The sequence below is a fragment of the Enhydra lutris genome, unplaced genomic scaffold (genome assembly GCF_002288905.1).
Source record: "Enhydra lutris kenyoni isolate GAN:26980312 unplaced genomic scaffold, ASM228890v2 scaffoldscaffold29, whole genome shotgun sequence".
Classification (NCBI taxonomy): Eukaryota; Metazoa; Chordata; class Mammalia; order Carnivora; family Mustelidae; genus Enhydra; species Enhydra lutris.
The window spans coordinates 4832484-4965339 of record NW_019154113.1 but is presented as its reverse complement, the minus strand read 5'-3'; the positions used below and the strand labels follow the sequence as shown (position 1 = coordinate 4965339).

The window sequence follows — 132856 nt, the reverse complement described above, 5'->3', positions numbered from 1 at the left end:
AAGATTTTTTTTTTTTTTTTTATTTGACAGAGAGAGAGAGAGATCACAAGTAGGCATAGAGGCAGGCAGAGAGAGAGAGGGGAGGAAGCAGGCTCCCCGCGGAGCAGAGAGCCCGACGCGGGGCCCGATCCCAGGACCCTGAGATCATGACCGGAGCCGAAGGCAGAGGCTTCAACCCACTGAGCCACCCAGACGCCCCTGCTTTACCCTTTCTATAATTCAACATACTACTTAGACTTTTTTTCTTTCTAATTCCAGTTAATTTAAAGACATTTACCAATGAAATAAAAGAAAAATTGGGGAGAGCATCAAATTTCAGAGGGTGATTTCAGACTCCAAACTATGACTACGTAGATGGGGGTCCAACTAATTACTGAATCTAAGCATATTCTGGGGGCTTTGATAAATTTTCCTGAATTTTAGAGTGAGTAAAGGCATATTTTCAGTATATTTTTTTTAAAGTAGGGATAATAACTTTTACCTGACAAAAACAAAGCCTATTTGAAAGGCATCCTGGCCAGAGGTACAAAGGACATAGTTGCTTGTGGGATCAAGTCTAGGCCCTCAAGTCCATTTCTGGTCAGTCTCTAGGGCTCCCTGCTGAGCCCCCGACCCCAGAGGACAGCAGTAATCTGGGTTAGATCTCTGTTCAGCTGGGTGGGGTTGATATCCAGGAAAGATGAAGCTAATTTAGCGATTCACAAAACCCCACAAAGGCAAAGGCAAAGGTGGGAAACAGCTTGGTACTCCAGCCCTGGGATACGCCTGACTTGGCAAGGCCCAGTACCTGTGAGTTGCAGCAAAGGGGAGGAAGCCCAGCCCAGGACAGGGCCTCGGCCTGCGTGGGGACAGGGACACAGCTTCAGCCTGGCTGGGGATATGGACCTGGGACAAGGCGTGGGCAGAGACAGGAACCAAGGAAACGGCCTCGGTTTTTGTGGGGACAGGGTCAGGGCCTCCGCCTACACGGGAACAGGGACGCGGAACACGGCTTCGGCCTGCATGGGGACACGGCCTTGGCCTGTGCAGGGACAGGACACGGGCTCAGTCTGCGTGGGGACATGGACCTGGGACAAGGCCTAGGCGGAGCCAGGGAGCCAGGGTCTGGCCTCAGCCTGTGTAGGGACAGGCGCCCAGCTCAGCCTCTGCAGCCCCGGCTCAGGCACCTGCGAAGTCCGCCCAACCCGCATACACCCGGACCAGTAGGCCCTGGGAGCCTCATCCTTCCCCCGCACCTTTCTCCTCTGTTCAGAGGCCGAGACTCCTGGTGCGCCCAGCCTGGGCCAGGGGTCAGCACAGCGGTGCATCCTGGGAGGAGGACTCCTCCAGGCCTGGGGGCGTGGTGGGGGTGGGGGTGGGGGTGGGGGTGGGAGAGGGGATGGGGTGGGGGGCGGAGTGGGAGCTAGAGCGGGGGTGCGGGAGGGGAGCCCCAGCAGGCAACCAGAATACTGCAGGGTAATGACATCAGCATCGTGTGTGGGTGCCCGGTTCATGGCAGGGACTGTACCTGGGCTGCACTTCTCTTAATGGGCACCTGACCTTGTAACACAGACCTATAACATGGGCTGGATAACTTGCCGGAGCTGCCCAGCTAGTACATAGCGCTGCTCGGATTCCAACCTGAGTTTTTTGTTAATTCCAAATATGCTGCCCTTGTTACTGCCCTACACAACCTCTCCAGAGGGTAAATAACATTGTAACTGGTCTGTAGACTATTCACAACTTCCGGGTGCTGGGAGAGGCAGCTGGAAGCAGTTCTAGAATAATTCCCTAAGCCCAGGTAGGCAGTGATCTCCTATTACAAGGTTGAATGAACAGCGGTAGATCAATAAATAGAATACAGGTAAAAAGGAGCCATGAAAAATCTCCAGGAAAAGAGGAAGAGCATTATTTCTTTGAATATTTGATTAAAATATAAATCTATGGAAATCATTTATAGAGGAGATAGTATAGTGTAAGGAAAACAGGCTTTGAAACCAGACAGCCCTAGGTTCAAATTCTGCCTCTTCAATTTACTAACTTTGGGATATGTGACCTTGGGCTTTATAATGTGATTTATAGCTTTTTATTTTTTTATTATTTTTTTTAAGATTTTATTTATTTATTTGACAGACAGAGTTCACAAGTAGGCAGAGAGGCAGGCAGAGAGAGAGAGAGGGAAGCAGGCTCCCTGCTGAGCAGAGAGCCCGATGCGGGACTCGATCCCAGGAACCTGAGATCTTGACCTGAGCTGAAGGCAGCAGCTTAACCCACTGAGCCACCCAGGCGCCCCGATTTATAGCTTTTTAAAATGTTAATTTCCTCATGAGTAAAATGAGGATAATAATTCCTCCTTGCAGGGTGTCCTAAGGATTATATGATATAAAGTCTACAAAATGTTAGTATAAGATTTGGTAAAAATAAGTACTGAGGGGCACCTGGGTGGCTCAGTGGGTTAAAGCCTCTGCCTTTGGCTCAGGTCATGGTCCCAGGGTCCTGGGATCGAGACCCTCAGGCTCTCTGCTCAGCAGGAAGCCTGCTTCCTCCTCTCTCTCTCTCTCTGCCTGCTTCTCCATGTACTTGAGATCTGTCTGTCAAATAAATAAATAAAATCTTTAAAAAAGATACTGAGAAAATGATAGTTATTCTTGCTAGTTAAGTGCACAAAATGTTTTAGATGATGTATTTTCTTAATAATGAGAATTTTAATTATTTAGCTTTATCAAGTCTTAAGTCTTAGTACATTTTCCATGAAACAAAAACAAAAAGGCATCAGGGAGAGCTCAGGATGAGATAAAATGGCAATCAAGGATTTGAGATATGGGCAGAGATGGATGAAAGATTTCAAGGAAGTGGGAAAATAATCACAGATTTAATACACGGTTTGGAGGTGATGAAGAGTTGAACTGACATTGGAGAAAATCAAATCAGGTATAAAGTAGTAAGGAGTTCAGACATTCTCCCAGAGTACACAGAAGAACAAAGATCAAGGTGCTAAGAGAAGAAGGTAAGCGTGGGGATAAAAGCAGAAACTCCATCTACAAGTGATGACTTAAAGAACATCTGGGATGGTAAGTCAGACTCATGTTCTAGGTAAGAGTACTCAAAAGAGAACCAGATCTAGAGAGAATATCAGGACATTTTTGCATTTCAAGGATAAGAAATTATTTGGGATGCACCATTTGAAAAATCACAGTTAACCTAAAAATAGTCCATTGAGGAGGGTCTCACCTTTTTCCTTTAGAACAACCAAGAATAGAAAACAATGGACCACTAATTTCTACCCCTGAAACTAAGAATACAGTAAATGTTAATTAAGTAAATTGAATTGAAATAAAATATTGAAAAAAATAAATTCTTTGAAACTCAAAAAAAAATTTTTTTTAAATAAAAACAACAACACAAAAAGAGCAAAACGGCAACAGTTTAAGAAAAGTTGCAACACAAAAACTATTCCCAGACAAGTTGTCATTTAGATCAACAAAAGGAATGGCAACCAAAAGACACATTCTGACATACAAGGTCTCAGAAAATACACCCATCTTCCCAGGAAGTTTGCTGAGAGGTATACCCAAGTCATCCTTCCTGGAAACTTTACTGGAGAGGAATCAAAATCAAGATTAGCTCATTGGACACACTGTGAATCAAGAGGAAAGAAGAGTTAAGACTAAGTGAGCAATATAATGATAGTGATAAATATAATAATGACAATAAAATGGAATGGTGAAAGCAAAGGTAAAATCCAGAGAAGATACATAATGTTAATTTATTGGGAATGGCGATGTGGGTTATGGATTCAGATGACATTAGCAATGGCCAGAGAGCCAGAGGGGGTGGGGAGATAAAAGTGAATGAAATGTTGCACAGGATCGAGTCTATACTTACGGTCTTGGCTTTGATGAATAGAAAAAGGAATTTGCTAGAAAGATATGGAAAGAATAGGAATTATCTAGAAAGATAATGATTTGCATAGTCTTAAAAATGTAGGTGTGTTTTCCAAATAACTACAAGATGTAAACACAAATTACTAACAAACCATATGCAACCCAAGAGAAAACAAAGGAAACGTCAAGAAAGCATAAACTAAAATGGCAAATATATAATTTATGACAAGAAAAATCATCAGAAATGTTTAAGCTATGTGTGTTATACTTCCACCAAAGGGACTAATTTTGATTATCAAAAAGGAAAAACTTTTCAATTACATTTATATTATAAAATCTATTTATTTCTTATCTGGTGCTTATATACTTGACTCTTGAAAAATGTGGGTGTTTGTGGCGCTGACATCTGTGCCCTAGGAAAATCCATGTATAACTTTTAGCTACCCCCAAAACTTAACTACTAGTAGCCTACTGATACAATAAACAGCCAACACATATTTTGTATGTTTTATGTATTCTCTGTATTCTTATAATAAAGTAGGGTTGAGAAAGGAAAAGGTTATTAAGAAAATTGTACAGCTGAGAAAATACAGTCAGAGTACTATATTGTATTTATAAAAAAAATCCAAATATAAATAGACTTGACCAGTACAGTTGAAAATCTGTATTGTTCAAGGGTCACCTCTACGTGATCAGACCAAAGAAATCATTTCAAAAGGTTTACTTTAGAAGTCACATAAGAGAGGTGGGAACCTCAGACCCTGGTCTTGAATGGTCCCAACGCACTTTTCTTTAGACACTACAGGGATTTTTCTCACTGGCTTGGTTCACAGTTCAAGTAGCAGAGTCAGGGTAGGCAAGATAGACTGCGCAAGAGTTCAAGCATCATCTGTCCCACATACCACTATTCCATATGGCATGCCACTGTGTTTGTGAGTCCGGCCTCCCACAGTGGATTTGTCACCACTGACCTATAACAGTTGCAGTGACACGCTTCCCTGGAGATGGGCCTTTGCCATCCCCCCACAAGACTATTCAAGAACAAAATAAACAGTGCTATTAACTTACTTTTTACAATGCTATTAAAAGAAATGCTGTTGATGGAATCACAATGACTTCTTCTTTCTCCATGGCAATCTAGGAAGTGCAGAGTACTGTTCAAGATCCAATTCCAAATCTCCGTCTGAAGGTGGGCTGACTTTTTTTTTTTTGCCCATACGGACCTTTGAGAGAGTTGGGCTATTTGCGATGACTCTCAAATGTGACTTTGATTCTGCTATTAGTTGGTAATAAAACTCGCACATATGGTAGAAAAGCTGTTGCCAATTAATTTTATTTTCCAGTTACCACTTCCCTTTCCTTCCATGTAGTCATCAGATCATTTCCTTATTAATATCAAAAGTGACACACAATTAAAAGCACAAATGCCATATTCAAGCAAAAGATTCCACATGACGTCAAAAATGATTTACTTGCCAACCATCTAGTGAGTAAGGGAAATATCTTTATTGCACAAAAAAAAGAGCAAAATCAGAAGGAATTCTGGAAGACAATTTACAAGAAAACTGACAGTCAAAATTCCAATTCTATTTTACATGAGAAAGCTGTAATACTCTTTTGTTTCATTTGCAGAAAGAAACAAACAAAAACACTCAGCAATTTAGCAATAGAAAATATAGTTTTCTCTTGTTAGCAAATAAAAATAGTTTAGCTTCCGGGAAACCTGCCAGTCCTTATTACAATTTATTGAAGACCTTAAAAAAAAAAAAAAAAGGCATAGGCAATCTTAAATGTGCTGCTGGTGTGTTCATTTTATGGGACTCAAGGGAGAAATGTGCCTGACAGAAGGCCGGAAGCACTTAAAAAACCCAAGTGTGGTCAGGATGCCACAGACAACCCCAAGCACCCATCCTAGAAGCGATCTTTATTGTAAACTTGTGTTTGAACCTCTGTGGCTTTCAGTGATTAGGTAGACTCTTGTCTTAAACCAGACTAAAAATACCTGAACCTTTCTCCCTGAGAAGGAAATCGTACCCTGCTCACCTGCCACTTCTCAGCTCTTCTCAATAGCAAAGAAAACAAAGCAAAAGTTCCATAAAGGGAAGAAGCAAGCAATAACTGTCCATACACAAATATGTATTTTATTCAGTGCAAAGTAACTGTGCTAGAGTTGGGTCTAACTACTTGGTATATAGCTCAAGGTCAAAGGGAAATTTCGAAAGGGATCGCTGTTTTCCCCAGAGCTTAAAAAATAACCTGGTGGGTTTTGTCATTAGGAGCAGATCCACGTCTAAAGGCTTTGATTGGTATTTTTCAGCTCCATCATCCTTAGAATAATCAGACCAACTTAGAATTGGCTTGCTGGTTTGGGCTATGATAATAGAGTCAGGAAAGGCATTTTATCAACCACCGTTTTCAAATAGGCATTTTAATAGAGCAAGACAACTTTATACACTGTCCTAAATGATGAGACCAATTTAAGTTCAGTATTTAGGTCAAGTTTCTCAACACCTGGGCCGTCCAAGTCTGCTGAATACAGCTCGAGAAGAGGTGGTAGGAGTATCAGCAGGTCAGACCAGAGGCTGAGGAGGTGCCTGGTGACTAGAAGAACAGTACCTTTGGGGATGGTGTTCACATTGCTGTTGACTCGGGATGGTGTGCTTGCTATCACTTTTCTATCACTTCAAAGATGCCACCCCAAAATCCCACTATTCAGATGGTATAGAGAACACAAAGATGTTGACAACCACTGTCCTTGTGGTTTCCCCTCTCTCCTCTCCCATGCAGAGCTGGTCTCTCAGACTGCACCAACAACTAGCTACCTAGTGGTCAAAGCACCCGGTGGGTGGCTTCTTCTCAGAGATACTCAACTCCATATGAATTTTCTTTCTCAAAGCCCTACTTAATCTCTCAGTTTCCTCAGAGTATTTCTTGCTCTTCTGTCCTTGTCCTTTCACTTTCTTCCTTCTTCTATCAGGCCTTTTCTCCTTCTAGTCTCAGGGTGATCATGCCTGAATTCTCTTCAGACCTCTCTGCAGCTGCTTCCTGTGTTTGCTCAAGGACCTTCCTTCTTTCAACACGGGACTTCTGTCTGTCTGCTGGACATCAGCAATGTGCTGATGATGGAGCCATTTCAGACTCAGGAGGACCAAATTCATGTCCTTCCTCACAAGATTCTCTACTTCCTTATTTCCGTGGACAGCAGCAGCTTCAGCCGCACGAGTGAAAAAGTGGTGCCTATCTCATTAGGGTTGATCCTCTCTACCCTTTTGAAAATTTAGATTTTTTTTTTTCTTTTCAGTTATACATGCATACCTTGTTTCAAGATGCAAAGTCTTTTAGTTCTGGAAAATTTTCTTGAATTTCTTTAGTACTGTTTTCTTTCCATGGCCTTTTTTTTTTTTCCCCCTCTTTCTGGAACTTCCATTGTTCAGTTACTGAAACTCAGGGACCGGTCCTCAAATTTTCTTATAATTTCACTCTCCTGTTTGCCAATTTCTTTGTTGTGTTGCTGTACTTTCTAGATTTCCTCAACTTAGACTACATTTCTGTTGTTTTTCATTTCTGCTATATTATTCATTTATACAAGTTTATTATATTGTCTTTTACAATTGCTTATCTCTGAGGATATTCGTAGATTAACTTCCTCCCCACTTAATCTGTCTAGTTTGTTTTGGCTTCTCTTCCATGTTGAGAGACTTTCCCCAAATGCTTGATGATCCTTGGCTGTTCACTCATACTTAAAAAAGTTGGGCGCTTAAATGCCCATCAGAAGGTCTATGCACATAGGTGTGGTTTGTGACTGTGGGCTTCAGGGTAGGGTGACTTGGTGGAGAAATTTCTTTGGGGAACCCTCCAATGTATCTTTAGATCTTTTCTTTGGGTTGGTCAGATTCCTCAGAAAAGTGACATGTAGTCACTTGGGGAAGAAGGCTGGGGACACCAGTGGTTCTCAACATTCAGTGTCTAAAAATTAATTCCATTTTCAGTGTGATAGGCCTGTCCTCAGATGTGCCTGGTGTTCCCCATTCCCGAGACCCTGTTTTACGTTCTTTGGGAAATAAGCCTCTCATGTACCTGAGTCAGACAGTGCACAATGGTTTAACTACATGGAAATCAGGCAGAGGATCTAGAAGTAATTCTCGAATAGGCTTTCAATCCACCATTCCTTGGTTGGCAGTGTAGTACTCGATACTCCTGTCTTCAGGGGGATTCACTTGGTAAGCAGGACGCCTCTCAGCTTTCTCCATTGCAGCTAATGATTTGATTTTCTTAGGTCTGCTGCGTCAGTCCTTGTGTCTCATTGCTCCTGATTTTCTCTCCTTTACTCTTGTCCTAGTGTGTCTCTGCAGGGAGGGAGGGGGATGCAGGTACTCAGCCAGGACTTGCTGCCCCTGGTCCATTTCCACTGCCCTTGACTCCAGTGGGGCTTCTGCAGGATTTTTTTCCGATCTTGCTACTTGTCCATCTAACCACTATATTGCTACCAAAATCACTTTTTTCCAAAGAGTCAACCCGTCATTTACTCAAAAACCTCACTGGCTCTCGATTACCTAGAAAATAGTCCAAACTCCTTATCAAAGCCCCAAAGGTCCTGGATAAGCTGGCCCCATTATCCCTTTCTGACATGACTTAGATGGAGAAGAGGATGAGAGGACGTTGGAACCAGACTGCCTGGATCCATTCTCTGGGCTCTGCCATTTTTTCAGCTGGGTGATCTTGGCCTCGTTACTTAATCTCCTCTGCAAAACAGGGATTATAATACCCGCCTTCCAACATTATGGTGAGGATTATTAGAGCATTTACCACAGCAGCTGGCACACAGGAAGTACCGTGGGAGCCTTAAAGGTAAGCCTCGGCACACCTGTCTCCTCCAGGAGATTATCAAGTCCTCGGAGAGGGCTCTATCCCGTTGAGTCAACATCTGTGGGATGCTTATAATGGGACAGACATGATGCTATCCACTAGGGACTAAGTAAAAAGAGCTTGGCCCATGAAGACTGACTAATGATTAAAATAGAAGGTGACAAATGCTACAATACAGAAAGAGCACAGTGAGGAGAACAGAAAGCAGGTAAGATCCAATGGTTCAAAAACAGTGGGGGAAGGCTTCACAGAGCCAACATTTAAGATGGGGCTTGAGGAACAAATCTGTAGGACAAAAGGTTGTGCTGCTAAGACAGTGGGTGGGGGGAGAATGACAGGCAAGGCTGGAGAAGCAGGTTGGGGCCAATTGCACAAGACCCTGCATAACCTGTTTGAGTCTGTATTTTGTTTCAACCAGTTTGTCAATTTCACCATCCTCACAGGCTGGGAGTCCCAAAGACAGTTTGGGGCCGTTACATGTATTTTGTCACTAACAATAGCTACAAGGCAGCTATCTGGCAATTACTTAAAAAAATAAATTCAAACCCATTCCTCCAAAACGTTCAAGAAGTGAGACCTAAAAGAACACATACTCTATGATTCCATTTATATAAAGACAAAACTGGGCAACATTAGTCTTTCATTGTCCCAATTCGGGATAGCTGCTTTTCCAAGCAGATAGTGACCAGAAGTGGATCCAGGAAGGACCCAGGCAGAGATGTCAGTAGTTTCTTGGTGTGCATGCTGGTTCCACAGGTATGTTGATGATGAAAATCCATCAAGCCGTATACTTACATGTGTTCTTTGCCAAATCGATTTTTAGTTAAAACAATAAATTAGATTCATGATCCTTTGCACTCATTTGGATACACAGGTGTGTTCACTCGAAGAGGTGGGGCTACAGGCTGGGCAAGTATCATTGGTTTGGTGCTCCTTCACAGACTAACTCGGAAGAGCTCTCGGATATTCTGAACGGCTGAGGCGAGCCAACGTCAGTCACCTTCACCACTCCTGGGGCTTCCCGAGTGTGTGACAAATTGACTCATACTCGAGGGTCAGAGACTGAAATACCGGCCCTCAGCGTTGTAGAAGATGGCCCCTCCCTTCATTTTAGGTACAACCAGGGGCTGATGGTTTCTTACTAACCTTCTAGAGAAACACAGCTCAAAACCACATCTGTACAAGCATAACTTTTAAGGCATTCAATGTGTATGTTCCCTTAGGAGCCTAAAGAATCAGGTTTTGTTTTTGCTTTTCTTAAGAGAACTTATTTTCATATTTTCACTTGAAAAAAAATTTTTTTTAAAAAAAAATCTATGTACCCAGTTAAAAACAAATAAAAAAGTAAAAGAAGGTATATAATGAAAAGTCAAATCTCCTACTTCAGATCAGTTTCCCAAGGTAAACACTCTTGGGACTCTCATATATTCCTATATAAATATTTAACAAACACAGGAAAGCATATATAAATGTGTAAGTGTATTACACCTGCCCCCTTCTTTTCTTAAGCAAATGGGAGCCCTATATATTCACTTTTGTTCTTGACTCCAGATGTAAACATGGATACAGCTCATTCTTTCCACAAGTATATAGTATTCTATTGAGTATATATAGTATCTCATTTAATCAGATATTTGTCTTTTGCTTTTACAGCATACATCAAATACCCCTGAATGTATATACCCTCTTTAGTGTGTTTCTTAAATTATGTAGAAACTGCCCCAATGTATACCAACTCTGTTACCAGACTTTTTGATACTCGGTTAACGTTAGCATCTCATCACTATCTTAATTAGGAATTCTCTATTTAGTTCCACTGATCTTTCCATTTCTACTTGAATGAGTACTGACCCGTTTTGATTACCACAGCCTTACTGCTTCCCCTCAAAAACACAGAATACAGATTATAATTATCTGTATCAAAATGATTTATTTTTACTATTTTTTTAAAGTAGTGGAGCTCAAGACCTGCACTGAGATCAGGAGTCGGACACTTAACTGACTGAGGCACCCAGGTGCCCCCACAACATAAAAACAGTTTTAAGTAGAAAAACTATCTAGTGATTAAAAATTGTTTTAAAGAATAGACTCATGTTCACAGAATATATCATCCATCTACATATACAGTGAGCTGATCTCTCTTAAAAAAATAAAAAACAAACCTGCTAAGATTTTAAGTTTTTTAGCTATCGCATTACAAGTAAATACCTTGGAGGGAAATAATAAGTATACTGGATTAAAGAGTATCCCTCCCAAAATTCACATCTACCCAAAACCCGTGAATGTGACTTTATTTGGAGGTAGGGTCTCTGCTGATGTAATCAAGTTAGGATAAGGTCACACTGGATGAAAGTGGCTGTTAATCTAATGACTGGTGTCTACAGGGGGAGATGGGACATATATAGGAAACAGACCTATATAGGGAAAACCTCACGAGACAACAGAGGAAGAGGCTGGCCTGACACAGCTCCAAGCTATAGAACACCAAGGATTGCCAGCAATCGCCAGAAGATATGAAGAGACGGGGAAGGATTTTTCCCTGGCACTTTGAGAGAGAGCATGGCCTGGCTGACACCTTGATTACGGACTTTTAGTCTCCAGAGCTACAAGAGAATAAATTTCTGTTGCTTTTAAGCTACCGAGTTTGTGGCAAATTTGTTAACAGCAGCCCTAGCAAACTAATACAATATCCATTCCAAGTTTTGTGTGAAGTTTGAACTAGTGTAAATTTCAAGTGACATAAAACCATAGCAGGTGACTTGTCATTTGAGGTATCTGTCAGTCACGAGGCTACTCTGAAAGGGCAAAAGGACAGACTTGATTTAGAAAACGCTTTTGAGGGTACTTATTTATTTATTTATTTATTTTTACGATGATCTCATTACGGCACAATTTAGAGCAGGGAAAAACAGTTCCTGGAAATAAAATGCTGCTGTTTCACAAAGTGTTCATACTCTCGTTATATATTGCCTCAATATGTTTCAACAACTTCAAAAGTGGTGTGGCATTATATGGGAAAAGATTTTTCTTCTGCAAACGGTAAATGGCACTTTGTAGCTCTTCAAAGCACTTCAGCGTCCTGTAGGATACTCCCACTTCAGAGACGTTCTTTGGGACATTATCACAATCGACAGAGAAGGGCATATGAGACTGTTTTGGAACCAGAGGCCTTGACTGACGCTCCAGGCTGAGCTGTTTTTTATCCATACCTGTTCCAACTGTGTCCTGAGATTTCTTCATTGCTTCTTGGTGTAAGGATATTTGTTTACTGTTTGCTGAGTGCTGGTCTGTGCCTTCTGCTTCAGAATCGTCAGAGCTGTCATAATCCACGAGACTGTGGGAGGCTTGTCGGGGAGACAGACTATCAGCCTGGAGTGTGGCGTGGGTCTCCTTGGACATCACGAGCTGGCTCAGAGATCCAGAAGAAAAATCAGAAGCCCAGGACACTGAAGCATGAACGCTTCTTGGACAACCAAAAGCAGCTGAAGGGCTAAGTTCTGTTTGGTTGCTGCTTCCGTCCTGGAAAAGGGAGGAGCTATAACCGCAAATATTTATGCTATCTTTAGATGCCGTTAGGTCAAAATCCTTGCAAATCGTGAAAAAAATAGCCCAGTCTTTTTGCAGTAATTTTAAGTATCTAACAAAATATTCAAGGAAACAGGTTTCCGATGAAATCAGAAAGTCAAGAAGAACTGAAGAATCAAATCCTATATTTTTCAGTAAGAATAAGAAAATACAGTGTGGATTATAGCCATATTCATGTGTGTGATGATTCCACATTTCTTTTTCTTGGGTCGAGCTTTCAGTAGCTTTACGTTGTCTGAAAATCAAAGTAACGAGACCCCAGATTAATGACTTTTTACAGAAATAACAATTTTAACAGACATAATTCACATATCACAAATTCACCTATCAGATTACTTTTTAATCTATGCATAATTTTAAGAGAAAAAATTTTCAAAACAATCTCTTCTTCTACAAACTCCATAGAAATCTAACTCAATAAATAAAATTCGTGGACTTCGGTAGTTCTTGTCTGCTGTACAAAAGTCCTCTGTCTTCCTGTCTCTTGATAGCAGAGTTCCTCATTCCTACAGGTAACTGATTACAGAGGGTAATATGGGGCTGGAGACTGAGCTCCTTCCTTTCCTTCCACGCTCTTCTCGATAAGGGTGGTAACGGGACCTAGACTGACCACTCAGAGCGCTTCACGCTCCTGGCTACAATGATTGCATCCAACATGATCTGTGACCCCAGAGGGCTAATCAGATCCCCCCACCCTGGGATTCTTGCTGGAGCTATTAAAGATGGTAACCGAAAGGCTGCTGTTAGCCAGGCACTGCTGGTAGCCCCGCCTGAGAATGAATTCAGGGTTGCAAGATACAGACAAAGAGCAATGACCAACGACATGATTGAATCCCTATTATATACAGTGATATCTGCTGCTAACATGCCCCTTGGAATGAATTTCTAATCATAAGCTAATAAATTCCCCACCCCCCCTTTTTTTTGTGCTTAGACTAGTCTGAGCAAAAATCTCAACTAATAAAAAAAAAAAAATATCAACTAATAACCAAATGATGTTAACTAAAAAAGTTACATAAAAAAAAGAAAATGCAAACAGCATGAGCCCATGCCTCTCTGGACACACTGAGGTGAAGAAAGTCAGAGATTTAATACGGAGGCTTCCTCTTCCCTGAGCAGTAAGGAGTCAGCCGGGAATACAACTAAGATCTATTCTAAGGGGCTCATCGGCATGTGCCTTTTCAGCACCGTTTGGGAGCCTAATTCAAATCACATGCCGGTATTTTGTGTTCTTGATTAGAACCTTTTGAAAATTGGCCCCAAACGCTCATAGTCTGAAAGCAGCCGCTGCTAGCACGGCCATAACACAAGTACAAACTGGCAGGACAGCACTGCACCGTCGGGCATCAGTAAGAAAGCCCTTTCTCTGAAGCCAAGAAAGAAATGGAAATCAAGCAAATACTTTAGGGTTTTAATAAAGCCAAGCGGGAACAGTGTAAAAGGTCATCGGTTACGAGCTTCATAGCCAATGACAGATATTTGCCACAGGACGATAGGACCCCGCGTACAGCCACTTTAACAAAGCATGAACAGGCTCAGCAATGCCATGTCATCAGTAACACAGCTTCACGACAAACTCAGGGACCCGCCTCAAGTCGCTATCAGCCCCCATTCAAGTGTACGATAAAATGAAAACTTTGAGCTGCTACTTTGGTTAGTTCCAAGGCTAAGGTTACCTTTAAAAAGGCCAAAATCACCCCATTGAAGCTCCTGATGGGAAAGTTAGTGTTGGGGGCGAACAGCATTTTTAAACATTGATTAAATGAAAGTTCGGATAATGGAACGAGCTTACTCCTGACGGCACAGGTAAAACAGATGAAGCGAAACCAGAACCCGTGCTTTGTAGCCCCCCGGTCTAGTTCCACTCCCCCAGATCTGCCTACCCAGCCAAGTTTTCATAATGAGAACTCAGATGTAATCTCATTTTCATGTAGGGCAGGGTTAAAGCAAGGAATTGGAACTTACAAGGAAACCACAAGATTGTTAGGGATTTTTCTCTTCCCCTTAATGATGGAAAGTAAATAGTATGTCCAGCACATTATTAAAAATGTTTTCCGCTTTTCTGGCACACAGTTAGTAAAATTACTTTAAAATATACTGGCCTGGTCAACTTTAGGTAGATGCCCAATGATGCTTTGGCAGCCTCCAACATGTCATCGTCCTGTTCTATGAAGACCCTGGAGATCCACTCACACGGACTGTGTGACTGAAGGGAGGGCTGAAGGTGAGGCTTTAAGAAGGTCAGTAACTCAGACATGAAACTCTGTAAATCAACTTCAACAGATGCACATTTCAAAGAGCAGCCGACTGCTTCTGGATGCATTAATATCTTACGATAAGTTTATATATAGGCATCTCAAGCACTCCAATGTGGATTGTCGCGATTCACACTTTCAGAAAGCCTGTGAGTTAGGGATTATCTCCACTTTGCAAATTAGGAAACTGAATGTCAGAGAAAAAAGTGACTCACTCAAGAGGCTACAACTAAAATGTACAACCAGATCATCGACTCACCGCAAGGACCAGATAACTAATTATTTCAGAGAAACTACAGTTACACGAATTCTTGCTAAAGCATAGAAATAAATGAAGAGTAGACAAAAGACATCACTTCACGGGATGCCGCAGCTGTCTGTTACTAGAGGCAACAGAACAACCCAGCAAAAATCATTTTGCCTTTAAAATAACAGGAAAATTTTTTTGTTTGTTTCAAGTATTAAAAGGTTTTGGGGAGTTTTAGCTGTAATTTAAAACTCTGAATTATAGAACACATGCCACCTAGTGTTGTAAATTATAACCACACAGAATGATAGCCAGTATGCAGTACCTTGTAGTTACGACATCCAAAGCAATTCAGGGAAGTCACTGCTTATAATTCAAACCTTTCACTAAAACTATATGCTGTTTGTTTAGAGACATCAACTGTTCTTTTTTAGCAGATGAAATGGAAGACATGTCTTCCCCCCACACCTAAGTTGAATATCCTACTTTAAACAGTTGTCTTTGGACTGAGTTAAGATCCTGGACATTATGTGCAACGATTTCTTAATCAATGTAACTTCTCACATGTTAGTTTTAATTCGCTTTCTAGTTATTGATAATCTACATTAGCAGTTACTCAAGTTTATGAAGGAAAATAGGAATGAAATACTACAAATATCTGAACTGACTTCTATCACTTAGATTATGCTGTACAAATTCAGTTTAGCCCACAAAATGTTGACATGTTCTTAGTGTAATTCTAATTTTTTAAAGAAAATTTAATAAATTATAATTATGATAACATGTACATTTAATTAGTGGAGTTACGGTCCTGAGATTTGAAAATTATGAATTACTTTGTGTCCGTAAACAACTGCTCATTACTTTGCACACAAAAGGAGTTCAGAGAATTACCTTTCATTTCGTTTGCTGAAGTACAACTTTGAAACTTGATTTCTAAGGATTTAATGATAAGCAGGCTTGCTGCTCTGAGAATAACATGATCTGGACCAGGGGCACGCTCACATGTAGGCTGAACTTCCTCTCCACCAAAGCGGGGAGGCTTTCCACGGACAGACAACGTCCTCAATAAGCCCAAATCCACAGCTCGCAAGACAGCATCAGCTAAAGCCAACATGTCGACATCTAAATGCTGATCTGGCGGCATTAGGACAGGGCTAGCTCCCCGACACAGGTCTTCACCCACTTTCCAGAGAAGGCACTTTTTGATGAAAATGATGCATTTCCTTTTGACAAAAGCCTGAACAGGCCAGGTAATAACGTCTAGCACACAAGAAGGTTTCAAAAATAAAATCCTCTGGCAAGTGAAATGTAGCTTCAAGTGGATTCTGGAAGCTATAAGAAGTTCAAGTAACTCCAGGGAACATATCAAGCTGTTTATTATTTTAGAGGTATCTTGGCAGCTTTCAAAATGATGAGAAAATAACAAACTGTAAAAAACTTCGAAAATAGTGTCAAAAGGAGTCAGGAACTGCTTTAAAATTTCTGCAATGAGAAAAACAGTAGTTATAAACAAGAGGAAAAGTGAAGGCTTCATAAAACAATTTACAATTCAATTTTTATAAATATTATCACTTTACAAGATGAAAAAATGGATTTGGATGGTTTAATGTGAACAAACGAAGACACAGAATAACAGATAATAAGACGTGGTATATATTCTACAATAGAGTATTACTCAGCCACGAAAAAGAATGAAATCTTGCCATTTGCAATGACGTGGACAGAGCTCGAGTGACATGAGTCAGTCAGAGAAAGACAAATGCCATATGATTTCACTCATATGTGGAATTTAAGACACAAAACAGATGAACATGGAGAAAGAGGCAGGCCCCTGCTGAGCAGAAAGCCAGATGTGTGGCCTGATCCCAGGATCCTGGGATCATGACCTGAGCCAAAGGCAGACACTAAACTGATTGAGCCACCCAGATGCTCCCAGAAAACAGACTTTTAACTACAGAGAACAAAGTGAGCATGCTGGAGGGGAGGTGGTTGGGGAGGATGGGTTAAAAGGGTGATGGGGATTAAGGAGGACACTTGTGATGAGCACTGGGTGTTGTATGTAAGTGATGAATCACTAACTTCTACTCCTGAAATCACTATTACACTACACGTTACCTAGAATTTAAATAAAAACTTGAAACAAACAAAAGAACAAAGCTAATAACTACAGTTAATTATCCATTTTACAATATCAAAAGGGACATATAATAACAGCTTTAATTTTTTCCTTATAATATTTCATTTTAAAAAGATATCTTCAGTCAAAAAATTTGGAGTGAGATTCTTTAGTTTTTCATACTTCAGGACAGATCAGATGCTATAAAGTAAGTGTTAATCTTCATTATAAACATAATCGTCCTTGGGAGCAAAAGAATGACATTTATGGGGAACCATAATTTGTACCTGTTTTCTGTGAACATGTATCTTTAAAGATTTCTTTTATTATATAAGTCAGGGTCCAGAGGCAGTATACTGCCTTCTCATTTTCAGGGTATTCAGAAAGATTTTTTTGGCAAAAAGCAATCCAGGAATTGCTAAATGTAATCTATAAGTAAGAAAACAAAAAATAGCATGTTTTATTAGAAAGTTTTCTTTACAATTGCAAATTACCTATTATACACAACTCTATAAAACATCGTTTATTCCCTTGCCCCCCCCCAAAAAAAAGAGTCTAGTATTTGGTAAAACAAGAAAGATACAAATATCCTAATATTCTCTAAGTGAAAAAATTCAATGTGCCATAGAAATAAAGGCTCAGCAGGGAACATGAAAATATTAGCAATGATTATTTCTAGGTGGTGGAATGATGTGTGATTTTTAATTTGTTCTTTATATTTCTCTCATTTCCCAAATTTTCTACTAGTAAAATGCCACCTTTTGTATTTAGAAAAAAATGTTACTTTGAGAAAGGAAAAGTACTTATAGCTTAAATAAATCAGGAGATGCTTATATTTATTAACTAATTCAGAGACAGAAAAATATGATGCTCAATTTGTTTGTGTTTTTTTTCATCATGCTGAGGACCATTCTTAGAATTTATTTATATTGAACCTGTAAAAATGGTCGTGGTCTCCAGCAGAGGTTCCTAAATCTTTTTCTGGAGAAAAGGAAGCAGGCCTACTTGCTCCTTTGAGAAACTAAAGAAGTTATAGACTGACTTGAAACCCATCCTTCAGGTGAAGAATCTGATTGATCATGACTTATGACATATTTAAGACTCTAATCTTTGATACAAGTCACTATTATATTACTACATTCTTATACTTTTATGGATTTCTGTGTTATTGAAAGAGCAAACATTTTATTGATACAAAATTTGAAGGGTAAAATCGAAAGCCAAAGAACAATTTTAAAGAAACCGTGAAAGAAAAGAGCATAATTTGATTACTTATCTTACCTTTTCTCTCAACTGGAAATACAGAAGTAACGCAAGGCACTTTGCAGACATGTGAGATAACAATTTATCCGAGTCTTGGAACATACAGGTCTATGGGAAAACAAATAAACTTACCCACTATTACTGAATGTTTTTAAAACTTTTGTTTTAAACATCTAGATATAAAGAAAAACCCCCAAAACAAAACAAAACAAAAACCCACAGAAAAAAATGGCTTACTAATTTAGAATCGATGTCAGATGATTTCAAAAGAATTTTAATTACATCTCTGTATTTCTCCTTTGCATGGAAGTCAGTTTCAACAGACAATATTCTGGTTATCATCACCTTGATTACTGTTAACTGAAGGAGCACTATTTCTCGGGCACTGCCTATCGGTGAGTGTTTCTTCAAACACACAGGCAATACAGAAATGGTAGCCAAATTGGCAGAGGATGGCTGATGCTTGTCCTGGACACCATGGGGGTTTGGGCATTCCGAAGAGGTCATTGTAGAGCAGTCTTGATCCAAAGATGCTGGGTCGAGATAAAAGATGTAATCATGGTTCTCATTTTCAAGTGTGGCTCCCAGAAGGACCTTCTTGTATAACTGTTCTAAAACGTCAAGGAACGCTTTCATCGGGACTGCCAAAATGTCTCTCACGAGAAAGCTGACAATTCCAAACCGTAAATATCAGTCTCAGAAATGAGACAAATCTGTACGTTTCTTCAGTAAAACCTAAAATAGGAACAATAATTGTAAAATTACAAGCATCAAATATATCATATTACAGGGGAAAGGCATCTGTTCCCATTTAATCATTTAGCCTCTCAAGTAAAAGGTAATACTGATTGCTTAATTTCTAAAACGGAAAACTGGTAATAAGAACATTATTTTAAGACTGTAAAAATGAAATGTATGCTTTCCATACAGATTTAAGACCATAAAATTATTTTTAATTTTATCATAGTAGAAACTTCTTTTCTCTAACAGTGGGCCATGAGGGCCTCTTACTCTTGGCACTACTGACATTAGGGGCTGGATAATTTTGTTGTGGGGGAGCTGGTCTGTGCATTGTAGGAAGTTTAGCAGCATTCCTGGCCTCTACCCACTAGATGCCAGTAGTACCTCCCTTGGAGGCTGGGGGGTCATAACCATGCAGGCTGACACCCCCGGGGCCACCTCCAATTAATTAACTTTCACCTTCAACTAACAGATGAAAAACCTAGTTAGATTGCTGTGTAGTCAAATGCGGTGTGGTCAAATGCGGTGACTGATGATTAATTCACAACTTAAAATTAAATAATAGGAAGATCTTTGGCCAGCACTTTCAACCTTAAATAAAAAAATGAAAAATGCCATGCCAAAAAAAAGACAAGATGTTTAGCAAAAGTAGTCCAAACGTGAGCACCCTGTACTTGTCGCTGGATACAACTTGAGACACTCCCGCTGTCCCGGACTCTGACATGATAGACACCAGCAAGAGTGACGAGAAGGGAAAGGGCATTTAGGGTCAGGAATGGCTTATAAAGCAAGGAACATGGACGATCACTGACAGATGAGTTTTAGAGGATATGTTATGGGTAATACGATTATTAATGTAGTTACTACAGAGCAAGCATAGCTGGGAAACTTAAGACTTTGGCAGAAGTTAGAGATTACAGAATATCCTTCCAATGGAATGCTGAGCCTCTGGGAATCTGATCCTTTGGGGCTTAGTCCTTTCATTGCCTTTGAGCTATTTCATACCTTTGTAAATTTGTTGATCGCTGATGGCAATGCAAATAATTCCTGTCTATAGACATGCACATAATTGTCCAGTGGAGGGGTAACCTTCCTCTCAGCAGAGGAAAGCCAGTTTTGCTCCATTTGTAGACTCAGCTCTACATTCCTTTACTCCATATAAATTCATGGTTCTTTAACTTTTCCTTTAAAACGGTTGTGACATCTGCCTAGTTCTTTCATTAGTTAATGAGTTAAATAAAATCGCTGATACAGTAAGTTCATTTTGTATGGGTCATGACTTTGTCCTCTTCCAATTTATCCTTTAATAAAGTCCAAGGATTGCCTCCACCTACTCCGGCCCATTTATAAATGCCCAGTCCATCTTTATCTTTGGTCCTCGCTGGAGGAGTCCTAGGAGGGCTTACAGTGGGTCTCACTTCTCCAATATGGCCACTGGCCTGCCCCTGGTCTTTACACCTCCCTCTCCACTGGTTTCTTCCCCCTTGCTTCTAAGGAATTAGCTTCTAAGGAATTTCAATTCCGGATCACCCCGACAGGACAAAACTGCCTTGTTTTTGTCCTATAGTGTAGAAATGGGTATGAAGAGCCCTATAGATGGTAACCTAAAGTTATGAATGAAATTTTCCCTGGTAAAGTTTCTCTGCATCCTCTTTTGAAACTGTGGTGAACATCCCACACAATTTGGAAACATAACTAATAATCGGGAACCTTGTTCCATCTGAGAGCGTTCAATGTTATCTATTACCTGTTATCTGAACACGGTGCTCCCGGAAAGCAAGAATGATTCATGTTCCAGGGAAGGGCTCACCATATTCCCAGACAGACCTCACCTTTACGCTTTCACACGGACTGACCTTGTTTCCTAAACCCCCACATTTCCTCCTTCTTCTTTGAGAGGTGTCCCATTAACGAACATTCTCCCTGTTGTAAAGGCCTGAATAAAATTATCTTCTTAATTGTCTGGTGAGTTTTATTTGCCACAAACAGAAACTAGCTTTCATATTCTACTTCAGAGTCCATTTCCATTGTACTTATTTCACTTTATATTTTAGTTACGACAGTAAAATTTCTTCCCAACAAAACTACTGACATCTTTTATTGAAGTTGACATAAACAATTACATTTTTATATGTCAAATATTCTGTGACAATAGACTATTTTAGATTTTAACTAATAGCATATGTGCAAACCTACTGTAATTTTTTAAAAAGATTTTATTTATTTATTTGACAGAGATCACAAGTAGGCAGAAAGGCAGGCAGAGAGAGAGGAGGAAGCAGGCTCCCTGCTGAGCAGAGAGCCCCATGCGGGACTCGATCCTAGGACCCTGGGATCACAACCTGAGCCAAAGGCAGAGGCTTTAACCGACTGAGCCACCCAGGTGCCCCAAACCTATTGTAATTTTTAGCCACAAATGAAATTCTTTTTATTTCAATGCTACAGTAGTAACAATACTTCCATTAAGAGGTACCTGGGTGGCTCATATGGTTAGACATTCGACTCTTGGTATTTGCTCAGGTCATGACCTCAAGGCTGTGGGATCGAGTCCCCACTGGGCTTCAACCTTTGCATGGAGTTTGCATGGGAAACTCTCTTTGTCAAATAAATAAATAAATAAATATTAAAAAAAAACTTTCAATAGTACTTCTATAAATCTTAAGTCCTTAAATTCTACAACGAATGAAAATAAAATTGTGGGTATTCAACCATTTTTGACCTAAAAAAGGGCCATTTCAAATGGTTCAAACATTTCAGCTTGCAAAACTAAAGTGAATTACCAGTAAATAAATAGATACATAGACATGCAAGGAAGCAAGCATTTCAGGGGGAGAATGGGCTATTTTCCATCATCGCGGGACCTAGGTTCTTTGCTAAGAGTAGTTATGAGTAATCAGTTGAAAAGCATTAGTGGGGGCCCACAAATGCCAGGCAGGTGTAGGGGTGCCAAAGACAGGTTGCCCCAAAATGTGCCACTCTGGCACATCGATTATTTTAAATAAAAATTACTTCAGAGACAGCCTGTGCAGGAAGGATACTCAGACCCTCCCCTGAAAACAGGAAATAAATCTCCCACGCAAGAGGTAACCTCCCAGTATCAGAAGTTAGAGACATCCTGATCTCCACTGATAAGAAACTGAGAGCCAGGAAGGCTGTATAAATAATCCTTTTACTAATTTACTAGCACAACCCAAATTCTCTTAAGAATTCCTTACTAATTAGGGGCGCCTGGATGGCTAAGTGGGTTGAGCCTCTGCCTTCAGCTCAGGTCATGATCTCAGGGTCCTGGGATCGAGTTCCGCATCGGGCTCTCTGCTCGGCAGGGAGCCTGCTTCCTCCTCTCTCTCTCTGCCTGCCTCTCTGCCTACTTGTGATCTCTCTGTCAAATAAATAAATAAAATCTTAAAAAAAAAAAAAAAAGAATTCCTTACTAATTAAAGTGTCCAAAGTTAGGTTTCCTCTGTCCCGTCAATTTGTCACAGATTTATCGTCTCTTTGTCTAAAAATGTGTAAAAACTGCCTGTCTTGGTCATTTCTTTAGGTGTCAATGTCTTTACTGGGCCTCTGTGCACATGTAATAAAACTGTTTTGTTTTTTTTTTTAATTTCCTGTTAATCTGTCTCATCTAAATTTGAGTCTTAGTTCAGCTGGAAGACCATGAAGGACAGAGAAAGAATTTTTCCTCCCTTCTCAGGTACCAAATGAATGAAGAGGATAGATGCTAGGCTGGTTCAACTATGACTAAGCATCACTCTTTCCTCATTACAATGTCTTTGATGCTGGCCAAAGAAATCGTCACTGAAACAAATGTCTATGGGTAGCCTATTGAGAATTGTAGCCTTTTTTTTTTTTTTTAAAGGAATTATGGTATTAAATGAAAAGACAAATCCTGAAAAAGTGAACTAGGGTATTTGACCAACCACACCTTTTTCCTGAAGTGTCTATTACAAGGGTAGTATATCTCAAGCTCTTTTCTGTGATGGTCTGGAGGAAGGTACACCTCTCAGACAAGTTTTTAAACCAGTTGTACTGGATATATGAGAGAGATCTGTCTAGCCTGAAAAGGAAACAAATATAGGAAAGGTCTAATTAGGACAAGAAATGGGTAGTGTTTTTAAAGAGGTTTTTTTTGGAAAATTCCTCTTAGCAGAGAATGACTATCAGGTGGCCAAAGGGGGTACGCAAAGCAAGCATAAAATTTGCCTCAGGACTCTCTTTTACTGCTTAAGTACGATAAATGATTTGAATTGTGTATTCTATTCCTAACAGAAGCATACATGTCTTAATACAAAAGTACTGTTATTCCCACTCATCTTCACACAAAATTGATGCTTCAGGAATAAGAACTGTTAAAGTTTAGGGGCGCTTGGGTGCCTCAGTTGCATAAGAGTCTGCCTTCAGCTCAGGTCATAATTTTGGGGTCCTGGGATGAGCCCCTCATTAGGCTCCCTGCTCAGCAAGGAGGCTGGTTCTCCCTCTGCCCCTCCCCCAACTCGTGTGTGCTAGGCACACACACTCTCTCTCAAATAAATAAAATCTAAAGAAAAAGAAAAAGATGGGGCACCTGGGTGGCTCAGTTGGTTAAGCAGCTGCCTTTGGCTCTGGTCACGGTTCTGGGGTCATGGGATCGAGCCCCGCATCCGGCTCCCTGCTCAACAGAGAGCCTGCTTCTCTCTCTCTCCCTCTGCCTGCCTCTCTGCCTAGTTGTGGTATCTCTCTATCTCTCTGTCAAAATAAATAAATAAAAATCTTTAAAAAAAAAAAATTTAAGGGGCACCTGGGTGGCTCAGTGGGTTAAAGCCTCTGCCTTCGGCTCAGGTCATGATCTCAGGGTCCTGGGATCGAGTCCCACATCAGGCTCTCAGCTCGTTAGGGAGCCTGCTTCCTCCTCTCTCTCTGCCTGCCTCTCTGCCTACTTGTAATCTCTCTGTCAAACAAAATAAATAAAATCTTAAAAAAAAAATTTAAAAAGAAAAAGAATTGCTAAAATTTATTGAGTGCGTACTACCTTCCAAACACAGTTTTAAGTGAGTATTAAGTTCACAACAGCTTTATGAGGTGAATATTTATCATACCTATTTTACAAATAAGGTAATTAAGGCAAGGAGAGATTAAGTTACAGAGCTAGTTAAGTGGCAGAGCCAGGATTTGAACCTACACAGTCTAATATCAAAGCCTCTGGTCCTCCCCAAATTTGCTCTGATGCTTCAAGTCTCAAGAATATAGAGGAATAGAGGACTTCTAATAACCTTTCCAAGTGAAAACAGTAACTCACACAGTCCAATTTTTAACACTTTCTAGATTTTCTCCTATAGTACTTTAAATCAGAATACCCATCCTTAGAATTATTTTCATATGTTGCACAATATCTAAACTCAAGGTCAATTACTATACAACTTTCTAATGCAAACCAAGTACAATTTTTTCAAAAGATACTCAGCAACCAAAGGTTAAAACATTAATCAGGACATCCTTTGATTGAATTTTTATATTAAATTACTTTTAGAAGCTACATCAAACCCAGGATGAAAAGCAAAACTATCCACAGATTATACTTTGATTATCGGCCATCAATAGTTTAAAGGCAATTTAATATGAGTGACTAAGACCTTGACTTGACTTCACTTAAAATGATTTTAACTTTTTACAAAAATTAACTCAAAATGCATCATGGGCTTAAAACTTAAGATTTTAGGAAAAAAGAAAAAAGCAGGAAAAAAAATCTTTAGGATTCAAGGCTAGGCAAAAAGTTCTTAAACTTGGCCCCCAAAGAAGTCTTTAAAAAGTAAAAACTGATAAACTAGATCTCAACAAAATTAAAAACTTTTGCTCTGCGAAGGACCCTTTTAAGAGCAGGAAAAGATAAGTTATAGACTGAAAGAAGATATTTGCTACTCACATAATCAAAGGGCTAGTATCTACAATATATAAAGGATTCTCAAAACTCAGTATTTCAAAAGATAGTAATAATCAGAAAATGGGCAAGAGACATAAATAGACCCTCCTCTGAAGAGGATATACAGATGGCAAAAAAGTGCACAAAAAGATGTTCAACCACATTAGCCACTGGTAAACATATAAAATCACAGGAAATACCACTTTTGCTACAGATGAAATAAAATTTTGTGATGCCAGATTCTGAAGAGGATATGGAGAACCAAACTACTTATATATTGCTGGTGAGATTATAAAATGGTACAGTCACTCTGGAAAACAGTCTGGTAGTTTCTTTAAAAAACTAAACATACTCTTAACCATATGTTCCAGCAATCGCACTCCTTGGTATTTACTTGAAGGAGCTGAAAACTTATTTCAACACAAAAACCTGAACACAGATACACACAGCAACTTTATTCCTAGTTTCCAAAATTTGGAAGCAGTGACGACATCCTTCTGTGGGTAATAAACTGTGGTATATTCAGACAATGGAATATTATTCAGTACTAAAAAGGAAGAGCTATTGAGCCATGAAAAGACATGAAGGAAACTTAAATGCATAGTACTAAGTTAAAAAAAAGCCCATCTGGAAAGGCTATATACTGTATGATTCCAACTACATGACATTCTGGAAAAGGTAAAACTACAGAGATAGTAAAAGGTTCAGTGGTTGCCAGGGGTTGGGGTGCAGGAAAGGGGTGGATAGGTGAAACACAGATTTTTAGGGCAGTGAAAGGATTCTATATGACCCTATAAAAGTGGATATGTATCATTGTATGTTTGTCCAAATTCAGAGAATGTGTACAGCCAAGAGTGAACCCCAGTGTGAACTATGGACTTTGGGCGATAATGATGTGTCACGTTGGTTCATCAATTGTAACAAATGTTACCACTCGGTGGGGGGGGGGGCGTGTTGATAACACAGGGGAAGGCTATGGATGTCAAGGGGCAGGAGGAATATATACAGAAAACTTCTGTACTTTCTGATCAATTTTGCGATGACCTTACACTGCTCTAAAAAAATAAAATCTTTAAAGCAAAATAAGAAACTAAATACGCAACTACTGTATGACCTAGTAATTACACACCTGGACAGTTACTCCAGTAAAATGAAGACTTAGATTCACACAAAAAGCTGTACATTAGAGTTCGTAGCAGGTTCATTTATAATAGCAAGAAACTGAAGATAACCCAGATGTCTCTTCAGTGTATGAATGGTTATACTGTGGTACGTTCACACCATACAGGAATAGCACACAGCAATAAGAAAAGAACCATTGATACATGTAATGATTTGGATAGTTCTTAGGGAATTATGCCAAGAGAAAAAAGCCAGTCTCATAAGGTTGCATATTGAGAGCTTCCATTCTTCAAATGACAAAGTTAGAGAGACGAAGAAGAGATTAGTGATCACCAGAGGTTAGGGAAGTCCCCTCCCACTTGGTGGGTGGGGTTATAAAGGCCAACACAAGGGATCCTTGTGATCATGGAACTGGTGAAGGCAACACTAACCTATAGACGTGATAAAAACTGCACAGAACTAAATATACACACAGATAAATATACAGAGATAAGACAGGAAATCTGAACAGGATCAGTGGATTATACTAATGCTAATATCCTGGTTGTGATATTGTGTGATATTTGTGAAAAACACTACCATTGGAGAAAACTAGTCAAAGGGTACACAAGATCTCTCTGTATTATTTCTTACAACTGCATGTGAATCTACAATTTCTCAAAATTAATAATTCAATTAAAAATATAATAGTTTCAGGGGCACCTGGGTGGCTCAGTCAATTAAGCATCTGACTCTTGATTTCGGCTCAGGTCATGATCTCAGAGTTGTGCGACTGAGCCGCGCAGTGGGCTCCATGTTCAGCAGGGAGTCTGCTTGTCCCTCTCCCTCTGTTCCTCTCCCTATCTCTATCTCTATCTCTAAAATTTAAAAAAAAAATCTTTTTAAAAATATACAATAAAAAATATATGTTTATGTTTATAAAAAATAAAAAATTAAAAAAAATATATATACAATAATTGCAGCTACAGACAACAGCCTTCTGATCCTAAGTGTTAATATGCATAGGATTTCATGAATATCAACTAAATATATATGTAAACGTATTAGAACTTTGAATTTAAAGATTCATAGATGGAAAACTGAGCAGCATATTTTAAAATGCTAAAATATTTTCCTAAAAAATATTCCTAAGTAAAAACTAGGTGGAAATTTTAAGTGCGTAGTCTACTCATTCGAAGACATTCTGCCATCACCCAATTTCAAAATTATTAAAAACCAAGTTGCTAGTAATTTAATCCTTCTTTGTATACAGAAAGCAACAATAATAAAAAAAGATGCTACTATCTTCTTTAGGAGGTTTTCTTTATACAACCCATATAGTTAATTCAGAAAAATAGTAACTTTCACGGCCAATGTTACAATGAAAAAATACTTCTCTTTATGTGAAAGGTTACTACAGTTTACCAATCAACTGGGAAACTCAGAATTGGGCTTTGGCTTAATGCAAATCTGATTACGTTCAAATCTGATCACAGCCCAAGTGGACACTTATTGTATATTGCCCTGTTCATGAAAATGTTGTGATTCTAGAGGCAGAAATTGAGGCACTCTAAACAAAGGTTATCTTTCAGGATTCTGGTTCCTGTCCCAACTAAGACAGCAATCATTTTGTCCAAATAAATAAATGAGTGTTTAGAGTCTACAGAAAGTTCGAGAGTGGTGCCAAAGTTAGAGAGGCTAATGAGGGTGGCTAAGGCACTGAGAAGGTCTGGAAGACAAAAGGACAGAGGCTCCCAACATCTCTGTCTAGTACAAGAGTCATTAAAGCTGGTCCACTATGAATGCAAGAGGACCTCCCCCTCCTATAAAAGATGGAGGGGGAAAGGATATCTTCCAAGAGCATGTCACATGCTGGGCATCTTCCCTTTGACCTCCTAGTCCCACTCTTTACCTTTCTCCATGCCTCAGGATGCTCCAGTATTGGAAGTCCCAAGTACAGCAATAAGGCAAGAAAAAGAAATAAATGGTATCAGAATTGGAAAGGAAGAAGTAAAACTGTCTCTGTTTGTGGATGATATATTTCTATATATGAAATATGATATATTTCTTTTATATAAAGAAAATCCTAAAGACTCAACTAAAAAATGTTAGATCTAATCAATACATTCAGTTGAAGTTTCAGGACACAAAATTAAATATGAAAATCAGTAGCATTTCTATACACTAAAAACAAATTTTCTGAAAAAGAGATAAAGAAACTGATTCCATTTATAATAGCATCAAAAATAATAAAACACTTAGGAGTAAATGAAACTAAGGAAGTAAAAGATCTCTGAAAATCACAAGACACCGATGAAAGAATTCTAAGACACAAATAGATGAAAGGTAACCTGTGTTCTTGGACTGGAATAATTAATATTGTTAAAATGTCAATACTACCAAAAGCCATCTATTGATTCAAAGTCATCCCTATTTACACTCCAATGGTACTTTTTACAGAAATAGAAAAAACACTCCAAATATTTATATGGAAACACAAAAGACCCCAAATAACCCCCCCCAAAAAAAATTGTGAGGAAAGAACAAAGCAGAAGGCATCCCAGTTCCTGATTTCAAGCTATACTATAAAGGTAGTCACCAAAACAGTATGGTACTGGCATAAAAACAAACAGACCAATGGAAGAGAACTGAGAGCCCAAAAGTCCTTCCCCACATATACAGCCAACTAATATCTGACATGGGAGTCAAGAATATTCAATGGAGAAGCCAGTCTTTTCAATAAATGGTGCTGAGATAATTGGATATTCACACGTAAAAGAATGAAATTGAACCCATATCTTAGACTCACAAAAATTAACTCAAAATAGATCAAAGTCTTAGATGTAAGAACTAAAGCTCCAAGAAGAAAACAAGAATAAAGTCCCTTGACATGGGTGTTGGTAATTTTTTTTTTTTTTTGGATGACACCTAAAGCATAAGCAACAAAATAAATAAGCAAGTAGAACTATACCCAACTAAAAAGCTTCTGCATAGCTGAATAAGTCGTCAACAAAATAATGAAGAAAACCTACGGAATAGAAAAAAAATGTTCGCAAACCATACATCTGATAACGGATTAATACCCAAATTATATAAAGAACTCATACAACTCAGTAACAAAAAACCCAAATAATCCGATTTTAAAAATTGGCAAAGGAACTAAATAGACCTTTTCCCAAAGAACTATAAAAGGCCAACAAGGTACATGAAAAGCAGCTCACCATCACGACTCACTAGGGAAATGCAAATTAAAACTACAATGAGATATCACCTCACACCTGTTAAGTTACCATCATCAAAAAGAGATAACAAATGCTAGTACAATGTGGAGAATAGGGGACCCTTGTGCACTGCTGCTGGCAAAGTAAATTCGTGCAACCACTATAGAAACCAGTATGGAGGACCCTTAAAAAATTAATAATAGAACTACCTTATGATACCTTATTCCACTTCTGAGCATATACCCAAAAGAATCAAAAACACTAACTTGAAAACACATCTGCACCCCCATGTTCCTAACAGCATTATTTATGATGGAAGTGGAAGTGCCCTAGTGGATGAAAAGGTTGTGGTATTATCTACAATGGAATGTTATTCAGCCATAAAAAAAGGAGGAACTCATTCCAGTTATAACAACATAGATGGACCTTGAAGGCATTGTGCTAAGTTAAATTAGTCCGAACAAGGCAAATACTGTATGATCTCACTTATACGTGGAATGTAAACAAATAAAAAACAAAACTCAAACTCACAGCAAAAGAGATCAAACTTGTGGTTATCAAAAGCAGAGGGTGGGTGGAAGGGGAATTGGAGGAAGGTGGCCAAGAGGTACGAACTTCCAACTATAAGTTACAGAAATACTAGGGATGTAAGGTGACTGTTGTTGACACAGCTGTAGAATACACAGGAAGGCTGCTAAGAGAGTAAATCCTGAGTTTTCACCACAAGAAAAAAAAATTCCCTTTTTTTCTTTTATTTCTTTTTATTGTATCTAAGGAGAAGACAAACATTAGCTGAACCTACTGTGGCAATCATTTCGCAATATACGTAAATCAAACCATCATGCTGTTTGCCTTAAACTGATACAGTAATGTATATCAATTATTTCTCAATAAAATGCGGGGGGGGGAGGATGTTGGGATCTTTAAGTGTTCAGTCCTCCATGTCCTTTCCCTTCTTAGAGCAATTTCACGGACTCTGTCAATGTCTTCAATTACTACCTCCATGCTGACAACTTCAGAATCCAGTTAGGGTCTAGGTGTCTTCTGGGCTCTGCACTCAAGTAGTAAAAGCCATCAGAGAGTTCCACTTGGAGGGCCCACAGGCACCTTCTGCACAAATTCAACTCAACTTCTATGACCTCTCAGACTTGTCTTCCTCAGCCTCTCAGTTTACGGTGACCATATCTCTTAGGTATACCAGGTAGAAATCTGACATTTTTCTGAACCCTTCCTCAGCCCACTTCTCTCCACCCTCCCTGCAATTACTGTAGTACACCACTTCCACCCCAGACAACGAACAGATTTCTTGCTAAATGGTTGTTTCATAGCCTACCCTACACCCACTTTCTTCTGAAAAACTTCTCCATTCTTCTTAGGATAAAATCCAAACACCTGGACACAGCTTAGCAAGTCCTTCAAGATCTACCTCTTGAAGTCCTCTCACCAATCTGCCCCACAAACTAAGCCACAGGCTTTCTCTGAAGTTCTCAGAAACTATGCACTTTAAGGGTTCCCAAGCTTTGCTTGGCACATTCTTTCTGACTAAGCCACATTCAACCTTCTCCCACCAGCTCTCAACCCTTAATTTGAAAACCTGCAGTCCCAGGAAAGCCTTTTACTTATCCAACTCAGGATTAGGGGGCCCTGCCAAGAGCTCCTTCAGCCTATACTGAAGTATTTATCTCACTGCATTGTCTATAATTATTTTCTGGTTTGGTTTCCCCACACTTTGACTACGAGCTATCCTGGGCAGGACTGAGCTCCTTGCTCATATAGGCCAATAGGTAGCTCATGAGGAGAGCACCAAAACCTGTATTCTTGAATGAATGATAGTGTAAAAGAAGACATCAGGGGACAAATTGAAAGGGTCTGCAGTGACCCCATCTGCCACACAACATCTTACTATACCTCATTACATAAAAGCAACTGATACATTAAATTACTTCCTTTATATAAATAAGGAGGCCATTCTGTCTGGACGTTGGTGGTAGCCAAATGTCTGGTGTACTGGATGACTTAGTTTAAAATAATATTAGCGCTTGTCTGGATTACTCTAATAGCCTTCCACATTTGCAGTAACCCTGCTCCCGCTAGTCTTTTCCACTGAGCAGCCAGCCAGTGATCTTCTCAAAACATAAATACGATATTGTAACTTCTCTACCATGGCTTACACGGTCCCGCAGAGGTCTGCCATCTGTCCCACATCCCCCATCTTATTACCATTCTCCCTCTTACCCACTCTGCTTGACCACGCACGCTGGTCTTCTTTCTTGCAGTTTCTGTTAAACATCAAAGGTTATTCCAGGATCAGAGGCTTTGCACTGTTGATTCTACCTGCCTGCAAAACTCTTCCCTCTGCCCAGCTCCATACCCCAGATCCTGCCACGGTTGTTTCTCCCCATTCAGATCGCCGCTCAAATGTTACTTCCTCAGAGACCTTTCCTGACCACCTATCTAAAATAGTCGACATGTCCTAGTCAAACTCGATCCTCTTATTCTCCTTGACTTTCTTTATATAACCTAACGCTATGTAATTATTTTGTTTATCTATCTCCCCTGTCAAAGCGAAAGTTCCACGAGGACCATTGATTGTATCTACCCCGTTCACTGTTGTCTCCCTAATCGCTAGAAGAGTGCCAGGCCAATAAACACTTGCTAAATGAATACAGGCACTCAATAAACATGTCCATTTCGCGTATTTTCCATTCTCCTCTCCCCTTCATTGTCAGAAATCCGTGAGGGTCGCTGTCCCTGAAGAAAAGCTCTTGAAGCGTCACCGCCATTCCAAAAAAGAGTCCTCTTTTCCTCGCCAGGCGAGGCAAGTCCAGCCTGGTAGCTAATGGGGCCTCAGGGACGGAAAGATGAGCCACGGGCCCGGCACTCTCCTTTCAAGAGCGCTGAGGGGGTGCTGCGGCACCAGGAGTCCCTCTCCTCGCTTCCTGGGGACTGCCGCCTCCCCAGCCTTAGACCCCTGGATCAGGCTCTCAGTCAGCCGCACACACGCCTTCCCCTCCGCGGAGCTCCGCTGCCACTCCCAGTTACCTGTCGGAGATCTGGGTTGGGAGACCCAGCCTTCACACCGCCATTTGAACGAACAGCACCACCCTCCGGGCCACCGTAGTTCGGGGAACTCACACGCCGATCTCTTCCTTCGCATGCGCAGAGATCCCGCTCGGCGTGCAGTGTCTCTTAGCAACCGCATCGAGTCCCTCCGCCAGGGGCGGAGCATCGGAAGCCACCGGGGGGAAGCCGAGGGGGAAGTGAGTGAAACCAATCGGAGACTAGTCCCAACCTCGATCGGCACGCCTCCTCTAACTGTCGCGAATGCGCAGACGGCTTTACGGCAGGCAAGGGGTGGGGGCTGCCGGGGGTAAGGAGGAGAGAAGGAAGCAACCAACCAACCAGGTCGCCCCCACCCCCCCACCCCCACCCACCCCGGACCTGGTTTACGGCTCCGGGCTCAGGCTCCGATGCGGCCGCTGATTGGCTGCTGAAGGCTTGGTCCCATCCCAGTGACCCCAAAGTGCTGGAGGGAGGGGGCGGGGGTGGCCCAGTGCAAAGTGCATCCCGAAAGCCCCCTGCCTGTAGCCCCCGCGGCTGGCACTTAGGACCCTGTATGACCCGGGACCTCGCTGCCCCGAGACCTCCCGTGTGCCCCCGTAGCTGGGAGCCTTCGGCCCCAAGCGCGGCAGCCCCTGCTCCGAGCTCTCAGACCCGGGCTGCCCCCCCACTCGAGCCGGGACTTCCTCCCTGCACCCCTGCCCCGAGGCTGCCCGGCGGTCAGGACCGTCGCCCCAGTTCTGCTCGACCGTCCGGATGCTCACCGGGTTGGGGCCGTGAGGCACCGAGAAGGATCAGGAACACCCGTGTCCGGCCCTGCCTGGAGTGTTTGTTCAATGGAGAAGTTGGTGAGTGTGGAGAAGGCTGAAAGGAGGAAGAGAAGCAGCAGCTGAAGAGACAGGTAAAGTCAGTTACCTCCCCCGAGGGGAAGGGGGCTGGCTGAGAGGTAGAATCACTGCTTCTTCCTGTCTGCCCTTACCACTCTTCCTCTGCTACCCCTTCTTCAGAAGCCCCCTCCTTCTCGCCCCTGGGTCACTGCACCACTCATTGGTTTTTGCTTTCCAGGTCTTAGCCGGCTAGAGGAGACGAGACAGCAGGAAGGGGTCAAGCCACCCACCAGAGAAGCAGCAGAGAGCCTCTGACCAGCATCCTCTTTAAAGGTAATGAGCCAGACCTCCCCTCCCCCATTGTTTATTCCTGGCCCCTACCTCATTAAGCATTGCTTTATTTTCAGCGTAGTTACCTGGAAATGTAACTCTTTTCTGGCATTCAGTTTCCCAACAAAAACAAAACACTGCCCGTGCCTGATCCTTAAGATTTTAATTAATAACTTCTTTATTTCAGAAATGTATTTTCCCCTTTCTCTCTGTATGTTGTTTCCGTTTTCTGCATTGTCTTTTGGTACACTGTACCATTTACCCTGCTCTGAGACTTTGAGACCTTTTTGTAGCCCCCCCCCCCCCCACATCTTACTCTCATAGGAATTCTCAATTCCTTGTTAATTGCTTGTTAATTCTTAGTGACTCTGCTTTTTAATTAAACCACAATTTTCTGTTTTCCCCTTATGTCTTCCTATCACCTTTCCTCTACCTCTGTCAAAAAATCATTTGAGTTAACTAACTGACAAGGGTTTGGTAGAAGAAGATACAGTAATGGCTTGAAATTTATGAGTTTCGGAAAATAATGTGACTTTTCTAGTGAAAAGTGAATCTGTGTTCTTGGATAGTGTGGATAGTTTGAAAGCAATATTTGCCTCTGAAGCACTTGAACATGATTAACTCTTGTGGCTTTTTCGTGTTTCTGTGTGACAGATATGGATGGATTTTGAAACTTTTAAATATAATATTTGTTACGCCTTTGATTTTCTAGAGCTTACAAAACTTTATACACTATTAGGTTAATCATTTGACACTCAAGAGTTTGCAAACAGAGGAATGTTTTGGTGTGTATAGAATCTAGGGCTTTATTTTTGCACTCTTAATAGATAAGATTTTTCATTTCAAAACCCTTACAGATAATTTGTTAGATTGAAATTTAATCATCTCATTCATGTGATCCCATTTCTGCTGCTGTATTTTGTTGCTGCCTCTGAAAATGCACTAAAGGTAAGTTTAGGACATTCATGTAATTCCTAAAGAGGGAATATGATCAGGGAAATTATCTAAGAGTTAATTCAGAAATTAGTGGAGTGAATGACTTCTCTGCCATCCAATAACAGGGGTATAAAGTGACTGATTAATCTCAGAGTTATTTTAATATCTCAGATTGTTTAGGGAATTTCATGTGCAAAGAAGTACTTAAAATAGTAGACATTTGGAAATTTTTGATTTACTCTGTTCCACTGAACTTTCTGCCTTCTACAAAAATAAATTAATGCCTTTCCTGATTCCTTTACTTGCGAAGACATTGCTAAAGATACTTTTAAGTGCTTTGAGGGTTTGTGTTTTCTTGAGAGCTAGAACTGGACACCAAAGGGAGAGTGTATGTTACTGAATGAGACTGAAAATCAGTATCTGGCAGTGACTTCCATGGTGAACATTTAGGGCAGCCTGAAATAGGGTCCACTTCATTTCAGTAGAAACTAGCCAGGAGTCTATAAAGTTAAAGGCAGTTTTCTTTATTTAAATATGCAAATCGCCAGAGAGATGCCTAATGATGACTTTAGGAATATTTTTTTGTTAACGTATATGAAGTATGTTTTTAAGGGAAAAGTGAATTATGTATTTTCTGTTCAGGCCTTCTCACTTAAACATTTTTTTCTACTTTAGATATAACTCTAGCGTGTTTTCATTTGCAAGGGATGTTATCACCTGAGATGGTAAGAGAGCAGGTCTGTGGCAAGGCAAGCATGGAAGGTACAGAAAGGACACTGTTTTCTCCTGGTTGCCAGCCAGATCATTCTCATTGCTTAAATAATATTTCATTGATTCTTCCTCAGCTTTTAACAGTTTTTCTAGGATTAGGGAACAGATAGATAGATAATAGAGAGATAAATTGTTGGCATTAGTTCCAGATACCAGCATGACTGAAAGTGTTCGGTCTAGGTTATGCTGAACATTTAAAATGTTTTATTTGGGTAATTATTTGCCAACATGGACAGTTAAGATAGTTTATATTTTTCAGCCCACTAGTTAACTTTGTGTTAATTCTCTTGCCAGGTACATGGGTATTTACAGGAAAAAAAAAAAAGGTAAAGAACCTGATTTATTTGGTAACCAAATATAGATTTATAGTCACATAGGGAGAAAAACTGATTTTAACTAAAGATCTTCAGTGATGCCTTTTGAGGTTGCTGTGGCGCCATAGTTTTGTCTTTATACCTGAAGTGATACCATTCACAGTTGCTTAATATTATGCTACATATATGGGGCTCCTGGGTGGCTCACTGGGTTAAGGCCTCTGCCTTCAGCTCAGGTCATGATCCCAGAGTCCTGGGATCAAGCCCCACATCGATCGGGCCCTCTGCTCGGCAGGGACCGTGCTTCCCCGCCCCCGTCCCCTCTCTGCCTGCCTCTCTGCCTACTTGTGATCTCAGTCCATCAAGTAAATAAAATCTTTAAAAAAAAAAAATATTATGCTACATATAATATCTATTTTCTTCACATTTAGCTTGGATAACGTAGAAATTCATACAATTCCTAGAAAGTTTTCAGTCAGATAAAGTTTATACAAGTGTACCTAATACCTGACTTACAGCCTTTCATTTCATTCCCAGCTAAAGACACTCCCTCAGTAGAGAATGATTGTCTCCTTTCTTGCAAACTTCTTCAGTACTACCATGAGGCTGCTAAGATGATCCTTACAGACCCTGAGTTACTAAGATGATATTGACGAGACCTCCTCTTTTACAATACTTAAGTGATTTAAGCTTTGAGTTGAGCCTGGATTAAGTGAGTTACACAGTTTCCTCTCTTGCCTCTTCCACATTCCTTGAAAAATTGAAAATGGTTGGTTTCTCTTCTGGATCATAGGAGAATTGTATATGCGCTGCCAAAGCAGGCACAATCGTATGAGAATTGTAGATAAGTCATGCATTATAATACATCCTTGTATTACCCGGAGGCCCAGCAACTTGGAGGAAATAGGAATGCCCTTACTTGTTCTAGAACATAAACACCATGCTAACTATGCAGAGTGATACTAAAAAACACTTCTCCTTTATTTTGGGGTCCAGGCTCTTGATCATACAAATAGTTCTGGTCAACATGGACCTCAGTGGTGTTGCACATGTTGGACCTTGTGTTCCTGCAGCCATCCAGGACCTCTGAGCCCATGGAGGTTTTTTCCCTCAGAGCCATAATCCTTGGAGTTGCTGATTTTATTTTCATACCAGCCTGTATCTCTGTTTGCTCTACAAAGAAATGCTTATTTCCTTTTTTGAGTAGCAAGCTGTTATCTTGTTTCTAGTTGGTGTGAAATCTGAAAGCACAGTTCTAATTTGTATCACTTAATCCAAAAATGTGTGGACTTTTAGTGAAAATAATATGCAAAAAGCTATTAGTGACTAATCTTGTATGCCAAAGGAAACTGGGGACATGTGGCAGATCTGGTGAAAGTTGTCTACAGTTTCAGACAGGTCTTAAATATATTTTGTTTTATGGTTATCTTATGCTTCGCTCTGTTCTATGAATATAAACTTCTTTTAATTATGTGCAGCAAGAAATTTGCTTTCAACTTAATGCAGTTCACTTGGCATCTTTATGGAATTTAGTGGTAACATTCTAATCCCCAAATTTATAGTTTCGAGTATGGTCAACAGTGTAAAAGCTCAGAGGCCTGGGTGATTTTCTTTTGACACCATGGAGAGTTGAAAAAGATGGATTTGTGAAATTTACACACTGTTCAACACACTATCCCGTTATCCACACACATTCCCCAAACAATCCCAACACACTTTCCCCAAAATGATATACACTGGGGAGGTGGCTCATTTTGGGATGTAATTCTGAAGTCTTCCTTCTTTGTATGTTTATTTCTCTTTTTGGGCTGAAACCTGAAATGGAATTTCTAAGATTGCACCTTCCAAATTTTAGTCATTCTGAGTCTTTACTTTAAAACAACTCACATTCACATATATTTCTTGAGAAAGTTGCCTCCATGGCCATATTCTTTTGCTTTATAGGTGACTTCCAGGAGTTCTCAGATTTTTGAACTTCCCCTGGAGGGGAAATAGACTTTTTTCCAATCTCCTCACCTCTGGACTTCCTCTGTGATTTTTAATAGACACCTTTAGCCCTGGATTGTGTATTTCCTTTTTCAGTTCTATAGTCTTTTTAAAAAAATTTCTTCACGTATGGATAGCTAAATTGTTAAGTGCAAACTCACAAAACACCATGATAAAATTTATTACTTGTCTGGTGCCTTGGACTGTTATAATGGATATTTTGGTAATAAGTCATTGCTCTTCATAACTTAAGGGATGAAGCTGACAGGAATTATGTGTGCATGGTACGTGTATCTGTTTTTTTCCAGGAAAAACTGATGCATGTAAAGTGTGCTTTTTCGGTTTAAACTTATGGTTATTATTTATAGCACTTAGCATTGTCAGAAAAGAGAAAAGTGATCTTAACATTTCTGGGTATATTTGATTTATTTTAAGGATGCAGAATTTTTTTTTTTTTTTAAGATTTTATTTATTCGAGAGCAAGAGCTAAAGAGTGAACACAAACACGAAGGGGGCAGAGGGAGAGGGCGATGCAGCCTCCCCAATGAGCAGGGAGCCTGTCGTGGGGCTCGATCCCAGGACCCCGGGATCATGACCCGAGCTGAAGGCAGATGCTTAACTAACTGAGCCACCCAGGTGCCCTGATAACTTTCTGTTAAAGTTCTACCAAGAGGTAACACCAGTGGTCAAGGCTCAACAGTGTGCCAAACTCAGGCACTCAGTGAACTTTCACCTGTCTGACTGAAGGAGCCCATACAGCATTATCACAAGTTACTGTGGTGTGTGCACCTTTCTTGTTGAGAGAAATAGTCACTTCATCTTCTAGCACAGCCTTTTCTTGATATTATTAATAAATTAATACACATTTCATATTCTCTCCACCCCTATCTTGCATCTCCTCCACACATACTCCCCTGCCTTCATGGAAGTGGCCATGGGTAGATGGGAGACCATAAGAGCAAGGATTCTTAAAGGCTCGAAACATGGAGAGCCATCTTCACTTCTCTTGGGAGGCAGGGGATACCAAGAACACCCTTGGAAATAAGGCATCCAGTGGTGTTGATTTTTGAAATGCAGATATAGCTCATGTAGAAAATAATCCCCTGTTCATTTGTGGAAAATGCTGGAGGTTCGTCATTGGAGACCCTCAGTTTGCACTTCTTAAACAGATGTTTTATTTTTGTTTTATATAGTTTTGCACATCTAGAGAAACGTGCACAGATAACACAGAATTCCCATAAACTCCTCCACACCCTGTTTCCGCTAACATCTTTTTATCTTATCTTATTTTATTTATTTATTTGACAGAGAGAGACACTGAGACAACAGGAGCAGGGGAAGTGGGAGAGGGAGAAGCAGGCTTCCCGCTGAGCAGGGAGTCCGATGCAGGGCTTGATCCCAGGATTCTGAGATCACGACCTGAGCCGAAGGCAGACTCTTAATGACTGAGCCACCCAGGTGCCCCTTCCACTAACATTTTATATTAATAGCTGCATTTGTCGCAGTGAAGGAACCAACAGTGAGCAGTATTATTAAAATCCATAGCATATTCACATTTCCTTAGCTTTTACCTAATAACCTTTTTTCTGTTCCAGGATCTCATCCAGGACATTACATTACATTTAGGCATCTTGTCTCCTTAAGCTCTCTCTGGCCATGACAAGTTTCTCAGACTTCTTGTTTTTGATGGCCTTGACATTTTGAGGAGTACTGATCAGGTATTTTGTAGAATGTCCCTCCATTGGAATTTGTCTGGTGTTTTTCTCACAATTAGTCTGAGATTATGGGCTTTGGAGAGAAAGACCACCAAGGTAAATGGCCATTCTTATCGTATTATATTAATAACATGACTTGGCACGGCTGCTGTTAACCTCGATCACTGTGCTGAGGCAGTGTTTTTCAGGTTTCTCACCATCAGATTGCTCTTTGCCTCCCTCTCTGTGCTACCCTCATTGGAAGGAAGTCACTCTGCATGGCCCACGCTAAAGGGGAGGGGAGTTATGCACTACCTCCTTGAGTAGGGAGAATCTACACAGGTCTTTGGAATTATGCACAGATTTTGTTTCTCCTCCCCTCCTTTATTTATTCAACCAGTGATAGCAATGCGGGCATAACGATATTCTACACTTTGGGTTAGAATCCAGTAGTATTTGAATTATCGCATTCAAATTGTTCATCTTGGCTATCGAGAGCTCTGTTTGTTGGCTCCTGTGTTCCTGTGACACACCCCCTCACTGCCATTTTTCTTTGATCAATTTCTTTTTGGCACAGTGAGATGCTTCAGTCCCGTCTTGTATATTTCTTTTCTTGTGCCGCCCTCCTTCCCGCCCGCCCCGGAATTGGGCATTTCTGTAAGGGTAGTTCTGCATTTTTTGCAGCTTGCCTTGTAGGGGTTGTCCCGATCATGTCTCATTCATTTTTTTTAAATTTTTTATTCTTTTAGAAATGATACGCAGTTTTAAGTCAGGTATTATTTCCAAGTGCATCTTGGCCAACTCTTTGGCCTTTCTTGAAGAAGTTTGACAAGGGAAAAAAGGGTGGGGAGAAAGGAAAGGGTCCAAGTGGACTATCCCGATTTGGATGGGTTGAAAATTCTGGTGCACCCAGCAGTACTGGGATTGCCAGTCTTCCCAAAAGCATGTCAGGTTGCCAGGTGGCCCGACCTTTCCTGCTTAAGTGACACAGGGCTTAGCACACCCACCCGATGGGAAAGGGGTGGCCATTTTCCCAGTGAGTAATTTCTAGGGTGATTCTGGTGTAGTGTGTGAAGTCACTTAGCATGTGCTCTTAACCTTAGTGGTATTCACAGACCTAGGATTTAATTTACGTGGAGAAGGAGCCTTTTTCTTACAGGTGAAGAGAGAATTTTCTCAAAATTCATGTGAGGAAGCTGACAAGAAATGTTGTTGATCTTTTACCTGGTTTGATGTATGCATAAAGGAATAATAGTTTCAAAATGGTTAACATAATGCTTTTTGGGTGTATGAAGTACTAGCATTGAAAGACATAAATCTCCTTTTAGTTGTCATAGATTCCATTTTGGGCCTGGCCAGCTACTGTATTGAATGAACACACGCTTTCATTTCTGTCCTGTTTAGAAAGAGCAAGCGCCTACAGTGTCCGTTAAAAAGTAATTGAGATGAAGCAAGTCTGAAAATATATTGTGAATAGAGCAAACAACAAAAAGAACCTGCGTTTGTATCCAAATTCCAAATGTGTGATTTTTTTTTTTTTATCTTTATTCTTTTTCAAAAACTGTCCTTTTAGGGGGAAAAAAAAATTCCTGAACATAAACTATATTCTCCACCAATTTGGAGATTAACGTAGGTACCATAGTGATTATTCTCTAAGAACTGATCTGAGTTCTTTCTCTGCTCTGAAAGTTTGTTATAAAGTGCTAAAATTCAAGCTCGTCCAAAGGTAGACTGTGCAGCAGCTCTGATTCTTATTATTTTTCGGAATCTTCCATAATTGGTATTTGTCTTTAGGTTAAGAAATCTCATTCATGCCGCAAGCTGGACACACACTGAGCCTCCTCCTCACGATGCTGTATGTGCACAATGGTTATTAGGCAATACACGTATCAGGAGAAGGGACATTCTTCCATAAGGTAAGTGACTGAGGGTTATCGGTCATCTGTGCAGTCCTTGCTTTTCCTTCAAATCAGCTAACATATAAACACAACACTTGCTGAAAGAAAACGCAGGTTTGCTTTGATACTGATTGGATCTTGCATAATAGACCTCATTTAAGTGCCAAGATAATTGTCTCATTAAAAATAATAATAATCTGAAGCTGCTTGTTTTGAGCACATAGTAGTAGTAGTTTTTTTTTTATTTTTTTTTATAGATTTTTATTTATTTATTTGACAGACAGAGATCACAAGTAGGCAGAGAAGCAGGCAGAGAAAGGAGGAAGCAGGCTCCCTGCTGAGCAGAGAGCCCAATGCGGGGCTCGATCCCAGGATGCTGGGATCATGACCTGAGCCGAAGGCAGAGGCTTTAACCCACTGAGCCACCCAGGCGCCCCAGTAGTAGTAATTTTCATTAATTTCTTCCAATGGTCTTTGACATCTCTTATAACTCTAAAAATAAGCAAAAACCTATTCCAAAGGGATTCTCAGTTTTGAAATTTCTAAGAGACTTAATTTTATAGTGCTGATTGAAAAAGTAGTCAAGTAAAGAGATAAGGGGGAAATAATGTTTAAATAAGAAAACAAATTATCAGGAAATTTCTCCCTTTATGTTTCTTAATAGTAATATGTAAGAGTTTAAAATAACCATTTTCAATGAATAAAACAACATAGGGTATTTAACTCTTAAGCTATGATGATTTGACCTGGGTCAGGCTTAAGTTTACTTTGGTACAATCTATAACGAGGAATTTTACAAGATAAATTATTATTGGTAACAAGATTATCCCAAGATGTCTAACCTACATAGGAGACCAAAATGTCTTTAAAGGACTTTATCACATAACTTTTTATTTTTAGAAATGGAAGCCTACTAATTAGGAGATGAGTCTAATCTATTCCTTAAAATTAGCCCAGATGGAATGGCTTCTTAGAAACAAGTTAGTTTAAGCTTCCATAAGCTTCTGTAAAGCTTAAAAGTGCACTGCAAAAGTTTTTGCACACACATGTGTAAGATACCACTTTTCACCAGTTCAATTTGGACTTTCCTTCTTCACAGGAAGGAGACCTCATTTTATATTGAGTCTGAGCACATACCTCTTTTGTGACCTATTAGGGAGTGCAGAAATTCAGCACACTCCTTTTTCTTTAAAATGATTTTTTTTTTTCACGTGGTGAATCAATAGCTTGTGTCAGTTCTTACACTGTTTAAGTATTTTGTGTAATCTTGGTACTGTGCACTCTTACAGAGGCAAACTTCTGGAAACCTGAAATTAGAAAAGTGGAAAAGACACCTGGCAGAAAAAGAGGGATGGTTAATCGTGCATCAAATAACAGAGTAGGGAGGACAGAAAGAGAAAAAGAAATAAAAGGAAAAAAATACATGTTGTCTCTGCATTTTATTTTAATTTACCCGACCCACTGCCTTTTCGCCTCCTTCCCCAAACCTTTCACCCTTTGGGGCTAAAAATAAAATATTGTTTAAATACTTTAGGGGACTGGGGCGCCTGGGTGGCTCAGTGGGTTAAAGCCTCTGCCTTCGGCTCAGGTCATGGTCTCAGGGTCCTGGGATCGAGCCCGACATCGGGCTCTCTGCTCAGCGGGGAACCTGCTTCCTCCTCTCTCTCTCTGCCTGCCTCTGACTACTTGTGATCTGTTTGTCAAATAAATAAATAAAAATCTTTAAAAAAAATAAATACTTTAGGGGACTCACCTAAAGTTTTTACTTTTATTTATTTATTTATTTTTAACTGCTTCTCATAGTTGAAGGTCTGTAGTCGTCATAGTCTATGAATTGTCCCCTTGATACCCCATATTCACTCACGGATCTGTGATAGAATCCTTGAGTGGTTTATAACTCTGTGCCTTAGGGAAATCAAACAAATCCAATTCCTCTGCTGTCTCCCATTTTCTGGCTGACCAACATCATCTTCCATTCTACCTGAAATAATGCTGCTGTGCTCATGGGATCTTTGCTTTGAGTTTTCAAAAGGCTACAGAAGACCTGTCCTGTTTCAGCAATCCAGACCTTTATGCCTGGCTTTTTGTTTGGAATCTTTTATATTCTTAGGGAAATTCGGTCATAACAGGTGCATGTTAATTAGTTGTAGTAGGGTAGACTGACATTACTAGGGTTTACGTGATTTAACAATGGAAAAAAATCCTGTGCTGTTTAACAGGCACAGCACGAGAAGCACGTATTCTAATGTTCATGAATTCTGCTTCCCTTCAAAGGCTGTTCCCTGTGACCTAATGAATCCTTTGTAAAAAGCGGACTCAGCTAGGATGTTACACCACCACTGTCGAAGGAACCCTGAGCTCCAGGAAGAATTGCAGATTCAGGCTGCAGTGGCCGCTGGGGATGTTCACACAGTCCGGAAGATGCTAGAACAAGGCTATTCTCCCAATGGCCGGGATGCTAATGGCTGGACCCTGCTTCATTTCTCTGCAGCACGAGGGAAGGAAAGATGTGTTCGAGTCTTTCTAGAACATGGAGGTGAGTTTACCGGAGGCAAACTTTTTTTTGCCAAGGAGAAACCTAAATTCTATTTAGTTTAAAATACATGTGGCCGTGTATATAACATTTACTGCTTCTCTTCGTTTAGCACCCAACTTCTTATCCTCTTCTTCGTGAAGATTTGTTGCAATTATGTGGAGTCTTATTCAAAATCAGATTGTTTGAGAGAGCAGCCTGCTGATTGTGCTTTTTCCCCCCATCCCTGTAGTTTAAATGCAGTCAGGTTTTCCCAGCAACCCTTCGTGTTGTCTGGTTACGCTGTTTCAGAAGCAGAAGTGGCTGTGGGACCCACGATTGGAGAGTTACACAAGTTTCCCGTTTGGTAATTGCTTATGCAGAGACCTACCACAGGTCCCTTTAAATTAAATATCATGGCCTTAGTAGTATCCTGTCTTCTGAATTTACTTCCTTTAAAAAAACCTTTGGATGATTTCTTTTATTGCTGTTTTAGAGCTCTTATCTTTTCCAGAATTGTACATAGTTTCTAGGTTAGAAGACAGGTTAGCTGAGGTCTCATTTTGTATAAATACACAGAGCTGGAAACCACCTCTGGCATTTTATGCTTTTGCTTCAAAAAACTGTCCATTCCCATAGTTAACAATTTCCATAATTAATAGTAACTGTAATAACTGCCCTAAACTAGTTGACTTTTTTTCCCAGTTGAATTTCTGCTTACTTTCTTTTCCCGAGATGGACTTCCATGTATTTTATCACTTGTACCCATTTGATCTTTGTAATGACAGCATGAGCAGTGTTGTTGGGACTCACGTTCCACACGTGCCCTTCTGGGGCCTGAATTGCTCCTTGACACAATCAGTTAGTTTCATTTTTAAGGTGTACTGTGTTACAAGACTAGGCAAACTTGGAAACTCCTTGAAGTACAGAAATCTCTAGAAGCCCCAGGGCTCTGGTGAGGGCCTTGTGAATCGTGTGAAGCTGGGAATATGAGGGCTGTGAGCGGGAGCCCTAGCAGGGCGCTGCTAGGCCCAAGACTGAGTCTTCACACATCCCAGGGGCCCCTGCTAAGGACTAGATCCCTAGAACAGTGGACTGTGGGCAGGGCCCAGCCATTCACAGTCCCCCTCCTTTGTAGCTGCCCTCCAGCCCTCCTGTTCCTCTTGCCCTTACCTCGTTTCACCTTGAACCTTGGAAAGCTCACTTCCAAAAGGAAGGGAACAGGAGAAAGGTTGGGAAAAAAACTGAAAGGTAGGTGTGGGATCAGAACACTTAAAATTCTGGCAGTGCTTACCGAGATCAGAGTTCGCCGTCTTAATCCAACCTAGTCCTGTTACTTTCTGCTGCTACCAGCCTTTCTTTAGTTAAAAAATTAACTAAAAAAAAAAAAAAAAATTACTCAGGTGATATTGTCTCCTTAAATAAAACAATTTTCAGATAAATTACAAATAAAGCCAAAGACCCCTTTGCCCAACTCCCAATCCTTTCTGCCTGCCCCCTCTCAGAAGTAACCATAGGTATGAGTTGGGGATCGTTTCCTGACACTATTACGTGTACTCATTGAAAATATGTCATGTCATGTTGTGTGTGATTTTAGAACGTAAAGGATATCATACTGACCCTGTTTTCCTACAGTTGTTTTTCACTCAGCTATGTAACTTAGGTTTTTTTGTTTTGTTTTGGTCTTTGTTTTTTAATATCAGGTGTTGGCAAACTTTTTCTGTAAAAGGCCAGATAGTAAATACTTTAGGCTTTGCAAACCCAGCTGTTTCCTCTCATAATTACTCAACTCTGCCCTTGTAATATGAAAGCAGCCATAGACAGTTTGGAAATGAAGGAGTGTAGCTGTATCCCCATAAAACTTTATAAAACCCAATGGTGGGCCAAATTTGGCCTGGGGGCCTTAGTTTACTAAACCAAGTTTCCTCACCCACCCTCCCCTCTGTGTGGCTGGGGGCAGGGTGTGCACACGTGTGTGTAGATATTTTTTAGTAGCTTTTATTGAGGTAGAATTCCTATGCCTTACAATTCACCCATTTTAATTAAAATGTGCATATAGTTCAGTGGCTTTTAGTATATTTATAGAGTTGGCCCTCCATCACCATAAGTTATTTTAGAACATTTTCATTACCCCCCAAAAACCCTGTGCCTGTTTTGTAATACATGTAGATTTACTCTGTGGGTTTTGTTTTTGGTTTTTTTGTTTGTTTTTGTTTTTTGTTTTTTGTTTTTCTTAAGCTGCTAAATATAATGTTTTATTAGTATGGACATATTGGGCATATTATCATTTGTTTAAACCATTCTCTTTTTTTTTGAGAATGGCAGGAAATTTTATTTGTTGAGAACATAATATGTACATATATGTGGTTAAAAACCAAACGAAAGGTATTTTGGACTGTTCAGTGAGGGAAAAATGCCTTTAGAGCCCATCCCTTAGTCTCCTTCCCAGAGGCGGTCTGTCTTCCTGGTTTCTGTGGCATCCCTGCAGAGATCACAGGTGTACGTAGTTGTCCATCCTCCACCTTCTAGCTTGTTCCTTTTTTGTTAATAGTCTGTGCTGCATCTTGATTTTTTTCACAGAGCAGTTTAGCTAAGTGATAGCTCCTTGTCACTGTATTGACATGTTCAGATTCCGTTGCATGGATGTAATTTCTTTAACTTATCCTCCATTGTTGGACATTCTGATTTTTTATTTTTCTGCTACTAGAATCTATTACAGAGAATGTCTTTGACTCATATTTTCTTTTTCAACATATGCGAAAGAGTTTATCTCTTGGATAATTCCCGAAGTGCAACGGCCAGATCAAAGGGATGTTAAATATATATATATATATATATATTTTTTTTTTTTTCATAGATTTTCGACAAATTGTTCTCCGAAGAAGGTTAGAATGGCTCTGTCCTTACTGACCAGGTGGGATAGTGCCTGTTCCCTGGCCTTTGTCAGGAATGTGTCACCAGATGGTTTGCCCTTTCTCTGTGTCATTTGCTGGCCTCTCTCTCTCTCTCTTTTTCCCCCCTAGGAATGACATTTGAGCAACAGAACGTTGCAAGACTGGGCTCCTTTGCTGGTCCTTTTCTTATTGATTTGTAGGAATTGTTCACATACTCTTTGTTAGATCTACATTGCACCAATTTTCTCTCAGTCTTTAGCTTTTTCACATTTCTGAGGTCATGTTTATATGTTGTTGGGCAGAAGTCTGCATTTTAACGTAGGTGAATCTTATTTTTCTTTCCCCTTATAGTTTGTGCTTTTTTTTTTTAAGAGTTTATTTAAGAGAAAGAGCATGAGAGGGGGGAGGCTCAGAAGGAGAAGCAGACTCGCTGCTGAGCAGGGAACCCGATGTGGGACTCGATCCCTGGACTCCAGGATTGTGACCTGAGCTGAAGGCAGTTGCTTAACCAACTTGAGTGACCCAGGTGCCCTGGTTTGTGCTTTCTTATATCTTGTCATACCCAAAGATCATTATTTGCCTGTGTTTTCTTCTAAAAAGTTTTATGGCGTTTAGGTCCTTAATCTGTCCAGAATTAGGTAGATGTATTGGACAGATGAATTGGATGGATGTATAGAATTGGTTTTGATGTATGGTATGAGATGGTCAGGAACAATTTCATATTTTTTCCCCATAAAGGTAGCCTAAATCATCCCTTCTGTCCCCATTGCTATGCCATTCCAGCTCAGATATAAAGTTTTCATGTGCGTGTGGTTCCACTGAGTCTAGTGTCTGTTGGTAGAACCCTGAGTCCCTATGATAGCTGTTGTAATTAATATCGCTCCATGATAAGATTTGATTTCCGAAGGACGGAGATGGGGGGAGGGCGTCAGGTCTCCTCTCCTTGTTCTTTAAGGATGTCTTGGCCAGTTTTAGCCCTTTATGTTTTCGCATAACATTTTAAAACAACAGAACTAAATATTTTGGAGAAGCTTCTCTTTAGTTCTTGAAGAGTACCATCTTTTTACTCACTCCTGTTACCGTGGCAGAGTTAGGAGGTTTGGTGTGTACTTTTTTCCTAGCACGTTATGTATCTGCTTGGAAACATTAACAGAAGAAAGAACTTCCTCCTCCCTTGTCCCCTTGGCCACGTGAAATGCTTCGGGGGTGCTCTGTGTTTGGCCTAGGCATGCCTTCTGACCTTGCAACCCGTGTGTCTAGCTGCCAGGTAAGCCTCTTGTACGTCCACGGCTCACACCACAGCCTGTGAGACCAGCAATTTAGAAATCACCCTTGATTTCTTCCTCCTAAACAGTTGCCAGATCTTCTCCTCTCTTGCCGTCGGAGGCACTGCTCCACCTCGAGGGAAGGGAACCAGGACCGCGATGCTCTTCTCCATCTCTGCTTCCAGTCTTGGCCCCCTCCCAGCCCGTCTCCGAACAGAGTGATCCGTGATAAAAAATGAAAATGCACATATTTCCTTTTTCAAATCTATCCCTGAAAGTTTTCCCCTTCTTTCCACTTCCACATGGCCCGGCAAGGTCTCAGCTTCACCTCCGAGCCACAGGCCCTCTGTGTTCATTCACGTTCACTGAGCTCAGAGGCCTTTGCGCAGGACCTGCTGAATCCCCCAGCTCACCCCACTGCTGCCACGCTCCCCTCGTTCACTCCAACTTCTCTGTCACACCCCTTCCTCGGGAATCTCTTGCCATCCAGACTTGTTATGGGATGTTATTCTCTGTACCTTTTTACTGCAGCTCCTGTCACAAGCCCAGTGACTAATTCCTGTGGTATTCAGTGTAACTCCTGTTAGTCTGGAACTTCTGAGGGTAGAGCCCATATCCGATTCATTCTCGGTGAGAGAGCGAAGAGACAAGTGTCAGCTCTCTAAAAGGATTGCTCCCCAGCCTTACGGAGACCAGACTGATGCTTTCTTGAAAAATAGCGGTTGAACATGGGCCGTCCTTGTGGTGGGATCAGAAAAGCGCTTGACCTTATCACCCCCTGCTCTTTTCCTGAAACCACAGTTTCTTCAAGAGTTTGAACATCTCCAGTCAGATTAGCCCCCTTGTCCTAATAAGCTTCTTTGGTAATGGATAGCAAGGGGAAATGAAGTCAGATTCAAAAGGGTAAGTGAGCAGAATAACCCACAGGAAACAGAGGTTCACTTCCTCTCCCCTCCTTACTCCCCCCTCCCATGAGAGTGGAGAGAGGATTCGTATAGACAGATGAGGTGGCCAGTTGGTAAACTCTGTAAATCACACGTTCATATATTGATTCAGCAAATATTTCTTGAGCACCTACCATATGCCAGGCTCCGGGCCAGGCAGTAAGATAAAGAGTGAGCAAACATTGTGCTAGCCGTCTGGCACTTCATAGACTGTTGGGTGGGTAGATTTAGAGCCAGCATTTTCTACTTCGCACTTAGCACTAGCCTGATTCTTCACAACCATTCTATAAGGGTTAGGAGTAGTCTTTCCATTGAGAAAACCGAGCCAAACGTTGGGAAGTAATTTGCCGCAGGCCATTCACCCCATAAGTACTGGAGCTAGGATTCAGACCCATGGTCTTAGCCATGATTGTGTATGGCCTATAAGGAGACAGTGCAGTTCCAACAGAGCCACCTGAGTGCCACATATAAAAGGGGCCCCGCTGTTACAGGGGTGGAGGCGGGGGCAGCCAGGAAGGAGGTTTCCTAGAGAAAGCATGGTTGGACTTGAGGGCTTGAAAGGCGAGGCAAGGATGGGGCACCAGAAGGACAGAGATGTGGGATTATTTGAAACCCACAGGACACTGAGTGTGAAGGGTAGAAGGAGAAGGGAAGCATGTTTGGTTTTAGGAACTGAGAAGAGTTCATTATGATGAAAGCATATCCAAAATTGATTTCCAGGGACTGTGGTGAGCCATTTGACAGGAGTGGCGGAGACAGATTTGTGTTTTAGCAAGCTCACTGGTGATGGTATGTGATCTTAGGGAAAGAGCGTGAGATCTCAGGCAAGAGCAGGTGGGTCCCTGCTCCCTGATTGGGACTGTGGTCTCACTTGCCTACACCCGAACCTAAACACATATTTATTGAGCACCTGCCATGTGTCGGACACCGTTCTGAGCACTGGGGACCCAGCGACACCTAAAGTCCCTGCTGCCACGGCGCACTTCTAAGTGGAGGAAATTGACAGTGACGTGTACAGCGTCAGGTGGCGATGGGCACTGTGAAGAAAGATGAAGCAGAGAAGGGATCGAGAAGCACAGGATTTTGTTTTAAATGAGGTATGTAGGGAAGGCTCCCGATGTGCCCTTGGAGTTGAGCCCTGCAGGAAAGGAAGACCCAACCATGAGAATATCTGGGAGAAAAATGTTAAAGGTAAAGGAAACAGGCAAGTGCCGCACACACTCAGGGATGGGAACATACTTAGCACTTTGAAGAAAAAGCCAGGAGGACAACAGCGAGAGCAGAGCAATGGGAGAGAGGGCTGACTGGGTTAGAGAGAGCATCTGATCAGCTGATGTGGTCTGCAGGTCCTTGAAGGTTCAAAAGACTTTGGACTTTGTTCCGACTGAGAATGGAAAACCATCGCAGGCTTCTCAACTGAAGAATGAGGAGAACTTCCTGAAGGGCTCATCTGGCTTGAGAAAGCTGTCATGTAGAGGAGCCAAGGATAAATGGGAAGACGCATCAGGAAGCTTCGGAATAATTCAGGCGAGAATTGCCAGCGGCTCAGTGTAGACAGTAGCAGTCCTGTATTGAGAAGTGGTCAGATTCTGGGTAGGTTTTGAAAGGGGAGGCAACAGTCTTTGCGGATAGATCAATTGGACATGCCGTGGCAGGGAAAAGGAATCAAGATCACAGACTTTTGGGGCCTGAGGGAGAAAAAAGTTGCTGTTGGTTGAGGGAGCAGGGGAAAGTTAACCAAATGCAATTAAAAAACCACCACCACCACCAACAACATCAAAGCAGGACATAGAGGTTTAGTAAGACCACTCACCACTGTTAAACCTGCACAGTAAAACCACCAATGAGTGATCACAGGGCGCTAACAACACTCAGAGATAACAGGCAGTGGGTGACCGAGCCGTGGCGCCCGCGACATGACACCGGGGAAGCCTGGTCAGGGAGCGGCCACGTGAAGCCACACTGGTGGCCCCTGTGGGAGGAACCCAGTTTCAGTGAGAAAAGGAGCGAGTTTGACATGGTTAGCTGATACTGTCTATATTCCAGAGTGGGTAAAAAATAAAATTGGGGAGTCTCTCTTTCTTGTTGAAACCTGGCCTGTTTACGTTTCCATGAAATTAAAAAATTCAGCACTGTGGTCCAAGTGGCCATGTTTCAAGGGCTCAGTAGCTACATGTTAACAGTAGCTACCAGGGTAGACCTCACAGAGGTGAAACGTAAGTTTGTGCAGGTAAATTACATTTTGCGGCTTGGCCAGCATGCCCAGGAGGTGTAGCAGGTTCCGTTCTAGATGGCGGCAATGACATGAGTATCACAGCGAAGCAAGTGAGTGAAGTTTTGGTTTCCCAGTGCGTAGAAGAATTCTGTTTACACTGTACTGGAGACTGTGAAGGGTGCAATAGCATTGTGTTTAAAAAGTGTATACAAACCTTTCTTTTATTTACTCATTTTAGAGAGAGAATGCGTGCCAGCAGGGGAGGGGCAGAGGGAGAGAGAGACTATCTCCATATCCGCAGATGCCCTGCAGAGCACGATCTTAGGACCCTGAGATCATGACCTGAGCCAAAATGAAGAGTCAGACACTTAACTGACTGAGCCACCCAGGCGCCCCTAAAAAAAAAATATATATGTGTGTGTGTGTGTGTGTGTGTTTGTGTGTGTGTATAAAATGTGTGTGTTTGGTGCACGTGCGCGCCTTCATTAGAAAAGACTTCATTGCTCAATGCTAACCATCACTGGAGCTTTCAGCCAGTCCTAGTCCTTTTGCTGCTGGAGGGTCTTGCCTCTGTGTTGATGGCTGCCCACTTATGAGGGTTGTGGTTGTAAAGGCTGGTGTGACTGTGGTGATTTCTGAAAATAAGACAGCTATGAAGTTTGCCACATCGATTGCCTCTTCCTTACACAAACCATTTCTCCGTTTGTGTCTGATAGCCTCTTACCCACAGCTTCTTTCGAAATTAGAGTCTGTCTTCTCTCACCCTGCGGCTGCCTTATCAGCGAAGTTTATGTCACATTCTAAGTCATTGGTTGTCATCTCGGCAGTGTTCACAGCATCTGCCCCAGGAGTAGATCCCATCTCCAGAAACCACTTTCTTTGCTCATCCCTAAGAAGCAAGTCTTCATTTATTCGTGTTTGGTCATGAGATGGCACCCACTCCGTCCCATTAGAAGTGGCTCCACTTCTAATTCTCGTTCTCCTGCTGTTTCCACCACATCTGTAGTTACTGACTCTGCTGAGGTCTTGAACTCCTGGCAGTCATCCATGAGGGTGGGAATCAGCTTGTTCCAAACTCCTGTTCACGTTGATACTTCGACTTTTCCTATGAATCACAATGCGGAGTGGCAATTAGAAGGGTGAATTGTTTCTAGGTTTTCAGTTTTCTTTGCTTAGGTCCATCAGAGGAATCACTGTGTATGGCAGCTGTAGCCTTATAAAAATATTTCTTAAATAATAAGACCTAAAAATCTTAATTACTTCTTGATCCATCGGCTGGAGGACGGATGTTGTGACAGCAGGCATGAAAACAGCGTTAACCTCACTGTCCACCTCCATCAGAGCTCTTGGGTGACCAGTTACATTGTCAACAAGCAGTAACATTTTGAAAGGAATCTCTCTTCCTGGGTAGTCAGTGTCAACAGTGGGCTTAAAATACTCCATAAACCCTGTGGTAAACAGCTATGCTGTCATCCGGGTTTTGTTCTCTATACTGAGCACAGGCAGACTGGATTTAGCATGATTCTTAAGAGCCCTAGGACTTTCGAAATGGTGAGTGAGTATTGGCTTCAACTTACAGTCACCAGCTGCACTAGCTCCTAGCAAGAGTTGGCCTGTCTTTTTCAAGCTTTGAAGCCAGGCATTGACTTCTCCTCTCTAGCTATGTTAAGTCCTAGATGGCACCTTCTTCAATAGAAGGCAGTTTTGTTTACATTGACAATCTATCGTTTAGTGTGTTCCCCTTCATGAATTCTCTGAGCTGGGTCTTCCGGATGACTGGCCACGGCTTCTCCATCAGCACCTGCTACTTCACCTTGTACTTGGATGTTATGAGACGGCCTGTTTCCTTAAACCTCACGAACCCACCTCTGCTAGCTTTGGACTTCTGCCGCTTCCCCGCATCCCTAAGCCTTCACAGAACTGAAGACAGTGAGTTAGGGCCTGGCTCTGGACTGGGCGTTGGCTTAAGGGAATGTTGTGGCTGCTGTGGTCTTCTGTCCAGACCTCTGAAACGCTCTCCATATCCGCAGTAAGGCTGTTTTGCCTTCTTATCATTCGTGGGTTCACTGGAGTGGCACTTTTCATTTCCTTCAAGAACTTTTCCTTTGCATTCACAGCTTGGCTAACTGTTTGGCACCGGAGGCCTAGTTTTTAGCCCATCTTGGCTTTTGACTCACCTTCCTCACTAAGCTTAATCATTTCTAGCTTTTGATTTAAAGTGAGAGACACATGGCTCTTGCTTTCACTTAAAGACTTAGAGTCCATTTAGGGTTATTAATTTGCTTAATATCAATATTGTTATGTTTCAAGGAATCAGGAGGCTTGAGAAGACGGGGAGAGATGGGATAATGGCCGATCATTATTGCTTAAGTTTCACTTCTTATGCGGTTACAGTGTATTGTGCTCCCAAACCATTACAATAGTCACATCAAACATCACTGGTAACAGATCACCAGAACAAATAGAACAATAATGAAAAGGTTTGAAATACTGAGAGTTACCCACATATGGTACAGAGAGAGGCATGAAGTGAGCAAATACTGTTGGTGAAATGGTGCCCAAAGACTTGCTCAAGGATGCAGGTTTCCTTCCTTTTGTAAAAAGTGTGATAAAGCACAACACAGTCAAACAAGGTGTACCTGTGCTTTCAGATCTTGTGCTTCAAAATGAATACTTAGGGTTTTATGATGCCCAGAAATATTAGAGTTTCTGAACGCATATCAGTACAAATCCTGATAATCTTTCTGACCAGGTTAGTATGCTGTTATGCAGAGGAGTCTGTATTATAATAGTGGGAATTATAAGAAACCCATGATTATTATTATTTTCCTCTTCATTTTGCCATTTGGAATCTTCCTAAAAATTCTAAGATCATGTTGACATTTTAAGAAAATAACCTTAAGAAACCCTGATCTTAATGTGTGTTTATATATCTTCAAATTCAGTGTTTATGTCACTGACCTGAAGGACAGTCAGTTGAAGCTCTAGAAGTTAAATCTGTAGAGCAGATCCCCATAGGAACCTAAGGAAAGTATCTCAGGGCTCCTCTTGATATCGTAGGTAAAATCCTCATGGTGAAACACATGAAAGTAAGTTGGGAAGATAAGGGATGAATCAAAGACATCCGTAGCAGTGTGCTAAGAAATTATTTTTAGCTTTTCAAAAATGAAGGATTTTGCAAATGATATCCCAAGTGTGTTAAAACAGAAAAGTTAACGGTAGGAATTGATGAAAGTACTTGGAGAAAGCAGTTTAGGAGTATATATTAGATCCTTAGAATTGGGAGATCTTTTTGTCCAGTAAATTTTCTTCTAATTAATTTATTTCAAGAAATCCATCCTAAGTGAAGAGATTTTTTTCTGTCTGAAAATTTCACCCCTCATTTCACAAAATTTTTAAAATTCTCATGCCCAAACAAAGATTAAGTTATTAGACTATGACTACACTTATGTGTAATTTTTTAAAAGGTATAGAAGAAAAGCTGCAAGTCTAACATCAGTGTTGAGAGTAGTATCATGGAATGCTGGGTTTTTTTTCTTTGTTTTGTTTTTCCCACTGCTGCTTTACTAAATTTGCATTTTTTCATTAGTGAAAAAATAGTTTCTAGGCGAAATCCTGTTTGAAGACATTATACCATCTGACCTTCCAACTTTTCATTCTGTGGTGAATTATTAGCAGAGTTTTAGATGATCATCTAAACTTTGCTTTAGATTGCTTTCCTCCATCACTTTTGCCTCTCTTTCCTGTGTTAATACTTACAACACGATGCATAACTATGTTTTAGACCTCCAAGCAATGTCTTTTCCTATGTAACTTTGCTAAATGCATTTGGTGCTTCCCAAAACTTTTTCAAGGGTAATCACAGGTATAGTAAACTAGGGTATGATGGTTATATGTGTATTTTCCTGATTTTAGGATTTTCCTTTTAAATGCAAATGGGATACATATAATAGTACATTGTATAAATCCTGATAATGATTTTGATCAGGTTGGTATATATTCCAGTCCTTAGAACAACCAGTTAAAAAAAAAAAAAAAAGTAAAGCTGTATAGCCAAAAAGTCAATAGAGACATTAAAATGAAATATTAAAAAATGGTCTAATAGTACAAAAAAGGGAGTAAAGGAAAGAAGGGGAACAATAGAGGAAACAAAGGGAAAACAAATAATAAAATGGTAAACCTAAACAATAGCAATAATTATATTACGCATTAATGGACAAAACACTCCAGTTGAAAGCTAGAAATTGTCTAAAAGGAGTAGACAAGACTCACTTAAATGCTGCCTACAAGAGGTTCGCTTTCACTGTAGTGAGACAGATAGGTTGAAAGTAGATACATGGGTAAAGATATACTGTGCAAATGGTAATTAAGTGAAGGCCAGAGTGGCTATGTTAATAGCATATAAAATCTATTTTAAGACATAAACTGGGGACGCCTGGGTGGCTCAGTTGGTTAAGCAGCTGCCTTCGGCTCAGGTCATGATCCCAGTGTCCTGGGATCGAGTCCCACATCGGGCTCCTTGCTCGTCAGGGAGCCTGCTTCTCCCTCTGCCTGCCATTCTGTCTGCCTGTGCTCGCTCTCTCTCCCTCTCTCTCTCTGACAAATAAATAAATAAAATCTTTAAAAAAAAAAAAAAAAAAGACATAAACTGTTACCAGAACTAAAGAAAGACAGTGACAGATTGGACAGATTCATCAGGAGGAATGTGGATCATAGATGTGTACATCATAAAAGAGCCTAGTTTTAGGCAAAAATTTGATAATTAAAGGAAAAAGTGGACAGTTTGACAGTCATAGTTGCAAATTTCTATATCTCTCAGCGATTAATAGAATAACTAGATAAATAAATCAATAACTAGAGAAAATCTGAAAAATATCAAGCTCATTGACTTAATTGGTATCTTTGAAAACTGCACCCAGCACCTTCAGAATATACATTTTTTTTTCATGTGTGAATACCAGGATGATAGAACACCAGGATAAATGATATGCTCGCATTGAAGTCTCAGTACATTTTATGAAACTGTAAGAATTCTGTAAGAATTATAAGAAATAGAAGAATTATATAAGAATATGTTCTCTGACTACAGTGGAAGTTTATCAGAATATCTAGGACAGCCTCAGATGTTTGGCAATTAAAAACAATGTTTTGGGGACACCTGGGTGGCTCAGTGGGTTAAGCCGCTGCCTTCGGCTCAGGTCATGATCCTAGGGTCCTAGGATCGAGTCCCGTATCGGGCTCCTTGCTCAGCAGGGAGCCTGCCTCTCTCTCCACCTCTGCCTGCCTCTCTGCCTGCTTGTGTGCTTTCTCTCTCTCTCGTTCTGACAAATAAATAAATAAAATCTTTAAAAAAAAAATAAAAAAAAATAAAAACAATGTTTTGAACTGCATGATAATGAAAATACAATATATCAAAGTTTATGGGATGTATTAGAGTGGCGTTTAGAGAGAAATTGGTAACTTCAAATGCTTCTGGTAGAAAAGAAAAATGATCTTAAATCAGTTATCTAAATTTCACCATAAGAAACTTGAATAAGAAGAAATTGAACCCAAAGTGGCTGCTCCCATCTGCCCTTCCTTCCCCCCAACAATCTCTATAGCAGTTACCATGAGATCCAGCACTCTCCTTGCTGCCAGTGGGCTGACCTGCTTTCAGCACTCAGTGAAAATGCCCCGTGCGTGGAGCATCGTTGGAAATAACAGTGGTGTCAGTTTAGGTGACAAATAATCTGGAAGAGCCAATGACACAGCTCCCTGAGGCTGCGGTACTGGTTGGGCCAAGCAACTCAGGACCCTCACATTTAATAGGAGACCTGGAGAAGGAGACGTCCATTTGGGCTTCTTTAAACTTCTCTGTACTGGGAATTTGGAAGGCTACATTCATGCTTTTTTTTTTTTTTTTTTTTAAGGTTTTATTTATTTATTTGACAGACAGAGATCACAAGTAGGCAGAGAGGCAAGCCAGTGGGTGGGGGGGGGGGCAGGCTCCCTGCCGAGCAGAGAGCCTGATGTGGGGCTCGATCCCAGGACCCTGAGATCATGACCTGAGCCAAAGGCAGAGGCTTTAACCACTGAGCCACCCAGGTGCCCCCACATGCATGCTTAAGAAAGGCCAGAGAGGACCCCAGTTATCTGCTCCTCCCTCGCTGAACCTGAGACCAGGGAACGAGAGCTGGGGCACACTCCTAAATTCCCTGATGACTGAGTGTCCACCTCGGCCTGTCCACAAACCATGTTGCCCAAGTGTGGGTGCCTTGCTGCTACAAGATGTTTAAGCACAACCTCTGACCAATCATTGGTCAGAAATAGTTATCTTCACCAAACATAAATTATTCTTAGGAGTGGCCCCTAGAAGCCAGAATTTAATAATAACAACTGAGCAGAGACATAAGTGGCTGCATACAGCTGAGAACACAGATTTTGTATAATTAGTCTGAGCATTTCATTAAAACAAACAGCAGCAGCATTCCACCCCATCCTCACTTTTAAGGTGTTCCTCATTAATCCAGGGTTGCTGCAATATCACCTAAAATCTTCAGTTTTCAGAGAAATTGTGAGACATGCCTAAGAAACAGGAATGGATAGCTCAGACACAGGAAATAAGACCAGCTAATAGAAGGTGTCTGTGAAGGGATCCACGTGCTTTACTTATACAGAATTTCAAAGCAGCCATTATGTGTTCAAAGAACTAAGGACAGATACCATGTCCAGAGAATTAAAGGAAAACATGATGACAGTGACTCGTCATAGAAGCTAGCAATAAAGAGATAGAATTTACATATCTTTGAATGTGTATGTCCCTAAGTTTAAATTCTCCAGTTGAAAGTACAATAACTAAAATCAAGAATTCATTACAGCAATTAACAGCAGATTTGAACTGGCAGAAGAAATTGGTGACCTTGGAAATTGATCAAGAAACATTATTCGGTCTGAAGAACATATAGAAAAAAGAAGTTTAAAAAAAAAAAAATTGGAGCCCATAGACCTGTGGGATGTCATCAAGAATACTGACATATGCATGAAGCCTAATGAGAGAGCCAGAAAAGAGAGGACAGAAAGAGGCAGAAAAAATATTTAAAGAAATCATGGCCAGAACTTCGATATTTAATGATAAATACTAAACTGTACATCTGAAAAGTTCAGTGAACTCGGAGTAGGATAAAGTCATCTGTACACAAAATAGTCTAACTGTACACAAAATAGTCTAACTATGGAAAGCCAAAAACAAAGAGAAAATCTTGAAAGCACCCAGAGAAGTAACTCATTATGTGTAAGAATTCCCTGATAAGGTGAACAGCTGATTTCACATAAGAAACAGCAATGGCCAGAAGGCAGCTGGGTGACAGTCTGATTGCCAAAAACAACCTGTCAATCCAGAAGTTTGTATCTAGTAAAACTGTCCTTTGTGTTTCATACAAAAAAATAAAAATCACTGGTGAAAGTAATTACTCAGGTATATCTAAAAACAATGTATTTGTTTTTGTTGCCGTGTAACAAATTACACTGACATATGGCTTAATACAACACACATTTATTACCCTGTACTTTTAAGGTGTTATCCAGAATGTTCTCATCTATAGGCTGGAGAAAAATTTGCTTCCAAGCTTACTCAGGTTGTTACCAGGTTAGTTTCCTTGTGCTTGTAGGACTAAGGGCCACAACTTCTTGTGGACCTTTGGCTGGAGGTTTCTGTGGTTTCTAGAGATAACCTGCTGATTCTTGTCCCATGGGCTTTCCCACTAGCAGTCCTTACCTTATCAAGTCAGCAATGAGAGTCACTGTAGCAAGTCTGCCAGCAAGATGAAACCTCATATAACATAGCACAATCACAGTAGTGACAGTTCATTACCTTTGCCAAATTCTTTTGGGTTAGAAGGAAGTCACAGGTCCTGTTTAAAGCTCCAGGGGAGAGGTACACAAAGGCATGGACCTGAAGAGGCAGGGATTATGGGAGAGCCCACCTTAGAATCATGCTGCCATAGACAGTATAAATGTATTTTCCCCAATTTTCATCTCTTTAAGACAATAGCATATAACAAGCATTAGATTGCTGTTAGGGGTCACCTGGGCAGCTCAGTTGGTTAAGCACCTTCCTTCAGCTGAGGTGGTGATCCCAGAGTCCTGGGATTGAGGCCCACGTCGGGCTCCCTGCTCAGCAGGGAGTCTGCTTCTCCCTCTGTCTCTCACCTCACTTCTCTCTCTCTCCCTCTCTTTCTTCTCTCTTAAAAAAAAAAAAAAAAGAAGAAAGAAAGAAAGTCTTAAAAAAAATCCATCTATATAAATATGTAATATATATGACAGCAGTGGCACAAAGAAGGGGAGAATAAAGAGGGCTGTATTGGAACAGCTTCTATGTCCTGTTGGAATTAAACCCAAAGTAAGAATAGGAGTGAGTGATGAGAAATCAGTGGGTTGAAAAATGGGCAAATGGGGGCGCCTGGGTGGCTCAGTGGGTTAGGCCTCTGCCTTTGGCTCGGGTCATGGTCTCGGGGTCCTGGGATCAAGCCCCGTATCGGGCTCTCGGCTCATCAGGGAGCCTGCTTCCCCTTCTCTCTCTGCATGCCTATCTGACTACTTGTGATCTGTCTGTCAAATAAATAAATAAAATCTTTAAAAAAAAAAAAAGGGCAAATGATGGAGAAAATTGGTGAAACAAAAAAAGCAAAAGTTGGCTCTTTGAAGAGATCAACGAAATTAATAAATCTCCAGCCAGACTGATGAAGAAAGCAAGAGAGAAAACACATAACCAGAACTAAGCATGGGAAAACTATTTATAGATCCTGCAGACATTGAGAGGGTGATAGGAATATAACAAACACCTTTTTGCCATTTAGAAGAAATGGACCAATTCCTGGGAAGACATAAATTGCCAAAACTGATCCAAGGGGGAATGAAACAATTGAACAGTCCTATATCAAAGAAACTTAGTTCATAAATAAAACTTTTCACTAAGAAAACTTTGGGCCCAGCTGCTTTCTCTGTTGCATTATTTTAAAAGGTTGAAAGACTAAACAATAACATTGCTTCCCAGACTCTTTGAGGGAACACTTCCAAACTGTGTTGCCCTGATACAAGACCAAATAGACATTGAAAGAAATGAAAACTACATACCAGTATTCTTCGTGATGATAGATACAAAAATCCCTGACAAAATAACAGCAAATCTAAGCCATCAGTGTACAAAAAAGAATATTATATCTTGGCCAAGTACTGTTTACCCCAGGAATGCAGGGTTTAAGATTTGAAACTCAACGTGGTAATTTACATTATTAATGGAATAAAAGTACAGATACCAAGTGATCATTTCAATAGGTGCAGAAAAGGCATATGACCCTATAAAATACCCATTCATCATAAAGACTGAGCAAACCAGAAGCAGAAGATAACTTCTAAAACCTAAGGAAAGGCACTAGGAAAAACTACAATGTGCATCATAGTATATGGTGAACTGCTGAATGCTTTCCCTCTGAGATCAGAAACAAGGCAAGAGTATGTGCTTTGACCATTTGTACTTAACACTCGTTTAAATAAGAATCCTGTGGATGGGAAAGGGAGAAGTGATGCTGTCTTTGTTTGCAGAGAACGTAATTGGGTATGTAGACTAGCATAAGAAATCTACAAAAATGTGCTGGAACTAAAATGTGAATTTAGCTAGTGAATTTACACAGCTCAGTATGTAATCAAATTTCTCTGTATCAGCAGTTAATAATTGGAAAATGAAATTTTAAAACAATTTGTTATTATAACAACCAAACTTAAAGTATTTAGTAACGTAACGAAAGATGTGCAAGACCTATACACTAAAAAGTACAAAACATTGCCGAGGGAAATTAAAGAAGACCTAAATAAATAGATATTGTTCTTTCATGTTTGGAAGAATCAATATTACCTAGAGTATTTGGGAATGGTTTCCATTTTTTGAGTCAGTGGAGTTCCAGTCAAAATCTCACAGGCTTCTTTGAAGAAATTGACGAGTTGATTCTAAAATTTATTGACTAGGGGTGCCTGGGTGGCTCAGTCCGTTAAGCATCTGTCTTTGGCTCGGGTCATGATCCCAGGGTCCTGGAATTGAGCCCCACATCGGGCTCCCTGCTCGGAGGGAACCTTACTTCTCCCTCTCCCCCTCTTCCCTTGTGTTCCCCCTCTCTCACTGTGTCTCTCTCTGTCAAATAAATAATAAAATCCTTAAAAAATACATAAAAAATATTTATTGAGCAAAACAGTTTTTAAAAAGGTTTGGGGATATGTACTACCTGCTACTATCTCAACTTCCATTAAAACTATAGTAATCAGGACACTCCAGTAAGGGTGTATGAATATACTTTTTGGTCAGTAGAACAGAACAGAGTTTGGAAAAAGACCCACGCTTTGTATAGTAAATTGTTTTTTGTCCGTGGCACAAGGATCAATCACTGGGGAAAAGGTGGTCTTTATAACAGGTTGCCCTGGGCAACTAGATATCTGTATGGAATAATAAACCTTGATCTGATCTCACTTTACACAGAAGTCAGCTATCAGTAAGTCATTATCCTAAATGTAAGAGTTAAAAATACAAAACTTTTAGAAGAAGACACAAATTCTAGGTAACACTGTGTTGGGCAAAGTTTTTTTTTTTTGGTAATTTTATTTTATTTTATTTTTTTCAGTGTTCTAAGATTCTTTGTTTATCCATCACACCCGGTGCTCCATGCAACACGTGCCCTCCTTAATACCCACCACCAGGCTCATCCAACCCTCCAAGCCCCCTCCCCTCTAAAACCCTCAGTTTGTTTCTCAGAGTCCACAGTCTCTCATGGTTCGTCTCCCTCTCCAATTTCCCCCAACTCCCTTCTCCTCTCCATCTCCCCATGTCCTCCGTGTTATTTCTTATGCTCCACAAATAAGTGAAACCATATGATAATTGACTCTCTCTGCTTGACTTATTTCACTCAGCATAATCTCTTCCAGTCCCGTCCATGTTGCTACAAAAGTTGGGTGTTCATCCTTTCTGATGGAGGCATAATACTCCATTGTATATATGGACCACATCTTCCTTATCCATTTGTCCGCTGAAGGGCATCTCGGTTCTTTCCACAGTTTGGCGACTATGGCCATTGCTGCTATGAACACTGGAGTACAGATGGCCCTTCTTTTCACTACATCTGTATCTTTGGGGTAAATACCCAGTAGTGTAATTGCAGGGTCATAGAGAAGCTCTATTTTTAATTTCTTAAGGAATCTCCACACTGTTCTCCAAAGTGGCTGCACCAACTTGCATTCCCACCAACAGTGTAAGAGGGTCCCCCTTTATCCACATCCTCTCCAACACTTGTTTACTGTCTTGTTAATTTTGGCCAATCTAACTGGTGCAAGGTGGTATCTCAATGTGGTTTCTTAAACAGGATGCAAAAAGCACAAGCCGTAAAAGACAAATCAGTTGACTTCCTCAACATTGAAACATTTTGCTCTTCAAAAAAAGGAAAATGAAAAAGCAATCAGGATACTAGGAGACAGCATTTGCAAAACAGCTGACAAAGACTTGTATCAGAATATATACACAATGGAATTGTAAACTCAGTAATGAGAAAAACAATTTAGTAAAAATGAGTAATTTCAACAGACGCTAACAAAAGAAACTATCTGAATAAGCCCAGTGTCACTAGTCATCAGGGTCATATAAATTAAAACCTCAGCAGTTTGCTATTTTATACTCTCTGGAACAGTAAAATTAAAATTATTGATGATGCCAGTATTAGTGAATATGTAGAACCGTTACTCTCATACAGTGTTGCTGAGAGAATTGTGATATTGTACAGCCACTTAGAAAAATTGTGGCAGTTTCTTGGGAGGTTAAATGTACATTTAACAGGTGGCCCAGCAGTTCTTTCCCAGGTATTTACCCAATGGAAATAAAAAACAACAGACTGGTATGTGAATGTTCACAGTAGCCTCATTCATAATAGCCTCAAACTGGAAATAATGCAGTTGTCCATCTGCTGGCAAATCCCTCAGTAAATGTATGTCCATATTATATAATACTTTTCAGCAATACAAAGGATGAGCTTTCATTTATTTATTTTTAAATCTTTTTTTTTTAAGATTTTATTTATTTCTTTATTTGTCAGAGAGAGAGAGAGAGCACAGGCAGGCAGAGTGGCACAGAGGCAGAGGGAGAAGCAGGCTCCCTGCTGAGCAAGGAGCCCGATGCGGGACTCGATCCCTGGACGCTGGGATCATGACCTGAGCCGATGGCAGCCACTTAACTAACTGAGCCACCCAGGCGTCCCAAGGATGAGCTTTTAATACATACACACCAGCAACGTGGGTGTATTTCAGAAACGTCATGCTAAGTGAAATCATTCAAACACAAAAGTCTACATGCTGTATGATTTCACTTATACACCATTCTAGAAGAGCAAACCTGTGGTGGTTGCCTGGGACCCACAGTCTGTGCAAGGAATTGACTGTAAAGAGTCAGGAAGGAACTTTCTGAGATGATGGGAATATTTTGATTGTGGTGATGGCTACATGGCTGTCTACAGTTCGACAGAGTTCATCAACCTCTACACTCAAAGTGGGTGAATTTTGTTGTAAAGTTGTACCTCAGTAGTTGGGGAAAAAGTCATATTGGTGGGAGATATTTTTTATTCATATACACTTTAAAATTTTTCAGTAGACTTAAATGGATTTCTTGAAACTACTAAAACCTGTTTAAAATAAACTTATTTTTTTTTATTTTACTTCTGCACCTGTGATAAAATTTTATTTTATCTCTGCACCTGCAAGAAGGCAGAAGCATGCTAAGGGGACAAAGTAATAAGGTGGCTGGGGCTTCAGTTAGTGTTCAGAGAAAGCTTTTCTGATGAAGGGACAATTGAGCAGATACAGATGAAGGGAATTCAGTTCAATCAAAGAAGTGTCTTCACATGGGCCTTGCACATCTCTTATTCAATTTTTATCTAGGCGTTTTGCAGTTCCTGTTATTAATTACAAATGAGATCTTTTCCTTATCTGTTGGCATTAGCTGTAATAATCCTTAAATTAATCTCTGTTTGTGTCTTCATTTGTCTTCTGTCTGGACGGTAAGTATACAGATTTTATGCATTGTTAATTTCTAGCTCTTCCTTCTTGGCTGTGTTTTCCGCGTGTGCTGTATTGCATTTTCATGGTTTTTACTGAGACTAAGCAGATCCTTGTATCTGTTAATCTTTGTTTTTCCTAGCTCAGTATAGCACCAAAATGCAAGTAGCACGTAAAAAAGACCTAAAGTGGAAAACCAAAGATGCTGGTACAATTTCATGTAACATAATTTCAATCTTACTGTCCAATGGAGCGAGTATAGGATGCGCGTAAGACTGCTGGCACCTTTAAAGACACCCCTGGTGGATTCAAAGGTGGGAGAAATACAAGAAGGTATTTTTCAGTCTGACAGATGAAGAAAGAAGCAGCTGATTGGTCAGGTATAGATTAGAAATGGAAGTCTTGGCAAGATTCATTGTTTCATTCGAATAGAAGGGGTCTTTTAGATTTCACGCCTGTCTTAGTCTCCATATTTTAAGGGAGGTAGGTGTCCAAGACTTGAGGGCTCAGCGTAAGCTGTCAAAATGAAAATATTTGTTACTCAAGTTTGTGCCTTACCAGTAGATGGCAGCAAAATGCTTTGTTTAAACATGCTCGCTCGCTTGCTTGCTTGTTTGCTTGTTTTTTTAAAGAGAAGACCAAGGCAGATAAAATACTCTTATTTTCTTTAAATGGTAACGACCACTGGGTAGTGTCAGTTTATACTAAATGATTTTAGAAATTCAACTGATACAGCTTTCCTAAAAACGTTAACTTTTTACAGGTTTTGTTAGCAACTACTTCTTAATGGTATTTTTTATTCTTAGTAGTATTAATATTGTATATGTAGTTTTCCGCCTCATATATTTTTCTAAAGGACCCAGCTGTCATCATACAGTTGAGAACTAAATAACGTTTTAGTAAACAACACAGGAGTGTTTTAGTCCTATAACCGTGGAGGCTTTTTGTGTGTTTGGAAAACACTCATGAATTTCTCTTGAACAAACCAGAAATTAAGGGTGACTTTCATAAGAAGAGAGCATTTTAATCCTAGATGATTAGATCTGGCTAATTTATTTTCACCTAAGATTACTGGTCCCTAGGACGTGACCTACATAATAGGAGGGAGCGCTTCTTTTCCCTTTTTTCCCCACTGCCCAAGAAGGCCCTTGGCTTCAGGGAAGTTTGGGCAGGTGACAAAAGTCTGTGACTCGAGTCACATAGCAGATTGTCAGTTGTTGCTTCCCTTTCTTTCTCTCTCTCTTTTTCCAGAAATCAGCCCGTTTAGGAGAGCATTTTGGAACTATTATAGAAAAAATTTCTACAGGGCTGAGGTTTCTCCTAGTTTTTCACACAATGTGCTGCTTAATTCTTAGAAATTCCAAAATTCTTATAAAACTAAGAATCTACAGAATGGCCTTTTATCTTACAAAAAATGATTTATCACGATCACTTAACATATATCTTACATGCTTTGGAATTTCTGCAGACCACAGAAGATTTTTTTTTTTTTTTTTTTACCTAATATACCCTAAAACAACACAGCCTGCCAGACCACAGTACATCCGTCCTTTAGAGCAGCAGATGTTGCTACACATGCTTCTCTTTAAGACCAAGAAGCACAAGAGAAAATAAAACAAAAAGTTCAAAACCAAAGAGAAACATGAAACAATACAGAAATGAGAGAGCTGAGTAGCCGAAAGCAGTTGGTTGAATTAGGACAGAGAGGGGCTGTGGCAATCTGAACGCTCTCTTTTTGCCTATCTTTTAAATACCCTGCAGGTCATTTTCATTCTGTTAACCCAGGTTTGATGACTTTCTACCAAAATTTATTTTCTGTGAAAACAATGCTTCAATTAAAATGAGAAAGAAGTACTTAACGTTCATTATAATCTTCAATCATTTCACATTTTTTTCCTGGGAATGGTCTTGAGTGCTCTGTGCCATGGTGTAGAGTTTATTGTTTTGTCTTCGAGTCCGCTAATGTTTTCATTTTGGTTTTCATCCTAGCCGATCCAACAGTTAAGGACTTGATCGGAGGCTTCACTGCTCTTCACTACGCGGCCATGCACGGCCGGGCTCGGATCGCACGCCTGATGTTAGAATCTGAATACAGGAGCGACATTATTAATGCCAAAAGCAATGATGGCTGGACTCCCCTCCATGTGGCTGCTCACTATGGTAGGGACTCATTTGTCCGACTCCTACTGGAGTTCAAGGCTGAGGTCGACCCGCTCAGCGATAAAGGCACCACCCCCCTTCAGCTCGCCATCATCCGAGAGAGGTCAAGCTGCGTGAAGATCCTCCTGGACCACAATGCCAACATCGACATCCAGAACGGTTTCCTGTTGCGATACGCGGTGATCAAAAGCAATCACTCTTACTGCCGAATGTTCCTTCAGAGAGGAGCAGACACAAACTTGGGTCGCTTAGAAGATGGACAGACTCCTTTACATTTGTCTGCCCTTAGGGATGATGTACTCTGTGCACGGATGTTATATAACTATGGAGCGGACACAAACACAAGGAACTATGAAGGACAGACCCCACTGGCTGTTTCAATAAGTATTTCTGGAAGTAGTCGACCGTGTTTGGATTTCTTACAAGAAGTCACAAGTATGTAATTTAATTATTACTCTTACTGCATTTTTAAGAAATTTTCATCTTCTGGGGGGGGTTTCAGATGGGTTTACAACGTACTGAGCAGATGCTAATGATTCCTATCAGCTTACTACAAAGTTATTAATAACATGATTCATGCCTCATCCATCAGAAGTAAAAAGAAAGCTCTTTATCACAAGATTTCATACCCATTACTGAAAATAATAGGGGTAGATAGGCTGAGAGTGGAAATGTAGGAAGGGACAGAGAGAGGAGAAATTGTTAAATTCAAAGATCTCTGTTAGAACACGGCAGTTCCTACTAGTCACTCACATAGTCATTCGGGCTTTCATGGACTTTTGATTGAAGAATTAGGACAGCATTGGCCTTTAGGTCCCATAGCTGTGGAAGTCTCCTAGAATTGGTGCTTTATCGTGAAACTGTTGCTCCATGTTTTAGTGTTGCTTTTCTGGCTTCCCGTGGTGTGACCCCACGTGAGACGAACAGCGGTGTTACTGAGCGAGGGATCCGAGTAATGCAGGGTTGAGGATGCCGGAAGTTGCTCTTAAGATTTGTCATCAATGGGAGACTTGGTGCCACTGTCCTGGGCCCACATGGCTTCCACTCCTGACCAGTTTTGGTGTGGGCACTTCTTCGGAAAGCCTGGGAATATGTGACCCACCTTGCATGGTGGTATACATTGCCTTGTTTTTCTGGCAGGGATATTGGTCTTTGTGTGGACATAGCCACCCTCTCTCTTCCACCACGGCTAGTCATGTATGTGTCTCAGAGCTCAACATCCAGCCTGAGGCTCAAGTCAATCAACGAAATGTTTGATTTTGCCCTCTGCTGCACTCTTTCACAAACTCCCTTTTCCTCACCTGGTTTTTCCCTTTGAGTCATTATCATGGAGGAACAGAGACACTGTGGGTACAGTTGTCCTGAGGTACAACTAAGGAGTTCACTTGACCTTGTAAACCATCTACTCTCCTGCTTAGAACTGAACTTGGGAGTAGAAATCGTATGAACAGGTGAAATGTAATTTGGATTTTGTGTGTTTATGAAAAGGAAAAGATGACATCGTTACCACTTTGTGTCTGCAGACCAAAGCCCAAAAAGAAATAACATTCTAAGTTAGATATAAGTTAGATCTAAGTTAGATCATAAGGATCTAACTTACGCTGTCCAATCGGCCTGCCTGTGGCAATGGAAATGGTCAGCTCTATCCAGTATGGTAGCTACGAGTTCTAGCCCCGTGTGGTTGTTTTAAACATGTTATGTGTTTAATGCCACTGAGGAACTGAATTCTTTTTGTTTTAAATTTATTTATTTATTTGTGAGAGAGAGAGAGAGAGCACAAGAGGGGAGAAGATCAGAGGGAGAAGCAGACTCCCCGCGGATTTGGGAGCCCGATTCGGGACTCAATCACAGGACTCCAGGAACATGACCTAAGCCGAAGGCAGTAGCTTAACCAACTGAGCCACCCAGGCGCCCAAAGAACTGAATTCCTAATTTAACTGTATTAATTGGAATTTAGATGGTTGCAAGTGCCCGGTGGCCCCCGTGTTCTACAGCGTAGATCTATCTGCCTTGCGAGCAGTGTTTGGGGCCAACTGGTAGGTGAGCCCTTGAAAGTTTCTGAGGCGCATGACAGACTGAGATGGGAGATGTCGTGTGTGGTGTTTCCTCGCCAGCTTACTCTGACTCTTCAGATCCAGGCCGCATCTAACGAAAAGTTTGCCGTGACATTCCAAGTGCTGGTTCTCTCAGCAGATTTTCTAGCAGTCTTCATCCATAGGCTGGGGTGGGGGGGGGTGTTGGTGTTGTGAGAGAGACTATCACTCTTGAACTTGAAGTTAGGATTCTGTCACGGAAAACGCCTGTGAAGCATCTCTTATTCTTTCTGCATTCTGAATATCTTTTTGTTGTTACTATTGTCTTTGTTCCAACCTCTCACTAGAGACTCCTGGTTAAATTAATGGGATTGCCCCTCTTTAAGTATTTTGCTCGGCAGTTAAGGACGTCGACTAGAGCTGGGCTGCCCAAGCTCAGGCCCCAGCTCCACCACCTGTCACCTGTGACCTTGGGCAGCTTACCCAACTGCTCTGTGCACCAGTGTCCTCATGGAAGCATTAGGGTAATGATAGCTTTCCTGTAGGCTTGTTGTGTAGATTCAATGAGTTAATGTTTATAATGTGCTTAAAATGGCACCTGGCACATTTTAAGTGCTACATGTGTTTTTTAAAATAAAATAATTAAATGAGAGTGGATGAACAGCAGGGCCCGGCTTGCTACCAGTCGAGTGAACCCTGTAGGTTCTCAGTCTCCCCCAGCCTCCTGTTTTCCAGCTGGTAGACTGTTGTTCCCCTTATCCTCTCCCTGTGCCATAATGCAAACACCCCTACTCACCGTACGGATGAGGGAGTTACTGAGAACGGAAAATCTTTGAAGAGAGAAATTCCATGAGAAAACTGAACCTCGGGCACCAACGAACCGGAACTTTTAAACTTACTGGGGGTACAAAAGGGATTGTAATGACCTGCATGCCTGGAATTTTGTCCAGAGACAAGGAGCGAAGAACTTCAGTTTAGGGGTGGAAGCCCGCTTCTGAATTCTCAGGCACAAATTATGCCTGTGGCAGGGACGGACCTCCCCCAGCCAGCCCCCTCTGCAGGAGAAGGCCTTGGCCTGAGAAGCTTTGGTGATTGCACTTCTTGTGTCCAAGCGTCTGGAGATCAGAGGAGGTAGAGAACACAGTCCAGGCAGAGTGGAGAGGGTGCTGAACGAGATGGCTCCCTGCTGGAGAGTGCCACTGGGAAGGAGGCCGCTTCCGTGTCGGATTGGCCGGCCTTTTTCCAGAACAGGTGCCGTGTTGTGCTGCCTGCCTTGGAAATCCTTCAGTTGTAAGGCTTATCACCCTTTTTCTGCACGAGACAGAAACATTCAGAAGGCAAAGTGGGATCCAAGATTTGTGCAAGCATCCGGGTCAGAAGCTGTGGGAGGAGTCGGCGTGTCACCCGCTCCTTCCTGTGCTGGGGCCCTGCACATCTGTACTCACTGGGAACCTGCCTCTGACGGGCTGCTCTTTCATCAAGGCATTAGAGACGCAAGATTTTACTGTTACCGTCTACTGTCTTTGTCAGTTTTAACAGAGCAATCGTCGGTTAAATTGCCTGTGTGATAATCCCAGCATCTGTGTCATGGCTGAGTCTGCTTCGATGCTTGCTTTGTCTCTTCCAATGTGGTTTTTTTCTTGCCGTTTAGCATGTCTTATAATTTTTTATGGAAGCCAGACAGGATGGATCAGGTCATAGGAACGGAGGCAAATAGGCCTTTAAATGTCAGGCCCTGTGTGAACCTGGCCGGGAGCTGGGCTGCGTGCCATGTCTGCTGGAGCTGTAGGAGCCAGGAGCTTCAGACCCTCCTGCGTCCTCGGTTTTGTCTCCCCCTCTTGACTCTGGGCTTCTCTTGGTATTCCTCCTCCGAAGTGACTGTGTCTCGCAGCTCTTTCAGCTCAAGACCACAGTTGTCCCACTAGAGCCCCGTCACTGTCACCTAAGGGGGTGGGGGAGGCCAGCAGTCTGACGTCTTCAGATCAAGTCTGTCTTTCGGGGACCTGCATCCTTGGGCTGCGTCCTTCGGAAGTTTCGCCGTTTGCCCCCTTCTCCACCCTCCCTGTGTGGCCTCCCTGCTCACACAGCTCGGTGACCCAGGAAGACTCTACGCGCCCGAGTCAGAGAACTGTTCTTTTTCCAGGGGGCATAACTCTGGTAAAGTCTTCACCCTTTGAGAACAGGCCTTTGTTATGGAGAAGGTTCTGGGTATGGGTCACATGGTTGTTCTCAACCCTCCTCCCTTGCCAGAACCACGAGTGGGGTTTTTATTAGCTATTCACCGTGGCAGCCTGGTGGGGTTCCTGAACGTTAAACAGAGAGAAGGGGGGGGCAGACGGGGCAGGGGTCTCCCTGAGACGGTGACGCTCACTGTCAGGCCAGTCCACACGCAGCCTCAGGTTAACTTGTCACAATTACCGTGGAAGTGCTCCTACCAGTTTATGGCACCCGCAGCTTCTGGTGCAGGTACGCAGCTGTCCGCCAGGACTCTCTGGATCTTTCTCTCCCCTGACGTTGTGGCGGTTTGCTCTGTGACATCTGTTCACTGGTGGGTGAGTCCAAGAAAGGACATTGATTTTGTGTTTGTTCAGCTTTTTGTTCTTACAAGAGCAGGAGTGATGACTTTCCAAGCTCCTTACGTGTTCACGAGCTAAAACTGGAAGCCTGTTCATTAGTTTTATTGTTTTTACATGAAAAGTGAAACACAGCCTATCCATGGTCGTTTGGGCTGAGTGGTGTCCCCCCGCCCCGGAATTCAGGGGCACATCTGTCCCATACACGATCCTGAAGACCTCTCAGCTCTGCCTCCGTGTCAGAGGTGGAGAGAGCAGCTAGTGGGCTCTTGACCCCATGTCTGACTTGCCTAAAAACCTTGGGCAAGCTGGTTAGTCTCCCGGCTCCCACTGCTGCTCAGCTTCCCCCTCTGAAACATGGGGGAATGAGACCACAGTCCCCAGGGGCTCCCCCCACTTTTTAAAATTCTTGCCAGTAACCACTTAAAAGGGATGATTTCCTGTAGCTTGTGATTTTATTTTACAATTTATGTAGAACAGTGGTTTTCACAGTGCGGCCTCTTACAGGGTCCTCAAGACCATCTGAGGGGCCCGTGAGGTCAGAACAGTCTTCGTAGCAGCGCTGAGGTATGACTTGCCTCTTTCACTGCACTGTCCTTTGACTTACGGTGTAGGAGCAATGGTGGCTCAAACTTCTGGCTCCTCAGTGTTAATCGAGGCAGTGGCCCCAAAGGGTGCCCCTCGTCCTTGAGCCCTTCACTACCAGGCAGTCCCGCCAAAGAAGATTCCAGTTCCATTTAGAGAAGTCTTTGAGAGAGCAGCAAAAGTAATCCCATTAAATCTCATCCCTGAGTACGTGCTTTTTTAATATTCTGTGGATGGAAATTGAAAGTATTCTTACTGCGTACCAAAATGCTGGGACTGAATTGACAAAAAGCACTTCTTTGATTTGTTTGAGCTGAGCCAGCAGCTTTTTTTTGTGGAACACCCATTTTTACCTGGAAGATTGACAGACAGCAAAAGGATAGCTGTTTAGTCTTGGATATCTGGCAGACTTTGTTGTCACGTTAAGGAAAACAGTTGACCAGTGTTTATGACGAGTTATAAGCCTTGAGCTTTCAAGTGAAAATTAGAATTTTGAAAAGCTTGTATTCGCTACTCTGACATTGATGGGTTCCCAATATGCAGATTCTTTTGAGATGAGCAGTGATACTAACAAAAGTGATTTTTGATACTATCATAATGAAATCAGTCAACATTTGGAAGATCTCCATAACCTAAGGAGCCAGTGTTTTCCAAAGGACTAATGCATAATTTGACAAAAACATGCATGGGCCAAAGATCCATTCAAAGGGCAAAGTAGACCAATGGATTTGCATGTGAAAGAGCACAAGAGGTTCATTGATTTGGTTTCAGATTTCATATTGCAGCTAACCTTTAAAAAAATACCACTTGCCGAGTTTTGGTGAAGTATCAGAGAAGATGATAATCATCTAACAAGGCTATGAAAATATTCCTTCCCTTTCCAACTATGTGAAAGAGGCTGGATTTTCTTGAAGTACTTTAATCACAGCATATTCAAACAGAATGCAGGAGCGGATCTGTGAATCCAGCTGTTTTGTAGGAAGCCAGACCTTAAGAGATAATCTGCACACATGTAGAACAGAGCTACTCTTCTTATGAAACCATTTTTGTTTTAGAAAGCAGCCTCTTTTTTTTTTTTAAGATTTTATTTTTTTTAGTAGTCTCTACACCCAACATGGGGCTTGAGCTCACAACCCCAAGATTAAGAGTCACATGCTCTACTGACTAAGCCAGCCAGACACCCCATATTACTGTTATTTTTAAAAGAATCAATGAATATGTTTTAAATTTCCCAACCTTAATCTCTAAGTATGGCAAATACAGATAGAGAAAACCCATATAAACAAAAATTCTTTGAGGTCCTCCAATTTTGAGAGTGCAAAGAGGTCATAAAACTAAAAAATGGAGACCCTAAAGACCATACAACTTCTACATGCACATTTTTTTTTAGGACATCTTGTTAGCCTAGTGTTTTCAAATTTGGTGAATTTCTAGTATATTTCTGTTTGCAGTTGCTACAGTCTGGATACAATGAAATGCTTTATATCACTACTCCCCTATGCCAACATATTTACAACTTAGGATCTATAGAGACCAGTGATTCCTGAAATGTGTCTATAAAATTGTGGTTCTATGAGATGTTCTGAGGGCAAACAGATTCATTATTCAGATTAATTTGGAAGACTGCTACCCTGGATTCTAGATCTCAGTTTCAGGGAATAGTATATCCAAGGTGCCAAGAAGTCCTTGAGTAAGTTAACCATTAATTTTTGTTCACTAAACAGTTGACTTTCACAGGCATCTTTTATTCTTTTGGCAAGCTCTGGTCTAGATTACTCTTAAGGCAGAGAATATGCAGTTAGGGTTTGTGTTTACTATCCATAAGGAGGCCAAGTTGTGAGCTGTGTTTCTCGTAGATGCTGCTCACAGACTTGAATCAACCAGTCACTTTGAGTCAGGGGTGTATAAAAGGTCGGACTGGGTTGTATTTCGATTTGTATAGCCTAAGAAATTAAATGGCCCCTATTTCTAAGAAAAAAAAAACATTAGGTAGATGGGAATTCAATTGGGTAAACTGTTTGGGGAGACTTAATCTGTCAAGTATTTAAGCTTGTTGCTTTCTAGAACAGCATGGCAGGTATTTAAAAATACTGTTTTATAAACAACGCAGTAACCTGAAATGTGTTTTTATTTAAAAATAGCCAAACACACTGTTTTGGCTTCAGGAGTTAAACTTCAAAAAAAAACTTTCAAACTCTAAAAAGTAAGAATACGAGTCATGACTTTTTTTTTTTTTTTTTTTTTTTTCAATTTTAAGAAGGTGAAATTTAGCTTGTGGCTTTCTCAGTTAAATCTAGTTCAATGATAAGCGTGTGAGCAGATGATCACATAAAACAACACCTCTACCTCAGGTGCCCTTATTTCTGTATTTCTTTCAAATGCTCTTTAATCACTTTTTTGATTTGTTGTTGTTGTTTTTTGGTAGAATTATATCAAAACAGTGTTACCAAGTGTAACTCTTTGGAGAAGTAATTTGTGTAACACGTTTTACCTGTGGTGATTTTTGATTGATTTTTTTTTTCTAATAAATTAGGGATTTGCCAGACATCTGCATGATAGTCTTGTTAGGCCTTTGGGTCCCAATTACTAAAATCACTTCTAGAAATAAATAAATAGTACATAGTTCTAAGTCACATTAGACTACACTTTAAGGTCCTTTGATCTAGAAAGCATTGCCTTATTGTGTACTTTTTTCATATTTAGATTGCTTTCTGTTTTCAATATAGGCTTCTAGAGATTTGTTATTTGTTAGGAAGCAATATATGGTTTTGTTTAGTTTTAGTGCAAATGAAGGATAGAAGTCAAAGCTCATTAGCTTGTGGAAACAAATGGAAGCAATGGACAGATGTCATCAAGGTTGATACTGCATATATTTGGATTCTAGCTAAGAGTTAAGGTATTTCACAATATGACTATTTTTACTTTAAGGTGAGCTACAAACTGCTGTTGTCCTATAAAGATTTGTTGAACACATTTCATCCCGAGTGTCTGTGAAGGAAGTTCAGGGACAAGAGCAAAGGAATAAAATGTGTTTATGGTAGGATTTTTAAATTGGGAAGCCGAAATGAAACAAAGAGGTATTGGGAGACTATTTCAGATGCTGACCTATGGTGGGGAGGTGGCTGGACAATTCAGATTGTAGACAGCAAAGGAGGCTAAATCATTCGTTGCGTTTCTTTACATCTTCCCCTCTATTTCCAGTCTCTTTCTCCTCTTCCCCAAAGAAGACCCAGAGCGTTGTTTTGCTTTCATTTTCTTTCCTCTGGCTCTACAAAAATGTTTTGCCTCTCTGTCTACCTTTACAAACATTTTACCCAAATAAATAGGTTTAGCCTATCATAAATGTGGTGATGGTGGTATCCAAAGGAGGTGGTTTAGGATATTTAATTTTCTAAATTATGCCACTGCCCTGGTTTTGTAATTTATCCTAGACCAGACCCTTCAAAAGCTGATTTCCTATTTTATACCAGCCCAATTATTACTAATGATGGGCTGCTTTACCAAATGGAGAGGCTAATAGCCCTTTGAACTGTTATGCAATCCCATTGTAGTTTGTTAGTGTGAACACCTTGTAGTGTTCCTGCATCCCCCAAAGTGTTTATGATTCCTGAAATTATACTCTTGTGTGAGATATCCCCCCCGGTCTCTCCTGTTACAGTCCCTCGGACAAGGTGGTTGTTATTTAACAGGGTAGGAGTAATTTTCTGCGACACGTAGTAAACCTTGTGCACGTGTGTGTTGAGTGCTTTTGGTTTCATTCTCTTTATTCTCTTTCTCTGCCTTTTTTTCTTCTGCCACCCCTTCTCCCCTCACCCCTTCAATCCACAGCATAGTTTATTTTGGGGGTACCTAGGGAGGCACACGGTAAATCTTTTTGAGTGATGCGTTGACTAGAAAGTAAGTACATCTTTTTCAGTCATAATTTTCTGTTCCTAAAATGACATTCCTGAAAATAAAAATAACTCCTCCGTCAGTCTTAGAAATAGCAGTGATGCCAATGAGTAGTCCTTATTCCTTCCGTTTAAGCCTGCTGTGCGGCCCTCGTTCCTGCATGGCAGGATAAGTCCACATCTCTGCCCGTGGCACCGTAGCCTAAAGACATCTCTCACTTCATCACCGCACAGGTTTTTGTAGAGTTAAGGTTCTTACATCTCTGCTTGCCCCAAATCATGCAGTGATTTCCATAGTGTCATTCCCAGCGGTTTGCCCTGGACCGTTGCCCCGTAAGATTACCAGTAGCCCCTTTACTGTTAAGCTGCCACCTGGTTTTCTTCCTCTCTTAACACCAGGAAGATGGAGACCCCAACTTCCAAGAAGTGCCCTCTACTTTTCTGGGAAGGAGAAGCAAATATTATCCTTACATGTATTGAAAAACCACTATTTTAACATTCATTCACCAAATACTTACATATAGTGTGTCTGGGATGATACCATAAACCCTTGAGCAAAATTAACTTTTTTGATGCTTGTAAAGCCTGTGATGGAGGTGGTGTTGTCCTTGGTTCATACGTGAGGAATCTGAGGCAGGAGGCCAAGGGGCTTGCCCAAGACCACACGGATTGTAAATGGTGGGGTGAGGAATCCAACCTGGGCTGTCTTGCTCCAGACTTGATGCTTCTAACCACTAAGATCCCATTAAAGGTCATTTTGCAGACCGGGATTATACATGGTCAAGAACTCTTTGAAAGCTCAGATTCTCCCCAGATAGTAAAAGAGTGCCACAACATACCGCTTGAGGAGAAAAATCAGTAGCAAATTGAGTAAAACTCTGATGTTTAGACATAGAAAGTTCATCTCTCCCTGGGAAAGGCCCCTGTGGAAGTACCTTCTGAGGACAATAGGATTTCTGTAGCTACGTCCCTTGGATTCCAGGCACTAGCTTGTCTTTGCCTTCTTGTATTTTATCACAGACAGTGAGGAGAGCCAGTGGTCCCCGTAAGAGTTGGCCTACAGAATCTTCTTAACTAGACCATTAGGGTATTTTTACTACTTTTCTGTGTTACAGCAGGGGACGGTGTTGCCAAACTTTCTGCCACTAATAAAAGCCCCTCCCCCCACTCCTGCAGCTTCTAGTAACTTTTTTCTCAGCTTCTAGTAACATTTTAGAAATCTCTTTTAAGCCCTGACTAACAACTTAAGACTCCTCAGAGCCCTTCCCCACCAGCTGGTCCTAGTGATAAAGCCACATATTTTAGATTTTTTTTTCTAATTTTTAATGGCAACACCCTACTTCGGGGTCACAGAATCTCAGTTATCTAATGCTGGAAATTTTAGTGGCTTAACACAGTAATAGTGGATTATTTTGCTTCTCTGCTCCACATGGTGTCATCTGGAGTTTCTCAACTGGGGTCTCTCCACATTCAAGATGGCACACTCCGATGGCTGGCAGTTGGGAGGTCAGCCAGGACTGCTGGGCAGGGACCTCGCTTCCTTCTTCTAGACTGCTCAGACTTCTTCATGGCGTGCTGGTGGCTGTGTTTGCAGAGTTAATATCCCAAGAGCCAGGGGAAAGCATGTCCCCCTTTATGACTTAGTTGTCACAGTCACATAGCATGAGGCATAGGTGATGTTGTGGTTCTTTTTGGAGAGCACAGCCTGGCGCAAAATAGGATTATCAGAAGATCCCCCTTATGTAACCCTTTGCATCAGTCCTTTTTTTTTCCCCCTTAGCTAAGCAAATTCCAATCATACAGGTTTTCTACTCTGTTGGATGATATGTTTCCATTTAAGTGTGCATATATTCTTCTACATGTCAACTTTATCCTCACCTGTTTGTAGCCTGAATACATTGTGCTTGTTCTTTTCATTAATAATACATTTGAAAAGAACCTGCCATCTATCAGGAAAATCAGATTCTTTCCTCCGAAAAAAAAAGAAGGTTCGTATCAAATTCATATTCTGGTTTGCATTTGCAGATCAAATACGGTAAGCACTTACGAAAAATAACAATGATAATTTATTCCCTTCCTAATGGTAGCCCATGAAAGGTGGTGAAAAATAATTCAAAGCAGGTTAGAGAATGATTTGCTGTTGACATGGGCGGATTTTGCAATGAGTTGACTGGTTTGTCCCTTATGGACGAACCTGTTAAGTATTCATTCATTCAACTAGTTTTTACCAGAGTGTGATATCAGGCGTTGGGCTCCATTGGCAGCCAGAAGGGGTCTTGCTCTCACGGAACATGTCAGATGGTGAAGAAGGTGGGCATTAGTAGAGAATCACCAAGTAAATGTAAAATCACAACCTTATTAAGAGCTGTAGCAGAAGGGAGCTCTGGAGTATCTGATGGGGAACCTGATTTGTCATCCCTAAAGGAGTGCTTTTGAGCAGAGATCTGGAAAATGGAGAAGACATAGCTTGGCCAGAGACACGAGCCTCAGACCGACCCGCGTGCAGGTATCCGTAGGTACACGTGCCCTAGGTTTACAGGCGTTTCTAGGAAAGCAACAGCTTCTGCAGTTCTGTTCAGAGAAGACCTTGAGTTAAGTAACTCCTGGAAAGCACATGTTCGCACAGGCCCTGACAGAGATGTCTAAGGAGCCTTTTTTTAATTTGTGAAGAATTACTTAATTTTGAATAATGGTGGTCACTATAAACAAAGACGGCTTAAGTAAGGGGTAAAGTACTAATTATAGCAGTGGTTCTCCATGAATGACTTGGGGACTCCTGGAGCTCCACAAGACCCTTTCCCCTACCTGAGGTCAAAACGATTTTCATAATACTGAGACATGACCTGCCCTTTTCACGTGCCTTCTTTCATGAGCGTAAGTGGACTTGTCTAGAGACGAGATGATTTTATCACAGCAGATTGAATGTAGAAGCATGTATGAGAACTCAGCTGTCCTCTCTTAAGCCAGCCCTTTAAGAACTTTGTAAAAATGTGAAAGAATGTCATTCTTCTTACTGTTTTTCAAAAGGTTGTTTTTGTACCAGTGTTGTCTATGGCCAAATGTAATGGGTTTATTCTTTTTTTTTTTAATTGAATATTTCTAAAATTTGCTTTAACTTCTAATATGGTCATTACTGATAGATGTGAACGCACATAAATGGGAGTTCTTTCAGATCCTTGATATATTTAAAAAATGCAAAGAGGTTTTGAGACCAAGAAGTTTGAGATTCGCTGAGGTATGGCTTTCTACTTGACTTTGAGCATGTTACTTAATCTCTCTGAGACACAAGGAGTCTGTAAGATGGGGATGATGATCAAAGTGCTTCCCTCATAAAAGGATGAAACGAGTTAGTGTATGTTGAGAGCTTATAAGGATACATGGCACATAATAAGCCTCCAACATGTTAGCTTTTGCTATTTGTTACCATTTACATGAAGGCAAAATTTATGTGACCCCATGTACAACTGAGCCATGGTTGCTTAGAATTCTTGCTCGGGTTTCTGGTCATCTAAATCATTTTGGTAAAATACAATATTCAGAAGTGAACAGAATTGAATTTTGTAACTTTTGAGTTGAGCCATAGCAGTGGTTTTTATTGGCACATGGTGAGGGTATGAGGTTTGAAGACACGTGGATTCAGAATAGCTGGGGGTGTCTTTTCCACCTGGCTCCCCGCCCCCTCTGCCCTCGTGCCTGTCCCCGTCTATGTCTTTGTGCCCACAGCCAGGGGTCTGCTATGTCCAGAATCATGGCGAACAGGTGGGCGAATGTTGCTTGGGAAAGCTCCCTGGAGATCAAGCTCGTGTCTAGGCTCCAGTGCCCTTGATGGTGAGCTGAAAGGAGGGGCCACATTAGATAGCGTCTCATTCGGGTCCCCCCCTTTTTAGTTGGAGAAACTTTGGCCCAGAGGGGATGATTTGCTCCCCCTGGGTTCACTGAGCATATTAGAGGCATTCCAGGATGAAAACCGGCATTCTCATTTGTAGTGAAAAGAATACCAGCCTTAGATGCAGAAAAACTGGTTTTAGTCTCTGTCCAAAAAGCTCTAATTGGTCATCTGACATTGAGCAGTTGCTCAAATCCCTGATCCCTTGAGTTCTGAATTGTAACACAGAGGTGAAAATATCCATCCTCCCAGGGTTGTGAAAAGCATCAAATGAGACCTCACAGGAAGGCCCCCAGGGCACATCCTCTGAGTAAGAACCCATCTGGCCCTTTGCACTGGTCCTGGTGAAGTCCGTAGAGAGACATGTCCGGGTGAAACAAACAGTTCTTTTCAGAGCTGAAAAAACCTTACATATTGTACTGTGTAGCTTTGTAACAGTTTCTTTTTTCTGTCTTTTTAGGACAGCCCAGAAACTTGCAGGACCTGTGCCGAATTAAAATTCGACAGTGTATAGGCCTTCAAAACCTAAAGCTACTTGATGAATTACCAATTGCCAAGGTCATGAAAGACTACTTAAAACACAAATTTGATGATATCTGATGTACACAGAACTGTGAGCAAGATTAGGAGTTATATTCCAGATACTTAAAAGGCTTTTTGCCTTGCACAAAGTATATCCTATGCAATTTCTGATTTGCTGTGAAGTCAGAAAGCAGGTATACACTTTTAGGTATTTTGTTTGTTCATTTGTTTGGTTTTCATGGTCAGGGGAGGGATTTTTTTATATATATGAACACACACACACACACACACAGCACATGCTTGAAGGTCTTAATTTGGTTTCTTGGTCCAAGTTTAAGTGGTCCAAGCTTTCTATACAATACTGCATTTACGAAAATCGTTTTTCCGAAACGACACACGTAGCATTGGAGTGGAGAATTTCCCCTTTTTCAAACGTATGGTTTCATGGGCGTGCACGACGTTATCAACCAGCAGAGTGCTTATTAACCGGTTGGAGGCATGGTTTCACCCAGGGGGGTCCTGGGTCCTACTGGAAAATGCCTCAAGAAATTTTTAAAGTAACTCCGTCACCTCATTCATTTTTAATGAGTACAAATTGGCTGTTTCAAACTGTTCCTTTTCCTAATTATCGTAGCTCTCGGATGACATCAATCCAGTACCTCTGCTTTCCTGTTGGTGTGCTCTTGTTTTTAACTTATTTTTTTAACAACTGTAGTACACTACCTGCCCAGAGACACTGGATCTCAACTTCCGTCTCTCGTCGAATCGTGCTTTTAAAACAATTGATGGGCACAAAAATAACTTTATAAAGCCAGTGTATTCTGTTTTTAAAACAGTGCCTCCCGTGCAATACTCTTCCTGGTGTATTTTATCCATTTCACTCGCTGTTTCTCATTCCACAGCCGGCTTTGACAGGCCCGTGAGAGCAGGAACCGCCACTTCAATTTCAATTGTAGGACCATAGGGTATCAGTTGCCATTTCCATTGTAAGCGTCGTCTTTTAACTTCACTTTAAGCGGAAAATTTCCTAGCCTGGTGGTAGAGTCTTCCCTAAAAATAGCCCAAAATATTGTTTAAGCCATTAGGCTTTACCGGTTAAATAACTTAGGGGTGGTTTCATGTGTTGTTGTTTTTTTTCTTTCTTTCTTTTTTTTAATTCTTCCCAGTTTAAAAAAAAAAAAAATTTCTAAAGGGTACAGTTTCTAATGGGTGCACATCTGTAAGTCTGGTTAATTCCTAATATGCTAATTCAACATTTCCTGTCTATTTTTTAAGTTTATGCGCAGTGAAGCTCTTAGGGACAGTTATTTTCTTTTCTGGGTTGATTGGGCATATGTTTGCAGTGTAAACACGGTTATGATAAAGTGTCAGTAACAGTGGGAAAGGTCCCAGAGACATGAGGGATCTACGCTGATGTCCTGGGAAATGTGTTCTGTGCTTGATCTGTCATCATACTAGTTTCAGAAGAACCTTTCCAGATATCCCAGTATTGTTCTCCGTGCTTTGGGCAATTTCAAAATATTTACACACTAGTAATAAATTTGTTATCAGACGTTTACAAGATGAAGGGCTTCTCTTGTCTGAATTTCTAGTTTTGAGTCATAAAGTCCAAAACTCCTTCACCGGGAAAAGCATCACTAAGCAGAATGGAGCATCTGCCCAGGCTTTACTTTTCTTTAGGGAGCCTCTCAAGCACGGAGTCTGTTCGCTGGGATGCCAAGTGGCTTTGACATTGGTGTATGTGATTTGCTCGTGCCTAGGCAGAGAGTACAGGTTCCTAAAGAACGGGCAGCTTCGGACAAAGAAGGATTCGGGGGGATCGCTGATGGGGTACGTAGACTCTCTTGCAGGGAGCAAGTCAGAATACAGCCAGTTTGGTAAACCATTCCAAAACTAACGGGAGCCTGACAGATAGAATTGGGTGGTCTCCTGTCTCTAGAATGTTCTCCTCCGAGAGAGAGTCCCTCCTGCAGCTGAGCTCATCCTTTCCACCAGTGCCCAAGTCAAATCTGAGACATACTCGCAGTGTCAGAAACAGCATGGCCAGAAATGAATTGAGTATTCCTCCCAGCTCCGACCCCAGGCCCAGGGAGACAAGGAGCTGGGAGGGCAAGCACCGGGGACCCTGCGCTCTGAGCAGTGATAGGATCATTACCTTTGCACGGGGCTTGTTTCCTCAAACGTGTGTATTCATTTATTCAGGTAGATGAAAATGACCTTCTCTCCCCCAGCCATTCAGAGTTTTCCATACTAAGATAGCCACTGAGTTTGAGTCAGGGAATTCCAAGTAGAAAAGATCAGATAAAGGTAAATTCTTTGTTCTGCATTGCTGCTGTGACTTCAGGAAAAAAAAAAAAAATTATGAGAGCTCTTCCTTGGAATTGAAATTTCTATTTAATAAGAAAGTGTATAATTCCATTATTTATTGTCGGAGGTTTGATTTACCTGGAAACTTAAAAAGAATGTTTTATTTTTGTTAGTAAAATCCCAATCACATATCCTGTTTAACCAGAACTAAAATTTTAGTCTCGAAGGTGGTAACTGGCAGAACGCAGGGACGAACGTGCAGGTCCGCATTTGAATTTAATTGGCAGAGACGCATCGGGTGGTCACATAATGAGTAGGGAGAACAAGTTATTTTAAGAAAACCGACTGATTGGCTTTTCCAGAATCTTCACTGAAATGTTCCGAATATTATCAGATTTGTCGCTGACCCTTCCATGTTCCTTTTGAAATTTATTGTTTAAGCCTATTCCTAAACCTTTATAAAAATGTATTTGGCAAGTACACCAAAGAAACCAACTCATAAAAGATTATGATCATTAATGAACTGCAAACCTCATGTTTTGAAAACAGAAGATTTTTTTTCGTGTGTGTAAATATTTGTGTTTATAAATGTACAGCAGAGTTAAGAGTGTTTTTTAGATTATTTAATGCCCATATTTCTAAACTATTTACTACAAAATAATCCACGCTTGTTAGTTTGGAGGACTTGACTGTTTTGTTTTTTTAATTCTTTATCCGTCATGCTTGGAACAGCATTTCCGCTAGAGAATTCAGTGTTCTGGCAGGAGCAAGAGTACACATCTGGAGCATGAGGAATCTAGAGTGATTTGTCAGATACGTACCCTCAGAGACAAGAACGTATAGTTTCATTACCAGAGTGGACCAGACGCAAACGGAGATTCTAACTTTTCCTGCAGAATTGCTCATTAGCCCAGAATGTGATTGGGATGAGGCCCTTTGCCCACAAGTTTAGCTTTCATGTAACTCCTAGTGTGTTATATCATAATGTATTTTGTTCTTCCTTTGTAATGTAAGTTTTGCTTTGGGTCAATTTGAATTAAAAAAAAAAAACTTAAATCTGGTTTAAAAAAAAACGGTATCGGAATTGTGTCTTATTTCTAGTCTGCCTTAGCTCTTTAATACTTCAGGCTGTTTGGTGAAAAGAAGCGAAGAGCTCCCTTTTCCTTCATCGGCGTTTTAGATCCTCGGGAATAGTGTTTGAGAGCAGGAGAGAGAAAACAGCACCATCGTAGATCAAAGAAGACAGTTCGTGCCCCCTCCCCAGATCGCAGTTTCCGCTGCTTTCCGCATGGACCCACAACAGAAGCCCGTGGCATCCTCCAGCGGGGCTGAGTGAGCCCTGAGCCTTTTGGGGCCGATGGCCACTCTGCCTCACGCCTGCCACACCTCGACTGAGCACAGTTAGGATCACAGCATTCCTAAGCACAGAACAGGAGAACAATGAATCAGAGGTGGTTTATTAGCCTGCAGGAGATAGAAACAAGACAACTCAGATTCCACGTTCCCTTTATGCAGTCTCAACTCAGCTTGGTTCAGGAGAGAATTCACGCGACGGTGAGTGACGGTGTTCTAAGGGAAAGGGAGGCCAGACGACGGAGGTGGAGCCCCTCAGGCAGAAAAGTCAGTATTTTGCAGTTCAGCTTTGTTGCGGACTCGTCCAGGGTTTGGCACAATCGAAGGCCAGGAATGGGACATTTGAAACGATTCTTAACGATCAGCAGGGGAGTTCAGATGTGAAAAATAGCTGTGTTGCTTGGAAATCTTGAGGTCATTCCTTTTCCAATATGATGTAAGTAGAGTATTGTTTTTTCAGCTGACAGTTTACAAAAATGGCTTTCTAGCTATAGATAAAACAGATTATCTTCTTGATAAAAAAAATTATATAATATATACACATATGTATGTATATATACATACATATACATATATAAATACATATATATAATATATAACATATATTATATATATATTATATTTTTTATATATTATATATATATATATTTCCACATCCTCTGTAGCTGGGTTTCAGGGAAGAAAAAAATGGATTTGTATCATCTGCCTGGATTTAGTCCCATCATGCAACTATGTTCTCTTAACGTCTTACAGATTTTGATGTTAGAATTTATATGAGCTTCAGTACCAATAAAAAGATTTTAAATGTCCACTGCCAGATACTGGTCTGCAGGCCCGAGCTGCTGCAGACTCCTAAGCTAGAGAAGTCATTTTTGTCTTTTTGCTATCATGAATTGTCATTACCGTGAGGTGTCCCGAGTCTTCGAGAACCCAAATGGAGCATCAAGCGGGATCTCATGACTTTTCTTGTATGCTGCCAGTGAGCAGGGGTCAAACTTCTGTGCTCTATTTCTCGAAGATCATGATGCATTTGATAGTTATCTCTTTATGTTCTAGAAGAACGCTGTGATGCCCAAGCGACAGTTAACGTTCTGAATCCCATTGAAAAAGACTGAGGTGATTTGCAGAAGGCCCCATGAGAGCTCATCGACGTGGGCCTGGAACCCTGAGTTAGTGCTGTTGGCTGCAGTGCTGACCTGTTGTCGTGAAGGAATGCCACACTCGGTAGTGAGATGTGCCCTTTTCGTTTCATTCCTTCCTTGATCCCCGTAGTGCCTTGTGCTGAGTTACTGTTTTGTATCCACAAGCAGTGATTTAGCAATTCTGAAGACCCATTAGGGGCAAAGGATCGGATCCAAGGGGGTGATTCTCTTCAGTTGCGGATAGGACCTTAAGAAAAATTCGTATCATCATGCTTGTGGTTATTATAAATACATTCTGAATCTTGAGTTGTTCCAGCATTTTAGAAATCACACTTAGAACATTGTTTTATGTTTCCTTTTAATGAGGAAATTGCTCTTACGTTAGTTAAGTGGAACTTCTTTTACGTTACACCAAGTAATAATGAAGTGATTCACTTTTCTGTGAAATGGCATTTTATGAATCAGAAAAGAGCTGGCTTCGTTTGGACAATGGGACTTAGTTGAAGTGGAGAGACTCGGTCACGTGGTGAGTAGACTGACCCTTTGTGACTGACACGGAGGTAATCCAGCTGCAGATAGTTCCTATTTTATCTGGCAAACGGAGTCCTATTTTTCTTGCTGCTCAGGCTTGAGCTAATGTTGCTTTTCTTCCTCTGATAGTTTTGGGTCAGGTCACTGCTCAGTTTTCTTTTTCTTAATAACAAAAAGAAAAAGAAGAAGAACATTTGCAGGGCACAGGCTTACTGTACATGACCGCTTTGTATTCCTCTAGAGGCCTTCCAGGTTTTCTCTCTCAGTTCTGGCCACTTAACCCTTTAGTGAGGCACATACATGTGCACGGGGTATGGCCTTTGCCTCACTGAGTTGCTTTTGTGTGCTGATTTTTAGAGCTCCCAGAGCGCTGGTTTTTTCCTGCCTTACCTGGACAGAATGATAGCTGAATATCATTTAGGAAGAATGTTCTAGCAAACTAGTCAGAGCTACATCCATCTACCATCTTGGTAGCACCAGAAAGGAATAGGTTGCATTTCTTCCTGGTTTATTACCGATGCTCTTAAGAAATCATTTGCTATGGGGCGCCTGGGTGGTTCAGTTGGTTAAGCATCTGCCTTCGGCTCAGGTCACAATCTGGGATCAAGTCCCGAGTCAGGCTTCTTGCTCAGCGGGGAGCCTGCTTCTCCCTCTGCCTGCTGCTCTCCCACTTGTTCTCTCTCTCTCTCTCTCTCTCTCTCTCTCTCTCTGACAAATAAGTAATACCTTTTTTAAAAATCATTTGCTGTAAGTCCACTGTACAGTGAACTCCTGGAGGACAAACCTTAGGTCTTAACTTGCCTGAATCTCAGATAGTTCCCGGAGGCCTCTAAGGAAACCAGGGCCAAGTGGGTGACAGCATCAGCATTTCTCAGCACCAAATCTCAGGTAAGTGCAATCTTGATTCCTGCAACCATTGCCTTTTGCTGTTCCTTTCTCTTAACCCCTCTCCTCCACCTCCCTCCGGCCCTCCCCTCCACCATGAGCACTGGGCAGTGGACCCACACTATCCACCATACGTGGCCCTATCATGGCAAGCTTCCAAAGAGAGACCACCAGACTCTGCAGGGAATTCTGCCTACCAGGAGACTGCCTACCTGTGATCTGGCACAGTGCGTGGAGCAGAAGGATTGCAGTTCTCATTGGGGCAGCAGACCCTCCATGCATGTCCAGTTCAGAGCATGCCTGCAGACAGGGAGCCCTGACTCCCTGTGTGACTCCGTGGGCTAGAGCTGTTCTTGGACAGAGTTCTCCTCTGTTCTCAGGGCAGCTAGATGGGGACCAAGGCAGAGCCCCTGGCCCATCACACCCCCACCCACCCACATGCTCTTCTCCACTTTTCCACGTACAGCACAAATCAAATCACTTTCTCTGTGGCGGGAAAGCACCGGCATAGTTGGCCCATCCCGTTCTTTAACCCCTTATGAGCACCTCCCTGGCATAAGGCCTCACCTTGTCCAACACCACCAGTATTTTTCCAAGGACTTAATCTTGTCCAGACCCTTTTGCAGGTGGGAAAGCTGGACAGTGAGAATGGAAGCAATTCGGTGGCTGTGGCCCCGCATGGAGTGGCTGGTGGGCAGGGCACGGAAGCCCGGCTTCTCTGTTCAGCCCCGACATTCCCTGCCTCTCCCCGGCCCAGTAGGCCCTGCTCTCGCTGGCTCCAGCTCTTTCCCATGAACAGAAACTGACCCAGAGCAGTAACGGGGTGAGATACATTTTGGCAGAAGTTGGCGGGGCTCAGGATCTTCTACAACTATTTCCTAGGTTGAAAGCTGACACGTGCCTACGCTGCCTGTAATTGCCTACAGAACATTCTCTTAGAGCTCCGTCTTGGCCTCCACCACGACTTTTGGATGCTCTGAACCAAAGAGAAACAGCGAAGGTTCTGGGGACGCCCTGAGGAGGTGCATCGCCAGCCTTGTAGGGGTGGCAAATGGGAATTCTGGGCCCACGCTGTTTGTTCAGTACTGCGGGTTGACAAGATGGGCTCCATAACTGGGTATGTGACTCTGCACGGAGATGCCCGTGGCCTTCACACTCTGGTCTTTCTCCCGCTTTGAGCTTTCATACAGGCAGTTCAGAGAACACTGTGCCACCATCCTTCCATCACACCTTACATTCATCCTCTACATTTCCACTGAGAGTTAAGGATCCCTGCTGAGGAGCAGAGGGAGGAACGTGGGTATGTCTTAGAATCAAGGTTGAATTGAAATAAATGTCCTTGTATCAGATAGCAACTCATTGTGTACACTTTAAAATAAATGTTTTATTTTTAAATAAAAAATATAAATAAAATAATAAAAAATGTTTTTATGTTAGATGCTGATAAATTTTTTTCGAGCTTTGGGTCATCACCTCTAACAATTAAAAAATAAAGCTTGCAGATTTCAATGGGGTGGGCCAGGCGTCGCTGCTGACATGGAAGGTGTCATGTTAGTTTACCCAAATTCATACCCTTGAGACTGATGTTTCGTTCCAGAAAGTACTGATGACTCCGGTACTATCCATAGACCATCTGGAGGTCCCGCGGTTAAAACCACAGTGGACATGTCAATAAGGTGGTCATTGTCTTCGAGCTTCCTGTAAATCCCAGTTTAGGGTAGATTTGAAAGTCACGCCCACCACCTTCCCCCCCCCCCCCCCGGCAGATGTTTCTAAGGCCTCAGGTGCTGGGCCATTAGGCCTCCATGAGCTGGGATAACACGGATGGTGGAGAGAGGAGTGTCCCTCCCCTTAACGATTCTCCTCACAGGGAGAGCGGGCCCTGGGAGGGATGGGCCTGGCTATATGGCCGCAGTCTGATGACAAGCTTCAAGGTGCACCAGGAGCCCCAAACTGAGGCAGAGCCCGTAGCAGAAGCTCCCTTATCTTGGAGCCCCTTAAAGAATGAAAGAGGGCCTCACGAGAGCCACAGAAGCCATGGGCCAAGGGCTCTGCCTCTGGGAGGCAGCAACTTTGCCGCACCTGCTCACACTTGACTTTACTCCTGATTCGTATTCAGTCTGCCCTCAGGTGTGTCTGTCCTGTGATGGGTAAGTAAGGCATGCGTGTGTGTATGTTAGTATTAAAACCTTAAATGAGCAGGGACGAGGTTTTGCTCTTAGGACTGGGTTGGACAGGAAACACTGTCCTCTCCTGGGCAGAAGGGCAGGCCTGTGCGGCCTTGGGGAGATCAGCTGTGATTGGGTGTCGTGAACAGGGCTTTTGTGTAAGGGGCTCGAGGACTTAGAGGAACAGGTTCCCCGGGTCTGAAAGGGGATGAGAAACTGAGTCAAGGAGGTGGTGGAGGGGCTGGTGCTCAGGCGTGAGTGTAGCTGGGAGTCCGGCGGTGGAGGGCGCAGGGCACAGGTGACCTGCTGGGCGCTAGGCCCGAACCCAGGGCAGTCGTTGGGGCTGCCTCTTGGGATGGCTTCTCCAAGGCATTTCTGTTCCAGGAATGAGGCTGCCCTTGCCCTCCACTCCCATCCCTCAGCTGTGTCCATGTCCTTTGGGAAGGCCTAATTGGAGGGATCGTCCTGTCGTCCCTCTTCCTGAGGGGGAAACTGGTCAGTAGCTTTGTCTCCATCCGCCATGTTGGAAGCCACTGGAAGGCAGGGATCTGGCCTCAAGCTTTGTGGCCTGACAGCTGCAACAGTGCCTGCCTGTAGTTATGGGCCTTGTAGATGTTTGGTGAGTGAGGGGATGGGTGTAACAGCCTCTTAAAAGCTCTGGTACCAGGTAAGAAAACCGGAAGGGAACGCAACCAGTGCATTTCATTGGGTTGCATGCACTCCGTTCTAAGCTGCCACTGATGGTCATTCACTTCTCACCAGTGGCCTGCAAGGTAGTACTCTGATCATTTTCAGGTGACGAAGCTGAGGTTGGGTCTTTCCCCCACCTTCCAGTTTGCCTCAGGTTCTGCCTCGCCCTGGCCCACCCGCCCACGCTTCCTTTCAGTGCCTCCTCACCAGGGATGCTTGCCAAGCCCTACACGAGCCTTCCCTACCCTTCCCTGGGCTCCCTCAGACATCTTTATGCCTCCGTATCACACGTATCACCCGCTATCTTGTTCTTTGTGTGTTCTGAAGGTTCTTCATGCAGAACCTGTGAAATCCCTCTAGGTGTGCAAAATATCGTATGGGTGCACATGTGACTTTGCCAGGGAAGAGGGTCTGGAGTGCTGTCAGATCATCCAAGGGCTCTGTCATCCCCTAGTGTCAAGAAGCAGCACATTGACAGAGTCCGTGGTCACTCCCAGTGTGTCTCGATGCCAGCCCAGTACCAAGGGCAACTCCTGGACGCCCTCCAGGGCCACACCCACATACAGGCCTCCTGAGTCCTGAGTGCCCCCCACTGAGCCAGGTGAGCCCTCCTCCAGCAGCCTCCTGGGCCCAGAGGCCCCACCTGGCCTCTACCGGGTTGGGGTCTGAGTCAGCTGCCTTGATCCCCCTTCCTCTCCCACCTTTCTTCTCATTTCCTCACTTAACTATTGCCACAGAGGTCCTGAACCTCTGTCTTCAATGAGAAGTTCTTAGGGAGCAGGGAGTTTGGAGCGAGAAGGGACCTGGGGGATCCCCGCACTGCAATTTGGGGAGAGGAGAGGACGCCCCCACTAGAAGAGCCTGGAGGGCTTGCCCATGGTCTCCCAGTCGGTGATGCTGCCAGCCAGGTGCCGGGCCCTTCACGCCAGCCGCCCACTGTTCTTCCCTCCTCTACCAGACGTCTGCAGGCTCCTGTTACCCCAGAGAGTAACTCAGAGCTGGGAGGGAAACAATATCACCGCTAACTGTCCTGAATGAGCCATGCGGTCATGGCCCTGAAGAGGGTCCCCTGCCCTGCGAGGCCCCGGGAGGACCATGGGGCCAGAAGGGGCCCTGCTGTGGCCTGTGACAAGCAGGGCGGGCGTGCTGGTACCTCAGTTCACAGCCTTCAGTGGCTTGCCTCTCCCTTAAGCCAGGCTGATTCCCCAAGGTATGTAACCCCGAGTTGCATCCTCTCCTGGGCACCTTTGTGCCTTAAGATAAAAGGGCTAGTATATAGGCTCTGGTGTGGAACATCTAAACCCTATATTATACAAGGATCCTGGCAATCCCTTTGAGAATTCTGGAGAAGCACTTACTTACCAAGTCTGTAATTAAGTAACCGGCTAGCTTCATGGAAATGCTTGATGTTTAGGAACTTATTAGAGGGTTTAAAAAAAAAAAAAAAAAGGAAAGAAAGAAACTGACCTGAGATTAACTGATACTCTTACTTCCTTCCCCATTTAACAATTTTTAAAATTAAAAAAGTGCTTTAATCACCTTGCGTTTTAGTGGATAATAATAAAATGTCTGCTTAGTAGAAGCTCATCTTCTCATGATACCTAAGTTGAGATATTCCTGCAGCCTGACTGTACCCCTGGAAACCATACAAAAAAGGAAGGAGCACTTACTTGGTGTTCCTAAGAGTGGAACCCAGTCGAGTTCTGGATGGGAGATCCCTTCTGTAGCGTTCAGACTCCACCCCCGTGGTCTTTACTGAGCCTGTTCACAAAGTCCTGGGAAAGTTTCGAAATGATCCAGCTGAGGACCAATTGCTCATCCAGTACATATTTTTTGGAGGGCCTGGGCTAGGGGAGCAAGGCTCGTGCAAGCGTTCAGGACCCAGCCAGTGTCAGAGCCCAGGTGGTGGATGAGAGATAACAGGGTACGGAGATGCGGGGAGGAAGAAGCAGGGCAGGCGTGGGGAGGCCACACTGTGTGGAAATCAGGTAGGGCTCTGCCGGGCCAAACACTTTCATATTTTATATTCAAGCTTGGTACACCATTCCCAGAGTGTGGAATTATGGAACTCCACTGTATACCTTCATCCAGTGGGTCTCAGACTTGAGTGAGACTCAGAATCCCTTGGAGGGCTCACAAAGAGACGCTAAGCCCCAGTACCAGAGCTTCTGCCCAAGAATCTCCATTTCCAGCAAGAGCCCAGGGGTTGCCGATGCTGCTGGTCGAGAGACCTCACTGAGATCCCCTGCAGATGGGTACTCAGGCTTTCTGCATGGCAAGAGAGAGACAAGAGAAAACTCCAACAGTTGCCATGAGCTGCTGCAGAAACCACCTACCTATTTGTCCATGAGTTGTGAATAAAGTACTTGTAGCGATTCTCAGAAACCACGTGTACACCAAGTCACCTTATTTTACGGGCCAGCCTAAATAGTTCTCTGTGTGTTGTGCTAACAAAGAATACAAATCCCACCTCAACCCCACCCCGCCCCACCCCCACAGCATTACAAGCTGACTCCGCGTCTGGGCCTTTATGTCTCCAGTGATCTTTTGCAACTACTTAATTTAAGTTGGGTGCCGACAAAGCCAGTAGCCGGGAGTTCCTGGGGTCCTGCTTTTATTGTTCTTCAACTTAGTTCAGCAGCCCGTGAATAATATGTCTGCCAAACACTGATAATGGCAGTCCTAGCCTGCTCCGGGGTGGGGGAGACAGTGACTCTCGCTGCTTCTGCCAGCATGAGCCTTGGCACTACCCACTATGCACTTTGGCACTACCCACCATGCACCTTGGCACTACCCACCATGCACCTTGGCACTACCCATCATGCACCATGGCACTACCCACCATGCACCTTGTCATTACCCACCATGCACCTTGCCACTACCCACCATGCAATGTGGCATGTCTACCTGCAAGGGGCTGGCCAGTGTCATGTCCTGAAGATAGAAAGAAGCATGGGCAGGGTGGCCCTAAGAGCTGATGGCAGACACCACATTGAGGCTCAGTGCAGACTGCGCTCCCTGGGGTAGCCCAAGGAAACAACAGCCACAAATCCTTTCTTAGCCCTGGGAGGCAATGTGGGTTTCTTGGGGACTAAGATGGTGGTACCTGCTTTAAGACAAAAAAAAAAAAAAAATTCAGATGAGTGTAGGTCTGTGTGGGATGCTGCTGGTCCAGGAGCCATTCTGAGGGCCACGAAAATAGAGTCCTCTTTGTATGGCATCTACCCACTAACGTGAAGAATCCGTGCTGTTCCTTACCCCTTCCCACCGTGTTTTTGGAACAGTTCAGTTGAATTTGTAATTATTATACAAAAAAGCTGTACATAGGTAATGTTTGATGATTCCCATTGGAAAGTGGAAAAACAGCTTGAAGGAAAAGCAGTGTCCAAAGTTGGTCCTCGCGGTACACTAGGCTGCTCACAACCCGGGACTTGGGACAAGTAATGAATGTCTCTCTCAAGGGACCAGTCTCGAGGGGCAGATGTCCTTGGGGGTGGGGGATTAGGCTGGGACACAGGTGTCAAGGACAATAGTGGTGTTCGGAGGGAGCTTCTTGAGGGAGCCTCAGCCCACCGCTTGCCCCAAAGCCTGGCCGCAGTGGGTCTTGGGACAGTGGCTGCAGGTGACCTGACTTGTCCATCAGCTACGTAGTCTCCTCCTGCCAATGGTGCAGCCCATGTAAATGTAAGAAGGGGGGGCGGAAGCCCCCAGAGATACTTAATAAAACATTCAGGGTCTTCTAACTTTTGGAAGGATTACAGCAATCTATTCTCCAACCCCTGTATCTCCTGCTTGCCTAACTATTTTTCTAAAGGAATGTACAGCTGAACCCCTAGCCTATGGTCCAGGAACACAGACAGTCCTGGCCTGCTGTTCTAGCAGTTTTATTTGTCTGGTTTGGATGAAAAGACCAAGGGAATAAAACAAAATTTAGAAGCACAAAATTTAGAGTCGCAGGTGTATGGGTGTTGGTGCTATTTTTCTCTGAGTCTTCACATTAATATTTCCCCCAAAAAACAGAAAGAAAAATTGTCATCTTGCCAGCTTGCCAGTTCTTTGTGGGCTGGCTCCGTTTTTTCCTCAGATCTTGGATTCTGACACAAGACCTTGACACATGGCAAACATCCACTCCTGATTTAGTGCATGGAGTTGAGGAAACACTCCTGTACTCCGTCCATTAGCGTGGTTAGAAACAGGGAGAGGTTTCTTTCTTTGCCACAGTTCCATCCAGCGCCTTCTAAACACGGTGCCCTGTAGTCAGCCCTCCAGTAAGTAAACCCAAGAGGAATGGGCTCAGGAGCCTGCCTTCTGAATGTTTAACCCCCTGGAGAGAAGACATGGTGCGCGGAAATTACTAACACGATGGAAAATCGGAAGGACCCAGAAGAACAATGGATAAACCGCTGCTGCAGAGCACCCTTAACTTGAACTCTCCTGAGATCCAGCTCCCCCTTCTTTCTGACTAGCTTCCTAAAGGCAGAAAGATCCCTTGGGACTCACATGGCCTGGGTGGATCTGGCTTTGCTGGTAACAGGCAGTGTGACTCAGGGCAAGTCATTTGCCAAGGAAGAGAGGAGATAAGCTAAGGGCTCCCTGACCTGCCATTGTGTACGATTCTAAAGTGACGGAGAAGACAGGAGGGGAAAGAGTGGGCACCTATGGCAGCAGACCAAGCTGTGAGCCCCAGCCGGGTTGTTTGTTTAATATTCTCCCCTCCCCACCCTCCCATCCTATTACCGCGGCTTATTAGAGGTGCTTTCTAAAAAGACTGGAATCCATGCTCCGGGGTCTGTACCGCTCTGACCGAGGGGTTTAGCACCATAAAACTCACTTTGTGAAAGTGCAGCAGCTGTGATAAATAAGCTTAAGCCTCAGTAATCACTTTTTCACTTTTACCAATTATGCTAGGCTGCTTTGTGACAGAAGTTAATGCCAAGTAAGAATTTTAAAGAAGCCTCATTTTCCTTGTCTAATTAAATTAAGTACTTGAAAGGTGATTCACATGTTGATTCTCCCCTTCCCCCCCCATTAGTCAACTGAAAATTACAGGGTCTTTTAGGAGCCACGTGAATTGCCTGCTCAGCCTCTAGGGTCAGGGAGCCCTCACCCCTGGACGCTCTCCTGCCGGCATCCCGCCCCCCCACGTTTGTGTGCAGCTGTCCGTGGTGGGTCTCTCTGGCTGGCGCTGCTCAGGAGAATTGAGGGAGGGCATGCTTGTTTGTCCTCTAATCCTTCCACAAAAATCTGCATGAGGTGCCTCCGTTTCTAAGGTTTTGATATCCCCAACACGCAGCAGGTATCTCCAGGCTGAGCAGCAAGGACAGCCTCCACTTCGTTGTTCTTCTTTTCATTGTAAACCAGTGACAGAATCCACCTGGAGTGAGAGCTCTCGTGGGGTCAGCATTGCTGAACTTCCTCCGAGGTGAAGGTCTGGATCGCTTAAATGCCAGGAATCTCCTGACGTCCATTGCAGCAATGCCACCAGGATGCTGTCCTTTGAAACTTGCAAAACCTTTTCTTTTTTGTTTTCTCTTCTTACTCATTCTGCCTCTTGTTTCTGCGGTAGCACACAGGTGCTCTAGAAACTGTAACATAGTCTATGCCTGTATTTCCTTGGGCATAGTTTGGCCTTGGGGAGTACCAGGGAGCCTGGCTGATGGCACCAAGAGGTGAGTGAACCTGCTTTGCCCACACATTAGAAGGATCGTCACCTGTAAAGGGGCTACGTCTGATATAAGTTTCATTGTTGGATCAAGTGTTCACCAGTATCCAAGCCTCATTGCAGGTTACCTCTCTGATATGCAAAATCATTGTGTGTATGCTTTGAAGAGCCTTTGTTATTTACAAATGAGTACTCTTAAAATGCAAACAATAAACCAACATATTAAGTAAAAAGTGAAAGTCCCTTCTCTTACCCTCTCAATGTGGATCGTGTTGTGTGGATTCTTCCAAGTCTTTCTGCATCTATGTGTGCATTTAGTTTTACAAAGTAACCTCTTTGCAGCTTCCTCATCTCTACAATAGAGACCCTTTCATGTTACCACGTGTAGTTATGCCTACATAACTACATGGCTACATAACTACATGGCTATATGGCTATATGGCTAAATAAATTCCATATTCATTTTTTTTCTTCCAACCGATATATATCAAACAACCTCTGTGTATGGAGTACTTGCCTAGGAGTTGGGGAAATAGCAGGAACTAATTCTTTTACATTGTCTCTTTTTATTCACTTCTTTCTTGACTCTAAAATACCCCACCTGCTTCCCAACCGCTATATCATTAAGAGCTTTTATTTTCTCAGGCTGAAATTTGCTTGACATGTATTTGTTTATTGTCTGTCTACATTAGAATATAGACTTCATGAGATTGCGGGCATTGCCTGTTGTTGTTTTTTTTTTTTTAAAGATTTTATTTATTTATTTGACAGACAGATCACAAGTAGGCAGGGAAGCAGGCAGAGAGCGAGAGGAGGAAGCAGGCTCCCTGCCAAGCAGAGAGCCCGATGCGGGGCTCAATCCCAGGACCCTGAGATCATGGCCAGAGCTGAAGGCAGAGGCTTTAACCCACTGAGCCACCCAGGTGCCCCGGGCATTGCCTGTTTTATTTGTTGATAGATCCCAGCATGAAAACAGTATCTGACATAAACCAGGACTTTAAGAACTACAGATTCTGTGCCTAGCTGGATGGACAGATGGATGGGCGGATGGATGGATGGATGGATGGATGGATGGATGGATGGATGATTCTTATATTTACCTTAAGTCAACGGAAGTAGATCTGCTCATTGATGACCTTGATTGGGTTTCCTTAAACTTCCAGCTTAATCCTAGCTCTTCCTTGTGCCTTTATAAAGTATGTATTTACCCGTTCTTCTGTTAAAATATTCCATACAGATGAACAGACAGGTACTGTCTCGGTCCTCCAATCCCCTCCTCCACAACCTCAGAGAACTCACCCAGATCCAGCAGCTCCAAGACTGGCCCCCTGGCCCACAGGGGTTCTCAGACACTTGGCTTTTGTGCCTGGACCAGTGTCCATTCTGATTGGTCAGCACGTTGCAAGTTGCTAAGTGTTTTGAATATCACCCTTGACTTTATGGACGTGAGACTGTTCTGGTTCACTTGTTCAAGGGAATCACTCAGCTTTCACCTTTAAAAACACCTATCAGAGAGATCACTTCCCTGCTCAAAACCCACTGATTGCTTCCAGTGTATCATGGCTTCCAAACCTTCTCTGGCCCATATCACTTCCCTGGAGCTGCTCTGACTTCTTGTGTTCCCTGACACACACAGCATACTTCCACCCTAGAACCTTTCTTTGCACTTAACTGTTCCTGTGCCTGGATTAGTTCTCCTCTGAGAACACAGAGCAACTAGTTCAGTCATTCCAGTCCTGGCCAAAGGACCTTCTCAGAGAGCTTGCCCCCAGCCCTTTGGCCAAAAAAAGTCAGGCTTCTTGCTCCAAGTCCCTTCATATGTTTTGTGTTTTTCTTCATAGCATTTGTCCTACATATATATGCCTTGAGCATAGCAGACCCGTGGTAAGTATATATCATATATTTGCATATATCATATCTGTACATACTATACTATATACCTAGAATATAGGAGAACCTCAATAAGTTATATATAAATATATAATATGTAATACTATGTTTATATATATAAATTATATGTGACAAATATCTATACACATACAAATAAATATATAGACATATATTTATAAATACACAAAATATGTTTATATATTGTAAATACACACACATATATGTGATTAGACATATATTTAGACATATATAGACATATATTTTAGACATATGTGATTAGACATATATTTAGACATATATAGACATATATTTTAGACATATATATATTTATAAATACATGAAAATATTTTTATATATCATAAATACACACACATAGTATACACCCAGAATATAAGAGATCCTCAATAAATTATTTATAAACATATAATATGCAGTACTATACTTTTATATATAAAATATAAATGATAAATATATATACACTTTTATATTTATAAATACATGAAATACATTTTTATATTTTATATATAATAAATGCACACATTTATGGAGTGAGAGCTCTTGTGGGGTCAGAATACTATATTCCTGGAATATAACAGATCTTCATTGTGTATCATTGTGTGTGTGTATACGCACACAATATACAATGCATATATTTACACGCACACATAGATCTCTATATAAAGATATATATATTTATGTATATATTTTTCTATCTATGTATATTTATTTATCCATGTATATATACATACATATGTATATACACTGATACATCCATATACTGGATATATCAGCAGGTGAATGGAAATATGACTTAATGAGTATAATTATTTTGCTTCAGTGTTGGGAGGACCAGAGACTCCACCACAGGAACATTTTCTTACTGTTCCCACACAATAGGCAGTATTTTGTTTCGTTTGATGGCTGAGCTGTCATCATCAATCTGTACAGGGTCTGCTCCCGATTCATTTATTAATAGCATGTTACTCATCAAGCTTCCACACAGCTCGGAACTGGAATAGCGACATGAACGTTCACTGGCGTCTGAGCTCCCCCGTCCCTCGGAGCAGGTGCCACCAGCCTGCTGGGAGATTTTATGACGCTCCCGTTTCCTTGCTTCGCTGGTGGGAGTTGTATTGTGTACCCGTATGTGCCAGCAATGGTCTTCCACTGTGCTTTTCAGAAGATGAAGGAGTGGAATGCGTGGCTTCTCAGGACAATGAATTTTTCTCCAACCTTAAAAAATTTGTTTTTCTAGTTTTTAAAATAGTTCTCTTTTCCTTTATTTTTATTTTCTCCATTTTCTCTTTATGTTTCTTTTGCTTACTTTGTTTCTTTCCCTGTCCTTTAAATATAAAATTTTCAAACAAAAGAGTTGAGAAATGATAGAACGAAAAGCCTCCATATAGAGGTAGAGTCATACATATAGAGTCAACACTTGTGACGATTCGAACATCAATGCTTTGTCTCTCTGTGGACATACCCACATGCATATCTTTTCACGCCGTTTAAGAATAAGTTGTAGACATCATGACATTTCACCCCTAAATACTTCAGCCTGTATCCAAGATTACAGACATTCTTCCATACAAACATGCTGCCAATATCATTCCCCAGAAACCGATGGTAATTCCATAATCTAATGTAATATCCAGTCTGTATTCAAATTTTCCCAATCGCCAGAAGAATGTGAGAAATTTTTCGGTATTATTTTTAATCAGGATCTAATCGAGGTTTACGCATTGCCTTTGGTCGTGTCCCTGTGGTCTCGTTGGGTCTAGAACCATGCCCCCTACCTTCTTATTGACATATTTTTAATCTCGTGACATGAAAGAATCTAGGAGTTTTCGGGGAGAACATCCCATAATCTGGATTTGCGGGACTGTTTATTGCTGGTGTCATTTCTCTCGTTCATCTACTTTTGGAATTTCCTGTAAGCTGAAAGCCAGCCTGACGAGGCCGGACCCAGGGTAAACATTCTTGGGAAATGTGTTGCATCGACAATGCTGTGTACTAACATCCATTCAAAAAGTTTCGTCTGCGAAGAGAGTTGAAAGTAGACAGTTCCCAGGCCTTGCAGAGAGACTGCTAATCTACTTGAGCATTAAACAGGCAAGAATCCTTTCTGCCCTAGGAAAGCCTTAATGAGGAAAACATCTGGCCACTCGGCAGAGGCTGGGAAACGCTGGCGTTCCTTCCAGGAACTAGCCCATGCTTGGTGAGGCAGGGCATTCTAACCGACTTGATATTTTTTTGCCTGTCTGTTTACGTCCATCGAAGTGAAGTGGTCGAAGGAAGGCAAGGCCCGGCCAGCCCTGTTTGTTGGCTTTTGCATGGAAGATTTTGTTCTTTATGTCATGACAACATGGTGGTTCTTTCTTTCTTCCTTCCTTTCTTTTTTTTTTTCCTCTCTGCCTCTAATCCCATATTTCATCTCTCAGGCCAAGAGCTGAATAACAAAGTAAATAGATGTCCCAAGTTGGCTGGTCCCACAGAGTTGGAGCTAAGAAGGCTTTCCTGAAAATTCCCCCTTCCTTAGGTTTTAAATCCTGTGACTCAGACTTTTTTTGCGTTTACACACACGCGTGCACACCCACACCCACACACACTCTCTCTCAGAAATATGGCTGGGAAAGTGGAAGATGGAGGACTGTTACGTGCTTCTGCTCCCACCTAACCCAAGTGGCCATTTCTAGATGCTATTTTTAAATCGTTTCCTTCCTGTAAAATCAGAAGCTCGTGTATTAAAGAAAACCATCTTTCCTCACACTGGGAATGATTGGGGTCTACTAATGAGAAAGCATGAAGGTGTGTATACTGTCCCTGGCTCCTTCTGAGGGCACAGAGCTTCCTGGGTAGGTGGGGAGGAAGCCTGAGTGCTGGCAACTGCTTTGCCCTGAGCTCTGGAAGTACAGCCTGCCCCTCGGACTATCATCTCCCCCCGGCACTAGATGACTCCCCGGGGCTGCCAATGGCCCGAAAGCTGTGGTTCTCAAAAGCTGTTTGCCGTGTGCGTGCATAGGTGCATGCATGTGTGTCTCTGTATATTTTTTATTTCATTTAACCCTTCATCATGACTCTACTGGATGGGTACTCTAATACCACAGGGTAAAGATGAAGAAACTGAGGCATGGAGGGGCTAAGTGACTTGCCCGAAGTCACACGGTGAGGAAGTAGTGAAGGTGGGATCGTTGCCCCATGTCTGTCTGTCCTAGACACTCTCAGAGTCTCCTCTCTGGGCCAAATAACACTGCGTTTGGTCTAACCAAGCCCTTGACTGGAGTTTCTGTGGTGTTTCGAAACAGTTCACCCAGAGCGCAGGTGATGTGCCTCAAAGGACAGGCCGCTGTGGGTTTGGTTTTGATGGATGCCATCTTGGCACGTTTCACTGTGAGTCATTCTCTCCCCTCAGACCAGAGCCACGAAAGCTTCTGGTAGGCTCTTTGGCATTGTTGACATCGTGGGGATATTGGATTTCTCATCAGCCTGTCCAGCGAAGGGTGGGCACAGGCAGGAGATCCCTGTTTCCACGGTTCAACCAAACAGCACCACCCAACCAAAAGCCCATGGCCTTCTGGCTTGAGAAACTTCATGGTGCCTCAAAGCAGCATTTCAGTTTTCTGGACATGTCCCCCGACCCAAAGGAAACTAGTTGTTGGTTTTATTAGAACCTTCATAGTGGTGCCACTCTCGTGGGTCGAATTGCAACTGGTAAGGCTGAGACGTGTTCACACACAGACAGGGGGTGACATTCGATAAGGAGGAACCCGTCCAGAGGTCTGAAGGCCTGTGTGTGTGCTTCCCACAGGGCTGACCTCCTGTGGGCACTTAGGTGCTGGTGGGGACGACAAGGTTTGAGAGTGGGAATTGTCCCCCCAAGCCAGGAGGATCACATGGGCACGATGGCTCACTCCAGCAGGGCCTCAAACCTTCTGTCCTGGAAGAGATTGCCGAATCTCGGGGTGCCACAGGGATTTGCTTGGACTTCCCACAGGTTGCGCCCAGGCCCAATACGATCACGTGTGTTTGGAAAGCAAGGGAAAGCATGGTAGCTTCCCTGCTGGGGTAAAAGTGAGTCCTGATGAGTCAGGCTTCGGGGGGATGGAACTACACATGTGGTGAAATATTTTCTGAACCTTAAATCAAGACTTATGGTCCCTTAATGGGTATTTACGCTGTGTGGGAGTCTGGGAAGCAGCTTGGGAAACAATATTTTCTAACTGAAATTTGGATTTCTGGCACATTTTGACAACTTTTGAGCCCTGATGTTTAGAATGTTTGGAATTGTAACTTTTCTGGAGAATCCGGGCTGTTGGTCACTGTATTAGTTTGCTAGAGCTGTCGTAACAAAGTACCACAAACCAGCTGGCATATTGTCTCACTGCTCTGGAGGCTGGACGTCAGCAGGGTTGGTTCCTCCTGGGGCCCATAAGGGAAAGATCTGTTCCAGGCCTTTCTCCTAGCTCCTAGTGGTGTGCTGGTAATCTTGGGCATTCCTTATCTTGGTGAAGCATCACCCTGGTCTCTGCCTTCATCTTCCATGCTGTTCTCCGTGTGTGTGTGTGTGTGTGTGTGTGTGTGTGTGTGTGTGTGTCTTAGTGCATCCAAATTTCCCTGTCCTATAAGGACTCCAGTCATATTGGAAGAGGGCTCGCTCAAATGACCTCATCTTGATTTGGTTAAACCTGCAAAGGCCTTATTTCCAAATAAGATCACATTCTGGGGACCTGGGGGTTAGTCCTTCAACATAGGAATTGGGGGCCACAGTTCAGCCCACTGTAGTGACCCTATTAACCTCACCTGTCTTTGACCTCTCTGGTATGGTCCAGTTCCACAATGTCTCTGGACACTGGATTTAGGTGGAAAGGTGAGGGCTCACCTTCCAAAATTTGCTCATCAAAGGAGGAGGCTGTGAGAAAGAACTGGCAGTGGGCCTTAGTTATGGCTTGGGGTTGGGACGAGTAAGCCATTGCACGAGAAGAGTGAGCTCTGCTCTCCCCTCCTTTTTTTTTTTTTTTTTTAAGATTTTTTTAATGTATCTGAGATAGAGAGAGAGCACAAGTAGGGAGAAGGATCAGAGACAGAAGAAGAAAGAGACTCCCCGTTGAGCAAGGAGCCCAATGTGGGACTCAATTCCAGGACCCTGGCATCATGACTTGAGCTGAAGGCAGATGCTTAACCTACTGAGCCACCCAGGGGCCCCAAACCCCTCCTTTTTAGCAGCATGTCAGAAGGCTTTCCCCATAGGCTCTGTCTGGGCTCTGGCTCAATGCCACACCCACAAATGGAAGATACCAGAAAGGGAGGCCCCTGAGTGCTTCCTAAAATCTTCCTGAGAACAGAATCAGAGGGAGCCATCAGCTCCTTGGAACTGGAGGGTAGGAGGGAAAGGTCAAGATTGTATTGGCAGCTTTGGGGAGGGGTAGCTTTTGTGCTTTCTCCCACCCCAGCCAAGTAAGGAGAGATGGCTACTGGGTACTCCTCCTGGAGCCCAGGGTGCTCAAGAGAGGGGGCCTGCATCTATCTGATCACCTGGATGCTTGCTGTACTATAGGACCGCCAGCCCACACAGCACGATATGCAGTTGGGGGAACACCTGACCCAGATATGGGAACCTGTTCCTGCCTGAGGTTTGTATGGGGACTTACAGGATTATGGACCCCACCCCTGTCCCATTCTAGGTCCTTGAATGGGACAAAAGCAGAGAAAATCAGAGTGTGGTCCCGACATGTCATCGTCCTGGTCCCAGCCTCTGGGGCTGGAGATGGGGGACAGATGGCAGAGTGAGGGAGAGAAGGATCCTGCTCTCTCCACCCCCAAGGGAAGGAGCGTGAGTCGGGCTGGACTGAGGTGAGCCAGGGAGGAGGCTGATGTTTCAGCCTGGCCCTCAACCCTTTTAGCATCCAGAAGGCACCAGAAAGTGGGATGAGCATGGCCAAGGGGTCATTCCCAGCACACGGTTGGGGGCAGAGATGGAAAGAAAGTAAAGTCTCATGATGTGACCCCCACCCACCCAGGGAACCCTCTTAACACAGAAGTGCTATGCAGCCGGGAAGGGAATCATGCTTGGGGACCCAGAGCTGACTGCCCCCAACCGTGCCACAATGGTGTGTTGATTCTTTTGAATCGAAGCTACTTGGAAAACAGCCGGCCCGAGGACACTCAGACCTTCCTCTGTCCCCCTGAAAGCAGGCAAGAAATCCCCATATAAAAAGTACCCTTCTTGTACTAAGAAGTAAAAAGACATCCTTACAACCAGACACAAGGACTTCAAAACCAAGAAAGCTGGAGGGAAAAAAAAAAAAAAAACCTTGTTTTTTGTTGTTGTTGGTTTTTATTTATTTATTTTTTTTAATGTTTTTGTTTTGTTTTACTAATTAAAGCTCCCAACATCCCTTTTATTTGATCAATTCCTCACAAACATACTGTCTTTGTCTAAAATGTATAAAACCTACCTGCACTGGTTCTCTTTTTTGGGTCTCAATTTTATTATTGAACCTCCATGTGCCCATAATAAGACTTTGGGTTTTTTTCTCCTTTTAATCTGTCTCATGTCAATTTAAGTCCCAAAACAGCTGGAAGGATCCTGTAGGGAAGATGGAAGTTTCTTTATCCCCTACACATGCATGCCAGTGTCTCCTGGGATGGGGCTGAGGAAAGCTGATTTGCATCGTGGGTTAAAGCCCCCAGCGCTGTGCCCCCTTTGCAGGGTGGGGGTGGTCTCTTTGGCTCCACTCGGAGTTAGAGGCAGCTGTGTTCCAGTCCCAACCACACACCTCCGTGCTGTGCGGCCTCAGGTAGCCCCCTCCATTCCCAAGACTCAGTTTCCACATCTGGACGGTCACAGGGTGACCACGAAGACGATGAAGATGCTGTGTGTCAAAGGCACCGACCGGCGAGCAAACCACAACCAGCCGGATGCCCGACTTTGCTTTGCATGGGTCAGTACTCGCACGGCAAAAACCGCACCATGAAGTGTGGGTGCAAAGGCTCTCCCGAAAATATCTGTCTCTAATTCCCATAACCATCCAGATAACTCCCCAATTTTGTTTTTCTTCTTAAGAGGAATTACCCAATAGAGGTTGGAGCTTGTTTATTAATGGTTCATTGTGCACGGCAGCAAAAAGGGGAGACCATTGAAGACAGCAGTATTTAAAAACAAAAAGCACAAATGGTCTTTTTTTTTTTTTTTTTTTTTTTAATAAACCACACAGTTGCTACGGCACGATCTGCCGGGCCTGTGGATCATTGGACAGCCTAGAGTTCCAGGCTCTAGATCATAAAGGATTATGAGATGCACCCATCAGTTTAATGACTCTTCTGGGGGGAAAATACCATCACCTGCAATGTACATACACATCCATTGTGAGAGACATCGTGGTTTCAGAAGACATTAACATTTGGGTAAAATGCCAGCAGGGAAATAGGGTGTGTGAATGCACAGTATCCCAGGGGATCGCAGGACAGCTGCTGTCTTCTGTGGGGGCAAGGGGGGATGAGTACAGGGCAGGGATGGTTTGGGGGTGCTATTGAGTTGCGGGTTAGAAAGGTTCCTCTAGGGGCGCCTGGGTGGCTCAGTGGGTTAAGCCGCTGCCTTCGGCTCAGGTCATGATCTCAGGGTCCTGGGATCGAGTCCCGCATCGGGCTCTCTGCTCAGCAGGGAGCCTGCTTCCCTCTCTCTCTCTATCTGTCTGCCTGCCTCTCTGTCTACTTGTGATCTCTCTCTGTCAAATAAATAAATAAATAAAATCTTTAAAAAAAAAAAAAAAAAAAAAAAAAAAAAAAAAAAAAAAAAAAAAGAAAGGTTCCTCTATGGTGGGAGTCCGGAAGCCTCATAGGCATAAATATCCCTCTTAAAGAAAACACACTTCTTTTGTTTCCACACCTCGCTCAGAGAACCTTCTCTGGATTTTTTTTTCTTTTTTTCCCACTTTAAATCTGCTCTTGAGGTTTACTTTGATCTGGTTTGGCCTCAACAAAAGGTTGAGGAAAGGGAATGAAGGGGCCAAGGTCGCCTCCCCCAAGTGTTGCTACATGTGCCCTTCTCTCCCCAGCCGCCGCCCCGGGTCTCTCTTCCCGGGGCTGTCCACACCCCAGGTACTTGTGTTGCTTTGAACTGACACTACTCTTGCTTCATGCAATGGACCGAACTTTCTTTTCTCATATTTCTAATATGTACATTTTTTCATAATTTAATATTTTTAAAAGATTTTTATTTATTTGACAGAGAGAGTGAGAGAGCACACACAAGCAAAGGGGGGGAGCAGAGGGAGCACACACAAGCAAGAGGCAGAGGGAGAAGCAGGCTGCCCACTGAGCAAGGAGCCTGACGAGGGACTCGATCCCAAAACCCCAGGATCATGACCTGAGCCGAAGGCAGATGCTGAACCCACTGAGCCACCCAGGTGCCCCATATTCTAACATTTCTGAAATGTCTTGTCGCTTAAAATTGATAGCATCTGAAAGTCCATGATGCCTAGAGCTGATGCACCTGGCAGTCCCATGCCAACTTTGTGTCCTGATGTTGTCCCGGGGTCAAGGTGAAACTCTGTGTTGGCTTGTGCCCATCCCCCGCCCCATGTGGCCACAGCACAGGGTGGCCTGGGTGCCCACCCCACTTCACACTCTCTGCCCCCATCCAATGCTGGACATTCTGCAGGCCTCCTCGGAGACCTCCCGGCCCGCCTGAAGCCTCCTCTGACCCACAGATATGGTGGGAGCTTTTTGTCTCCTGCTCACAGGACTACCACCTGCAGACTGTGTACTTCATGGTCATGAGCCTTGTGTGTCCTGTTCATCTAGCACCTGGTGCTCACCACCAACTTGTGTAAAAAAAATGAAATTCAACCAAGTAAATCAGAAGATCTAATTGGCTTTATTAAGGAATTAATGAATCCAGCCTCAACCCGTCTAGCAACCAGGGAGATGCTCCCAGGAGTCGTGCAAAATGGGAGGCAAGGAGTTATTAGCAACAGATAAGAAAGGATTGTTTCAAGCCAGATCATCTTCTTCTGGGGAACAAGGCAACAGCAGGAGTTTGGTTTTTTTTTGTTTGTTTTTTGTTTTTTTAAAGATTTTTTTTTTTTTTTTTTTTTTTTTTGACAGAGAGAAATCACAAGTAAGCAGAGAGGCAGGCAGAGAGAGAGGAGGAAGCAGGCTCCCCGCCGAGCAGAAAGCCCGATGTGGGGCTCGAACCCAGGACCTGGGATCATGACCTGAGCTGAAGGCAGCGGCTTAACCCACTGAGCCACCCAGGCGCCCCTGTTTTTTGTTTTTTTAAATCATGCATTTGACCCACTAGTGCTGATCAGGAAACTTAACGGATTGACTAGTAAAAGGTGGCATTCCTGGGATCAGTCAAAATTGTAATTAAGTCTCCTTTGCTGTTGTAGAGAGGCAAATGACTCCATTTGGGGCTTGTTGATTTCTTTTTTTAGCAGTCCTTAAGAGAATGGATGAATAATGACCATTGTGTTGCAACACTTGTTGAGTATGTGATGATTAAAATGTTGCAAAGGCAGCTGGCAGCAAGGCAATCCATTCTCTTTAAGCCCTCGCACACCATCATCAGATTATGGGGGTGAGGGGGGACAGAGATGCTGCGCAGGAAGTCGCAGGAAGTCGGGGTGAGGATGGTGTCATGGGAGCAAACGATCGTGCCCACTTCCCTTCCCACTGCTGAGCTTCGTACAGCATGAATGCCCACGGGATCCTTCCCCTGTCTTTCCCACAGCATGTGCCAGCCTTTCCTCTCCTAACGTCAGCTCTCTATCAGTTGCAAACTGAGGAAGTTGAGGAATGAGGCCAGACATTGCACACAGGGACACTGAGAGCTGTCCGTGGTGTAAATTCCTACCTAGAACTGGAGGCATTTTCCAGTCAAAGGTCTTGCCTTCAAGGATGGACATGTACCTCCTGGGGGAAGGAGCAGCCCAGAGGCTTGGGAGAATCCCCAGCAATGAATCCGCTCCCTCAAGTTCAGTCCTTTCTTTTTCACAGCTGTTTGATAATGAAGCCATTGGTGTCCTTGAATTAGCTAGGGACCACCTGAGGATTTTGCCTTTGTCAAAAAACTCTGAAGTCTGTTGGCTTTTGCAGCATGGGCAAATCAAGAGTGCTTTCCATTTGCATTTTATTGTCAGGTGGGGTAAGATATTGGATTGAAGGATTGGGTCTAGAAGCAATTGACATTTTCAGACTAGGAACGGCACCAGCTTCAAACCCCAAATCTTATTTCTTTGGAGAATCTTTTATTGTGGATACAATTAGAGTCTTTTGTAAATGTATAATTCACTTGGGGGGCCAGCTGAGCAAGCTAGGCCAGATTCCTGTGGACCCTGCTATAGTTGTTGTTTTACTAAGGGGTCCCAGGGGAGCAGGTCTCCTGGTTCCATTCCTGGGGGCCCCTTTTGTCCCCACACTTATCCTGCAGAATTCCCATGTGCTCTCCTCTCCCTTTCCCCTGCTTAAAATACAACCTACCCCTTTAATGGGGGGGGGGGCTGACTAGGATGTGGGCCACTTTGGAGGTATTAGGGCTCAAGTGAGAGTGCCTACCTCTGCAGAGAAGAAGAAACAGGAAGGATTTCCTCTAGCCATATATAACAGGTACTCGTGACTTTGCTATGAGGATCTGAAAGAGAATCTGGGCTCATCGTTCCAGAAAGGAGGCATCAGAAGTTAGCTTCTCCCTTTTTCTTCTAGAAGCTGGCCTCAGGGATATCTCAGGGCCTGGCCCCAGAGGGGGTCCCAGCCAGTCTTTTTGGGAAAATGAAGCATCCTCATAGAGCAAGAATGGAGGTCTTTATATCTCCCCTCACTCCTTGACCCCGGCCCCCCTGCCAGGAAGGGAGGGGTGATGGCCATCCTGAGTTCCCCAAGTATATAAAGAAATGGTGACTCTACTTGTGAGCTCCAGGGTTTTGAAATGTTAATCACCCCCCCCCAATGCAGCTTCCCTTGGCTTACATTCCAAGGCTGTCAGAGTCTGGTGGAGGATGGAGGTCCCACGTAATCGCACAGTATCTATCTGATTCTGTTTTCAATGAGAGATCCTAAATCACTCTTCAAGATCACTAGGAACATCCGGTGGATTTGGGTTCCTTGACTGTGTCTCACGGACGGCTGACCCTTCTGGAGGAGTGGGCAGACTTACAGAAAGCAGCGTTCAGGGCAGAAGGATTTTCGTAAAGGCCACAGGCTTGAAACGATGACAGATGACAAGCAGGCGTGGGTGCCTGGGCTCCGGTGGACACTCTTACCCAGCGAAAGGCATGAGGTGTCCTTCCTTGGGCACCCCAGTTGGGCTGGCCAGGTGCTCCAAGAGATATGGGAGGCAAGGCAGGGCAAGGGGAGGGCTAAGCCTGGGGGCTGGAGAAAGCTGGAGCCCGCCCAGGAAAAGAGCCAGTGTGTTTCTTCCTCGTCAGACAGTTGGTGGGAATATATAGCTGTGCCGTTTCCAGGGCAAGGGCATGGACGGCACCCACAACAACAGGAGATCAGGACTGATTCTACATCTGGGGTAAGAAGTAGCTGCATGCCCTGGAGGGTTTTTTTTTTAATTATTAAGTTTAAAAAAATTTTTTATTCTAGCATACTTTACATACAGTGTTATATTAGTTTTAGGTGTACCATGTAGGGATTCAACACTCAGTGCTCATCACAAGTGCCCTCCTTCATCCCCATCCCCCATTTTACCCATCCCCCACTCCCCTCCCAACTGGTAATCACCAGTGTGTTCATAGTTAAGGGTCTGTTTCTTGCTTTATCTCTCTTTTTCTCTTTGCTCGTTTTTTTGTTTGTTTGTTTCTTAAATTCCATATATGAGTGAAATCATGTGGTATTTGTGTTTTTCTGATTGACTTACCTCACTTAGCATGATACTGTCTAGCTCCATCCATGTTGTTGCAAATGTCAAGATCTCGTTCCTTTTTTATGGGTGAGTAATATTCCATTACAGACCCCTTCTTCTCCGTCCATTCATCTGCTGTTGGACACTTGGGCTGCTTTCATAATTTGGCTATAGGTGATAATGCTGCTAGAAACATAGAGATGCAGATACCCCTTTGAATGGTATCTTTGTATTTTGGGGGCGGTTACCCTGTAGTCCTGAAATTGCTAGAGAAATGTAAAATGGGAGGAAATTAAGATGGACACACGAATCCTTCAGCAACTCTTGATTTCAGACGGAATACATTTCTTCCTCATTCCTGAAGCCTCCCCCTTCCCTTCACTTGTTTGTCTGTACAATCCTTTGTTTCAGGAACTGGGTATCACCGTTGATACTTAGTGACGAGACTGAGATCCCGACCCAGCTCTCGTCATAAGACCACCTTGAAGACCTAACAGAGGCACATAGCAGATTCCTGTGGAAACCGCCCAGATCCTGTGTTTTCCTCTAACCTCCCTCTGCCTTTTATCCTGGGCGGGCTTGCCGTCTGGGGGGCAGGAACCTGCTGTTGCCTCCTTTGTCTGGCAAAGTAATAAACTCTCTTTCCTCTTTATTCCCAAACTCTGTTTCCGACTTTCACATTTCCGCTGCAGAGCGCGGAGGTGGGTTTCCAACAGCAGCGCCAGCGGCTCGATTGCTGGATGGATCCTAAGGCAGTTCTATTTTTAACCTTTCATGAAATCTCCCTGGTGTTTCCCGCAAGGGCCGCACCAGTCTGCGTACCCCCCAACAGCACACGAGGATTCCTTCTTCGTGGTGGGGCTGTTTTAAAGAGACCTCTGAATAGCTCCCTTCTTGGCAGGAGGCTGGGCTGGGTGGAAGGGAAGGGGTCCCGTGGGCTCTCGCGCTGCACCTGCAGCCTCCCGCCTCCTTCCTCCCTACCCCCAGGCTCCTGGTGTGGTGCGGGGTAGGGGGAGGCAGTGTTCGATGAACAGTTGTTGCGATGGGCCTGGGATGGCCTTCCTGACAAGTCACAGGCCTTTGGGACCCCTGGTCCTGACAGCTCACTTCCCTGGAATGCTACAAGGCGTCCTGAGCTCACTCCCCAGCTGGAAGGGTGAAGCCCGAAGTGACCTGCCTTATCTGGCTTGGCCATCTTGGGTTCTTAGGGGGTTTTCCCTTCTCTGGGTGATTTTCAGCCATAAGAAGTTTTGTGTCTGAATCTCCTCTGTGGGGAATGGTGTGGGGGTGGAGTGTGGAAGGTTGACACCGCAGGGTGCTGATCTCTCAGCTATTGTGGGGAAAGTGGGCGGCAGCTCCAGAGAAGAAGGGACCGAAGACAGCCATGGGAGAAGAGAAGTTTACACCAATAGCTGTAACAGACGCTCCCCATTTCTCAGTGGTTCAGCATAAGGGACCTTCATGTCGCTTGGATCATGTAATGGTCCAAGGCAGATGTTCTTGGTCAGTGGGTGGGACCCTCCCACCTTGTCTCCAGTCCCCTGACTTGCTGTTTCTATAGTCAGCAAGTGGAGAGAAGAGGATGGGTTTCTTAGGATCCCAACCCAGAAGTGACTCTTTGAATGGCTGGTTCCATTCTGTTGGCAAGAACTGGACACGTGGCCTCTCCTGGGTGCCAGGGACGTAGGGCCTGTAGTCCCGGTGGGCCTGTCTCCTAGTGAGCATCCCATACTTGGGCAGGGGGCATCCGGGTCTAGTGTGTGTGTAGTCACATCTGCCACAGCAGGGACAAGGTCCAGGATGACGTGAGTAATGGTGGGAAAAGGCTGCTCTCTGAGGACCACTTACTGGAGGAGAAAGAGAGAGAAGAGACTCTCAGGGTCCCAGTCCCGGGGAGACGTGTCAACGGCTATAGGCCCAGGCTTAGGGAGAGCTTGGCCCCCCCAAGAAATGTGGACTATTTCTGGCTCCAGCCTTCCAGGCTAGGGTCTACAGCCTAGGAAGCAGGCTTAGAGCAGGGAACCTTGGTGGGGAACAGCAGTGAGCAAAAGAGAGAGTTCATTCTTAGGGAATGAGAGTTAGAGCAGAGCCAAATGTGGGGTTCTTTCAGGCCAGGGCACCCCAAGGGGGTCAGAGTGCTTGCAACCACAGCACAGATCCTACCCTGGAAACAGGTGGGTTCATGGGCAAGTGAGCCCTGAATCCGGGTAGGAAAGCAGGCAGGCCTGGGGCTCCCACAAGGAAGTCATCCGCAGTTCCTTCATTGTCTGCTGGTGACTTGAAATGGTCGCTCACAAATACGCCAAAAAGAAAGGGAGGCATACGTAACAGGTGAAGTTTGAATTATGGTAATTACTGGGACAATGAACACTTTGAAAATCTGAATGAATGATTCGGATGTCAGTCCTTTGGGGTGTCTCATAAGTGAGTAAAGCAGATGACTAAAATTTTATCTCCCAGAGCCCAGAGTCAATCATTCCGCTGTCTGGCTGGCTGCTGGAATATTCAAAGGACATCATCTTAGGCCAGCAGTCAAACAAAAACTATCTCTAACCCAAGTAGGAAGTGATTGAGGCATGAGTAAGCCTCGATGAGGGCAGAAACAATAGAAGGGAAACAGGAACGAAAAGAAAAATCAGTGTAAAGAAAGGAATATTTGCTTAGTGGCATGGATAACTCTTAATTATTTATCCTTGGGATAAAATGAAGGTTTAAGTACACAGCGTGATCCTTGATAAAAGTAATTGTATCTTTTTACCCTTCCATAGACCCCCTCCCCCGAGTCACAGACACTCAGCCAAAAATGATATAATATGTAAAGCCAAAAATTTGAGTGGGAGAGAAACTTAATAATGATAATTAAATGGATAAACATACGTTCTGCCAAAAGTTCAGCAATGTTGTAATCAACTGAGTAAGAGTTTTCTCAGAGATACTCAACATGAAGTTTCTCAGTTTGTAAGGAAACACAGTGAGCTTTCAACTGGAGGAAAGTGTGAGCCAAAAACAAGAATTTGCTGCTCCGGCTTTATTCAGAAAGCCTCCAGATGGACTGTAAGGGTGATCTAAAGGGAGAAAGGCAAGGAACCGAGTGGAAACTTCTGGTGGGCCTCCAGCTTCAACGTGGCCTGGAAAAGAAATCATTACAGGAACTGGTGGACAGAAAGGCACCCATTACATCACTCAGCCCAGGATTACAAGAGCAGAAGAGCAAATTATAGGAAAAGTGGCTTGTGCAGCCTCTTAATGCTGTTGCAAGGGAAGAAGGTAGCCTATTACCGACAGAAGCTTCCAGCTCCTCCCCCAGGCCAGCCGGGTTGGCGGGAATGATGGGTACTGCCAGCCAGGTTCCCAGGGGTCCATGTCAGGTGACAGCAAGGGAGGGAGCCCAGGAGAGAGACTATCAGGGGAATAGACAAGAGTCTCTGGTTGGGTGAGGATTGGGGCCTCCATAGAATGAATTAAGTGATGCCCTGAGCCAGGTGGATGGGAGAGCCAGCCAGCCCCATGCCTGGGCAGATGTGCAGCCCCAAACCCCTCTCAGCGGGGCTCCCACTCAGGGCCCTAGCTCCGCCATTGCCACAGGCCTCCAATGCTGCCATGTTACGTGTCCCTACAGGGACACTGTACCAGGAATAGTCTCTGCTCTATTTTTTGGTCCAGAGTATGAAGACGAAGGACAGGCCTCACCACCCCCCGCAACAGCCATATCAAAGTGTTGGGTTGGACGCTCAAGGTCTATGTCAAAAACACCAAATCTCAAAGCCAAGTCCAGCCTCCCTTCACCAACCCCCTCATGGCCTCCCTACCCTTCTGACTCCTCTCAGGAAACCATAGGAAAAGGAGGTTACACATGGCTTGCTTCCCTGGCTCTTGCCCAAGGAACGATCCTGTGGCCAGAGCAGATTTGGGACAGCAGAAAGACATGTCATAGAACCTGGATGTATGCTATGATCTGAACACTTGTGACCTCACCCCCAAATTCAGATGTTGAAGCCTTAACCCCCGGTTGTGAGGGCATTAGGAGGCAGGCCTTTGGGAGGTAATTAGGTTTAGATGAGGTCTTCCTGGTGAGGCCCTCAAGTTGGTATTACAGTCCCCATAAGAAGAGGAAGAGAGGGGCACCTGGGTGGCTCAGTGGGTTAAGCCTCTGCCTTCGGCTCAGGTCATGATCTTAGGGGCCTGGGATTGAGCCCCACGTCGGGCTCTCTGCTTAGCGGGGAGCCTGCTTCCCCTTCTCTCTCTGCCTGCTGCTCTGCCTACTTCTGATCTCTCTCTGTCAAATAAATAAGATCTTTAAAAAAAAAAAAAAAAAAAAAAAGAAGAGGAAGAGAGCCCAGAGACATGCTCTTTCTCTACCATGTGATTTCTCTTTCTGGTACAGGAAAATTTTACAAAAATTATCTGATGAATTCTGTGCTGATGATGCTCTCATTCCTAAAGGTTTTTGTCCTCTAGAAAAATCTCTGAGTTAAAGAGCATGAAGCATGAAGGCTGGCAGGAGGTCCCTGACACAGGCTTGCTGGAGGTGGGTTTGAAGCTGAGGCTGCTCCAGCTCCCAGAGAGGGAGGCTGCACTTGCCCTTGGCCAGGCAAGACTCCTCAGCCTTGCCCTTTTGGAAGACTTCCCCAGGAATGCAAATGATCATGGTTCTCCACTCATAACTTCTGCTGGGACCCTATTTTGAAAAGGGTGTCTATAAGCGTGTGTTGGATGATCATGGTTCCAACTTTGCTCATCGTACCATCCCTCTGAGATTCAGACTCCGACTTGGTGCTTGTCACTTCTCAACTGAGTGTTCTGGCTGAACACCACCCACTGCTGGTGGTTGGTGCACAGTGAAAGTCACTGCATCCTCTTGAGTCTGGCCTTTGGATTCCAGATGCCCTCTGATCCCTCCCCTGCAGCCCGGAGCCCCATGGAGCTTTCCCTGTCCCTGGCCTGGGGGCAGAAGCAGTGAACACACAAAGAAAGGGCAGTCTGGGGAGTTAAATGATGGGTGACAGGTGTCAGGACTCGAAGCCAGAAACATATAACCTGGTCCGATGGAGGTCCCTTGGGTGCATCTGGGTGACCCCTCAAGGTGAATCCTCAGGTACCTTTATGGATGGTGGGTAGGAAGTCTTCTGTGAGAAGAGTCAGCAGCCAGATAAACAACACGATCGTGATCATTCCAACTCCTTACCATCCCCTTGGGGGAAAAGGTCAGTTGGGTGTTTAATTAAATCATCATCATCATAGAAGTCATCTTCATAGACCATGGTTCTGATGGAAAAGAATTGGAGACAGACCCCCAGAGAAGCTGTGTGAGGTGCCTAGAACCTTCTGGCCACTTGGTGGCAAAGCCAGGCCTTGGTTCCAGTCCTGCTCACTCCTTTCCCCACACAGAAGGGTGAAGTGTTCTCCATCAGTCCATTGACCTTCTTTGTCTTCAAATCACAACAAATTCAGTGCCTTGTACTGAGCTATTTCTCTGACGGGGGGCTGGAATACTCTTGATGGGTCTTCTTAGACTTTTGGGGTGTTGCTAACTTTAAAAATAGGAAATCATAAGGAGAAATTGGATAGGAGCCCCTGATTTATAATATCTGTCTTGGTCATCTCTTCTCAAGAATTCCTTCAACTTTATAATATCTGTCTTGGTCATCTCTTATCAGGAATTCCATCAAATTTCTTAAGGGTTACTGAGGGAGTCATACTCTCAGCTTTCATCAGCTACCCCTCAAACCTTTGCTAAGAGGCAGTGCACTACTTGTGGGGACTTGGCCTTCCAATCAGGTCAGAAAGCCTGGGCCAGCCTGACCTCCATCCTCGCACACCCCCCTGGATATCTGCAACACCCATGTCGTTGGATAACCAGGTGAAGCTGTTCTCTGACACCACATCTGTCATTCCTTGACTAGGAGACATGACATTTCTCAGGCCATGAGCAAAGCCAAGCTGGAAAAACTCCAAGGTAACTGTGGGTATTCATAGTGCCTAGAGCAAGGAGGAAGGAGTCAGGAGAAGCTGGGAGGTGGCTCGGCAGTTGCCTTCCATGTCAGAAAGAGAGCACCTTGCTCCCTTTCTGGTGCCCATGACTTATGAGTAGGAACTGTTCTCGTAGAGATGCATGGGCCCCTATTTCTACTCTTAGGTCTCCTTTGGGCTGTGCACATACCTCAGACAGTCAGCTTCTTGTGTTTTGGCTCTGTACTCAGCATTGGTGAAAAGTCAGAATTTAGGGGGTGCTGCCTCCTCAGGGTCCTTCTTCCTTTGTCACTTCTCAGTGGCTTATGTTCTAAGTCACTTTATGCAGCTGATGAAAAATGAGTCTCTGCCTAGAGAGTCTCTGTCTAGAATGATGGGACCTAGTGCTTTAACTCCCCAGACAGTCCTAGAGGTAAATGTCAACTCCACATGTGTTTATCAAATTCATAGATTGTGTTGGAAAAAAAATTAAAAATCGTGTAGCATCAATGGGTTTACTACTGCATCCCAGGTGGCATTGGGCAACTTACCCTATCACGTAGCATCTCATCCCCATAAAACCTTTTAAGGCAGATGCTGTTACCACCTGGACATGAGGAAACTAGACTTGGCAAGGGCCAATGACCCTCCCCAGGACACCTGGGTGGAGTGGCAGAATGAGACCAAACTCAGGTCTGTGTAACTCCAGAGTTTACATCCCTCACGTGACCCTGTCAGCCTCTGAGTGGTATATGGTGGTCACTTTGAGGGTTCAGAAGGTGCGATGGCTTCAGGAGGGTATCCAACCAAGACAGTCCTTACAAACAGATAGAACTCAGATAAGCCAAGAGGAAAGGAGGGAAATTCCAGGTGGGATGAAACAGCAGGGACAGACACACAACTGGTTTGATGGATGAAGAATGAACAAGTTTGGCCAGAATCAAGCAGCATTTCTCAACAGGGGCACTACTGACATAAGGTTGGGATAATTGTTTGCTGTGTGGGACTGTTGGAGTCCTATTAGAGGGCAGTTTGCATGCATGGACCCTGCCTACTAAATGCCAGTCATTACCCCATCCTTGTGGCAACCTTGATATTTCCATGTATTTCCAAACACCCTCCAGGGCACCCCGTATTGAGAACCACTAGAGCAAACAAGAGTTGGTGATCAGGGTGGGACTTGGGGTCAGACTGAGGAAGGCCTTGAAAAGCAAAGGAACAAATTTGGTCTTAATCCTTAAAACAGTGGGAAATCGTTGAAGGTTTACAAGCAAAGAGTTTGTGGGGAAGTAAAGTGAGCTGGAGTGGAGAAGCTGGGGAAGGGGAGATCCCAGACTCAAAGGAGAGAAGACTGTCAAGGTAGCTAAGAATACCTGTGAGTCATCCTTTGCCTATCCTACTGTGGTCAGTCTACTGTGCCCATGGGAGAGGGTCCAGCATCACAACAGGGAGAGGTGATAACAAGACAGAAGCAGAGGGTGCTCCTTTATCCAGCTCCAGAAGAGTCAGGGAGCTCTATGTTTAGGGAATGTAGGGATCAAAACTACATAATAAAGAGATACACTTCCCTGATATTAACAGTGAATGAAACTAGAAAAAAGATGACTAGGAGGCTTGCTAATGATGATTTCTTTTCTGTTTTGCCCTGATTTATTTCAACGCTCTCTGAGCCTACATCCCTTTATCCAAGAAGTCATCAAACTCTAACCCAGAGTTAATTTACAAACAAGGGACATGCCATACCAATCATGAGTACGTGATCCAGAGATCTTAAAGAACTCAGGTCCACACGAATAGGTCCTTGGAAAACCTAGCCCTTATCTCCAGGCAGAGAAAAGCATGGACTCTGTTTGGTAAAGGAGGAAGGACCTCTGAGGTCCATGTGTGAGATGCCTGGGGCCAGATTGAAGATATCTGGGGGGTGCCTCTCTCTACATGTGTCCCAAATGGGAGCAGCTCTGCCGGGGAACGAAGAATGAGACATAAACTTCTGGTTTATGGGAGCCACTGGGTATCATTCTTTGGCCTGAAAAAGATGCTGCAATTGCTTGCATTCCAGTTATCAGACAGTTTCAAGAGTGATATGTAGTTTTGTTTATAAGGAAAAACGCCAAGCCCTGAGAAAATTCCCAGAACAATGATTGTAATTCATGACAAGACAGCATGTGAATTTTTTCTGGCGCCTTAGCGTAGGTTGTTGATGCAGAACCTTGTGGGATTTTCTTTTTCATTCCTCTGAGGAAGTTATGCTTTTTCGCCAATAATACTGATTTTTAAAAATGAAATGTCATGGCTCTTTGGAGGGATTTCAAAGGGATCCTAACCTGAGATCAGTGTTATGAAGAACTTCCTCTGTTCCATTTTAGGGGGGCTGGAAATCATTCCCATTCAGAGTGAAGGTTGATTTTGCAGTATGTTGTCCCACTGAAACTGGATTTTAGCTCAGGAGGTGGGGTGATATGATCCTGGTTTAATAAAATTTAAAAATTTTCCAAATCCTTCAAACACCCACAATAATATGACAGCAGAGCAAATTTTGTTATGTATTTATCAAGGAACACTACCCAGAAATGCATTCCAAACTTTCATCAGTTCTGAAAGTGTTTGGCCATTACCTCTACAAATGTTGACTCTGCCTCATTCTTCCTGCAATTTCCTCTGATTGATTAAATGCATGTTTATCTTCTAACACTGTTTCATATCTCTTAGCCTTTTTTTCATATTTCCCATTTTTTATGTATCTCAGTGCTTCATTCTAAATGATTTTTACTAACTTAACTTCCAGTTCCTGTATTCTCTCTTTAGCTTTTTTCTAACTGTGTATTGAAAGGTCTGAGTTTAGAGGAGGATCCTGGGAAGATGGCAGAGTAGGAGGCACCAAGAATCTGTCTCCCTACCCACACAAACATTGTACTGGCTGTGTTTGATGTAGCTATTTTGGAACTCTAGAGTCTATTGAAGGCATATAACTTCTAGGGGAAGACTTGGATGGTAAAATGTGGTTAATTTTGGTCAATTTCAGCTCTTAGCACAGTAGCAACTACCCATCTCCCATCCCTAGCCATGTGGCAGGCAGCTGTACATGTGTTCCTAGAGCAGCTTGCACAGCTTATAGGAACCAGGTGGGGCAAAAAAGACTCTGTCCTCCTGTCCTCCAAATACCAGGAATCTGCTCTCCATATGTGATCACTGACTGTTGCTTCTGATCACAGATATGTAGTCAAAGAGGCAAGCAGCTATTGTTGTTACATCTTTCCCCATTATTGGAAGCTCCTCTCCATTTGGCTAAAGTGACATCCAGGGACTTAAAGAGCTGCTGTTCTTTTCCCCTGATCAGTTTTTGCTTTTTCCCCTTTTGGGAGCCAGACATTCAAAAACAACTGCATATATGGAGAAAATTAGAAAATGAACATACATGCCCAGGGAGAGACTCAGAAATGATTGGAGAAGATCTTGAGTTTATAACTCAGTCTGATCCTCTACACAGAGACACCTGACAGCAATAAAACAAAAATACAAAACAACAAACAAAAACAGTAATACAAACAAAACAAAACAAAACACCAACAACCCAGCAAACCCTGTAGAAGGAGGAGAATCTGCTTTCCAAAGTTACTATATTATTACATTCAAAGTCTAGTGTTCAACCAAAAATTACAAGACATACAAAGAAACAAGAAATATGGCCCATTCAAAGGAAAAATGTAATTCAACAGACTCTGTCCCTGAAAAAAGGCTTAAAGACAGATATACTAGACAAAGACTTTATTTCTTAAGATTTTTTTTACCTTTAAAAAAATTATTTTACTTTTAAGTAATCTCTATATTCAGCATGGGGCTTGAACTTACAACCCTGAGATCTAGAGTCACATGCTCTACTGATTGAGCCAGCCAGGTGCTTCCAGACAAAGGCTTTAGAATAAATATGTCTTAATGATTCTGAGAGAGCTAAAGAAAGATGTAGGGGGAAAAGTCAAGGAAATGAATGTGTGAACAAAATGGAAATATCAATAAAGAGATACAAATGCTCAAGAAATAGAAAACCAAAATAAAACAAAAACAAAAAGAAATTCTGGAGCTAAAAAGTACAGTAACTGAAATGAAAAATTCACTAGAGATATTCACAGGCAAATTTAAACAGGCAGAAGAAAGAATCTGCAAACTTGACCACAGAATAATGGAAATTATTGAATCTGAGGAATAGGAAGAAAAGAGATTGAAGAAAAGTGAACAGGGATGCCTGGGTGGCTCAGTCAGTTAAGCATCTGCCTTCAGTTCAGGTCATGATCCCAGGGTCCTGGGATTGAGCCTCATGCAGGGAACCTGCTTCTCCCTCTCTTCCCCACTTGTGCACTTGCAATCTCTCTCTATATATATAACAAATAAATTATAGCAGCAATGGCCACAGTTGCCAAACTGTGGAAAGAACCAAGATGCCCTTCAACGGGCGAATGGATAAGGAAGATGTGGTCCGTATACACTATGGAGTATCATGCCTCAATCAGAAAGGATGAATACCCAACTTTTGTAGCAACATGGATGGGACTGGAAGAGATTATGCTGAGTGAAATAAGTCAAGCAGAGAGAGTCAGTTATCATATGGTTTCACTTACTTGTGGAGCATAACAAATAGCATGGAGGACATGGGGAGTTAGGGGAAGGGAGTTGGGGGAAATTGGAAGGGGAGGTGAACAATGAGAGACTATGGACTCTGAAAAACAATCTGAAGGGTTTGAAGAGGTGGGGGGATGGGAGGTTGGGGGAACCAGGTGGTGGGTATTAGAGAGGGCACGGATTGCATGGAGCACTGGGTGTGATACAAAAACAATGAATACTGTTATGCTGAAAATAAATAATAAAAAAATGATTAAAAAAAGACAAAAAAAATAAAAATGCATAAGAAAAAAAAATAAAGAAAATCTTAAAAAAAGAAAGGTTAACAGAGCTTAGGGGACCTGTGGGACACTATAAGATGGACTAACATATGCATTGTAGGAGTCCCAAAGGAGAAGAGAGAGAATATTTTTAAAACTGATGACTGAAAATTCCCCAAATTTGATCAAAGTCATGAATATAAACATCCAAGAAACTTAATAAACTCTAAATAAAATGAATGCTGAGAGAAACACATGAGAGACATTATAATCAGTATTTCAAAAGTCAAAGACACAGAAAATCTTAAAAGTGAAGTAGCGAGAGAAAGTGAATTGCCATACATGAGGGATCCTCAATAATATTGTCAGCAGATTCCTCGTCAGAAGTGCTGAAGGACAGAACACAGCATGCTAATACATTCAAAGTGCCAAAAGAAAAAAAAAAAGTCAACCAAGAATATTATATCCAGCAAAACTGTCTTTCAAAAGTGAGGGAGAAATTAAGACATTCCTGGATACACAAAGGCCAAGTGCATTTGTGATCACTAGAGCTGAGCTGCGAGAAATGCTCAAGGAATTCCTGCAAGGCAAAATGGAAGGGCACTAGACAGTAACTTAAGCCGTATGGAGAAATAAAGATCTCAATAAAGGAAGATATATTGGGAATTATAAAAGCAAATATTATTGTAACATTGGTTTGTAACTATACTTGTGTTCTACATGACTGAAGAGTCTAATGTATTTAAAGAAAAAATTATTAGTGTAAAAGTGAGTAACCTCTGTAACCTATTGTAACCTTTGTTTGTAATTTCAAATATTACTTTCTACATAATTTAAAAGACTAATGCATTTAAAATTATTAGTTTATGTTTTACGACACATATGTATAAAGATGTAGTTTTGTGACATCAACAACCAAAAGAAGTGCAGACAGAGCTGTAAAGGAACAGAAATTTTTTTTTATGTTATTGAAGTTAAGCTGATATAAATTCAAACTAGAGTGTAATGGGGCACCTGGGTGGCTCATTGGGTTAAGCCTCTGCCTTCAGCTCAGGTCATGATCTCAGGGTCCTGGGATCAAGCTCTGCATCAGGCTCTCTGCTCGGCGAGGAGTCTGCTTCCCCCCCTCTCTCTGCCTGCCTCTCTGCCCACTTGAGATCTCTCTCTCTCTCTTTCAGATAAATAAATAAAATCTTAAAAAAAAACCTGGAGTGTTATAACTTTAGAATGTTAAATGCAATCTCCTTGGTAACCACAAAGAAAATAGCTATAGAATATACACAAAAGGAAATGAGAAAGGAATTTATACATTTCACTACAAAAATCAAACAAACAAAACAGAAACCCAAAACAAAACAAAACAAAAAAACTAAACACACAAAAAAGATAGTAATGCAGGAAATGAGAAACAAAAATCTACAATACATACAGGAACCAAATAACACAATGATGGAAGTAAGTTCCTCCTTATCTGAAATTACTTTAAATGTAGATGGATTAAACTCTTCATTTAAAAGACAGAAATTGCAAAATGGATAAGAACACATGATCCAAATATATTCTATTTATTTATGAGACTCACTTGAGATCCAAAGATACAAGCACGTTGAAAGTAAAAGATAGAAAAAGGTATTCCATACAAATAATAAACAAAAAAGAGCAGGGTTTACTACATTAAGAGGAAAAGTAGAGTTTAAATCAAAAAAGTTAATAAGATGCAAAGGAGGACACTAAATGTTAGTAAAAGCTCAATACGGAAGTAGATATAATAACTATAAACTTCAATGCGCCTAATGACAGATCATCAAAATAGGTAAAACAAAAATTGTCAGAACAAAAGAGAGAAATAGATAGTTCTACCATAGTAGTTGTAGACCTCACTACTACATTCACAATAATGGCTAGAAAACCTGGACAGAAGATAAGTAAAGAAATAGAGAATTTAAACAACACATTAACCCAACTATATGTGATATATGTATCTCCATATATAGAGAGAGAGATAGAGAGAACACTCTACCCAGTAACAGCAGTATAGACCTTTTTCTCAAGTGTACAGGGGACATATTCCAGGATAGAGCATATGTTAGGTCACAAATTAAGTCTAAATAACATTTTTAAAAGATTAATTTTAACTATACAATGTATCTTCTTTGATCACGATGAGATGAAACAACTATCTTAAAGATGTTCTTAAAGAATATGAAATTAATAACAAAATGACAACCAGAAAACTCACAAAGTTTTGGAAATTTAACAGCACACTATTAAGAAACTACTGGATTGAAGATAAATTAAAAGGAAAATCCAACATATCAAAACTGATGGGATGATATAAAAGTGGTGCTAAGAGGTAAGTTTATAGCTATAAACACATTAAACACAAGAACGATCTCAAATCAACAACTTCACTTTACAATTTAAGGAGCTAGAAAAAGAACATACTAAAGATAAAGCTAGTGGAAGGAAGGAAATGATAAAAATTAGAGAAGAAATAAATGAAACAGAGAATAGAACAATAGAGAAAAATCAAAAGTTGGTTCTTAAAAAGAGATCAACAAAACCAACTGACAAAGCTTTAGCTAGATGGACTAATTAAAAAAAGAGATAAGGGGCACCTGGGTGGCTCAGTGGGTTGGGGCCTCTGCCTTCGGTTTGGGTCATGGTCCTGGGGTTCTGGGATCAAGCCCCGTGCCGCCTCTCTGCTCAGCGGGGAGCCTGCTTCCCCCCCTCTCTTTCTGCTTGCCTCTCTGCCTACTTGTGATCTCTGTCAAATAAATTAAATAAAAATTAAAAAAAAAAGAAAAGAGATAAGACTCAAATTACTAAAATCAGAAGTGAACATGGGGACATTACTAGTGATTCCATAGAAATAAAAAGGATTGCAAGAAAGTACTAAGAATAACTGTATGCCAATAAATTGGATAACCTAAATGCAATGGACACATTCCTAGAAACACAAAACATTCCAAGACTAAATCAGGAAGAACTAGAAAATCTGAATAGATTTATAACTATTAAGGATGTTGAATCAGTGATCAAAAGTCTCCCAACAAAGAAAATCCATGGACCTGGTGACCTCACTGGTGGATTCAGCAAACATTCAAAGAAAATCAATACCAATCCTTCCCAAACCTTTCCAAAAAAATTTAAGAGAAAGGAATACTTCCAAAATAGTTCTATGATGCCAGCATTACCTATACCAAAGACAGACAAAGATATTGCAAGAAAACTACAGACCAACTTCCCTTATGAACAATGATGGAAAAATCCACAACAAAAATACCAGTAAACAAATGGGCCCCTGGGAGGCTCAGTTGTTAAGCATCTTCCTTAGGTTCAGGGCATGATCCAAGGGTCCTGGTATCGAGCCTTGCATCAGACTCCTTGCTCAGCAGGAAGCCTTCTTTTCCCTTTCCTACTCCCTTTGCTTGTGTTCCCTCTCTCACTGTCAAAAATAAATAAAATCTTTAAAAAATACTAGTAAACAGAATTCAGCAGCATATTAAAAGATTTATACACCATGGCCAAGTGGGATATATTCCTAGAGTATAAGAATGTTTAGACATACAAAAATTGATCAATGTAATGTGTTACATCAACAAAATGAAAGATAAAACCCACATAATTATATCAATTGATGTAGAGGAAGCATTTGATAGAATTCACCATGCTTTCATTATAAGACCACTCAGCAAAACTAGGAATAGAAGGAAACTACCTCCACATTATAAAAGCCATTTATGAAAAACCACAGCAAACATCATACTCAATGGTGAAAGACTGCAAACTTTCTTTCCAAGATCAGAAACAAAGCAAGGATGCCTGCTGTTACTATTTCAGTCCAGCATTGTACTGGAAGTTTTAAGGAGCAATTAGGCAAGAAAAAAGAAAAAATAGTCACCCAAATTGGAAAAGTAAAAGTAAAATTATCTCTGTTTGCATGTGATATGATCTTATATGTAGAAAACACTAAAGATGTCACCAACACAAAAACTGTTAGAAATAATAAATGAATTCAACAAAGTAGCAGGATACAAAACAATACGCAAAAATTAGTTGCATTTCCACACATGAACAGTGAAAAATCTGAAAGGGAAATTATAAAAACAATTCCATTTACAATTGTGCAAAGAGAATAAAATACTCAGGAACTTACCAGGAGTTGAAAAACATGCATGATAAAAACTACAAAACATTGCTGAAAGAAATCAAAAATACATAAGTAAATGGAAACACATCATGGATGAGAAGAAATAATATTGTTAAAATGTCAATACAACAGTCTACAGATTCACTGTTATCCTTATCGAAATTCCAATGATTTTTTTTGCAAAAACAGAAACCCTCATCCTAAAATTCATGTAGATTCTCAAGGGACCCTGAATAGCCAAAACAACTTTTGAAAAGAAGAACAAAACCAAAGGATTCACATTTTCTATTTTAAAAAATTACTATAAATCTCTAATAATCAAAGCAGTGTGGTGTTGATATAAAAACAGACATAGACTGATAGAATGAAATAGATACCCAGAAAGAAACCCTTGCACATATGGTCAAATGATTTTATTTTATTTTATTTTTATTTTTTCAGTGTCCCAGGATTCATTGGTTATGCATCACACCCAGTGCTCCATGCAATACGTGCCCTCCTTAACACCCACCACCTGGCTCACCTAACCCTCCATCCCTCTCCTCTCCAAAACCCTCAGTTAGTTTCTCAGAGTCCACAATCTTTCATGCTTCGCCTCCTCCTCCAATTTCCCCCAATTCACTTATCCTTTCCTTCTCCTGATGTCCTCCATGTCATTCTTTTCCTCTGCAAGTAAGTGAAGCCATATGATAATTGAGTCTCGCTGCTTGACTTATTTCACTCAGCATAATCTCCTCCAGTCCGTCCATGTTGATACAAAAGTTGGGTATTCATCCTTTCTGATAGAGGCATAATATGATTTTTGACAAGATTGTCAAGCTTATTCAATGGTAAAATGGTAGTCTTTTTAACAAATAGTGGTGGGAAAACTGGATATCCACATGTAAAATAATGAAGCTAGACCCTTACCTAACACCATATACAAATATTAACTCAAAATGGATAAAGGACCTAACCATAAGGTCTAAAGCAACAAAACTTTTAGAAAAAAATATAGGACAAAAGGTTCATGGCATTGAATTTGTCAATGACTTCTTGGATATGACAATAAAGTTATAGTTAACCCAAAAATGGGATAAATGGGACTTAGAGAAAATTTTAAAATTTTGTGCATCAAAAGACCCTATCAACAGCAAAAAGGCAACCCACCAACTGGGAGAAAATGATACAACTGGGAGAAATGATACAAACTGTGTATCTAGTGATTAATACCTATATATAGAACTCTAAAAACTCAAAACAGAGAACAACCTGATTCTAAAATGGGTAGAAGAGTTAAACAGACAATTCATCCAGGATACATTGACACCAAAGACACTGATATATAAAATATAGTGATTCAACATTTCCATACAACACTCTGTGATCATCACAACAAGGGCCCTCCTTAATCCCTTCACTTATTCCCTCCCCACCTCCCCTCTGGTAACCATGAGGTTGTTTTCTATAGTTAAGAGTCTGTTTCTTGGTTTGCCTCTCTTTCTCTTTTTCTCTCTTTGCTCATTTTTTGTTTCTTAAATTCATCATATGAGTGAAATCATATGATATTTGTCCTTCTCTGACTGACTTATTTCACTTAGCATAATACTCGCTAGCTCCAACCACGTCTTTGCAAATGGCAAGATTTCATTCTTTTTTATGGTCTGGTAATATTCCATTGTGTGTGTGTGTGTGTGTGTGTGTGTGTGTGTGTGTGTGTGTGGTGTGTCTGTGTGTGTGTATGTGTATTTATCACTTCCTTTTTAGCCATTTATGACTAATATTGTACTTTATATTAACTAACTGGAATTTAAATGAAAACTTAAATAAATAATTAAAAAATGGGGATAGGAATTAAGGAGTGTAGTTGTGATGAGCAACAGGTGTTGTATGGAAGTGTTGGAATTATACTATATTATACTATATTGTACATCTGACATTAATATTACACTGTATGCTAACTAACTGGAATTTAAATAAAAACTGAAACAAATACACAACTGGCCAATAAGCATATGAAAAGATGTTCAATACCACCAATCATTAGGGACATCAAAATCGAAACTATTATGAGATATCACCCATTAGGATGACTACTAGTAAAAGAACAGAAATCAACATGTGTTGGTGAAGGGATGAAGTTGGAACCCCTCGTGCACTCTTAGTAGGACCATAAAATGGTACAGTTCCTGTGGCAAAGAGTATAGCCGTTCCTTAAAAAATAAAAATGGCACTACCATGTGATTCAGCAATTCCATGACTGGGTACATACCTGTAAGAGTTGAAAGCAGGTCTCAAAGAGCTATTTGTCCATCCATGTTCCCAGCATTGTTCACAACAGCTAAAATGTTGAAGCAATCCAGGTGTCTGTAGACAGATGAGTAAGCAAAATGTGGTATATATGTACAACAACATGCCATCCAGCCTTAGAAAAGGAGGACATTTTGCAATATGTCACAACACGGATGAATCTTGAGGATAGTATTATAAGTGAAATAAGCCAGTCAAAACAAAACAAATACCATATGATTCCACTTGTATGATGTACTTAGTTAAATTGATGGAGACAGAGGCAGGACGGAGGTTACTAAGGGACAGGTTTACAGGAGAATGGGGAGTTGTTTAATAGGTACAGAGCCTTAGTTCTGCAATATAGAAAGAGATATTGGGATGGATAGGGGTCATGGCTCCACAAGAACATGAATCTATTTAATACCTCTAAACGCTTAAAAAGCTATTTAATACCTCTAAACGCTTAAAAAGCTGTTAAAATGGTAAATTTTATGCTATGTGTTATCTACCAAAGTAATTTTTAAAAAAAAGAAAAGAAATGCTGATACCTACCATAACATGGATGAAACTTGAAAGCATTATGCTAAGTGAAATAACCCATACACAAAATGAAAAATGCTGTATGATTTCCTCCATATGAGGTGGGTAGAGTTGCCAAGTTCCTAAAGACCAAGAATAGAATGATAGCTGTCAGGGCTGGAGGAGGAGGGAAGGGGGAGTTAATGTTTAAAGTGTACAGAATTTTAGTTTGGGAATATGAAAAAGTTCTGGAAATGGATGGTGGTGACAGCTACACATTAAAATGAATGTATAGTAATGCCACTGAATTATATACTTAAAGTTTGTTAAAACTTTAAATACTATGTTATGTATGTTTTACCACAATAAAAAATAGAAATAAAAAAAATCCTGTGTTTCGAATGTTGATTATTTCTTTTAAATTATTCCTATAGGTTCTCTTCGATTCCATTTCAAATATTGAAAGTCACTTTTTATAGTTTCCTATTCTCTGCAGATATTTTTTAAGCTTTAAATACCTTTTACTATCCAAGGTATCATTATTTTGTAACCTGTGTCTTGTAAACTAATATCACCCTTTTTCCCCCTGGTTTGCTTCTGCTACCCATTGTTTCTACTGGATCTCACTTGTGGTGCCTTTTTCCTTATATACTTGCTATTTTTTAAAAAATTGTATCCTGCTCATTGTTCTTGAAAAAGTATTTGTGGGATAAAGTACTTTTCTTTAGGATTTGCAATTTTTTTTGCAAGTTGCCTGGGGTCATTTATCAGCCAAAACCACTTTATTTACTTTTTAAATTTTTTAGCCTTTTTAAAAATTATTATGTTCAATTAGCCAACATATAATACATCATTAGCTTTTGATGTAGTGTTCAATGATTCATTATTTGCATATAACACCCAGGGCTCATCACAACATGTGCACTCCTTAAAACTCATCGCCCAGTTACCCCATCCCCTCACCCCCTCCCTTCTGTAAACTTCAGTTTGTTTCCCAGTGTCCAGAGTCTCTCATGGTTTGTCTCCCTCTCTGGAAGAAATCAGAGAAGGAGAAAAAGACCACTTCAAACTAAACTCACAACTGAGATTACTTCGAGACTGCCCTAGAAACGTGAACCTGGGATGCAAATCTCCACAATGGCCCACCTAAGATTACAACTTCTTGGAGAAGTCCCTCCACACTCTGCTCAGTGATTCAGCAACTCTCATTTAGTTCCTGGTTTCATCTTTATCGTGAAAGTTTAGCCTTTCAGGTTCATAGCTTAATGTGAGGAGATTCTCCTATTATACTGCTCACTTTTAATGTTTGCTTCCTTACTGCCAAGAGAATAATCAGAGTTCAAGTTTGCCTGGATCAACAAATGCCCTCAAAGCGAAAGCAACTCCAGTATTGCTCTTACCTCTCTGGGATTTCCTCTTTCCCTTAGATTTTTGTCCAGTTAATTCTTTACTATTAGGTTTGAAACATATGAAATTATTACTAGCTGACCTCTTTTGACTATCAAAAAGCAAATATAATAAATCTAATATTTAGCCAGGCTTTGGGTGCCTAAAAAAATGATTCTTTTATTTTATCCAGCATTTTAAATTTTTCTCAGCAGGAGAGTTGGCCCAAATAATGTAGTCTGCCAAATTCCCAGAAATGGAGTCCATCTTTTGATTCTTCCTGCTGACGGTTGTGGGAAGACTTCCCTCTCTCAACTCAGCTCACTCACGTGTACTCTCTGGGAACTTCCTCTCACATATTATGTCCTCTCAGGTGACAAAATTTTTCTCTTTTTCAGGTTACTCTTTCTCTTCTTCCCTTTTTTGGTTAATGGTTCATGTTTCTCTCTTCACCAGAATACTTCTCCAGCATGTGGGAATGACCTCTTTATCAAAATCTATCTTCTATCTGGAGTACTGTAGGGAGTACAGCAGGAAAGAGAAAGACAATGAAAAACCTGAAATAAATGAAGCACAGGAAACACAGTGGAGAGGCAAAGGGCTGTTGCGAAAGGCTAATGTGAACGGAAGTCCAGAATTATAGCTGTGTTGCTGGCTAGTGGAGCAGCTGGTCTCATTCAAAGCAGGAAGGCAGAAGGCTGCAGATAAGAGATCTCTTAAATGAAAAAAATAAATAGATCATTGGATGTGTTCAAATGTATTGACAGAATGTATCCAGAGCAATGCTAGTGAATAACTAAGCAAAACAATTTAATAACAGCACACATTTACACACATGCAAAACAAAGAAACAAATAAAAAACAAAAGCCATTAATAACTTCAGGGAAAAGAAAAGCCTTACAGTAAAGGAAAGATGGTCACAGCCACTATGTGTGTAGCTCAGCTCTAATATTTACTATTAGATAGGGATATTATAGATAATATTTACTATAGATAATATGGCTATATGAGCATGAAAAAATAGTTTATTGTGATAAAACTGTTTTAGGAGAATGTGGGTGAGAGGTCGTATAAGACAACTAAATTCTTATTTTCCTTTATAGGAAGTCAATAGATAGTATCTAAACCAAAAAATAAAAATAAAAAGATACTAATATAAGCATGGAATTTGGAAGTAAAAATATTATGAAAATGTTAGAAGAAATAACCAAAAGAAATAAAATCAATTGCATCTGAGAATTCAGAATCAAAAGTGAGCATGGCAAGGAACTGCTGTTTTTAATTATAAGTCTTCTAGGGTATTATTTGACTTTTTAAATTATGTGCTTTTATCACTATGATAAAAAATAAAAATTTATTTTAAAACATAAATATCAGAAATAAAGATAAAATTATCTTTATATGCAGTTGTAATGGATTGGCTATTTTGAAAACCCAAGAGACTAATTAAAAATTAGTATTGATAAGAATAGCAAATGAGCTTCCTGGGGACAAAGTAAATCTATAAAAAGCCATAGCCTTTCTCTGTAATAAACTTAGAAATTAAAATGGAAAAATCCTATTCATGTTAGTAAGAAAAATTCAATAGTTCATAGGAAGAAATCTAGCAAAAATGATATAATGCCTATCGAAGAAAATTTTATAATTTTGTTAAAAGAATTAAAAAGTATTACGACATTAGAGATACTCACCATGTTTCTAGATATAAACACAAAATTGTATAGGACAAAAATAAAATGCAGTTTTTTTTTGTTTTTTGAAAGCAAGTTTTTTCTTTTTTTTTTTTTTAAAGATTTTTTTTATTTATTTGACAGACAGAGATCACAAGTAGGCAGGGGGGGGGGGGGAAGCAGGCTCCCCGCTCAGCAGAGAGCCCGATGTGGGGCTCGATCCCAGGACCCTGGGATCATGACCTGAGCCGAAGGCAGAGGCTTTAACCCACTGAGCCACCCAGGTGCCCCTAAAATGCAGTTCTAAATGGAATTTCAATGATATATCTTGGAATAGAACAAATACATTTTACAAGTAATATGACAGAATAAAGTGTAAGAATACTTCAGAACATTTTATTTAAAGAAAAAACGGTGTGAGGCAAGTGTTTTGCCATACCAGATTATTACAATCTACTTCAAATCTGCTTTAAGAGTTGGCATAAAAATGACATAAATCAGAAACAAATGAAAGAAAATAAAGTCCAGAAATATTAACATTTCCCTTATTGTCTTTGGCTTGCTTCACTTATTAAAGACATGTATTACTTCATAATTTAAAAAAATCTAATAAAGGCAATTTAAAAACAATCTAATGAAATCTTTCTTTTTATATGCACTTTCCATATCTTTTTAGAAAAACAATGGTATTTTTGTCAGATGACTTTTTATTTTTCTGCATGTGTTTTTCTTCTTTTTAAAATTCCAAGGATCATTTTCAAGTATTCAATAACCCAGAAGTATATTGAGAAAAACGTGTAAGTCCCTCCTCAAGATCCAGTCGTGGTCCCCAGAGAAAGTTTGGAGTGTGTCTTCTCCATCGAATCTTAAGATTCCTTTGCCTGATTTCAGATCACACATTTTTATGGTCCCACACTATCATGCAAAATGAGGACTCCTGTATATGTGTTTAGGTATTATTTGCCTTTTAACAGCTAAAATTGAATAAACCTGGATTTACTATTATTTGGTTTTTCAAATATAATCTTTAAAAAAGTCAAATCCAACAGAACCATAGATTGTTAAAAGGTTTTCATTGCAGAGCTGATCTCCCCATCTCACCCCCAATTTCATTTCTCTTTTCAGAGGAATAGAATGATGAGGATGATTCTAGTTCTTTGTTTTATATATATATATATATATAAACATATATATATACATATCTATGTTTTGCACTTGCACAGATGGGTCATAATAATGTTTTGAGGCTATATTGTTTGCATTTAAGAATAGATCTTTGGTCCCTTTCTCCTTCTGCACATAGAGAGCCACATCATTCTTGTAAAGGACTGCGTGACCATTCACAGTAGAAATACACTACTGTTTATTTTTACAGTCTTATCCCAACAGACATTTAAATTTCTCCAATTTTAGCTATTGCCAGCAATGCTGCAGGGAATGGTCCTGAGCACGTGGCCTCGTGCATGGTGCAAGGATTTGGGTCAGTTACGTTTTTAACTGTGAGATTGTTGAGTCAGAGCGTGATCAATTGATGGGCACCACTCAATGCCCTGCCCAACTTGGTCCCCATGCCACACCTCTACCAACAGTGTGTGATGAGTTCCTTTTTCCCACACTCTAACCCACCTGGATATGATCAATCTTTTTAAATTTCTGCCAATTGGATAGATTCTGAAATGTCATCTCATTGTTTGAATTTGCATTTTGTGCACAGAATGTCATAGTTTACCAACCATTTATCTTGTATGCGTACTACAAACAGTTTCTAAGTCTCCTTAGTCGTTAAACCTTGCAAATAATGTATGAATATATAGAAGTTTTAAAAATTATAGATAGTTAAATCTGCTAAGTGTTTTTGTTATAGCCATTCGATTTGGTATTCTGCTCAGAAAGACTTTCCACATATCAAATATGAAAATACGTTCCTATATATTTTTTCTAATACTATTAAAATTTTATTTTTCTGAATTTGATTCTATAATGTAGTTGGATTTTATTTTTATATAAGGTGGTATTTTAGGAAAATAGGTATCTTATTTTTTAATTGTAGTTAGTCATCCTACTTTCATTTATTGAACATTCTAGTTTCTGTTGGTGATGGTCTTCTATCATTACTAATTTTCCTGAAAAATCATGAGTCTGTTCCAAGACTTGTCCTTTTCCACCCACCTATTTGTCTATTCTGATGAGCCAATGCCAAAATATTCTAATTACTCTAACTTTACAGAATATTTTGAAATCTAATATATCAAAAACCTGTCATTTTTCTTATTTTTCAAACACGTCTGGCTATTCTGTATTTTAAATAAAATCCATTCTGTGCATTCCATAGGAACCCTTTAGGATTTTGCTGGGATTTTATTCAATTTGTGCATTATTTGGGGGCAGACTCTACCCATTTATAAAATTGACTATTTCCAGTGAGGGTCATGGAGTTACTCAGGCTTTTTTAAAATGTTGTTCACTAAAATGGTGTATATTTTTTCATCTAGAATTTGTACTCTTTTTTTTCTATGGGAGTTTAAAAATATTTCACTTGCTGTTTTGAATGGCATACTTCCCCCATTACAATTATAAATGGTGATTGCGGATGTACGGGAAGTCTAAGTCTTTGTGTGTGGCAGGGTAGGGAAGGTGAGGTGCTAGCTAATGAGGAATGGCTAAACATTATTTCCTCATTTGCTTTTATGAAAGCATTTAGACATCACCTTCATCACCATTTTTTTTTTTTTTTGCAAACTCTGGTACATTGTGGGTACTACTGATAATTCTTTAAGTACTTTTATTATTTTATTATCATATATTAATTCCTTTGAATTTTATCTTGTATTAATGAAGCACTTGGTTTTCTTGGTAGTTTTTTTAAAATCCCATTTCATTGGTATGGTAATTTCTCCACCAATACCGTACTTTCTTGATGATGCTTGCTTTAAGAGAGACTTTGTTTTAATACCTGGCAATGCATTAACATTTCTTTTTAGTTCTAAAATTTTCTCCATTATTATTAGCTTCACCTTCTTCAGGAAGCATTTTATATTAATGCTGTTAAACATTCAGAAAATCTTCCTGAGGTTTGATTGAAAATACATTACACTTGTAAATTAACTTGGAAAGAGATATCCTCTTTACAATGTTGAATCCTTCCAGTCAAGAACTCAGCATCTTTCTCCGTTTGTTGAAATTTTATTTTATTTCTCTTATTATATATATTATATATATACAATGAACTATTACTCAGACATAAAAAGGAATGAAATCTTGTCATTTACAGTGATGTGGATGGAGCTAGAGAGTATAATGTTGAGTGAAATAAGTCAGTCAGAGAAAGACAAATATCATATGATCTCGCTCATATGTGGAATTTAAGAAACAAACAAAATGAGCAAAGGAAAAAAAAAAAAAAACAGAGAGAGGGAGAGAGAGAGAGAGAGAGAGAGAGAGACCAACCAAGAAACAGGCTCTTAACTATAGAGAACCCATTGATGGTTACCAGAAGGGATGGGGGTGGGAAGATGGGTTAAATCGGTGATGGGGATCAAGGAGGGCACTTGTCCGTGATGAGCCCAGAACATGGTATGGAAGTGTTGAATCACTATATTGTACACCTGAAAAAAATATAACACTGTATGTTAACTACATTGGAATTTAAAACAAAATGACATTTGGAAAAAGGAATCTTTGTTAGGATGCATTTGTTTATGATTTTAGAAAAATTTAAAAACCTCATACTTGAAGTGGGTGCTACATGTTCCTTTTTTTTTTTCCTGGCCTTTTTTTTTTTTTTTTTAAATTGAGGTATAATTGACAAATAACATTATGTTAGTTTCAGGGTATCGCATGATTCTACATTGTATATATTGCAAAAATTACCACCACAGTAAGCTGACTTAACACCCATCACCATATGATTCAACATTTGTTTATTTTGGGACACGATCACCACAATAAGTCTAGCTAACATCCTGTCGCTATACATCCATAATTTTTGACAGTGTAATAAAGCACTCTTCTTTTCTATTATGTTTTCTGCAAAGAAAAGCTACTGA

General features: G+C 41.9%; 2 protein-coding genes across 5 annotated transcripts; one reads left to right on the top strand and one right to left on the bottom strand.

Moving 5' to 3' along the window:
• Nucleotides 1-11571: 11571 nt before the first annotated feature.
• On the bottom strand, nucleotides 11572-32503 carry LOC111152692 (lines homolog 1). Of its 3 annotated transcripts, none has more exons than XM_022511264.1 (8): nucleotides 32200-32503; nucleotides 31393-31436; nucleotides 18436-18933; nucleotides 18217-18306; nucleotides 17223-17364; nucleotides 15711-16301; nucleotides 14417-14588; nucleotides 11572-12549 (listed from the first exon to the last, which is right to left on the bottom strand). In XM_022511264.1, exons 3-8 carry the CDS (start codon nucleotides 18832-18834, stop codon nucleotides 11667-11669), a joined length of 2277 nt encoding a protein of 758 aa, XP_022366972.1. In that variant the 5' UTR covers nucleotides 18835-18933; nucleotides 31393-31436; nucleotides 32200-32503; the 3' UTR covers nucleotides 11572-11666. The 3 variants fall into 3 exon arrangements, with proteins under 3 accessions (XP_022366972.1, XP_022366974.1, XP_022366973.1); XM_022511266.1 differs by having other exon boundaries at nucleotides 18544-18933; XM_022511265.1 differs by having other exon boundaries at nucleotides 31397-31436.
• Nucleotides 32504-32724: 221 nt separating this feature from the next.
• On the top strand, nucleotides 32725-83072 carry LOC111152687 (ankyrin repeat and SOCS box containing 7). Of its 2 annotated transcripts, none has more exons than XM_022511255.1 (6): nucleotides 32725-33118; nucleotides 33283-33377; nucleotides 40870-40991; nucleotides 43248-43509; nucleotides 65852-66457; nucleotides 79450-83072. In XM_022511255.1, the coding sequence occupies exons 4-6, from the start codon at nucleotides 43299-43301 to the stop codon at nucleotides 79587-79589; spliced, it is 957 nt and encodes a 318-aa protein (XP_022366963.1). In that variant the 5' UTR covers nucleotides 32725-33118; nucleotides 33283-33377; nucleotides 40870-40991; nucleotides 43248-43298; the 3' UTR covers nucleotides 79590-83072. The 2 variants fall into 2 exon arrangements, with proteins under 2 accessions (XP_022366963.1, XP_022366964.1); XM_022511256.1 differs by having other exon boundaries at nucleotides 33048-33065; nucleotides 79450-79766.
• Nucleotides 83073-132856: the final 49784 nt, after the last annotated feature.

Excerpts from the sequence above, each read along its gene's own strand:
- LOC111152692 (XM_022511264.1), bottom strand. The coding sequence starts at position 18,834 with ATGAAAGCGTTCCTTGACGTTTTAGAACAGTTATACAAGAAGGTCCTT. Across the intron at positions 18,307-18,435 it reads CTGACATCGATTCTAAATTA|ACCTGTATGTTCCAAGACTC; the intron begins GTAAGCCATTTT and ends GTTTTCCCATAG. Across the intron at positions 16,302-17,222 it reads TACATGTTCACAGAAAACAG|AAATTTTAAAGCAGTTCCTG; the intron begins GTACAAATTATG and ends TTCTCATTGCAG.
- LOC111152687 (XM_022511255.1), top strand. The coding sequence starts at position 43,299 with ATGTTACACCACCACTGTCGAAGGAACCCTGAGCTCCAGGAAGAATTG. Across the intron at positions 43,510-65,851 it reads AGTCTTTCTAGAACATGGAG|CCGATCCAACAGTTAAGGAC; the intron begins GTGAGTTTACCG and ends TTTTCATCCTAG. Across the intron at positions 66,458-79,449 it reads TTTCTTACAAGAAGTCACAA|GACAGCCCAGAAACTTGCAG; the intron begins GTATGTAATTTA and ends CTGTCTTTTTAG.